This window comes from Callorhinchus milii, unplaced genomic scaffold (assembly GCF_018977255.1).
Source record: "Callorhinchus milii isolate IMCB2004 unplaced genomic scaffold, IMCB_Cmil_1.0 Scaffold27, whole genome shotgun sequence".
Classification (NCBI taxonomy): Eukaryota; Metazoa; Chordata; class Chondrichthyes; order Chimaeriformes; family Callorhinchidae; genus Callorhinchus; species Callorhinchus milii.
Window position 1 is genome coordinate 3,970,760 of NW_024704768.1, and position 109,545 is coordinate 4,080,304.

Consider the following 109,545-nt stretch of genomic DNA (forward strand, 5'->3'; position numbering starts at 1 on the left):
CCAATTATTGTCATTCTTAATAGTTTTTGAAGGAATTATTAGCCCCCGGACAGCGATCCGCCAATCGACTAACAACCAGGTTGATTCCTGCGTACTGCGGAGTAAACAGAGAGGCGCGCGCGCGTGTGTGTGTGTGTGTGTGTGTGCGTGTGGGGGGTGTGGGGGGTGTGGGGGGGAGTAAGGAAACTTACCCAACGTCAAGACACCGAGAGAGAGAGAAAGAAAAAGAGTTGGACGAGGAATCTAACATGGAATGCAGTGAAATACCCTGAATATCTCGAGCCTGGGTGGGGTGGGGGGTGGGGGGTGGGGGGTTGTGTGGGTGTGGGTGGGGGGGGGGGGCCCAGATGTAAGATAATCGCGTAAGGAATTAAAGGGGGAGGACATCAAAAACATTCTTTAACACTGAGGAACCGGGGGACGTGGAAAACCTCGGCCGCAAGCAGGAATTATTGGGGAACAATTTTGATAGGGGTCCAACCACCCGGTTGTTATGATAACAACCGTAATAAATAATAATCCTGGGCTTTGACCCACGTCTTCGAGACGTCTCAAAGGCGCTCCGGAGGCGGGGATGCACCGCAAAGTGAAGTGACTGTACCTTCTTTTGTGCGCGCGTGTGTGTGTGTGTGTGTGTGTGTCGGGCGAACGTAATACAACGAAGACGTTGGGTCGAATGCAAAGATTATTATTATTATTATTATGATTATTGATGATAAGATTAATACTTTGGCTGATTTGCTCTCTCCCCCATTCGCCAGCGCCCCCCAATGGCAAGGCAGGAGTTAGCAACGTTGGCTCGACGTTCGAGGACAATTTTGCCCTTAAACCCAACATTTTTCACGTCTTTAACCTCTCAAAAGAGTCTGACATTTTTTTGGGGGGGGGAGGCGGGGGATGGGGGGGGGGGGGGTGGGGTGGGGTGGGGGGGAGGTGGGAGATGGGGGGGGGGGGTTTCACAGGATTTACCATAAAGTCAAGTGACTGGGTATTTTGTAAGGGAAATGCAGCAGCCAATTTGCGCACAAGGACATCCTCACAAACAGCTAAGAGAGTCCTGTAGCGTAGAGGTTGGCGAGCGAGAGGCCCCGGGTTCGATTCCCGGGCGGGTCAGGTCAGGGCGAAACTTTAGGCGAGTTTCCTTACTCCACACCCACACACACACCCACACACACACCCACCCACACCCACACACACCCACCCACACACACACCCACACGCGCGTCTCTGTTTACCAGCAGTCAGTAGGAACCCGCTTGTTGGTCGATTGGCGGATCGCTTTGGGGGGGAAACGGTAATAATCCCTTCAGAATAATAATACTTTGGCCACTCGATCCCCGACTGTTTGTGGGACACAAGATCAACAGTCACTGCCCTTTACGGTATACTCAGTGAGGTGCTTTGAGACGTCTCGGCGAGAGCAGCCCTGAAGTCTGGAGGGATTATTATTCGAGAACCGGAACCGATTCCAACGGGAAGGCAAAGAGGAGAGACATTCCAGTCTGAACCCAATGAACGGAATGTGTTCCCTTGTGTTATTTTTTTTCCCGGAAACAGAGATAAGCAGGAAAAAGGAGTCCTTCCTTAATTAAAATTCTTACTTAATGGACGCAGAGTTGGCTGGCAAGTCTCCCCCCGTCTCTCTCTCTCTCTCTCTCTTTTTCCTGCCCACGACGTTAAGGGCAACAAATGTCTTCTTCAAACGCCTCAATGGTTTAGGCCAAATAATAATCATTTGGTCACTCAATCCACGGCTGTTTGTGGGGACGCTGCTGTGCGCGATTAATTGGCTGCCGCGTTTCGCCCACAAAATACACAGTCACTCCACTCGACAGTGTCTCCTGTGAAGCGCTTTGAGACGTCGCGAGGACGTGATGCAAAGCCGAGCCCCTTACTTTGTGATCAGTAATCAGCAAACAAGACTGGGAAGATATCCACCTGTATCCCAAACAGTGACCATCTTTCCTTGGGAGGGAGGAAGGGGAAGAGAGAGAGAGAAATGATACCTCCTTATTGAGGTTGGTTGAGGTTGACCAGTGATGGTCCAGAGATGGGGACAAGGAGATGGGAGGCAGGAGGTTGTGTTAAGAGAATGTATGTGTGTGTGTGTTGTGTGATTGACAGACATCCTCTTGTGATGAGATCGATTCTGGAATCAATTGTCTACGCTGTCACCTGGACGACCCAATAGAGAGTTTTGCAAGGAGTTGGGTCTCTCTCAACCCGTTGGAAATCTCCCCCTTGTGTCTACTTTAGTGCTCCTTCCCTCAGTCTCGTCCATCTCATCTTCCTGAAACCAACCCAACTCAATCTTTGCTCATTCTCTCTCTCTCTCTCTCTCCTTCTCTCTTTCCAGTCTTGTCGGCCATCAGCAGGAACTGATTACAAGCGATCAGAGTAAAGTTTTACCAGGAGATAGATATTCCTAAACCGTACAGGGAGTCACTGACTGACTTGAAAGGTAGTCTGAGGTAGGATGTGAGATAATAGTTCTTTATTGACCTCAACACAGACAGACGCAAGACAGACACACGTGGAAACCAAACAAGGAAGAAATTTCACTCTATTAAGTCACATTTTTTTTTAAAAACATCCAGGATTTGGCAAATTTGTTGATTTTAATGTAAAGCCGTAACTTTAAAGTCACTATTTCGTTTCCTTAAATGGGCTTCGGGATTTACGGCGGCTTTTAATTTTGTACTCCGTGTAAAAAAAAAAAAACACACGGTGCATTATTATAATTGTTAGTGTTAATAATACTACCACGGTTCACAAGAAGAAAACAGCGACAGAGCGATAATCCTCGCATTTGACATCGCGCCTTATCTGGAGCCAAGCGGGAATTTCGCCCTTAAAAGCGTGCAGAGAAAATGGGAACCAAAGATATGGGAATGTCCTGATAGACTGCCCATCCATCCTGGACCACACACACACACACACACACACACACACACACGGGGGGGCTTTGGCTTGCGGGGGTTGAGGTCGTGTCTATTTCCCCCCTTATTCCCCACATCCAGGGAACCGTATTTCACACCAATGGAACCACAGCCCATATCAGTGGAACCGTACCCGATCCTATGTTATATAAAGATATATATATTGCTGTCTATTTTTCATGCAGGATGGAGTCAAAAGGCAACAAGGTCACGGCTGACGTAAGTGCTGTTTGGCTCTGCGATAACGCTCACGATTATAATTAATAATAATCATCATCCTTGGTGACTGAAGACCCTCCTCTTCGACCGTGCCTCCAGTCAGCTCCCCTCTCCCCCAGGCTCCACCGCCGTCAAGGGCTCCGAGACGCTGTCCCGCAATGAGGGCTGCTGTTGCTATATATAGATGCACGTTGTTGTTGTTGTTGTTGTTGATGATGTCGCGGTTTTCTGGAAGAACGCGTTAGATATGGACCAACTTCAGCTGAATCCCTCTCAACAGTAATAATAATAATCCTTGAGTCTTATCCAGCGCCTCATCACGTGGTTCAAAGCGCTTCGCAGGATACACTGTAAAGTGCAGTGACTGTGTGTGTGTATACAGACAGTTGCGCACAGCACCGTCCCACGAATAGCCGTGGATGGCGTGATTTTTTTGGGGAGGAATTATTACCCCCGGAAAAGCGATCCGCCGATCGACTAACAAGCGGGTTCCTACTTAAAGCCGGATAAACAGAGATGTGTGCGGAGTAAGGAAACTTGTCCAGTGTTTCTCTCTGGTGGGTGGGTGGGAAAGCCACAGAAATCTTTGTCCTGGGCTAGGAAAACAGGCTCGATGGACTGAATGGCCTCCACCTCTTCCTGCATTTCCCAGATATTCTGCTCATCCCATTATTTTCGTTTTTTTTTCTTTTTAGCAATTGTTGAAAACGATCAAAGTGCAGGGGCCAAAGTACGGGAATTGGGAACTAAAGATCCGGGCGACATTCGATTTGATCTGTCGCAATAAACCCTACCTGGAGGGAGAGGTCGAAGATGTCTTCAGCACCGATCCCGGGTTCTACTTCCTAACGTTCAACAAGGTGAAAGGTACGGAACCAATTAATGGGAGAACATAAGGATTTGCTGGACCGAGAAGACCAAGGGCCATCCAGTTCGTCTTCCCCCATCCATCCTGGCCTTCGCTTGACATGTCGTGTCCCCAAACTATCTCCTGTATCTATCCCCAGGTGTTAATAACAATAATAATCCTTGTATTTGACCCGGACCCTTATCATGTCTTCAAGACGTCTCAAAGCGCTTCCCGGGATACACTATCAAATCCGTTTTGTGGGCGAAACCCGGCAGCCCAATTGCGCACAACAGCGTCCCCACAAACAGTGGTGGATTGAAGGGACCGACTTATTTATTTGTTGTTGTTATTATTATTGTTGAAGGAATTTATTTCCCCCGGAAACGCGATCCGCCAGTCGACTCAGGGCTCGAGATATTATTTACCGGCGGAAACCGATCGAATTTGTTCTTGAAACAAACGGCATTTTCTCCTTCCTTCCTTCCTTCCTTCCTTCCTTCCTTCCTTCCTTCCTTCCTTCCTTCCTTCCTTCCTTCCTTCCTTCCTTCCTTCCTTCCTTCCTTCCTTCCTTCCTTCCTTCCCGAGAGAACCTGTTCAATACATTTCCTCGCTCGCTCACTGAAGGAGTGTTTCCGCTCCCAATTTGTTCCGGATCTGCCTGCGCAAGTTCAAGTTGTTGGGGTCGGTGCGTGGAATTCTCGATCTAGTTTGACGACGCTTCGTTACGCCCTCGGTTACCGCCACCCCGCGTGAGTGGCGCTTTGTCATCGCAAGCTGCTGTGGCGTTGGTACGTTTCTGCCGTCGTACGGATCAATAGAAAAAGAAGACAGTCGGAACTGTTAGAATCGTTGAATTTGCCTCTGGTGAGGTTTTTTGACCCGTTTCTTAATCTATTTCTTCCTCTCGATCCAGTCGCCAAGGAGTTTCTAAGCATGAAAACTGTCAATGTGCCCGGCTACGGGCTTGTGGAGGTGCAAGTCCCTACTGTTGATGACATGTTGATCTCCAGTATTGAAGACCTGGTAAAGCTCAGAAATCTTCTCCTTGACGTCCTAAGGTCCCAGTGGAGGGCACTTTGGTTGCTCTCCTCTCAACCCATCCCCACGCCAACAAACCATCGTTAAACCTGCCCGTAATATAGGCTCCGTGAGCCCTTCACCCACGGACCCCACCCCCATCCCTCGCACATCCTCGCCCGGCTCCACTGTCTCCCCGTCTCTCCACCCAGAGGATTCTCCTGTAAATCCCTCCACCGCCTTGCCCTCTTGCCCCCACCCTGACCTGCTTAAGCCCTCCCCAACCCGCCCGCTCCCTCCGCTCAGCACCCTCTGGAACCCATCCCAGATTCCCCTTGCCTGGCCACCTTCCTTCAAGGTCCGTCTCAAGACACTCTTTGACCAACCGGGCTTTCGATCATCCCTCTCCCGCTCTCCTCTCTCACCCTCCTCCCCTCCCTCCCTCGTGTGGAGGGCGCTGTTGTTGTTGTTGACTAAGAGCAGATTGGCCTCTCACTCTCCCATGTTCTTTCCCATGTCCCACCAGGAGCCAGACGTTTCTGCAGATAACTACACTTTGGCCCGTTGTGTGGAGATCATGTGGCTCCAACACCCGCTTTCCCTGATGGAGCCCAAGAACCTGTGCAAGAACCTCCAACGTGTCTTTAGCAAAAATTTCCCCGAAATTAAGCTCAAAGTGGACAGTGTCCTTGAGTTGCCATCAGGAAACAGCCTGGCTCACCTGACCAGTAAACTAGGTAACCTACGATAATAATAATAATAATTAATAATAATCCTTGCATTCGACACAGCGCCTTGTCGCTTCTTCGAGACGTCTCAAAGCGCTTCACGGGATGCACTGGAAAGTGGAGTGAGCTGTACAGTTTGTGGGCGAAAGGCGGCAGCCAATTGCGCTCAGCGGCGTCTCTGCAAACAGTCGTGGATCGAAGTGACCAAATTATCATTTGGAAACCCCCCCCACTCCCCATTTTTTGAAGGGATTATTACCTTCGGAAAAGCGACCCCTGCCAATCGACTAACAGCCGGGTTCCTATTTACCTCTGGTAAACAGAGGCGCGAGTGTGTGTGGAGTGAAGTCCCCAAACTTGGCTAAGATCTCGCCCCAAACCATCCAGGTCCTCGGGCTCTGACCACTGAGCTACGGGGACTCCACCTTTCAGTGCTTCCCTCGCAGACCACTTTATCTCCGTTGACTCTCTCTCTGTTCGCTCCTCAGCCGTGGATCATATCCTGGAGAAGGCCGCGAATTCGGTTTATTCCATTCAAGTCAAGTTCCGAATGGGGGAACCGAAGCTTCTCGACGAATCGAACGTCACCTTTCTCTCCTCGCTGGATGAGGTGAGTTGCTCTCGAGCGTGAGATTTGCGGCACAAACGACATTGCACGTCGAGAGTAAATGAAAACAGAAGTGGCTGGGAACACGCAGCGGGTCAGGCAGCGTCTATGCAGAGAGGAAAACACTGGGGAAATTTCCTTACTCCACACGCACACGCGCGCCTCTGTTTACCCGGCAGTAAGTAGGAACCCGGTTGTTAGACGATCGGCCGATCGTTTTTCCAGGGTGATAACCCCTTAAAAAAATAATAAATTGGTCACTCAATCCACGGCTGTTTGTGCGGACGTCGCTGGGCGCAATTGGCCTGCCGCGTTTCGCCCACAAAATATACAGTCACCGCACTTTACAGGATGTTCTGCGAAGCGCTTTGAGACGTCTCGACAACGTGATCGGGCTCTGTATCAAACGCAAGGATTATTATTATTAATTATTATCCGTGTACTTCTTCGCTTTCCGTTTCTTCTCAGATTTGGGACGAGACGTCCGTGATCATTGACCTTGACAAGATGCCAGATACTCTGAGACCTCAGGCTAAAGATCTGATCATGGCCAAGCACGTCCAATTCGACGAGAAGCTGAATAAAATCTCTGCCACTGGAGCATTCGAAGAGATACAAGAACTCCGCTGGGAGCTTCAGGGCTTATATTCCGGGAACGTCAGCCATCTAGAGCCAGTGAGTGTGCCGGCGGATACAAAGGACAACAGCGTGTTTGAAAGAGAGAGCTTCAACGAGTTGGACATTTCATCCTCTTCCTTCCGCCAAGAAAAGGGGATCAAAGTGATCCAGAAGGAACTCCCAGTGGATCAAAAGGACCTCAGGTTGGTTCTCCCACCTGGCATTGAGGGGAGGCCAGAGGAACTGTCAAAGGAGGAGGAGCTTGTGGTTGAAGCAAAGAAAGTTGGGATTGTCGAGGAGATTTCCGCGGTTGCTCTCAGGCCAAAGGAACCGACGAGGCAGAAGGTGGTTGTGGTTGAAGCAGAGAAGGTTCAGAGGTTACCTGCAGTGCCTCTGACACAAAAGAAACCGTCAAAGGAGGAGGTCCCTCAAGTTTCTCCGCTGCCACCAGCGAGCTGGGTTAAAGAAACAGCTCCAATGGTGATCAAGGGAATGCCATCGGAAACCCCTGTAGCAAAGGCGGCGACGGCTGTCGGAGACAAGACGATCAAAGATCAAGAGAAGGCGAGACCCACGGAAGACAAGACGGAAAAGGTATTCATTCCTTCTTTATCCTCATCGCCAACAAAGGCCAAAGAACCGCAGGAGCCGGCCGAGAGCACGGCCCCTACCGACGTCTTCCTCTTCGACCCCATCATCACCTCCTCGGGCTTTGACTTCACAAAGAAGATAGCGAAGAGGCAACTATTGCTCAGCAGCAGCAGAGGCGGACAGGGGGGCATCCCACTTACAATGCTGGAATATGACTACATCAACGAAGCGTACTCGGAGGAGATACAGTCCATCAGCGACAGGTTCAAAGTGGGCCTGACCCCGGAAATCATCCTGAATGTCCAGCCCACGCAAGATAATAAGGATCCCACGGCGGTGGAAGAGGCTCAGGAGTTGTTGATCAGCCTGGTGGAAGAGGCAATGCCGAACCTAGCGGAGAGCACCCTCTCCGTCTCGTTTGAGGAAACCCCCATCGTGCAGAAAGCTCTACCGGAGATACAGGCCAAGCACAAGAGGCTCGTGGCCAAGAAGCTCAAGGAGGGCTATTCTCTGGTCGGCCCCGTGGAAGAGATCAAGGACGCTCAAGATGAACTCATCATGGCCTTGAAGAAGGCGGAAGAAAAGCCCTTGTTAGAGATGGAGGGAACGTGCGATTTGCTGGAGAATGGCTTCGACATTTACCACAATTACTGGCAGATTCTCTTACTCAAACACGAGGTGGATTTGACCAACATCTCGATCCGTTACGACGTTGGCATTAACGTGCAGGACAGCTCCAACAACGAAATGAAGAAGGTCTCCATCAAGCAGTCGACAGGCACCTACAATATGTTGTGGCAGGCCCACGAGGCCTTCATCGACCTCTACCAGAGCGTGGCCACCAATGTGGCCAGCATGTCGTTGGAGAACATGAAGGACCTGGAGTACATGAAGATGATGGAGGATGAGCTGACCCACAAGTACAAAGGCCTGCTTTTCCTGGAGAAACCCGACGAGTTTACCCTGGTAGGACCTTACAGCGACCTGGTCAAAGCAGTGAACGACGTCAACAATTTACTCAACAGGAAGATATTCAAGGACATACCCAACGTGGACAAGTAGAACCTCCCCAAACGTTCTCTGCGCCAAGGCACACGATTAACTTTCCTTTCGCATTTTTCTTCGGCCGGCTCTGCCCCCGTCAATATCCGTCGCACATTGCAGAGGAAGAAGAAAGGTTCGACGAGGCAAATCTCTTCTCTCTTTTTTTAAAAATCTCAGTCCAGTTATTATTCTGCGATCGATCGATTTCGTCGATTAAAATTATATTCAAAAAAAAAAAACCCCAGAACCAACTTGAAGGTGGTATCATCGGTTGCTTGTCAGAATGGTAATAATCTTCGCCCTTGACCCGGCGCCTTATCGCGCCGTTGAGACGTCTCAAAGCGCTTCGCGGGACGCGCCGTAGAGCGCAGTGACTGCGTATTTTGTGGGCGAAACGCGGCAGCCGATGGCCACCACCAGCGATGTCCCCCACAGACAGTTATTATTATCGTTATTTTCTGAGAGGACCGGGGAGACCAGATAAAGAGGTGGAGGGGTGGGGTGGGGGCGGGTGGGGTGGGGATTGAGGTTGGGAGTTGCGGAGGTTAGGTCAGGGGTTGGGGGGGGGGGGTTTGGGGGTTAGTGGTTGAAGGCACGACCGCCGATGGTGGGCCGGAGAGAGTGGGGTGACTTGGGGGGGGGAGAGTGGCCAAGGTGACAGGTTGGCCTTCCCGGGAAATGTGACATTGGCGCAGTAGGTGGCACTGTTGTGAAGTTGGGGCAATATTCGGGAGGTTTATTACTATTTGTTTGGCATTTTACAGCCTCCAGAGCGTTTTGGCCAATTCTTTTGATTTTCGAAGCCCTTTTTAAAAAAACCACCAACAATAACGATGACGATCCTCGTGTTTGACACACACAGAGAGCCTTAACCACGACGTCGAGACGTCTCACAGCGCTTCACGGACTGGGCGGTACAGGGCGTCTATTGACGTTTGTACGTTTTGTGGGCGAACCGTACGGTGTCTTGTCTTCAGTGAAATGTCTTCAAAGATGAGATCAAATTCAACAGAGGGGGAGTTGAGGGGTAACTGCTGGAGTCTGACCACCTAAACCCACACATGGCTTGGCCATAGAGAGAGAGAGAGCGCTGTCTCGCTGCTTGTCCAGCGAGGACCACCCTCCCCGTTAGTCAGTCAGTCAGTCAGTCAGTTAGTGCTTTGGCTGTGGGGTTAAACGGGAGCTGATCATGTCCGAAAAAGCGTTCGAAAAAGTTAGGTCTTGAGGTGGACCTTGAACTTTGAGAGGGAGGGAGTCAGAAGGAGTTCCAGAGAGCCGGGGAGAGGTGGGGGGTGGGTGGTGGGGGGGGGGGGAATGACTAAAAGCCCACCCGCCTACTGTGAGACTAATCCGCTACTAAAGCAGCAAAGACTTGACTGACACAAACACCTGCACAAACATGAAGTGAGACCTCCAGTGCGATCGCAGACGGCCCCCCCAGACTTAGCGGCCAAAATAGTCCCGTTGTGTGAGTGTGTGTGTGGTCAACGCTTATTCTTGTCCCTTGTTCACCCGATCCTCCCCGTGACGGGAGGGATCGCGCAACATTCCCTGGAAAGATCCCGTCAGAAGGCCTTGAGGATATCGGAAACAATTGCAAAACCTCCAGGGGGAGGACAACAACAACAACAACCGCAATTATATCCGTACAGCGCCTTTCACGGCAGGTCACAGCGATCTCTGCTTCGCCCACCAAAACCCACAGTCACGACGCTTTACACCGGAGGAGGCCGCGAAGAGCTTCAAGACGTCTCGAAGTCCGTGATGAAGGCGCCGTATCACGCCCGAGGGTGATTACCGTCTGAAAGGCTTTCCACGCGAATTTGCCGCGAGCGAGAGAGGGAGGGAGAGGAGAGAGAGAGAGAGGGGTTTAAAGGAGAGGGGGCTTCGAAAGCGCCGGATTTGGCGAATTGCGTTGCTTTTTTTAGATGCGCATTCCGATGCTTCAGCCGAGAGAAAATGACCTTAAGGTTGGGCCGATGGGAATGTCATCCTCCCCTTTTGATGTACGTATATAACTGACGGACAATAAAGCTCTCTCCTCTCTCTCTCTGTCTGTCTGCACGTTGTCGGGTTTCAACTGAGAGAAACACACCTTGAGAGTTAGAATCGTAGGATCTTAGAATCTTACAGCACAGAACGAGGCCATTCGGCCCATCCTCCCGGTGTTGGCCCCTCCACAACTAGTCTTGCTCACCCCCCCACCCACAACCCCCGCCCGCTGCTCTTAGCCCAGAGCTTGCAAATCGTCTTCAAGTCCCTATCCGATTCCCTTTCGGACGTTACCAGCAGAGTCTGTGGCTTCTTCGAAGGCTATGGCTCCGAAGAAAGATCCGAAGAAGCCAGCGAGCTCTCCCGGCAAACCAATAGCTAAGGGGGGGAATCCAACAGCCTCTGCTGGCAAACCGGCGGCGGCAAAACCAGCAGCGGCAAAACCAGCAGCGGCAAAACCAGCAGCCCCCCCGCCAAAACCAGTAGAAAAAGCACCAGAGATTCCCCCGGTGCCCAAACCACCTCAGGAGCCTGCGTATGACCTCTCGAACCTGCAGGTAGGAGCTGAATCTTTTACTATTTTTAAAAAAATAATATTATTAATATTATAATAATAATAATCCTTGCGATCCGCCAATCGACTAACACCCGGGTTCCTACTGACTGCTGGTAAACAGAGGCGCGCGCGTGTGTGTGTGTGTGTGTGTGTGTGTGTTGTGTGCGCGGAGTAAGGAAATTTGCCTGAGGTTTCAACGTCTCGACAACGTGATAAAGGCACAACAGCAAATGGGAGGATTACTATTATTATTATTATTATTATTAAGATGTCTCAAAGCGCTTCACAGGACTCGCTGTAAAGTGCAGTGACTGTGTATTTTGCGCGAGAAAACGCAGTCGATTCGCTTTGCGGCGTATCCTGCGAAGCGCTTTGCGACGCGTCTTGTAGCTCAGGGGTTAGAGCAAGCGAGAGGACCCGGGTTCGATTCCAGGGCGGGTCAGGACAGGACGAAACCTCGGTCAAGTTTCCTCACTCCCCACTCACACGCGCACCCAGTTTACCAGCAGTCAGTAGGAACCCGGTTGTTAGTCGATTGGCGGATCGCTTTCCCGGGGTGGGAGGGGGTGGGGGGGGGGGGTGCAATAATCCCTTCAAAAAAAATAATAATAAATTTGGGTCACTTTCACCGACGACTGCTCGTGCGCGGGAGGGACGTCGCTGGGGCGCGAGTGGCTGCCGGGTCTCGCCCAAGGAGCCCAACTGTGCGGCGAGTTTACTCCGCCAAAGAGACGCCCACGGAAAGGGAGGAAGGCGCCGCGTGGAACGGCGAGGGTGACGGTGGCTCCGATCACTAGGATTATTAAGATCATGACTATTATTATTGTCATCATTATTATTAATATTATTAACCCAACAGAACTTGCTCCTTCTTGTGCAGCACAGAGGCTCGGGGTGGTTGACCTGCCCACTAGTCAGTAATTGGATGGACTGTGTGAGCCACACATTTTGTGGCTTTGTACAGTGGAAGTCAGTGACTGGTGTCCAATTGATGTCAATCATTGCACTGAACGTCATCCACTGCTAGAAAAGGCCTGGACAGGACCTCTCCTTTTTTTTTCTGGCATATTTTATCCAGTTTGCAAGAAGAAAAATGGTGTGTATTTAAGAGGGAAAGGATTTCCCACAGCCCTGAGGGCAGCATCTCTCTCCTCTCTCTCTCTCTCTCCCTCTCCATCTCTCTATCCCTCTCTCTCTCTCTCCCATCTCTCTCTATCCCTCTCTCTGTCCCTCTCTCTGTCCCTCTCTCTGTCTCTCTCTCTGTCCCTCTCTCTCTCTGATGTTGATGTTCATTTGCTTCCAAAAGGAAAAAAAAACCCCAAACCATTAGATGTTCGTAACCTTCTTTTTTGTGTGTGTGTCACTTTGTTTCCCAGTCTGACTACTCCGAGGAGCAAATTTCTGGTAAGTCCTGAATTTAAACCAACTTAAACTTAAGCAATTTAAGTCACCAACTTAGTGATTGCTGGGTTTATGACATATATATATATATATATATGTGTAATTTATATTATATACATATGTGTGTATTTAGTTCTCGATTACTCACACGTTTTGCCATCGTTTTTTGTTCTTAATTTCCTCTCTCTCTATATATATATATATATTTTGGGGGGTGTTGAATAATAACAATACTGTACAAGAAAGAAAAGAAGTCCAGAAGCAAAAAGGAGATGAGAATAAATGAAAGGCGATGAAAGTGATGGGGGGTTTATGGGGTGAAATGGTCGCTTTTTGGGTGCGATGTGTTTTTTAAGATATATATATATTTGTGTGTGTTTTTATATATATATATACATAGAAAACAATACAATAGAGGGCGTGAACCAGAAGAGGAAACGAGGCAACAGTGTGAACGTGGTAAAAAAATAGAGAATTTCAAGGATCGCACCAACTTTTTAGCGCAAAAAGTGCGTAAAATGGTTAAAAACTCTACAAAGATCAGAGAGAGAGAGAGAGAGAGAGAGAAACAGAAGGAGAAAGGCCCCAAAAGGAGATCAGCAGTTTGTACTCTCGACTCCTCAAACCAGGAAGTCGATTCCCCCTTCAAACCCAAAAAAAAATTGGGTTCAAGTTTTCTTTTCCCCCAAAAAAAGAGTTTTCTCTTTACTTTTTGGACAACTTTTCGAGGCAAACTCTTGAGTTTGCATTGACCTGAACTGATCTGTGTGTTGTGTGTTGTGTTGTGCAGTAATCCATCTATTTATATTGTAAAATATAAAGCTCAGATGAGAGGAGTGTCTCTGTTCCATTTGATGCCCATTTTAACCCGGAAAAGGCGCACCCATTTTGCTCAGATATTTTGCTCTCTTTCTTTCTCTCTATCTCTCTCTCTATCTCTCTATCTCTTCTCTCTCTCTCTGACTATTCCCCCTAATAAACCTCTGGGTACTTTGACCTGGAGTTTCTGGTTGAGAGAAAGAGAGAGAGAGAGAGAGAGAGAAATTGTTATTTTCATTTAATTCATTTGAATTAAAAGTCTCTTTTTGCACCAATTAGGATTTATTTGCTCCCTCCCTCCCCCCTTCCCTCCCCCTCCTCCCCAGTTCTTGCCAATAATCATTGCCACTTTTTTTTTTCCCCCCTAAACAACTCCATATATGGACAAAAAAAAAGTTACTCTCAAGGATCAACCCTCACTCGGAATATTCCTCGGTTTGAGGAATGAGGGGAATATGGATGGATCTCATTCCATTAAATCCGCAGCCCTGATCACCCCCCAACCTCCCACCTCCCATCCTTTCGCCCCCAACGCACCCCCACCCCCACCCGCGCGCGCGCCCCCCCCGCGCCAATCTTTCTTTAAACCTATTTGAAACCATTTATTTTATCACAGAATAATAATGATAATAATAATAATCCTTGCGATTGATGTGGTGCTTTCGAGACACTTCACGGGCGCTTTGAGAACGGATAAACTGTTCACGAACGGGAGGGTGGTGCGTGGGGGGGAGTTTAGTTATGGGGGGGGGGGGGCAGAGGTGGGGAGTGAGGAAGAGGAGAGAGAGATAATGGAGAGGAAATGAATATCGGGTGTGTAACAAATCATCCTATTAACACTGGCTCCTCACGTTGCTCTCTGGTGTTTTACTATGCGGTGTTTTATTAAGTATCTGCTATATGATGCGTGTGTCTGAATATCGGGAGACATTGAAGCTGACACGAGAGCCGCCCCTTTCGTTGCTGCTTCTGATCGTCGAACGCGTCTCCTGGAAAATGCTACCAGTTGGCGACGGTTAGCGCCACCACTGACGGTTGGATTAGATGGACGCACAGCCCTGCCTCCCATCACCCGAAAATTACTCGCTCAGTCCGCGGCTGCTTGTGTGCGCAGTTGCCGCATTATTATTATTATTATTATTTATTATTAGGTGTTGGCCTTTGGGTTTTGGGTGTTGGTTTGGGATCGGTGGGTAACTGTTTCGCTTTGGATGGAGTCAGAAGCTATCGGGTGGTGGTGGTGGGGGTTTCGGGGGAGTTCTCACGGAGTGAAATAATAATCTAAATAATAATTTGGTCGCGCAACAGAAAATGCATTGCAAAGTATATGTTCCAACAGAGCCACGGGATCTTTTCGCGCTGCATCGGCTCAGACGGACTCCCAAACTCCCCTCAACTCAACAGCATAATAATCCTTGCTTTTGATACGGCTTCCAGACACCTCAAAGCAAAGCGCTTCGCGGAAATACACCGTAAAGTGTAGTGACTGTGTATTTTGTGGGCCAAACAAGCGGCAGCCGATTGCGCCCAGTGACGTCCCCCACGGACAGCCGTGGATTGAAGGGACCACATTTATTATTTAGTTTTTTGAAGGAACGTAACTCACAGGGAGGACAGAGTTGGTTGATGGGGGTTGATTGCCCCGATCTCTCTCTCTCTCTCGGAGGGTGGGGGTGTGTGTGTAACTCTCTTTATTTCCCACAGAATTCCGGGAGACCTTCACTCTGTTTGACAGGTGCGGGAATGGGCAGATCCTGTTCAGCCAGTGCGGAGATGTCATGAGAGCTCTCGGCCAGAATCCCACCAATTTGGAGGTGCAGAAGGTCCTGGGGAACCCCAGTTCTGAGGGTACGGACTGACACACGTCAACAACAACAACAGCAACACATGGCATTTACACAGGGCCTGCCCTTCACGTCGGGAGGACGTCCCAAGGTTCTGGGTGGACAGGGATTTGGACCCGAGCTGGGGGTTGGGATCAGGAGGGATGGAGGGCAGGGAGGGAGGGAGAGTAGGGGGTAGGAGGATGACTGAAGCAACTTCACACTGAGCACTTGAATCTGAGCCGTTGTTCACAGTTTAGATGTTCTGTCTGAAGCTGTGTGTGAGATTGAGTGTGTGCGCGTGTGTGAGAGATTGTGTGAGATTGTGTGTGTGTTTGTCTGTGTGAGTGTGAGTGAGAGAGAGAGAGAGAGAGAGCGAGAAAGAGAAGCCATAAATAACTGCTGCTCAGCTCTCGATGGCGGCCACAATGGTGGGGATTAAGAGATACTTAATACCAGGTATCAATGATGCAGATCAGTAACCAGCTGTTGGTTTATTTTGGCTGATGGTTTACACGTGGGTAACTTGCACTGACCCAGTGAAGCTTCCAGCGGCTTCACCACTCACTGCGTGGGGCGCGTCAGCATTCTTTCACGTTACCAACATAAGAAGATAATAATTACTGGATGATAGAGGACCAAGGTCCATCCAGTTCACCGTCCGCACCGGCAGTCGTACTCACAGGTCGTGTCTCAAACAAAATAATTATAATAATCCTCGCATTTGACACAAAGCCGCCGCGGACGAATTGACCGTACATTTTGTGGGCGAAACGGGGCAGCCAAATACTCACAGCCGCGTCCCCCACACACAGTCGTGGGATTGAAGTGACCAATTTATTATTATTATTATTTTATTGTTTTCAAAGGAATTATTCCCTCTGGAAAATTGATCCACCAATCGACTAACAACTTTTTTAAAATATAAATACACACACACACACATATATATATACACACACAAACATACCTTTGTCTGTGTCTTCTGCCACCATCCACGTGTTCTCTCACACTAAGGGTTGGGTTGGGTGCAAGCTTGACCATTGATACCTCCCAGGCGGTGTTGGGTGGGGTCAGGAGACTTGAAACACACTCCTGCCTGTTTAAATCCAGGATGGGTCTGGGCTTGTTACCAATGTAGCCCAAGGACCAGCTGAGCCCTGTCTAGAACCGGATACCTTCTCTGAAGAAGGTCCTGACTTTCCTGTTTCGTGGTCTTGTAAACGACAATGACTGACGAGACCGACAGGAACGCCTTTCGCCCACAAAACGCACCGTCACTCCACGTTACAGTGTATCCTGGGAAGCGCTTTGAGACGTCTCGACGACGTGATAAGGCGCTGTGTCAAATGCCAGGCTTATTATTATAATAATATTACCATCGACGGTGGGAGATCCCTGAGAGAACCGGAGGCAGGGAACGCGGAAAGTATTAACACGTCTCGTGTGTGTGTGTGTGTGTTTTTTTGCCCCCTCTTTGGCTCTCAGACATGAATCGAAAGTGCCTGGACTTTGACCAGTTCCTTCCCATGTTGATCGCTGTTGGAAAGAACCGGGACCAAGGAACCTTCGAGGACTTTGTGGAGGGTCTTCGTGTCTTTGACAAGGAAGGCAACGGCACAGTCATGGGGGCTGAGATGCGTCATGTACTCGCTACTCTAGGTAACCGTTTGACCGATAACCAGAAGCATCAACCCCAGAAGTAGGCGGGGGGGGGGGGTGACCGAAGAGGAGGGTCTTGAAGGAGGCGGAGGGAGCCAGGTGGAGGGACTGCGGGATGGAGTTCCAGAGGGTGGAGGCAGAAAGGCTGAAGGCCCGATCGCTGACGGTGGGGGTTGGCCGGACGGGGGGGACATGGAGCAGGCCGGAGCCCGCTGAGCGGAGGGAGCAGACAGGTTGATCGGGGGGGGGGGGTCAGCAGATCACAGAGGTAGGAAGGAGCAGAGAGAGCCTCGGGGGGCGGACGAGGATTTTCGAACCCTTTCAAAGTGCTTGAAAGGAGCAAAACCCCTTCAAGCGCTTCGAGGTGTTTCCGTGAGGTGTTGCGGGTGCAAACGGGCCAGGATAATTCTAACCTAACGACTAAGAGAGAGCGTTGTGCTGTTGTTAGGAGAGAAGATGACTGAAGAGGAGGTGGAAACTCTCTTGACCGGTCACGAGGATGCCAACGGCTGCATCAACTATGAGGGTAAGTGCGCGCGTGTGTGTGTGTGTGTCTTGTGTCACCACAACCACAACAAATTGTGCCTTTCACCACACGCTCGGGCTGTTTCACACCGATCTGTAAAACGTCTTAAACATTCCCCGCCCCCACGCACACAATATTTAAGAGAATCCTGTGACTAAATGCCTAATTGGCGAGCGGAAAGATGTACCTCTGTTGATCGTTGAATCCTGGTAGGCGGACAGGTGCGAGGCGAGGACTACTCTTAACCGCTCAGTAGTTAGACCACTCGCCTTCGCAAGCGAGAGGACCCCGGGCTCGATTCCCGGGCGGGTCAGGTCAGGGCGAGACATTGGGCAAGTTTCCTGACTCCAAACCGCTTTCCCGTAGAAGGGTAACATTCATTTTCTTTGGCCGTCTCCAACGCTCTGTTGGGGCTTCCACGAATTTCATCCGAGAAAATTGACGCCATTTTTCTCCCCTCCTGCAGAAATGCAGGTGACCCAAAAGGTCCTGATATCGTTACAATGTCCTAATAAGTCTTAATTTTTTTTAGAAAATAGGGTAGAATTCATGAATTTTTGGTCAACCCGTACAACGCACATTTACACTTACACAGCATCGGGTAAGAGGGAACGGCACCCCAAGGCCCTAAAACAATCACCCGTGGCTTGGTTTCTGAGCAGGGGGTGGGAGATGAGGGGAGGGGAAGGGGGGAAGGGATAGCGGTAATGGGGTAAAATGGCCAAAAAGCCCAGTCAATGAGATGAATCTTGACGACAAGGTCCCATCCCACACTGAACCTCCCTCCGGCCTCCGAATGTTCCTATGAACTTGCCCAAGAAGCTCACTCGAGCCAACAGAACCCAAGTGGCCGACTTGGCTGCTGATGAAGATGTCAGCCATTCAAGACCAAGAGAGTAACGTCCAGATGGTTTTGTGGACCTCCTCGGTTTAATGTTTCTCTTCCTTTTTGACAGCGTTTGTCAGACACATCATGTCAGGGTGAACGATTAATCCATGGTACACCAGCTTTTTGGCAAATCACCTTTTTTTGCCCTGTCCCTCCTTCCCTCCCTACCCATCCCTCCAGTCTTACTCTTTTCCCTGTTGGCATGTTCTGTTTCTCTCTCTCTCTCTCTCTCTCACTCGCTGCATGTAGCTTCTGTTCTGCGTTGGCAGATTTGACTGGGAAGCTCCTTTGGTTTTTGTGTATGAACTCGTGTCCACTAAAGGAAGATCATTTGAGCATTTTCTGGTTTGCCAAGGTCTGGCCGACGTTACTACTACTACAACTACTACTAATAATAATAATTATCCTTGCATTTGATATAGCTCCTCATCATGTCGTTGAGACGCCTCAAAGCCCTTCACAGAACATCGACTGTCTACTTTGTGGGCGAAACATAGACCCGAAGTCACCTTACTGTGCTCCCCCACGCCAGCCTCTGTTTGCCCGGCAGTCAGTGGGAACCCGATTGGTAGTTGATTGGCAGATCGCCTTCCGGGGGCAATAAGCCCTTTAAAAAAAAAAGAAATCATTATTTTTTTGAAACCGAGAATAATTCGGTCGCTCAATCCACCGGTTTGTGGGGGAGGTCTTTGGGCGCAATCAGCCGCCGCGTTTCGCCCACAAAGAGCACTTTACGGTGTACCCTGTGACGCGATAAGGATCTGTAATCAAATAGGAGCAGGAGGAGGCCATTCAGCCCCTCGAGCCTGAGCCGCCATCCTATTAAATCGCAGCTGATCTGTACCTCAACGCCAATTAAATACAACGATACTCTTGTGATGGTGATACCGATAATAACTGGGGGGGAGCTGCAGAGTCGGACTTGCCTTAGGGCGACCGAGTCTGTTCTGACAAAGGGTCATAGACTCCTAGAACCTTCCAGCGCGGAAGGAGGCCATTCGGCCCATCGTGCCTGTGCTGGCTCTTCGGAAGAGTCGTGGGTAGGAAATGGTCTTCCTCTGGTATCTCAGCGAGTGACTTAACGTTCAGGCTGGCTGTGGTTGGACTCTTTTTATTATTTTTCTTTGAACTTAACCCGGCCTCTGAGCCCCCGAGGCGGTGGTTGCTGTGCCGTGGGCCCTTTCTGCGGTGGTTCAATTCCTGTCGACGTTAAAATAAAAATAAGCGGGTTGCGGAGATGGCTCGGAGCCTGGGGTTTGTGGCCGTGGCAGGTGTAATGTCGAGTGGCTATGCTTTGCGGTGATTTCATCTCGAAGGTTCCGATTACTACCACTACAACAACAACAACAAATTACATGTTGTGCAGCGTCTTTCACGCCGGGAGGACGTCCCAAGGCACTGGATTACGATCACCATCCGCTGACGTCCATCCGGCCAACGTTTGGCATAAAACCTGCGCCGTCGACTTCCGTGCGAGTTGGTCTGCGCTGTGGGAATGTAGAATCAATCCCAAGCCTCGAAACAGTCACTTCGCTTTACACCAAATCCCCCCCCCCCCCGCCCCGAGGGCGTTGAGACATCGCGCGCCTGTCCGCCGCGTTTTGCCCACAAGGTGCGGCCAAATTTTTTGCTCGATCGGGACCTTTTTCTTTTTTTGTCCCTCGTCGCCGTCGAGTTTCCGGCCGCGTCTTGTTAAGAGGACGTCGCCTGAGATCCTGTGACAGGTTCTCCCGGTGCCTCGGGTCGTCCTCCCGACGTGAAAGGTGCTCCAGGAATGTACTCTGTTGCTGTCGCGGTATCGCGAGGTGCGTTTCGTTCGTTCATTCTTTTATTCCTTTTCCCCCACAGAGCTGGTCCGGATGGTGATGAACGGTTGACACAGTTTCCTGGAGTCTGAACTGAAGTGCCTTTTCTACTCACATCTATAAACCTCACTTTTAAAACTTGGGAGGGAGGGGGGGAGGGTGGGGGGGGGGGGGGGGGAGGGAGGAGAAGAAAGAGATGGGGGTGGGAGGGGGAGATAAAGGAAACGGTAATAAAATGTAAAGTAATTTCTATCTTGTTTCTGAACACTCACCAGCATTCGCGCATGTCTGTGCGTGTGCACACACAAGGGTGTTCACGCACACGCACACGCGCAAGCACACACAGCGCGCGCGCACACACACACACACACGGATCTGGCATTGGAAGAGTTTTGCTCACTGAACCGACTTGTCCAGAAATCAGCCGGTGACACGGCGAGAGCGAGGGAGAGAATTGGACGAACGATCCCTCGCTTTTGGACAAGTTCGGTAGGGAATGTATCTCAGACGGTTCGGGAAGTTGAGCAGTAGAGGGTGGGGTGGGGGTGGGGGGAGAGAGAGAGAGAGAGAGAGAGGGGAGTTTAGGTGTCTGTGAAGCTCACAAGGTTGGGTGGGTTTCAGTCAGTGTCAGGCAATCCCAACCACCTTCCCTCCACCGTAAATTATTTTCCTGTTTCTTTGCTTTCACAAAATAAAATCTCTCTTGAATTACTGGTGACTCGACTGTGAGTTCCTGGCTCTTTGCGCGGATAAGAGGCTGTGTCTGTGTCTGTCTGTTGTCTGTGTGGGGCGGGGAGAAGAGGAGAGATTAATTTCCTAATCGTCACCAGACACGTTTCAAGTCGTCACTAAGTACAGTCTGGGAGGTGAGAACGACAGCAATAAATTGCAGTAAGTAGGAAACCCGGTTGTTAAGTCGGTTGGGAATCGCTTTCAAAGGGCTTTTATTAATAATCCCTTCAAATAATAATCCTTGCATCTGATACAGCGCCCTATCGCGTCTTCGCGACGTCTCAAAGCGCTTCACAGTGTATTTTGTGGGCGAAACGTTAGTATAAACGCAAGTTGCGGTGGGACTGAACGCAGACTGTAATTGTAGCTGTGAGAGAGGGAGAGGGAAGGCTGGTACTGTTTACTCGCTGCGAGTGCGAGAGGCAGTCTCGCTTTAGTGGGAAAGTAGGCGACAACAGCTGGGAATCTGTGACCCAATTTCATCCCTTAACCAAACCGCTCGCAGAACCCCCCCCCCCCCCCCCGAGGCCGCACTTCTGTGTGCGACGCTTCGATTAATCACCTGCAAAATTGGAGCAAATGATGACAGCCAACTGTTAGCGCTGAGACGGCACCTCTTCGTGTCTCCGTCCTCTTCTCTCTCTCTCTCTCTCGTCTTCAGATCCCTTCATGACCTGGGACCTCTCCGACCTGCTCGCTCCCCCATTCCATCCGTGGCCGTGCTTTCAGCCCCTACGCCCCGAAACTCGACCGCTCTCCTTCTAACCCTCCCTCCGCCTCCTTCCCCATCTTCAGCTTGCGCCTCACGTACCTACCCCTCCCTACCTCCCGGGTCCTCTCCTCTCGCTTGCGAGGCGAGGGCGCCCCAGGACTCCACGTAAAAAAAAATTCCAAGACTCTCCGCGCGCGCGTGTGTGTGTGTGTGTGTCTACAGCGAGTCGTGTGGTGGGTGGAATAAGACTGTACCACAGCCACTTTGCTCCGACATAATGACAGCGGCCACGAAAACATCAGCCGCACAGATGAGTCGGTGTCCAACTCACACGCGCACAATTACGCACGCGCGCGCGCACATATTACACACACACACGCGCGCCGCGCGCGCAGAGCAGTCACATAGGGCTAATGTATTTGCGTTGTCTCGGGGTAACAATGGCTGGCTAACAAGCTGTCCTTTTGGCAACGATTCTGGAAAGAGTTGGTGCTTTCTGTTACCCAACACGCGCGCATGTGTGTGTGTGTGTGTGTGTGTGTGTGTGTGTTACTCTGCTTTGGAATTACAGTAGAGAGGTCCAATAGAGCCAAATTTCCTCGTCTCCTAATATGGTTGTGCATCGACTCCGCTAACACCCATTAAAGCCTTATTTTTTTTTCTCTGAGGCCCATTGATGTCGTTAAACGTTCAGCCGGGCTCAGCCGGACACATTTCTGCGTGCAAATGCGCAGCCAAGTCACTCCACCTCTGCGGCGTCCCCGAGCTCAGCGCTTGGAGCCCTGGCCTCGCAGGCGAAAGGACCCGGGTTTGAATCCCGGGCGGGTCGGGGCGAAACCTTACACGAGTTTCCTTACTCCACACACAGACAGACACACGCACACGCGCGCGCACACGCACGCACGCGCGCGCGCGCACGCCTCTGTTCACCCAGCGGTAAGTGGTTGTTAGTCGACTGGCGGATCACTCGTCGGGGGGGCAATGATCCCGTCCACAACAGATCAAATAAAAAAATAGCGACTCAAGTCACTCAATTTCCCCGGCTGTTCGCGGGGACGCTGCTGTGCGCGACCGGCTGCCGCGTTTGGCCCTCGAAACACACAGTCACTACACGCGCATTCACATTCGATTCACGCAACAACACAAGTTATACGTACCGGCGGGCTGGAGGCAAAGTCAGGGGTCGCTGCCCTCCGCACCCCCACTCCCCCCACCCCCCCCCCCACCTCGGTCCGTGAAACTCCCGCAGCTTTTGAGCAGCTCAGCTCCATAAAAAGAGAAGTGGGGAGAGAGAGAGGGGGAGAGGGAGGGAGGACTGGCCGCCAGCCAGACATTTTTTCAATGCCTCGCCCGCTGTGATCTGTCAAACTCTCTCGTTAACAGCTCATGGCTTTTTATGGCTGTGTTCGGGTGAAGTTAATTGAATGTTCCAGGGCTGAGTCGACCGAACGCGCGCGAGCGCTTCACGGGGATACACTGCGGTCGCGCGACAAAACTCTAATCGGAATAACCCGCGCGTTCGACCCGGCGCCTCGTCACGCCTTCGGGACGTCTCAAAGCCCTTCGCAGATTACACCGCAAAGCGTACATTTAACGGGCGAAGCACGGCGTCCCCCGCGAACGGCGGTGGGTGGATTCAAGTGACCAAATTATTATTTTTTTGAAGGGATTATTATTTCCCCCAGAAAAGCGATCCGCCAATCGACTAACAACCGGGTTCCTCCTTACTGCCGGGTAAACAGAGGCGTGTGCGTGCGCGCGTGCGGAGTAAGGAACCTTGCCTAAGATTTCGCCCCGAACCCGGGTCCTCTCGCTTGCGAGGCGAGGGCTCCGACCACTGGGCTTCGAGTCCGGCTTGCTCTCCGAGCCTGAAACGGTCAGGAGAAAGCAACGCAGCGGACAGCGGAAACCCAGGAATCTGCTCTCAATCCCTATCTGGTGACCAGAGTAACGGGATCTTCTGCAGCCGAGGCCAGTGACGTACTCACCCAGACGTTGCCTTGACCTTTCCGAGCGAGTAAGTCTCGTGCTGGCTCTCTTCCACCGGGCTTCTCACCTTGTCGTCTCTCTTTCTCTGTGGGTTTAAGGTATTAGATTGGGGGGTATTGTGTAGTCTGGCCCTCTAGTGATCGCTGTGATAAAGTCACTCCAATTTTTTTTGGGCTCAGCCTCAGGTGTCTGACACTCGCGGAAACCCATCACCGTTGCTCAAGAGTCTCCAAACCCAACTGAGAATCCCAGGCCTCCCGTCTGCACGTGGAAACCCCAGAGATAGGTTGTTGGGATGGAATACGCTCTCTCTCTCTCTCCGGAGGGATGTACCCCTCTTACCTAATTCCGGAGGGTATTAGGCGCAGGTTCGCCAGAGCCTCGGCACTCAAGGTCAATAATGGCCTCACAAGGAAACCTACCGACTTACAAGAACATAAACCAGGGATGAGTGGATGATAACAATAATAATCCTCGAGTGTGATACAGCGCCTTATCCCATCATTGAGACGTCTCAAAGCGCTTTACAAAATATACTGTAAAGTGTAGTGACTGTGTGTTTTTAATGGACATGGCATTCAGGACTTTTCGACATTGAGGCGCTTTGAGACGTCTCAAGGACCTGATAAGACGCGGTATTAAAAGCAAGGATAATTATCATCATCATCCCCCTCGTGAGAGGCCCTCGTAACAACCGTAAAATATGCTCCACTAATTATTACCCCCCCCACCACCACCCACCACCAATGTTGTGCCAGTGCATGTAAAACAACCCGGTATTTATTAAGTACACGTTTTTTTTTAATTCTTTTGCGGTTTCCCATGATGACAAAGATCTACGCAGACTAGAATAACAGTTACAGACTAAATACATCTCTACAAGCTTGTTGAACACACTACACTGGAAACGTACGGATTTGTAAAAAGATGGGTACATTTTTTAAGAGGGCTCGACGGCAGTTTCTTTCGCAACTTTCTAATAAACCGTCTCGTTGGGAGAGTCCAGGTGTGAAGGAGGCCCTCTCCAGCCGTTCCTTATAACAAAGGGTCAAAAAAAAAAAAACACGACCTCAAAGTATTGCCACGTCTGTCTAACCAGAACAAGACGAACGACAAATGATAATTTCGGATATTTCCACGTTTTGCGGGCGTTTCAAAACGAGCCGTATTTTTGGCGTTTCCCTCCCAGAAGCATGAAGCGATAACACGGACGAACCGGGAGGGCGGGGGCCGGATCTGGCCCGCGGGCCGCCAGTTGGGGCCGCCCCGCGTTAGGTGGAAGACGTGTCCCAGAAGGCAGTCGAACCCTATTAAAAATTCCTGTTTTTTTTTAAAAAAAAATCTTTCTCTCCCCCTTTGTTTTAATGTGCCAAGAGCAGGGAATATACAGCACAATATGCAGCCGGCATAGAAAAACACAGGCAGGCAGTTTTAATGTAAAAAAAATATTAATATATAAATGAGCAAATATACAATAATTCCCACCCCACTGTCTTAACGAACGTTGTGTGTTGGTCAGTTGATGTTTAACTTTGCTGCTGGTCAGCCAATGGTTACAGGAGCTAACCAGGTTTGGTAATGTCCTTCTGGATCAGCAGCTTAGTGGATGTTGGACAGGAGGGAAGGGGGTTGGGGGGTGTGGTGGGTGGGGCGGGGGGGGAAGGTTAGCGATGGCAACAGCACAAACACTAAAGTCTTTCCATTCAGGAAATGATGACGACAGGAAGGATGTTAATCCCCGGCTCAATAATCATCGTCATCATCATCATAATAGTAATAATAATCTTTGCAGTTGACACAGAGTCTGATCATCTCAGAACACAAAGTGAATCGACCGTATTTTGAGGGCGAAACCCAGCGGCCAATTGCTCACAGCGAACGTCCCCACAAACAGCCGTGGATTATTATGCCGAAGGGCGTCTTTCTCAGCGGTGGTGCAATTTAAATTTAACGTTGCAGGGCGAGCAAGGCAAAGGGGGTTGCTCAAAGAAACTCCCAACCGACTAAAGACCAGCAGCGAACATACTTTGCTAGCAACCTCTGTGACTCGGGGCCGAGTTGGGTTGAGGAGACGCCCCCCCTCCCCACTCCGCAACCACATTTCGGCCAACTCACCCCATCACTGCACAGCATCGCCCCCCCCCCCCCCCCCACACTCAGTTGACAAAAAACTCTGTGCCTTTCCCTGACAGGTCAGTAATCGCGCTGAGATATTAATTACCCACTTGTGCTGCCCGGAAGCTTATACATCATTTCAGTTGAAATGCCATTCTAATCATTGTTTTTTCTCCCCCCCCACCCCACCCCACCACCCCCGACCCCAAAAGAAAGCAAGTCAACAACAACCAAAGGACACTCGTTGTGTTTAGACACTTTAAACGCTTAATAATAATAATAATGATAATCCTCACATTTGACATAAAGCCTTACGGCGTCGTTGAGACGTCTCAAGGCGCCTTCACGGGATTACATTGCAAACTGAACTGACTGCGTATTTTGTGGGTGGAACGTGGCGGCCAATTGCGCACGGCAAAGCCCCACAAAAACAGCCGTGGATTGAGTGACCAATTAATTTCTTTGAAGAAAGGATTATTATCTCCCGGAAAGCGATCCACCAATCGACTAACAACCGGGTTCCCACTTACTGCCGGGTAAACAGAGGCGCGCGCGTGTGTGTGTGTGTGTGGGGGCGCGGGGGGTGGGGTAAGGACACTTGCCTAAGGTTTCGCGCCGACCTGGGGAATCAAACCCAGGTCCTCTCGCTTGCTCGCCAGGCGAGTGCTCTAACCACTACACTGCGGGGTTCCACATTAAGGCAGAAAGGGTTTTAGCCTCTGCGTTTATTTGACAAGTGCTGGACAACGCTCAAAACCCTTTGAAAATACCTCTTGCGTATTAAACAAGCATCTGGGGTCCAAAACACCCACCGCCCCCCCCTTGTGAATTGGGAGGATGGGGCGGGGAGAAAGGGGGGAGTGGGGGGTAAGCAATGCAGACATCGCCTGCGCAGCATCATTTCAGTCTCGCAACAGTACAATACACAGTATTGTAACACAGTAAAATATCCCAGAATACACAGTCGCTGCACTTGACGGTATATTCTGTGAAGCGCTTCGAGACGTCTCGACGAGGCGCCGGGTCAAGTGCAAAGGATTATTATGGTTACTATTAATTGGGCAGCTCTCTTTTCAAGAGAATTCTTCATTCAGCCATTGATTCGGTCAGGCAGTAAGGAAGGCGGTTGCTTTGATTCTGACAAACACACACATAATATATACACACACACAACACACACACACACACACACAAGTATACGGTAAAAAAAAAAATCGCATTATCTTCTGCTCTCCCCTCCCTCCCCGACTCCCAAAGTAGGCAGTGTCTCACAACACAGACACACACACACACACACACACTCTCTGTGCAAATCCGGGGTCATGTTCCTTCAGGTTCAAGACCCACAATTAACCGAGTAATAAACACGGCCGCACAAACTGTTTCATTGAGTTATTTCTTTTTTTTAAAAAAAATGATCCGACACTGAATTCGGGTTACGTTTGCAAAGAAACGAGGCGGCTTCCAACCTCCCCACCCCACCCCCCTCCCCACCCCCCTCCGCCCCCCCCAACCCCAATTTTGGAGTCTAACCGGCTGAACCCACACATGGCTTGGCCGTTGTGAGAGAGAGGGAGAGAGCGCTGTCTGGCCGAGCTTTCCCGCTGCTTGACCAGTTAGGACCCCCCTCCCCGCCAGTTGGTTAGGGCTTTGGCTGTGGGGTTAACGGGAGCCGAGGGGGAGGATTCTCTGCCCCCAATGACTGGTCGGCCCTTCCAGGTCCTGCCGATGGCTGAGCCGGGCTGGGCCGCCATCAGCAGCGAGTGCCCTGGGACACCGCGGCCCCTCCTGGCTCAGGAACCGGGGGCTCGAGACCGTCACGGAGAGAGTGGGGGGGGGGGGGGGGGGGGCGCGACTATTCTGCTTCTAACAGTATTGGTTTCCGAATCGCTGGCGGCATCTGGTGGTTACGCATCGGTACTGCAATGTTTCCAACAGTTCGAAAAACTTTTCTGACGAGGCAAAGAGGGCGGGTGGGGGTGGGGGTCGAATTCGGAAACCCAGCACCCCTGACCCTAACCCTAACCCCCATATTAATTCTCCTCAGCGTGAAAATTAAATGATTCTCAGTTTGGGTCACTTACTCGTATTATTTGCAACCATTTCGATTCCGTTTCCGCCCACACACACACACGCGCACAACACGCGCACGCACGCACACGCACACACACAACACACACGCACACGGTCTGAGTGCATTAAGCCACTTTCCTATTGGCAAATTGTACAAGTTACAGGAGCGATCTGATCGGATCCGATTCAGGCTTTACCGGTGAACATTTGCGGCTGTCTTCAGGAAGTGGGATGAAGGAGAGATAATAATAATAATCATAATTATCCTCGCGTTTGATTACAGCGCCTTATCACGTCTTCGAGACGTCTCAAAGGGCTTCGCAGAATATATTGTACAGCGGATTGTCAGTGAACTGTCAGTGTCCCACAAACGGTTGTGGACTGAGTGACCAAATTATTATTATTATTATTTTTTTTAAGGGATCCTTGAATCGACTGACACCCGGGTGTGTTGGTGGGGTAACAGAGGAGTGGGTGCGGAGCAAGGAAACTTGCCCAACGTTTCGCCCCGACACGGAAATCCTCTCGCTTTGCGAGCTGAGCGCACTAACCGCTAACTTATTTATTTACTTATTTATTTTTTTACAACTGGTAAAGTAATTCCATGATTGTTGTGATGATGGGAATGTGTNAAAAAAAAACGCACACGGAACATGCATCTAGACAAGAACACTATACAACGAGTCATCACGTCCGACACGAGGGGGAAACCTCCCCTCTCGGAGCCCTCACAGGGCCTTGGAAAACAATGACTTAACACCGAGAAGTTCTACAGTAGAACATATAGAAAAAACAGTTTATAGTTAAAGTCTTAACTCATCTGAAAAGAGACGCTGGCATATTGAGCCAATCAATATCAAAAAGAAGCTAAAATCTACTCTCTTCCCCCCCCCCGTCCCGCACCGCGCCCCCCCCCCGCCCTCCCCGACCCACCCACCCCCAACCCCAGAACGTAAAAGACTTGGCAAAAAATCAACGGGGTCTTTAAGGAGTCAAACTCCGACGTGCTCACTGGGTGGGTGGGCATTATCAAGCCAAGTGCTCCCACTGTGATCCAACCTACACGTGTATCCGGAAACTCCCGGCACCCCCCCCTCCCCCCGGCCCCCCCCCCCTCCCGATCTCGGAGTCCTCTGGTGGGATTATGAGACCCTATTGGCTGGGAAATGAGGGGCGTTGCATCCTTTGCCTCCCCCCACCACCACCACCACGATAAAACTCTCGGCTCAGTCACAGTCGATCGGAGTCTGTGCTTTACCAAGCCATTACTGTACTGTACAAGGAACCCAAGCTTCGACCATCGCTAACTTGAATCAAACCAGAAAACACTGACTCTAACACGTTCCCCCCCCACCCCCTCCCGCCCCCACTGCTTTGGCAACGCCCGAAGACTTTACGTGAGTGAGTCTCGCTCGAGCTCAAGGTGCATTGCTTTCCCCCACCCCACGCCCCTCCATAAAACCCCACGAAATTTCCCCCACTTACTTGGCACGATAAAGTAAAATATCACAAACCCCCCCCCCCCCCACCCCACCACCCACTTTCCCACCCGGAAAACGGTCAAACAAACACTCACTGTACGCACCGAGATCGAGGGGCTTTCCTCTAAAACGTTCAAACGCCATTTCGAAATTGAAATAAAATGATTTCTTTTCTCTTCAGCTTTGGGTTAAATCCGTCCGCGTTTACGAACCCGGTCGGGTTTTGGAGACGAGACGCTCGTTGGCCCGCCCGTCGGAGCCGTTCCTGACCCCGCCCCCCGCGCGCGCACGCACACGTACGGAGAAGAGGGGAGGGGAGCTCACCCATCAGTGACAAGAGTAGAACGAGTTGTACATTGTTACTGCGTGACCATCTTAGTGTGATGTCCCAGCCGTTAAGTTAAGTCTTGCCAAGAGCCGGGTGTTGGTCGGAGATTTCAGGAGACACGGGAACTTAGCTTGAGGGAGGGGGTGAAGGTGGGTGGGGGGAGCGGGAGGGGGCAGGGGGATATCCGTGCCTTCCTGGGCTTCTCTTCACGTTGATTTAACTCTTGTGAAATTGGAACTAGTTTGTGTTTGGAGACGGGTTTGCCTGTCTCCGGCTACTGCAGCTCTCACTCGGCGTCTCACTGTGAGGAGGGGACAGAAGCAGCTACCACCGAGGGGGGGGGAGCCATCAAGTCTGTCTGTATCGACGCTCCCGGCTCTGTAAACCAACAAGAAGACATCACACTCACACACAGCGCCTTTCATCAAGGGAGGATGTCCCAAGGCCCTGGATGGTCTTGGGGAGTCCTGTAGCTCAGTGGTTAGTGCCCTCGCCTCGCAAGCGAGAGGACCTGATGCGCCGATCGACTAACAAGCGGATTCCTACTTACCGCTGGGTAAACAGAGGCGCGTGTGTGTGCGCGCGCGCGTGTGTGTATGGGGTCAGGAAACTTGCCTAAGGTTTCGCCCTGCCCCATCCTGCCGGGAATTGAACCCGGGTCCTCTGTCCGGTCTGCGAGGCGAGCAGGTCAGCAACCGCTAAGCCACAGGACTGCGCAAGAACCTTACAGGCGCAGAAGGCGGCCTTTCGGCCCTGGGTGGCAGTGTTGGCTCCTTTGGCTGAGCCACCGGACTGGTCCCGCTCCCTCCCCCCCACCCCGGCTCCTGCTCTCGCCCCGATTGCCCCGGGTGGGACTCGCAATCAGGGACGAGGGGCGAAGTTTTATTACCGATTGGCGGTTGGTACCGTGCAGTGGCTGCGCGGCTTCTCACCTGCCAGGGGACTGGCCGTGGGCATCGAGCTCCCCTGCATGGCTGCCACTATCGCCGGGCTCTGAGCGGCGGCTGAACCTGGGTTGGGGGTCAAAGACACGGAGGGTGGGACGCAGGCACCTGGCAGGTTAGGGTGCAGAGAGCTCGGCCGAATAACGGGCTCGCCCGCGAGACTCCCACGCATGCTGCTGGGTACGTAGCCATGCACGGCCGGGTCGGGCAGATGGGCGGGAATGCTCTCCGTGACGCTATGTGGAATGCCGTCCGGCGTATTACCAGGCAAAGCCGCCGGCGGCCCCACTGGGCTGGGGTTCAGCTGGGACGGCGGAGCGGGCTGGCCCGGGAACGCTGTCTGACCTGCAAACACACACACACACAAAGTGGGGGAGGGTGGGGGGGTGGTGTTGAGGGAGGAGTGGGGGGGAAAGAAGGGGGAAGAACAAGTCATTGTACAATACAATACCACAGTTACGCAGCTTCTCTCACGTCGGGAGAGCGTCCCAAGGTGCTGGACAGGCAGGGTTTCGGACCCGAGCTGGGGGTGGGTCTATCTCTCTCTCTCTGTCTCTCTATGTCTATCTGTCTGTGTCTCTCTCTGTCTGTCTCTCTCTCTTTCTTTCTTTTTCTGGTAAAAATAACGGAAGACGAAATGTAAATTTCTGCGGCTTAACAACCTCTTTCGGGCGAAAGAAGACCGAGATCTCGTCCAGTTCACCCTCCTGGCCCACTCCGACGTGCCTTATCCCCAAAACCGCCCCGCGCGCGGAGAGAAAAAAAAAAAGCAAACCCCCAAAACCCCGTCTCTTTCCAACACCTTCCCAAAGGGGAGCGCTCGGCGCTCTCGGCCTCTCACCGTGGGGAATGTTGGGCGGCTGGGCGGTTTGCTGGGGTTGAGCTTGAGGGGCGGCCGTCGTCTGTTGTTGCTGCTGCTGTTGCTGTTGGGGGGCGGCGGGGGGCTGGGGCACGGCCGAGGTCATGGTGTCCCCCGAGGCCTGGCTGACCGGCGCCTGCTGGATGGCTGCGGGGGGCACGGGCTGCACGGAGGCTGGCAGCAGCCCTGGCTGTTGGCTGGGCTGAGGGCCCGAGGGCAGCTGGTGCTGCTGTTGCTGCTGCTGCATCTGTTGGAAGTGCTGCTGCCGCGCTCGCATCTCCGCGTACTTCAGCTGCTCCATGTGGAAGGCCTGTCTGTCGGACAGCAGCTGCTGCCTCTGGTACTCCAGCTGCCACCACAAGACCACACGACCTTTTAGCCCTTTCGCACCGTGACGTTTTCCCCGTCTCCCCGTCTCCCCCCCCACCCCCACCGCTTCCTTCCCCATCTTCAGGTCGTGCCCCCACAACCCCACCACCACCTCTCTCTCTCTCTCTCTCCTCCATTACATCAATCGATCTCAATCAAGATTCCTCTCACTCTCGTCTTCAAATCCCTTCAGGCACCGGCACCTCCCACATCTCCGACCTGTTTACTCCCCCCTCCACGCACCCCCCCACCAACCCACTGTCTGGACTCCTGCATGTCCTCCGCCCGCCCGCCCACCCGCCCTCCATCCCTCGGCATCCGCGCTTTCAGCCGCTGTGCCCCGAATCCCTGGAAAGCTCTCCCTCAATCCCTCTGCCTCGCCCACCTCCCTTCCCCATCTGCAGCTCGCGACTGAAGACCTTCCTGTTCAACCAGCGACTACGGTTTGAGGGGTTCGAGCCCCGAGGTCGCGGTCACTCACCGCCTCTCGCTCCCGGTCCATGATGGTCTCCAGCTCCTCAAAGTGCCGCAGTTTGATCTCCAGCTTCTTCATCTGCGTCTCCACGAGCAACGCCACCAGCGACTTGATCTTCCTCTCCTCCACCGCGGCCAGGTGCTGGAACACCACCACCACCACAACAACTCGCAACTTCATTCACATAGCTGGGTAGCGCCCCGGAGCGCCTGAGCAACAGCGGCGAGCCTGTCGCCGTTGTCATCGCCGCCGTAAGGCGAGGCACGGCGGAGGCTCTTTCGTTCTTTACCCACCGGCTCCCGCTTGTCCCTCGCGCGCGCCCTCGGTCTCCGTTCCCCCCACCACCACCGCAGCAGCCGGCCGCGCTTTCAGCCACGATGCACCCCCCACCCCGCCACCCCCGAGGGTCCACCCAGTTCGCCTTCCGCCAACCGCAGGCCGTTTGCGCTCTGACTCAACTCACCTTGGCCTTGACAGCGGCTGCTGCTAGTGCGGCTGCAGCGGCCGTGGCCAGGTTCCCCTCCCCGATGTCCCGCTCCACTTTGGCTTTCTTCTCCGCGTCCGTCTCCACGTCCTTCTTCCCGTCGTCTTGGAATTCTTTGTTTTCTTTGTCCTTCTCCGCCTCGGCTGGAGGGTAAGGGATCGGGGGGTGGGTGGGGGAGGGAGCGAAATGAAGATTACACTCGCATGAAGTGACCGACTGTGGATAAAAACATCCACAAACAAACGACACTTGCACAGCGAGTGCCCTTCATGTCGGAAAGACGTCCCAGGGCGCTGGACAATCGGGGGTTTTTGGACCCGAGCTGGGAGTTGGGGTCAGGAGGGGAGGAGGGAGGGCAGGGGGGTGGGGCCGGGGTAGGAGGGTGGCCGAAAGGAAGGTGTTTAGATGGGATTTAAAGGAGGCGAGAGAGGGGGTGAGGTGGAGGGGATGTGGGATGGAGTTCCGGAGTGTGGGGGCAGAGAGGCCGAATGCTGGGGCGGGAAGTGTGGGGGACCTGAAGCGGGCGGGAGCGGACAGACCGACTATGAGGGCTGCGAGACAATGAACGTACGACGGACACTTTCCAGTGGTCTGCGCTGAGTCGGGAACGAGAGGCCGAGGGTTTAAAGCGACGGCAGAAAATGAGTTGACGAGGCCAGTAAAACACCAGCACGGCCTGGACCTACCGATCTCCGCGTCGGACTTGTCGTTCTCCTTCTCCGCCTCGCACTCTTTTCCTTTCTCTTCTTCCTTCCTGGAAGCCTCCGACTGCTTCTCCTTATTCTCGTCCTCAGTCGGCGCCTCCTTGTGCTCCTTGTTTCGCCGCGAGAGAGAGAGAGAGAGAGAGAGAGACAGCGGGAAGAAGTAAATGGTCGAAGAAACGCGAAAAAAAAAATGCAACAACAACTCGTATCTGTGTAGCGTCCCAGAGGGGGGGGTGGGGGAGGGGGGAGACAAGGTGTCTCTCCCCCACCCCCAGCAACCCACCCCCCCACCATCCCCAGGTCACTTAGTTAATCGATTGACGGATCACTTTGCCGGAGGCGATAATCCTTCCAAAGCAACGACAGCAACGACAAGAGCGGTCGCTGAATCCGCCACTGTTTGTGGGGACGCTGCTGTGCGTAACTGGCTTCTGCGTTGCGCCCACAAAATACACGGTCGATTCCCCCCTTGTGGTGTATTCCCCGAGAAGCGCTTTGAGGCGCTGCATTAGTATTATTACTATTATTATTATTATTATTATAAAGTCTCACCTTTGCTTCTTTTTTCTCTTCTGCCGTTTGCGCGTCCGACTTCAGCTCATCGGCCCCCTCCTCTGAGAAAAGGAGCGCAGGAGGGGTGGGTGGGGCAGGGGGGAAATAAGAGAATTATTTTTTCTGGCGGGGGTGGGGGGTGTGAGAGGGGATAGGGATTTATCCCACCCCAATGTTCTCCCCTCCCCGAGTTGCCGAAAATTTCTGTGCAAGACATTTGTCCTCTGATATACCTTTTGAGCGTGAGCCTAGCCATACAGATACACACACGCACGCACACGCACATGTGCGCCCCCAAACGTGTACACATGTCCACACGCGCACGACACGCGAGCGCGCACACCCACCCGTGTAAACACACGCGCACGCGCACACACTCACGCGCACACTCGATCGCTGCGGGGTCAACAGCCACAGACACGCTTAATAACTGGACAGGGGATTGACTTGACGCTTCTTGCCTGATTTCTCCGGCTCATCCGGGGTCGTCCCCGCGATCCCACTGCTGTCCAGGCCGTACGTGGGATCCGCTTTCCCGGTCACCTTGGCCGCGTCCTCCACCTTCTTGATATGAGCTTCGACCAGAGCCGCCGGCACCTCCTCCTTCATCTTGGAGAACTCCTCTGGGCGGGGACACAGAGACCCAGCGGTCAGCCACGCAGCTCACGGGACACGCCACACACACACACACACACACACACACGCCACACACCAACGCGTGGCGGGTGGTAACAGTGTCCGTTATTATTATTATATATCATTATAATCCCTTCAAAATAAACACACTTCAACCCACGGCTGTTTGTGGGGGACGTCGTTGGGCGCAATTGGCTGCCGCGTTTCACCCGCAAAACAGTCACTACACTTTACAGCGTGTGCCGTGAGGTGCTTCAAGGCGCCTCGAAGGCGTGATCAGGCGCCGGGTCGAACGCCAGGACTGTTACTGTTGTCGACAGCGCGGCACAGGCTTACCCAGCGCTGACTTGGCTGCTGCAGAGGCCACTCGTGGGTCGACCACGGAGGCGAGGAAGGCCACGGTGCTCATGACGGGGTTGCCTGACTGGCTGAAGGGGATGGGCTGGTAGGCCAGGGGTCCCAGCGAGGCCTCCGAGTCCTCCAGGTAGGGGTCCTCGATCGGCAGCCGCAGGAAGTGCAGGATACACTCGTCCTGCGTCCGGCTGCCCACATGCTCCGAGACTTTATTCCAATCGTCTTTGTACATCTCCAGGGCCTGGCGTTGGGGGAGAGAGAAGGGGGGGGTGTGTGGAGGGGGGGCAGCGATTAGTGACGCACAATAATAATAATAATTTATTTGTGGACGTATGTGGTAGTTTAAAAGGGGGGAACGGGTGGGGCTTGAAAAGCAGGGAAAAGCCGCAATGGAGGTGCTTACTTACCTCAAGCAGTAAGAGTGTCTCCTGTTCTGTCCATTCTCGTGTTGCACAAGCTGCCGCCTTACTCTGGGGGTGTGAATGGGCGGGCGGGCAGGGGGGAGGGAAGAGAAAGAATGAGATCCATGTACTAAAGGTCCACGTCTACGGTTTCTCCCTCCACCACCACCACCACCACCACCACCACCGTGCGGAAACGGGGTAACTAACTGCTCACAGCAGCGTCCCCACAAACAGCCGCAGAACGAGTGACCAAATTATTATTATTTCGGAGGGAGCGTTATCCCCGGAAAGCGATCGCCAATCGACTAACGACTAGGTTGCTACTTACTGCTGGTAAACAGAGGCGCGCGTGTGTGTGTGTGTGTGAGGGGGGCGAGGGGGGGTAAGGAAACTTCGAGAGGCGAGGGCTCTAACCACTGACCTCCGTGGACAGAACTTGAACCATTATTTACCAACAAAGCATCTCCTTGTCAGACTGCAGACTGAACCCCGGGCTGGAAGCCCCGTCTCACCTTAGAGGGGACGTTTTTCTTGGCGTACATGTCCGTGCGCAGCCCAAAGTTCTGCATGTCTGCCGTCTTCTCCTTGTTTTTGTCGGGGAAGTTGAGCATTTGCTGGGACGCAGACGACTGCAGGAAATAATAATTAATATTAACAGCCCTCGCATTTGATACGGCGCCTGATCACGCCTTCGAGACGCCTCAAAGCGCTTCGCAGGATACACCGTAAAGCGGAGTGACCGCGTGTTTTGGGGGCGAAACGCGGCAGCCAATTGCGCACAGCGGTGTTCCCACAAACAGTCGTAGAATGAGCGACCAAATCATTACCCACATCAGGAGGATGTCTTTTTTTTTGGGTGGGGTGGGGTGCAAACAGACCTGGGGGGCTTTGGGTTGAAGAGGCACGAGGCCAGAGGGTGTGTCCGCCAGCACATGGAAATGTGAGGTGGGGGGAGGTCCCATAGGGGTGGGTCTGCTCTCTGCGTCCACTTGATAGTTGATCAAACCCCACTGCTCCAGGAAAGCATGAACCCTGCAGACATCGGTGAGTGGCAAACAGGCGGGTCATTTATAACAGCAGCAGCTTGCGTTTGATACAGCGCCTTTTCTCCCAAGCGACTAACGACCGGGTTCCTACTCACTGCTCGGGAAACGGAGACTCTCACGTGCGTGCGGAGTAAGGAAACCCGCGCAAGGTTTCCCCCCCCCCCCCGACCCGCCCGGGAATCGAACCCGGAACCTCTCGCTTGCGAGACGAGCGCCGTAACCGCTACTCTACGGGACTTCCACCGCAGCAACCCACCTCATGATAGCGCACACGTCCCCCGCCAGGTTCCTACGGCAGGCCGTGGAGGTAAGATATTCCTGGGGATTCAGGCGGTACGTGTCAATCATAAAATTACGGTATGCCAGATAACTGTCAAGGGGAAAAGAGAACAATTCTTTATTATCAATAATAATAATAATCATAAGCCTTACATTTGATACAGCGCCTTATCACATCGTTGAGACGTCTCAAAGCGCTTCACACAATATATCGTCCTTTAGGCTAACAAATCGTGTATTTTTTTTTGGGGGGGGGGGGGTCAGTCAGGGGTGTCTGACACACGCGGAAAAGGGTCTCCAAATCAAGCTGAGAATTCTCTCTATCTCTCTCCCTGGAGGGACACCCCCCCGCTTACCTAATTCCGGAGAGTATTAGGCGCAGGTTGGCGAGAGCCAAGGCTTGTGGGGTTGGTGAGGGGGGAGCGGTAGGGGAGCCCAGAGTGTGCATTGAGGGTAACCAGGTAAACTCACACAGAGTTTGGCCATCGAGAGAGAGGGAGAGCGCGCGCTGTCTGTCCATGCTTTCCCGCTGCTCGTCCAGCTAGGACCCCCCTCCCCGCCAGGTGTCACGCAGGCCAACCAACGCACGTTAACGTAACGCGGGCCGGAAAAACACAAAAGCTCGTCTCCTCAGCGCTAACCCGAGGTCACACTCGCCAGCGCAGAGGCTACTCACATTTCCGGGGTCTTGGACTTGTTTTTCCCGTTGAAGAATTCCGGGAGAGCGCGTCGCTCGATGGCGTGGACGCTGTCGGGGGAAAAAAGAGGGAAAAGTTCAGACGCTGTTGCGGGGAAGGAGGGAATAACGGAAACGGAATCGGGGGGGCGGGGGAAGTTTTGAACGCCTCGATTTAAACCTGCCCCTCAACCGAACAGAGGAGACAGACGGCGGGCGCGCCCTGATTTGCTCTACCTGTTGTAGTCGAACCAGGCGGCGTAGCTGGGGATGATGATGTGGTGGGTTTGCTCGGTCACGTTGTCCTCGTGTAGGTCGGTGTTCTTCGTCTGCTCGCCCTTCCCCCCCGCGGAAGTGTCCTCCTCGTCCTCAAACAACACGAGTTCCGACGAGGGTTGAAATAATAAGAAGAGTAACGATGAATAAACAATTGCAATAGTAATCCTCGCATTTATTTGACGCAGCCCCTCGTCGTGTCTTCCGAGACGGCTCAAAAGCGCTTCACGGGATACGCCGTCGAGTGAATTGACCCGCCGTGTGTTCTGTGAGCGAAAACGTTTGGAGTTGTGACCGGACGTGACCTCCTTCTCTCTCTCTCTCTCTCCGCCCCCCACACCCCCCACTCCCTCTCTCCCTCGCTCCCCAACCCGCCCGCACGCCCACGCCATCAATGCGCTAATAAGCAGGTTTGAAAATAATCATGTGAGGGCAAGAGTCGTGAGCGCGAAGACGCACTGGATTCAAGATGGAGCCTACCTTGCCTGTGGTCTCCAAGTTATCCTCCTCCTGCTCCTCTGCCAAAAGAGATCACACAGCCCGTTAGGCTCAAAGGCAACGGATTGCATTTGCACAGCGCCCCCGCGCAGGCTGGCGTCCCAGAGCGCTTGCCAGTGACAGTGGGAGAGAAGAGGGCGCGTGCAGAGGTGACCAGGGACGCGGTCGAAAAGGAAGGCCTTCAGGCCGCCACCTGAAGACGGGGAAGGAAAGGGGGGCAAGGCGGAGGGACAGGGGGAGAGAGGGTAACACTGGGTTTCGGGGATGCAGTGGCTGAAAGCGCGGCTGCTGGAGCGGAGGGCACGAGGGACAAGCAGGAGGCTGGAACCAGTCGACCGGGTAACGGGATAGGGGATAAGAACCATTTGAAGGACTGCGTCTCCGGTATTGCAGCCCCCCCCCACCACCTCCCCTCCCCCCAGCAGCGCCCCGCGCTCCTCACGCAGGATAGCGTCTCGGAGCGCTTGACAGTGGCGGAGCACTGGTTCACTGGGTCACTGAGCCACCCGTACCTTACCTAAATCAGTCATGGTGCCACCTTTCACTGGAGCTGTCTCGGAGTCTTTCTTGGTATTCACTACAACATCCAAAACACCAGAGTTATGGCTAACAATAATAATCCTTGCATTCGATATAGCGCTTTTCACGTCTCGTGAGCGAAACTCGTGAGAGGAAGAGAAAGAGAGAGAGATTTCGTACCGGTCTTGGGCAAGGTGACCTCTTCCACGTTGGGGACAGGGGAGGGTTCGTCCATGTCTTTGGTGAGGTCCTCCTGGTCCTCCTCTCGGTGGCCACGCTTTGACTTGGTGTATGGTGTGGCAGGACTGCGTCTTAAAGCAAGGTGCAATGCGGTAATCCGCTCAGGAGCACAAGCCTTTCCTGACTTCCGTCTCCTTACGTCTTATAACAACAACGTGCATTTATATAGCGCCCTTCACAGCGCTTGTCTTAATAATAATAATTATAATATTCCTTATGTTTGATACAGCGCATTAACGCCACTTCCAGACGTCTCAAAGCGCTTCACAGGACATACTGTTAAGTGTAGTGGCTGTTCGTTTTGTGGGCGAAACACAGCAGCCAATTAGTTGCGCACAGCAGCGTCCCCACAAGCGGGAAGTGCGGAGTGAGCTGCCAGATTGGGATGGGGTGGGGAATGGGGGGATTGGGGGGGAACAAGGGAAGTGTCTCACCCTTTCTTGGGGTTTTTTTTCTTGGAGTCGGGGGTGGGTGAGGGTGATGGGGAACGCTTCCTCTTCTTGTGGCTGCTCCCCTTCTTGTCTCTCCTATCGGAGTCGGGGCTGTGCACCTTAAAATACACGTCGAAGTAAACAAAAAAAGTGCCCCCCGAAAGCTTTCAACATTACCCCCCACCCCAACCCCACCCTCACTCCCCCTCCTCCACCGCGCGGGCTTGTAGAAACTGCCCAGAATCTCATCCAAGGATCCGTTCCTCCCAACGAACTTGCATTTACACAGCGCCCCCTCATGCAGGGCAGCGTCCCAAAGCGCTTGACAGTGGTGGAACCCTTCTAACCCCTCCTGATCCCAACCCCCAGCTCGGGTCCAAAGCCCTGACTGTGCAGCCCAGCGCCTTGGGACGTCCTCCCGACGTGAAAGGCGCTGTGCAAATGTCATTGTTGTTGCTGCTGTTGTTGTTGTTTGTAGGCACGGTCGAAGAGGAAGGTCTTCAGGGCCGATCTGATGACGTGGAAAGAAGGGGGCAAGGCTGAGGGATAGAGGGAAAGTGTCCCAGGGTATTGGTATGACAACAACTTGCATGTATATAGCACCTTTCTCTGAGCGTTTAGGGGTAGTGGGGATGGATGGGGGGGGGAGGGGGGGGGGCGGGATGTGAGCATGTTTTTACTAGGATCTAATCGAGGCAATTAAAAAATAAAATGACAAATCCTTTCACTAGAAAAAGGTTCAACGGAAGCTAAGTGACCATTTCTGCCGTTCGAGGAGTCGGTCGGTAACCAGAGGAAACAACAGGAGGAGAGAGTAAAGAGAGAGCGAGAAAGAGAGAGAGAGAGAGAGCAAGCGAGCGAGAGAAAAAAGGGTGGTTGCGATTTATTTTACACAGAGAATTTGTGGAATGTGCTCCACCACAAAAAGGCTACTGATGAGAGCCATGCCTCTGTTACCGTTTAAGAGGGAAACGGATTATTTAGGGAGGAAATAATAATATTTAAATAGGGAAATGCTGAGGGCATGGAGTGGGGGTGGAGGGGGAGGGTGGTGGGGGGGTTGCGGGGAAACAGGGCTGATCATTCAGAGCAGGGGCTGGGCTGAGGGTGTGTCAGGGAGGAATTTCTGTGAGAGAGAGAGAGAGAGAGAGAGAGACTGGTTTGAAAGGCTGGCCCGGTTGACACACAATGGAGCGTGTCCGCTAACTGACCGACTTACTAATTAACTGTCCAACAAAGAAAGCTCACCTCAAGCTGTCTCCGGTTTAAAGAGGAATGCATAATTCAGTTCGCGGGCATGGCAAGGGGCAGAGATCAGAGGTCAGAGGCTACCCTGAGCTGAGCACGTCGGCCCGGCCCGGCCCAGCCCAGCCCCGCCAGGGCTCAAACTGGTCTCAAGCTCACACGGGCTGACGTGACGTAACGGAGAGTTTAAGCTGCGCTGCTTTCTGATCAATTCCAGACAGGAACGGGTTGTGGTCTCGCAGCAGGGTGTTTTGATTAGATCAGAAATTGTGAGGGACAAAGAGCGATTCTTGAAACCCCTCCACCGTTCTGCCCGGGTTACACGCACAGCCACGCTGTCGAGACACCGTTATTGTCTGGCCCCCGAGGTGCTGGACGGTCAGGGATTTGGACCCGAGCCGGGGAGGGGGTGGAGGGTCGGAATCAGGAGGGGTGGACAGACGGCAGGGTGGGGGTAGGAGGTTGACCAAAGTCTCGGTCGAAGAGGAGGGTCTTGAGATGAGCCTTCATCGCCTGAAACTGTAGCTCCAACCTCTCCGCAACCCCCTCCCCAGAGAGCGAGCGAGAGAACGAGGGAGAGAGGGAGCCATTTACAAGTGAGAAGCAATCACCTCTTCGGTCAAGGTTTTGGCCGAAATTCTTTTCCTCCGCACCACGGGATTCCGCTCATCATTCACCTCGTAATCTTCCTCGTTCATCCATTCGTTGAAAGTGTCAGTGTCCATTATCCACTTGGCGTGGACCTGCCAAGCAACCAGATTGTACACAGGGTTTTGCTAATGTATTGGCCCACGTACATTCCAGGAAGGTTTACAATGACAGTCAGGGATTTGGACCTGAGCTTGAGATCAAGAGGGGAGGGGTGGGAGGGAGGCAAAGGGACTGGGGTGGAGTTCCAAAGGGTGGGGGCTGAAGGCTTGACCGCAGTGGGGCAGGCTGGGCTGGGCCGGGCGGGGGACGTGGAGCAGGCCAGAGCCCACTGAGCGGAGGGAGCGGACAGGTCATTAACTAGCGTCCAAGACAGACAGACCAGACAGACACGGTGCCAGACTATAGCGATGAGCAATGTGTTGGTCCCAACCCAACACCCTGTAGAGGAACATGAGGATGAGATTAAACCTTCATCACCTTGCGGGGTCGCTCTGCGGATGGCGGGTCCTCAATCGACGCCTCGATCTCGTTGGCTGGAATCCACGTGTCGTAACTGGAGGGAAAAGAGCGCGAGAGAGAGAGAGAGAGAGAGAAAGAAAGGGAGAGAGACAGAGAGAGAGTAAGGTCCTATTCTTTCCCAGGTTAATGTCTCATCCAAAGGACGACAGCTCCAACGATACAACACACACACACTCTCACCCCCACCCCAGCGCTCCATTGGAGCGTCATCTTAGACGCGGGGGAGGGTTTGAACCCACAACTTTCTCAATCGAGAGGCGAGAGTGCTTAGCCACCGACCGAGCCAGGCTGAGGTGCACGGTCAGTCCCGTCTCCCCTAAAGGCTTTAGCTTCTCGGGTTGCCGTCCTCCCCGGCCCCTCCAGTCCGTGGAGCATTTGACCCAGCGCCTTGTCACGTCTTCCAGACGTCTCAAAGCGCTTCTTCACGGGACACACCGTGAAGTGGAGTGACTTGTGTACTTTGTGGGCGAAATGCGGCAGCTACAATCGCGCACAGCGGGCGTCACCCCCCCCCACAAAGAGTGATGAATCGAGCGACTAAGGTATCATTGCGTTTTTTTTTAAGGGATTATCAACTCGTGGAAAGAGATTCGCCAATATTTGTTTTGCTAACGAGAGACAACACACCCACGTACTTGGGTAACCCCCCCAGATAGTTACCTGTCCGGGGAATATCCCCAGTGCAGGAGGACCTGTTTTTCCCTCTTCATTACCGGCCGAACCCACTCTTCTGTAGAGGAGACGGGACACGAGTTAGAAGGGGTGAAGCTGCCACATGACAATTCAGTTGCCTTTGGAACTCCACCGCGCATTCCCTTTGCCTCGCTCAGTGCTTTCCTCCTTCAAGGCCCGCCTCAAGACCCCGCTCTTCGACCGTGCCTTTGGTCACCCCCCTACTCTCCCTGCCCTCCACCCCCTCCTGATCCCAATCTCTCCCCCCTCTCAACCTCACCCCCCCCAGCTCGGGTCCACCCCCCTGACTGTCCAGCGCCTTGGGACGTCCCGCCCGACGCGAAAGACGCCGTGTAAACGACACTTTGCATCGTATTGTACCTTCAACCGCTCAACCGTTAGCGTTCCCAAAACCTCAGCGCTTAGTCCTGCTTTAACAATAATAATCCTTGCATTTGATGCAGCGTCTTATCACATCGCTGAGGCGTCTCAAAGCGCTTCGCAGGACGTAAAGTAAAGCGGAGTGACTGCGTATCTTGTGGGCGAGCCGCGGCAGCCGACTAGGCACGGCAGCGTCCCACAAACCGTCGTGGGGCGAAGTGACCGAATTACTATTATTGTTGTTGTCGTTTAATAAGAAACAGGGACGAAAGAAACGGAGGAACGGGGAAACCTCACCTTCCTCGGCGCTGCCGGGGACAGGAAAGACGATGTGCGATGCGTTTGACTTCTCTTCTGTCACCGTTCCCTGTCGCAAAAGCACAATCACACCATCAATGCCACAGAGAGAGAGAGGGAGGGAGAGAGAGACCGACCCGCTCGGACACATTAAGTGCCTCTTCCTCTCCTCTGGCTGTGATCAGCACAGCTCTCTACACGCCTCAGTTCTACTTTAAGCAACGGCTGAACCACCACCACCATCATCAACAACAACTACAACAACAACAACGTGCATTTACACAGCGCCCCCTCAGGCAGGGTAGCGTCCCAGAGCGCTTGACAGTGGCGGCGCTGGGGAGAGGGAGGAGGGAGAGAGAGAGTTCCAGAGTTTTGGGAGGGTAGTGGCTGAAAGGCGTAGCTGCCGATGGCAGAGCGGAGGGCGCGAGGGACAAGCAGGAGGCTGGAGCCGGTCGAGCGGAGGCAGGGTGCAGTGGGTTGGGGGGGGGGGTAAGCAGGTCGGAGCGGGAGGGAGGTGCCAGGGCGCGAAGGGATTTGAAGATGTACCAATAGGACCCACATGGACTGACCTGGTGCCTCTTAACGATGTCTTTCAGCTTACTCAGCACCTTGGGCTCAATTTCGGAGTTCAGGTAAATGTTGGGCCGGGACAAGCAGTTGTTCTGCGGGAAACAAATAAGCGGCAGAGACGTTGCCTCCGGAAAACTTTCAAGGAACGCACAATTGAACGTGAATGCCTTTCAATTTCCACCCATTCCCTTCGCCCCATAGACTGTGCACAGCCTCTACACGTTGTACGTAACACTCTATACACACACATATATACACACACACACACATCCCCACGCACTCACTCTGTCTCACAATAACAACAACTTGCATTTACACAGCGCTCCCTTCGCAAGGCGTAGCGTCCCGGAGCGCTTGACAGTGGTGGAGTCTGACCCCGAGCCAGGTGGAGAGGGGCGGGGGGGGGGGGTAAGGTGACCGTAAGCACGATCAAAGAGGAAGGTCTTTTTAAGCGGGATTTGAAAGTAGGGAGAGTGACATTGAGAGTTAAATTCCCTCAAACTACATACACACACACACACAATCTCACACCCTGTACACACACACTCACACACACTGTCTCACACTCTACACAGCAATAATAATCCTTGCATTCGATACAGCGCCTTATCATCATCTCCGAGACGTCACAAAGCGCTTCACAGGACGCGCTGTAGAGTGAATTGACTGTATATCTTGTGGGCGAAGCGCGGCAGACAATTGCGCACACACTCTGCCTCACGCCCTAAACACACACACACACGCGCGCGCAGCTCACGTCGCTACCCATCTGAATGATCCGTTACCTGAACCAGAGACTTTTCAATGGTCATAAACATCTCCACGTTGCGGTCCATACGAGATGGGTTCTGAAAGTCGAAGCGTCGCCTATAAACAGCACATAATAATAATAATAAAATAATAATAATATAATAATCCATTCAATTGGTGATAAATAAATCCGTGGCCATGGGGGTGGGGGGGGTGGGTGGGGTCTGAGAGAGATCTGCCTGGTTATATTGTCAACACAAGACAAGGTGACGGGGTGGGGGGAGAGGGGAGGAAGATGACCGAAAGCTTACCATCCTTGGTCACTCTTGAATTTGTACGCAGCTGCGAGAATATGGCACAGAGCTCCTCCGGCTTTGAAATCCAGAAAGCATTTCATCTGGAAGTGAGAGAGAGATTGAGAGAGTGTGGATCACATGTTCACGTGTTAAACTGGGAGTTGGGGGGTGGGTGAGGAGGAAGAGTTAAAGCAAAGCCCACCCACGGGTGACGTGAGGGCTGTGAGTGAGAGCGGGCGGTGTGTGTGAGCAGGGCTGTGTGTGTGTGTGTGTGTGTGTGTGTGGTGTGTGTGAGCTGGGCCGTGTGTGCGTGTGTGTGTGTGTGTGTGTGTGGTGTGTGTGAGCTGGGCCGTGTGTGCGTGTGTGGTGTGTGTGAGCTGGGCCGTGTGCGCGCGTGTGTGTGTGTGCGGTGTGTGTGAGCTGGGCCGTGTGTGCGCGTGCGTGTGGCGTGTGCGTGCGGTGTGCGTGAGCTGGGCCGTGTGCGCGTGACGCGCAGGGCTGTGCGTTACAGGGAGGTCGCGGGATGGAGGACTTACAGGCAGTTTGGTGAGTGGAGGATTGCTCACATGTTTCCCAAACACCTCCTCCTGGAACTGCAGCAGCTGCACCACGAGGCTGGACAGGGACTTGTTGGTCGGAGGCTCTGCCTGAATGTACTGGAGGGCACGACAATACATCAGAGACACGGGAACGTCGCCGCGGCCGCGCACGACGCGGCACCAGCGAAACGCGGCCGCGCACGACGCGGCACCAGCGAAACGCGGCCTCGCACGGCGCGGCACCAGCGGATTTGCAATCACGCCACCAAAATCCCCCCCCCCACCCCCCCCCGTCCCTTGCTGCTGCCCAGGCCCTTTAGTGCTGGGCTGTGTGTGTGTGTGAGCGCGGGGGGGGGGGGGGGGGGGGGTGTGTGCGCGTGTGTGTGTCTGTGTGTGTGTGTGTGTGTGCGTGTGTGTGGGGGGGGGGTGTGGGCGACAGTTAGGATTTTCGCCCACAACATCCACAGTCGACTTCCCTTTACCGCGGGTCCCGCGGAAGCGCTTCGAGAGACGCCTCGACGGGGCCTCCCGTCGGGAGGGCGTATTATTATTATTACTATTATTATTATTATTTCATATTATTGATCATCGCCACGACTGAAATAACGCTCGGCCGGTTCCCGATCGATCTCGTCTCTCCGAAGCGCTTCGAGACGTTTGGTTTCCCACGTGAAAAGGGCCGGAACAACAACAACAACAACGACCACCACCACCACGAGGAATAATTAACAACAATCACGTCCCTTTGCGTTGGGGGTCCCGGCGCCTTTCGTGGGATACACCGCGATTGGGGGGGGTGGGGGTGTGTGTGTGTGTGTGTGTGGGGGGGGGGTGTGGGGGGGGGGTGTGTGTGGGGGGGGGGGGATGGGGGGGAATTGTCGGCCAGGACAGTGGGATGGAGAGAGGGAGAAACCCCCTTCGAATAGGGGCAGAAGGACGTCCACCTCTTAAAGGTCCACCTGAACAGGGGAGGGGGGGGGAGTGAGGTCTCACGTCTCGTCCGAAGTGACGGTGACCCCACCCACACCACCTTCCCCCCCACCCCGAGCTCACCCCCCCACCTCGCAGCGTCGGAGGAGAGAGAGAGAGATGGTGGGGGGTGGGATATACTTGGAAGTTACCAGAAGAAGCTAAGTACTGCCCCCGGTCTCCTTGACATCAACAACAACAACCGCCGCCGCTCACATCTCCACACATCGCCCCTCACGCAGGACAGCGCCTCAGAGCGCTTTAACACGTCGCCCGTCAGCTCCGGCTCGGCCCCTCGCGCTCTCGCCTCCCGGATCAGACGGCCGCCCCGAGACCCCATCTTACCCTCCATCGACCGCGCATTCGGTCACCCTCCTAACCCAACCCCCCCCCCAACCCCGTCCGTCCGTCCGTCCAGCCCCAGGGGTCTCGGGACGTCCTCCCGACGCGTGATAAAAGCCGCCGCGTAATTGCCACCGTTGTCGCTGTCCGGGGTGGGGGGGAGTTTCCCCGAACCCCCCCCCCCCACCCTTCAAATCGACACACGCAGTACCGTCCAGTCCGGGGCTGACGCCTTTGCACCCCCCCCCCACCGCGCCCCCTTAAAAAAAACAGGACCACCCACCCCCCCCCCTCCCCCCGCAACCCCCTCTCCCCATCCCACAGTCCAGCGCCACCAAAACGCTGGCCGCCGGGGTCGCGGGCCGGATGGCGGCCCGCGGGGGGCGGTTTGCGGCCCGCGGGCCGGACCGCGGCAGATGTCTTCCCCTCTATCTCTCCCCCCCCCCACGCGCCCCATCCCACCCCACACACACACAGCTCCTCGCGCCCCCCCTCCCCCGCCGGTCCCGCGGCTCTTTGTGGCGGGAGGAGAGGGGACAGTCGGCTCCGGGCCTCAGGCCTCGGGCTGGAGTTGAGGCCCGGAGCCGCTCCCGGGCGCCCCCTCCCCCCCCCCCCCTCTCTCTCTCTCACCTTCTTGTAGTTCTTGCCGAGCCACAGCCTGACGTTGTCGAACTGCGACACCGAGTCCGACGACTCGAAGTACTTGACGTTCGGGCCGCCGTCCTTCTTCCGCACCGCCATCGCCTCCCGCTGCGCCGCGCCGCTCCCCCTCCCTCCCTCCTGCCCGGCTGCCCTCCCGCCAGCCCGCCAGCGCCCGCGGAGTCACAGCGCCACCCGGCGGCTCCCAGCCGCACTGCACCACCACCACCACACACACACCACCACCACTAGTCACAGCGCCACCCGGCGGCTCCCAGCCGCACTGCAGCAGCACCACACATACACACCACCACCACCACACACCATCTGTCACAGCGCCACCCGGCGGCTCCCAGCCGCACTGCACCACCACACACACACCATCAGTCACAGCGCCCCCCCAGCGCCGCCGCAGTTCTGAACAGCGCCACCCAGCAGCTCCCAGCGGCACTGCACCCTCCCATCTGGAGCCTTCCCCATCCCACCACTTGCCTCCCACTGCAATCCCTGGTGATTTATTGTCAGCGAGAGAGCTGAAGGCAGGATTTAAGCAAGAAACAGCCCTGCCTCAGGCTGATCACTGTCAGATCAGGATTATGGGGTTCAAGCTGCCTCTCCCCCCCCCACCCCCACCCCAATCTGGGCTCACACTCCAGTCGACGCTCCGTTGGAAGGTGCCAACCTTCAGCGGAGGCTTTAAAAGAGAGACCATCGCTGCCCTTCAGAGCCTTCACCGGTTGCTTTAGTGCTCGAGTCTGAAAAGCCAACACAAGGCTGGAGGCAGCACGGCAACACGCATGTATCTGGCGCTTCACAGGGAAGCACCACAGTGACACTTTGGGAAGCTGAGCAAGGGAAGGGAAGGGGTGACCGCAGGCGGTCAGAGCTGGGGCTTGAAAAAAAGTCCCTTAAAGGGATTTGATCTCGCGCCATGGGACATCCTCCAATCATAAAAGGCACTTAGGGATTTAAAGACCAGGTGAGGCAATGAGTTTCAGGGACTCACAGTACAATAATCCTGGCATTTGATTTAGCACCTTTGATCACATCGTCGACACCTCAAAGCGCTTCACAGAATATGTTGTATTAGGGTGCCATTTTGTGAGTTAAATGCAGCAGCAATGGAGCGAGTGACCAAAAGGGAATTGTAGGCGAGGATCTCGAAATCCATCTTTTCGGAACGAGCCGAGGATTGGGATGAGGTTTGGCACACGTGAGCGGGGCAGCGGAGTTTTAGAAGACCGTACCTACACCAAGACCGAGTGTGCCTCTCTTTCAACCATTGGCTTTACATGAAGTAGAAACCCTCACCCATCCCGCTGTGTTAACACTGTCACAGAATCCCCACAGTAACGGTGGGAGATTACTTCAAAAGAATTTTATTGTAGAACTAAAACCTCAACAGGCAAATGACAAAGAGTTCAGTGTGGGCTGTGGAGAACACAAAGGTTAGCCGACAAACATCGGAATCCAATAAACGTGGATTGAACAGTCTGGTCTTCGGGGGGGGAACGAGTTGTGTCTCAGGCAGATAAACGTGCTGACAGCCCAGTTCCCTCGCCTGCCATCGCCGGTCTCATTGGCAACTCCCAGAGGAACATCTAACGGCACCTCTGCCTCATCTTTCGCCTTTTGCGCTTCAGTCTGCATCAGAGAAAAAACAAGGCAATCAGTCCTGGGTGAAGCGGGGAGCAACAACAATAAATGGCATTTAGGCAGCACCTTTTATGTCCGGAGGACGTTCCAAGGCGCTGGACAGTCAGTAATTTGGACCCGAGCTGGGGGTTGGGATCAGGGGGGGTGGTGGGCAGGGAGGATGGGGGTAGGAGGGTGACCAAGGGCGAGGTCGAAGATGAGACTTCAGACAGATCTCTAACTCAGGCTAGAAAACAGTCTTGCTTGGCACATTGCATGCACTTTGAGACAACCCACCCCACCACCCAAGACAGGGCTTAGGCGCCAAGTTTCTGTTTACTGCCTCATCTATGTGTCTGTTCACACCCATAAGCCTTGAGAATGAGGGGGTCAACATTAAACCACAGGGTCTTGCTTGGCATCACTTTACCATTGGAGATTTCCCCTTCAACTTAGGAAACAAAGCCAGAGAGGTAAGGAACGCGCCAGGACCTGACACCCAGTACTGCAGCCAGCCCTCCTGGCTAGTAGAGTTGGTCACGTTGGCAAACCATTTCTCTGTAGCCAGTAACCCATCAGCAGATGGTGGAACTGCCAAGACCACACATCACAATCGCTTCACACACACACACACAGCGACGAGCTGACGTACCTGCGCATTCGCTTCTTCCTCCACTGCAACAAAAAAAACCAGGAAAGATTTAGCGTATTGAAGGTGCACACACTTCCCAACAGACTTGGATGTACAATTTATTACCATTCGGTATTGTAACCACAGTTCTGCCAACTACCAAAAATGCCACCGCCTTGGGCATTCCCACGCCCTGTTGACAGCAGTGCACCCGAAGAGATTCGCTCCCAGTGCAGGATGCAGAAACACGTAATCAAGAGCAATTCATCCCTGTTGCAGCGGCTTGGCCACAATTAAAGAGATTGGGGTGACTTTGACCAGCATCAAAAAAAAACACAGGCGCACGGGCGCCTTGGGAGGACGTCCCGCGGTGCTGGACTGGAGAGCGAAGGATTTTGGACCCGAGCTGGGGGGGTGGGGGTCGGGTTCAGGAAGGGTGGAGGGCAGGGGAGGGAGGGTGGGGTGGGGGTAGGAGGGTGACCGAAGGCACGAGGAGACTGCAACGCACCCATCGCCACGCTTGAGAACCTGCATTGAGGGGAGCGGCCGAGGTGGTGTATAACACAGATCAATAGATAAATATAATTTACATAAGAGGCTTCTATGCATAATATTTTATAGATATATATATGATACGTATATATAATGCACAAATGCATAACACTTTATATATATATATATATACAATATATATCTTATAAATGTATACTTTATAGACACACATATATACAACACACAAATATATACATAACATAGATAACACACATAGAAGCCTCTGAGTTATAGAATACGTTTAATATAAACGAGTGAATATCTTACACAGAGAAACCCCTCTCAGTGACAGAACGCACTTTACGGCAAAGCAGATACCCATCTTTTAAATGAGATCAATTCGTGGAATAAACGTCAAGTTACTGAGAGGGGCTCTTACATTGCAGAATACACTGAAACGTGAAGGCGCAGAGAGGCGCGAACACAGGCATTCAGGTAAAAGAGGCGCAGAAGCCTCCGGAGGGCACAGTGCTGCGTTTCACACCCAACACCCGCATAGGTATTCGTGTGAAATATATTATATTATATTATTATTATTATTGCTATTATTATTGTGATGATGATGATACATTATGGCCTCGGGCCCAGGCAGCCCCTGTAAACACGCGCACAGAGGCCCAGGCGAGAGGAGGAGAGAGAGGAAGGGGGAGAGGGGAGGTTAGGCCCCAAATAATCCACGGTCTTGCTTTGATCCCAAGCCCGATGGGGGGGGGGGCTCACGAACGACTGATTTCCCGGCGAACAACGGCACTCACCTTAGCCCTCATCTCGGAAAGGGGGAAGTCCTGCGAACAGAGAAGGGACAGGGGTTAGCGGCGGCCGCGGATGGCGGGGTTTAGGCCGCGGATGGCACCGGATGGCGGCGGCGGGCGACGGCTCGTCTCACCTCTCACAAAGATGGCGTCGGCCGAAGAGAAAGTCCGCGCGTCGCCCTCGCGGCTATTTGTACCGGGCGCCTGCGTGGCGCGGCGCCCTGCGTCATCGCGTCACGTCGCCCCGCCCGCGCGCCCGCGGTGCACGCTGGGCGTTGTAGTTTTTTTTTCCTTCTCCTTCTTCTCGTGGTGGCATCTTGTTGGGGGCTCCTGTTCATCCCAATTATTGTTATAGTTACAATAATGATCATAATGATAATAATAATAATAATCCTTGCATAAGATATTAGCACCTTATCATGTTCTTGGCGCAAGCCCAATGCTCTGGTCCCAATTGATTCTGCCCGCGATCGAGAGCGAAGGAGGAAACTCTGCGGCTGTCCATAGCGCTTGAATTATTATTATGCATTACTATGGTTGTTGCTATCGTTCAAATCCCAAACTCCTTCCGTCCGTATACTCACCCGCACTAACCGCCCCGTTCACCCCAGTCCTCGCCAGGCTCCACTGGCTCCCTATCACACAACGGATCTATTTCAAGATCCTCACATTCACCTTCAAATCCCTTCACACCCTGGGACCTCCCTACTTCTCCGACCTGCTTACTCCACAACGCACTAACCGCTGCCTCCGCTCGACTGGCTCTGGCCTCCTGCTTGTCCCTCATGCCCTCCGCTCCATCGCCAGCCACTACGCCCCGACAGACCGGTCACTGGGGGCAGGGAATCCTCCCACTTAGCTCCTGTTAACCCTGAAAGCCAAAGCCCTAACGGGTAGGGTGATCCTAGCTGGAAAGCTGAGAGGTGGAGAGGAGAAAGATGAGCGAAAGTGCGATCAAAGAGGAAGGTCTTGAGACAGTCCTTGAAAGGGGAGAGGGAGCCAGAGGGATTCCGGGATAGAGTTCCACAAGTTGGATCCATTCAAATTTTCAAGACTGAGGTGAACAGATATCTGTTAGGTCGGGGTATTAAGGGATACTGGGCAAGGGTAGGTAATTGGAGTTGAGGTACAGATCAACCAAAGTCTAATAGAATGCAGAACAGGCTCGAGGGGCTGAATGGCCTCTTGCTGGTCCTGTGTTCAGAGAGTGGGAGCAGATAGGTTTGATAAAATCAGAAGCAGAACAAAAGGGCACTGGTTTCTCTGGGGGCGAGAACATTAGCACAGACACAAAGGATCAAGTGGCTCCTTTCTGTGCTGCATAAATCATTCTAAGTGCCAAAGCCAATCTATTCCATCTATAGCTCTCGCCTCTTCACTTTGACCCATTGTACTTATTCCCACCCATTCATCACTTCACACAAGCCAAGAGCCCTCAATTACTTCATCCCACGAGTAGCCATTCTTCCTGTGGGAGTTGGAGTGAGCGGAAGCAGTGAAACATTAACAGGCTGTGCGAGTCCCGTTAACTCTTGTGCACAAGTGAAGCCCAGTAGAATAAAGAGGACACGGAATGGCAAAAGGGCCATTTCAGGAAGTGTTCCTTTACTCAGAGGGTAACTCTGGAACAATGTCTCTCAATCCCTCTGCCTTGACCCCCTCCCCTCCCCTTTTTCAAATCCCACCTGAGAACCTTCCTCCTCGACTGTGCTTATGGCCACCTCCATCCCCCCCGGCTCGGAGTCAGGCTCCACCACTGTTAAGCGCTCTGAGACTCTGCCCTGCGTGATGGGCGCTATATACGTGCAAGATGTTGTTGTTTTAATCAAGGACTGGAACAAGGTTGCCAGGAAGGGTGAGGGTTGGTTAGGACCAGGGACATTGAGACTCGTTTAAAAAAAGCAGCTCGATGCTGTGATGGGGGGAATGGGAGGGCGGGTGTTGCGGAGGCGATGAGATGGGGTTGGCCAAAGGGCCTTCTTCATGCCGAACCCACCTTGTGATCTTCTATGACCTGATCATTTCCTAGGAGCTGCTTTGAGCCAACGAGCCATTGAAATGGGAGACCTTTTTGGGTCTTAGGACAATGTATCAAACGGGACCTTTCCTCAAACCACTTTGCGAGACAGACAGAAAGTAAGAAAGAAAGAAACAGGAAAAGGGTATTGTTTAGTCTGTTGGATTTATTGGGTTATATTTGCCGCTGAGAGTGTGTGTGTGCGGGGCTGAGAGTAATACACACACACGGGCGGGCGGGGGCTGGGGTGGTGGGGGGGTTGGAGTTTAATCTTCCAGGACCCGGCGGAAGGAACCAACCCTGGGGTTGGGGGCTCCCCAGTCAGTGTAGCGTCTGTATTCCCCCCGCTCCAGCAGGTACTGCCTCCCCCTGTAGTTGGGCTGCTCGTAGAAGACCCAGGTGCCGTCCGTCACGCTGCAGGCCTGGATCTCGCGGGAGGGGAAGCAATCCTGCAGGTTGGGGCAGTCGTCCATGAACTCCATGGACTGACCCCCAAACTCGGGCCTCTCGAACGCCCTCATTTTGTGGACCCCACTCCTGGCCTGTGAAGAGAAGCCAAACAAAACGTCAGGAAGGGCGGGCGGGCGGGCGGGCGGGCGAGGGATTGGGTGGGTGGGAGGGTTAGCGGACAATCAACAACAACAACAACAACAGAGCCCTCCCTTCAGCGTCCCGAAGAGCTTAACAGTGGCAGAGCCCGAGCCCCGGGGCAGGCAGGAGGTGTTCGTAAAGGCAGACGCCACGTGGGGTAAAGAAGGAAGGGGGGCACGGAAATTCAGCCCACGCTGCTCTCCCTGTCACTGACTCCCTGACACACGCACACTCCCATTATTATTATATGGTTATTATTACTAATACAGGACGATATAACTACTCACCACACGGATGGAGCGACAGGATCTGATGCAGTCGTTAAAGCCCATCCAGCGACTGGAGTCCGGATACTCTCCCCTGGTTAACACATACATGTAGCCCATGAAGTTGGGGCGCTCGTAACACGCCCAGGTGCCGCTCTCCACACGGATGGAGTTACAGCGGGTGAAGTAAGTGTACATGTCAGGGCACTCGTTGGAGGAACACTCATAGTGTCGGCCTTGGAAGTTCCTCTCCTCGTAGAACACGATCTGGAACAGCAGAGAGAAGCTCAATGTCCACATCGCATCATAGAATCTTACAGCACAGAAGGAGGCCATTCGGCTCTTTGAAAGGAGCCCCCAACTAGTCCCACTCACTCCCCCCACTCCTACCCCCAAAGCCCTGCACGCTGTTCCTTTTCAAGTCCCCATCCAATTCCCTTTTGAAACCTACTATCGAATCTGCCTCCACCAGCCTTTCAGGCCGTGCAACAAGTCTCTGGGTAGAAAAATATCTCCTCGTCTGGTCTCCCATCTGGTTCTTTTGACAACTATCTTAATTCTGTGTCCTCCGGTTGCCCACCCGCCCGCCCGCCAGTGGGTAATAACCTCTCTCTCAAAAAGAAACCAAATAATAATATGGTCACTTAATCCACGACTGTTTGTGGGGACACTGCCGGGCGCAATTGGCTGCCCACAAAATACACAGTCACTCCACTTTACAGCGTATCCCGTGAAGCGCTTTGAATCGTCTCGACGCCGTGATAAGGCGCTGTGTCAAATGCAAGGATTGTTATTCGGATTGCGGTAGTAACATTTCAATGCTGCGAGGAGACACCTTCTCCCTTACCTTTCCCATTTTGCCTCGGATAGAATGCTGTCCTCCGACGACTGTGCTCCAGAGGAGGGTTATCAGGTTATATAAAGGCCCCACAATGAAAAGTGTGGATAAAGTGCTCTATTGATATTTAAATCGTGCTGGGGGGGAAATCAGCAAAAAAGGCAAATTGCTGATGTGTGTTTTGACGTTTAACACCCATTTACCATTTACTTTGTAACTGTGCTATGCAACGCAAATCATACCGCCTTCGCATGTCAGCGGTTCGCTTATTTCCTCAGCACGATAGCGCTGGAAACAGAAGTTGCCGGAAAAGAAAAATAATAATAATCCTCGCCTCATCGCCTCATCGAGACGTCTCAAAGCGCTTCGCAGTTAACACCGTAAAGCGAGTCGACTGCGTGTTGTGAGGGAGAAACAGGGCAGCAACGTCCCCACAAACAGTCGCGGATCGTGCAAGCAAATTATTATTATTATTTTTTCTTGGGAAGGGTATTATCCCCGGAAAAGCCATCCGCCAATCGAATAGCAACTGGGTTCCTACTTACTGCTGGGCAAACAGAGGCGCGTGCGTGTGTGCGTGCGTGTGTGGAGTAAGGAAACTTTTGCCTAACGTTTCACTCTGACCTGCCCGGGAATTGAACCCGAGTCCTCTCTCGCTTACGAGGTGAGGGGTCTCACCACTGAGCTGCAGGACTCCACGATGAGCTTTCTTGCGGTACACAACGTGCAAGTTGATGTCGCACCACTAGGTGTCGCTAGATAGTTAACAGATACTGCCCCATCGGCAAAGAATTCCAACTAACCATAAACCTGGCGTTGAAACAACGGTTCCTTATCATCTCAAAACCCTTGTAGGGTTAGTGACCATTGGTTTTGTTGGCGAACACAGCAGCCAATTTACGCACATCAACGTCCCACAAACAGCTGTGAAGCGAGAGACTGATCTGATTCGGGGGAATTGTTGGCCCGGACACTGGGGGTAAGAGACCCTCTCTACGGTCTGGAACCGATGGCCTGAAAGGCTGGTGGGAGCAGATTCGGAGGTAGCTTTCGAAAGGGAATTGGATAAGGGACTTGAAAAGGAAAGATGTGCAGGGCTTTGGGGGTAAGAAAGAAGATCGGGACGAGTTGGTTGCTCTTCCAAAGAACCAGCACAGGCACGATGATGATGATGATGATAATAATAATAATCCTCGCATTTGACACAGCGCCTGATCACGTCTTCGAGACGCCTCAAAGAATATACCCTACAGTGTAGTGACTGTGTGTTCTGTGGGCGAAACAGAGCAACCAATTGCGCACAGCAATGGGACGTCCTCCCGACGCGAAAGGCGCTCTATAAATATCATTTTGCTGTTGTTGTTGTTGTTGAACGGCCTCCTTCTGTGCTGTAAGATTCGATGATGGTGTGAAATGGCCCACCACTGTATTGGCCAAACTCACCAAAAGATAATAATAATAATCATAATAATAATAATAATAGCGCTTGAATGAATTCAATGCCACGTGGGCACGTTACTCCCTGGACAATAGTCAGGGTGGGTACAGGGCATGTGCGGGTACAATGGGTTTCATAGGCAGAACAGGTTTTTTTTTGTTGGAAATTACTTACTTTTTCTGCCCACGTCAACAGCACACGACAGACGCACTGAATGGGGATTTGCCGCGAACAAATGATAACACATCGGGAATTAATCGCTTCGTTATTATTATTTTTTTTGTGTGTGTGCGTGAAATTGGCAATAAAAGAAAAGAAGTTTCCAGAGAGAGAGAGAGAGAGAGAGAGATAGAGGAGCTGTTTAATATCTGCGTGCGTTGCCAATCACGCACTGCTGACTGATGGACTATGCCGTCGTGATGAATAGGGCTCCGTCAACGGCTAAACAATTCACAGAGTTTAAATAGAGTTGCCACACGCATCCTCGCCAACAAGGCTGGCACAGCACCAGACTATTGGGAACAGAACCCACAGCAGCAAACAGAGAATGGGAAAGGTGAGATGACGACGCTACGAACTCATAATATTACTGACGATAATCTTTGCATTTGGCCTCTCCAAGCGCTTCACAGGACACGCTGTCAAGCGACTTTGACTGTGGGTTTCGTTGGCGAAACACGGCGGTCGAGTGCGCACAGCGGCGTCCCCACAAACATTCGGGGATTGAGCGACCACATTATCGTTCTTCTTTTTTTTTTGGAGGGTAAGAGAGTCTTTATCTCAACCCCCCCCGTCATCTTCCGTTATGTGGAGAGAAACTGGGATTGTTCTACTAAGAGCAGAGAGGTTAAAGGGAGACTTCATAGAGGCGTTTGAAATGATGAAGGGCGTTTGATAGAGTAGATAGGGAGAAATTGTTTCCTCTGGTATGTGGATGGGACGTTAACCAGAGGACACACATTATTTAAGATAATTGGCAAAAGAACCAGATGGGAGACCAGACGAGGAGATATTTTTCTACCCAGAGACTTGTTGCACGGCCTGAAAGGCTGGTGGGGGCAGATTCGATAGGTTTTAAAAGGGAATTGGATGGGGGACTTGAAAAGGAACAGCGTGCAGGGCTTTGGGGGTAGGAGTGGGGGGGAGTGAGTGGGACTAGTTGGGGGCTCCTTTCAAAGAGCCGAATGGCCTCCTTCTGTGCTGTAAGATTCTATGATGCGATGTGGACATTGTGCTTCTCTCTGCTGTTCCAGATCGTGTTCTACGAGGAGAGGAACTTCCAAGGCCGACACTATGAGTGTTCCTCCAACGAGTGCCCCGACATGTACACTTACTTCACCCGCTGTAACTCCATCCGTGTGGAGAGCGGCACCTGGGCGTGTTACGAGCGCTCCAACTTCATGGGCTACATGTATGTGTTAACCAGGGGAGAGTATCCGGACTCCAGTCGCTGGATGGGCTTTAACGACTGCATCAGATCCTGTCGCTCCATCCGTGTGGTGAGTAGTTATATCGTCCTGTATTAGTAATAATAACCATATAATAATAATATTATTAATAATATAATAATATACCTATAATAACAATATTATTAATAATATATTAAAATTATTTACAACAGTAATAAACGCGGCAGCCAATTGCGCACAGCAGCGTCCCCACAAACAGCCGTGGATTGAGTGACCAAATATTTTTGTGGAGAGGGATTATAACCCCCCCCTACCGCTGCTGGTAAACAGAGGCGTGTGCGTGTGTGTGTGTGTGGGGGGGGAGTAAGGAAACTTGCCTAAGGTTTCGCCCTGACCCGACCCGCCCGGGAATCGAACCCGTGTCCTCTGGCTTGCGAGGCGAGGGGTCTAACCAAAACCCGAGGTGCCATGTGCGTGTGTCCAGGGAGTCAGTGACAGGGAGAGCAGCGTGGGCTGAATTTCCGTGCCCCCCTTCCTTCTTTACCCCACGTGATGTCTGCCTTTACGGACACCTCCTCCCTGCCCCGGGGCTCGGGCTCCGCCACTGTTAAGCTCTTCGGGACGCTGAAGGGAGGGCTCTGTTGTTGTTGTTGTTGTTGATTGTCCGCTAACCCTCCCACCCACCCAATCCCTCGCCCGCCCGCCCGCCCTTCCTGACGTTTTGTTTGGCTTCTCTTCACAGGCCAGGAGTGGGGTCCACAAAATGAGGGCGTTCGAGAGGCCCGAGTTCGGGGGTCAGTCCGTGGAGTTCATGGACGACTGCCCCAACCTGCAGGATTGCTTCCCCTCCCGCGAGATCCAGGCCTGCAGCGTGACGGACGGCACCTGGGTCTTCTATGAGCAGCCCAACTACAGGGGGAGGCAGTACCTGCTGGAGCGGGGGGAATACAGACGCTACACTGACTGGGGAGCCCCCAACCCCAGGGTTGGTTCCTTCCGCCGGGTCCTGGAAGATTAAACTCCAACCCCCCCCACCACCCCAGCCCCCGCCCGCCCGTGTGTGTGTATTACTCTCAGCCCCGCACACACACACTCTCAGCGGCAAATATAACCCAATAAATCCAACAGACTAAACAATACCCTTTTCCTGTTTCTTTCTTTCTTACTTTCTTACTTTTCTCGCAAAGTGGTTTGAGGAAAGGTCCCGTTTGATACATTGTCCTAAGACCCAAAAAGGTCTCCCATTTCAATGGCTCGTTGGCTCAAAGCAGCTCCTAGGAAATGATCAGGTCATAGAAGATCACAAGGTGGGTTCGGGATAAAGAAAGCCCTTTGGCCAACCCCATCTCATCGCCTCCGCAACACCCGCCCTCCCCTAGACTGTGAGCTCAAAGCCCTGACCTTGTTCTTGAAACCACAACTTCGTCACGACAACAACAAGTTGCATTTGTCAAGCGCCCTTTACGTGGGGTAGTGTCCCGGGGCGCTTAAAACGCAAGGAGGCTTCCGCGAAGCGGGATAGACACGGAGATGGACATCGAGGACACATCAAAGCACTTGGAGAAGTGAAAGAAGCCAAGGAGGAAATTGAATCAGAAGGTATTCCGTTAAACTCACAAAATGGCTTAACCCGCAGAACACGATTAATTCCAATGTATTTTTTCCTCCCCAATAGCGTAATAAACGGTGTCACTTCTGCTAATATATTTTTCCACCCGCAAACACTACTTTCAAAATCAATGGGAATGGAACCGTTGGCCAATTACAGAGACCTCTCAATCACACGGAGAGATATTAGCAGCACAAGCATTCCAAAGCCAGGGTGCGACTGCACTGAAAGCCACAACCTCCCCAGCATCGCCCTGATCAGCCTTAATGATAGATGTCGGAAGGGGAATTGAGGGAGTTCCAGAGGGTTGGGACGTGGCCACCGAGAGCACTGCCGATGATGGTGGAGCGGAGGAGGAGGGGGGATGAGGGATGTGTTGGAGGCCCCAAGCTGGGGGGGGGTTGGGTGACGTGGCCAAGAAGAATGGGACGTGTAGGTGGTTCAGACAGGTAAGTATGGAGTTCCCAGGGTGTGAAGTGATTCATGGGTTCTATCAGATCTACATCTGCTGCGGTGTTCCAGTTTGACTGGCAACACAAAGCCTTGGCTATGTGTCAGCGCGAGTTTCCAGCCGGTCTTTCCACTCCGAGTCCGACAAAATACAATCTGACCACACCCGCCTGCTTCCAGCTGACCAGCCCAGCTTTCAACTCAACCTTTAAGTCAACTCTTAACTTAGCCTTTATCTCTTGCCAGACAGCTCTCTCTCTCTCTCTCTCTCGCTCAGTGGCCAAGCTATACGGGTTTAGCTGGTTAGACTCCAGCAGTCACTCCCAACGCGCTCTCTGGGCTCCCTCCCCCCCCACCACCCCACTCCACCCCTACAAGCCTCGGATCACAAGATCACAAGTGATCAGCGCGATTATTGTGGTTATTATTAAAAATCAACATGAGTTTCTCCTGCTGTCGTGGCTAACCATCGAATCTCGCCCACGACTATAGTCAGTTCACTTGACGGTCTATTCTGCGAAGCGCTTTGAGACGTCTGGAAGACCGTGAAAAGCGCTGTATCGAATGCAAGGACTATTATTATTATTATTATCTTCACCCCGCCAACAGAACCGATGGCTGCGCATAAATCGGCTGCCACTGTTCGCCCACAAAATCAAGTGCCCGTGCGGAGCTTTGAGACATCTTCTTGGCGCGATCGAGCGCTCGATTAAACGCGAAGATTTTTACTGTCATAAAACTAAGCAGGTTTTCTAACCTCGTTTGATGTGATTTGAATCGCGCACAGGGAAATGCAGTGGGAGCTCGTGTCAGCGACGCAGATGAATGTATTTATATTACGCATTTGAATCATCAGATCTTGAAACGTTAATATATGCGCCTGAAACCAAGTTCAAGCGCATAGTGTAACACAACAATAATATTAATAATAATAATAATAATCCTTGCGTTTGGCGCAGCACCTTTCATGTCGGGAGGACGTCTCAAAGCGCTTCGCACGATTTTGCTGTGAGGCGTTAGTGACTGTGTGTTTTTGTAGGCAAAAGCCAAACACGCAATCGGACCACTTGACAGTAAATCCATGATTAATTATTGTTATGATGATGATTCAATCCTGTGCCTCAATCCGAGCAATCTGCCAATCTGCACTTAAAGCCAAATGAGCCAAAGTGCGCATTTGCGACGGATTCTTTCGAAGCAATTACTTTGCAGTGAAATCCAGCCCAGGAGGTCCAATTTTGCACCGATGTCACGCTAAGTTACATAAAATATTATGCAATATAACATGAAGTACAAAAACCGCTTACATTTGGTGGGTTTGACGCAAATATACACTCAGCAGATTAAGTGTTGATGCATTTCAAATAAATATAACATAATGCAATGAAACACAGCCTGTAAACCTTCCCTCACGCTTACAATAAGTCCAATAAATCCTTCCCAACAATTAAATTAATAAAAGTGAAGACCTTCCTCTTCGACCGAGCCTGGGGTCAGTGAGTGAGAAGGGAGGGGAAGGGAAGGGGGGGGGGTGGCCGATGGCATGGTCGAAAAGGAGAGCCCAATAATCCTTGGGCTAATGGTTTCACCAGATGATCCAGTATCTCACAGTGTCCAACTGTGTCTAACAATGTCCCAAACCTCTTTTCCCATTTCTTTAGTTCTTTTACACCCCAACGTTCGGACACGCGGTGATGAAATAAGGAGGTGTAGTCAGAGGCCATTCGACCCAATCAAAGCCAACAGATCGTCTCAGAGCCCTTCGCAGGCTGCACTGTAAAGGGAAAGGGCTGTGCCTTTTGTGGGCAAGAGATGGTTTTCTTGGTAAGGAACTTCCTTCTCCGCTCGAGGAAGGTTTAGCATTTGTTCAGCGCACATAATGCAAAGTAAGATGGCCTCAAATTCAAATGCTTGCCTCCATTTGCCAACCTGCTTTGCATGTTGGAGTAGCAAAGCCATTAACCCGACATCTCCAATGCATTTGCATCTTGCAAACCTCCTCAATTCTCATGGCTTGTGGTCGACCATAACGTGATGAGGAGGCAACGCTCTTAATAATAATAATCTTTGCATTTGATATAGCGCTTTTCACGTCGGGAGGACGTCCCAAAGCGCTTCACAGAACACACTGTAAAGTGAATTGACTGTATATTTGTGGGCGAACGCGGCAGCCAATTGCGCACAGCAATGTCCCACAAACAGTCGTGGATTGAAAATGACCAATTTTTAATTATTGTTTTTGGTTTTGGAGGGATTATTATTAGGCTCTGTGTGGAGTAAGGAAACTTGCCCAAGGTTTCGCCCTCTGCCGGGAATTGAACTCAGGTCTCTCACTTGCAAAGCGAGTGCTCTAACCACTGAGCTACAGGACTCCACAGGTTAGAGCCCTCGCCTCGCAAGCGAGACACCTGGGTTCCATTCCCGGGCGAGTCGGGTCAGGGTGAAGCATTGGGCAAGTTTCCTTACTCCGCCCCACACATACACACCCACCCACCCACCCACCCACACACACACACCCACACACGTGCCTCTGTGCACCCAGCAGTAACCCGGTTATTAGTGGATGGCTTTTCCTGGGGTAATAATCCCTTCAAAATAAATAACGACAACAAATTGGTCGCTGAGTCCACGGCTGTTTGTGTGGACGCTGCTGGGCGCAAATGGCTGCCGCGTTCTGCCCGCAAACTACGCGGTCACTACACTCCGCAGCGTATCTTGCCAAGCGCTTTGAGATGTATCACCAGCAGCGTAACCGTGTGCTCTGTCCAACGCGAGGATTATCGCCTTGTGAGACAGGCTCTATGGGTTCCGAGTGGGTCCCGAGGTGGGGCTTGAACCCAGAATCCTCTGACTCGGCGAGTGAGAGAGAGAGAGAGAGAGAGAGCGAGGGAGAGAGAGAGAGAGAGAGCGCTACTGACGGAGCCAGGCTGGGGGCTGACACACATTTTGCAAAAGCATCTCCAGCTGAGCAAACAGGAAGTGCACGTGACGAAGGCAATACTTTGCTTAAGACCAACCATTGTGTGTGCGATCTCTTGTCACTGCGGACAAAACCATTAACCCTCTGTGACACGACTCTAGTGCTGCAACACAGGCCGATACCATGTTAAAATAAACCCTTGCACCTGCTATGGCGCCTTAACACCTCGTTACCCAAACGTCTCAAAGCGCACGGCTTCGAGTCTCCCAGCAAGCGAGTTCTCTGGAGGCAATTCGGGTCTCGTGCTGCAGATGAGACGTGAGACCCAGCTCCCACTCTGTGCCCTGTTCCGGTGGACGGACGTTAAATATCTCCCAGTTGCTGCTAATCAAAGAGAGGTCCCTTTTGAAGCCCTCCACGGTCTTTCTCCTCCCTCCTTCTTCGGGGAGTCGCTAAGATCTTACCAACCCATCGGTGGGCGGGCCTTCAGCCTCTCTGCCCCCAACCCTTTGGAACTCCATCCCACCTTCTCTCCGCCTCCCTCGCCCCCTCAAGGCTCGTCTCAAGACCCTCCTCTTCGACTGTGCCTCCGGTCACCCTCCTATCCCTGCCCTCCACCATCTCCTGATCCCAACCCCCAACTCGGGTCCAAGTCCTTGGGCTGTCCTCCCGACGTGAAAGGCTCCGTAGGTGACTGTCACGTGTTGTTGTCGATTGGTTGAAGCTTTTTCCTGGAGACGGCTTTTCCTCCAAGAAAAAGCCCGTTTGAGAACTGAACGGTCGGCTAATGATATTATTAATAATAATGATAATCCTTGCATTTGATGCAGTGCCTTAACCACGTCTTTGAGACGTCAGCTGTCGCCAAAGGCCGAAGAGGGCTCAACTGAAATATTAATCAGCTCTCTCACTCTCGCTCAGACTTCCTGACCGTATTCCTGTCGGTTTGACACTCACATCCCTTCCCTTTCCTTCCGACTCCTTTCACAAACTTGTCGTAGAATCGCACACAGCGATACAGCTTCCAAACAGCCCTTCTGTCCAACTGGTCCATGAGAATCCACGTGCATTCATTTATCCACATTAATAATAATAATAACAATAATCCCTGCATTTGACTCAGTGCCTTTTCACGCCTTCGAGACGTCTCAAAGCGCTTCACGGGATACACTGTGAAGTAGAGTGACTGTGTATTTTGTCGGCGAAACGCGGCAGCCAATTGCGCCCGGCGACGTCCCCAAAAGCAGTCGTGGGTTGAGTGCGGATATTTTTGAGTCTATGTTGAATGTGACGCCTCTTTATCCCCTTCTCCCTCCAGAAGGCGTCATTTGCTCTTCAGTACTTTTAACGTCATTTGTTTCACCCACAGCTTCCGGCAGTAAGTTCCACATTCTTACCACCCTCTGCGTCAAGAAGTTTCTCCTAAAGGCGCTATCAGACCTCCTAATAGGAGTCCCCGTAGCTCAGGGGTTAGAGCCCTCGGCCTCACAAGCGAGAGGACCCGGGTTCGATTCCCGGGCGGGTCAGGACAGGGCGAAACCTTAGGCAAGTTTCCTTACTCCCCCCCACACACACACACACACACACACGCACGCGCCTGTGTTTACCGGCAGTCAGTAGGAACCCGGTTGTTAGTCGATTGGCGGATGGCTTTTCCGGGGGTAATAATTCCTTCAAAAAAGGTTTTAAAGAAATAATAATTTGGCCGCTTCAACCCACGACTGTTTGTGGGGACGCTGCCGGGGCCCAATTGGCTGCCGTGTTTCTCCCGCAAAAATCCCTATGCTTTACAGTGTGTTCCGTGAAGCGCTTTGAGGGGTCTCGACGGGGAGCTGGTGGGGCGGGGAGGTGTGGGGGGGGGTTGGCTCGATCCCACCCTCTCTTGTGACCGAAGCGAGCGAGAGGGAGAGCGAGAGCGAGAGGGAGAGCGAGAGCGAGAGGGAGAGCGAGAGCGAGAGGGAGAGCGATAGCGATTGAGCCAAAGAGCCACTTAGTAAAGAGGATGTTTTGTTTCTGGAGAGAGCAAAGGGTTAACGAGTTTGGCTGCCGTTTTCATTTTGAAAGTGTGCATTTCCTTCTCTTGGCTTTTTGGCCGTACTTTATTGCAGGGGGCGGGCGGGCGGGCGTGGGGAGGGTGTTGGTGTGGGGTGGGGGGGGTGGGGGGTGGAATGGCGGGGGGGATGGTGTTGTGGTTGGCAAGAAGAGAACCGAACGGGAGGGGAAGAGAGAGAGAGAGAGAGAGGAGGGTGTGCGTGTCTGTGTGTGTGTGTAAGTCTGTCTGTGGGTGTGTCTGTGTCTCTGTGTGCGTGTCTGTCTGTGTGTATGTCTGTCTGTGTGTATGTGTGTGTGTCTGTCTGTCTGTCTGTCTGTATGTCTGTGGGTGTTTGTGGGTGTCTGTGTGTTTGTGTCTGTCTGTCTGTGTGTGTGTCTGTGTGTGTGGGTGTCTGTGTGTGTGTGGGGGGGGGTGTCTGTGTGTGGGGTGTGTGTGTGCGCAAACGTCAACTGGAGACTATTCCGGCGAATATACAGCTCATTTGCACACAATTCGATTCCCGTGACAATCAAATGGGAGACCACCACCACCACCACCACCGCAGCAGCAGCAGCAGCAACAAATGACACTCACGCAGTGCCTCTCACGTCAGGAGGACGTCCCGAGGCACGGGACAGTCAGGGATGTTTGACCCGAGCTGGGGTTTGGGATCAGGAGGTGGTGGGTGGGGTGGGGTGGGGGGGCGTGTGGAGGTGCTGTGTGGGGTGAGGGCAGGGGAAGGGGAGGGTGAGGGGTAGGAGGGCGATTGAAGGCACGGTCGAAGAGGAGGGTGTTGAGACGTGCTGTGAAGGAGGCGAGGGAGGGAGTGTCGGTTTTGTTGATGTCATGAGTTGCTCTGTCTCTGGTTAGAGGAAGGTGTGTCCTCTTCGATATTGGCTTCGCTCCAGTGCTGAGTGCAGTGAGAGAGAGAGAGAGAGAGAAATCAAGTTTGCGGAGAGAGAGAGAGAGAGAGAGAGATGTGATCTGCGATCTGCCACTTTGGCATTTGGTGACCGGAGGAGAGGGAGACAAGACGACAGAACCGGGAGCTTGGGGTAAGCATGGGATCTGGGTTTGGATTGGGCTGCTGCTCCTGACCGGCTCGGGTGACTATGTTCACTGGTCTTTCAACATGCAAAACATATGTTTGTCTGTGTATGTGCACGCGTACGTGTGTGTGCGTGCGTGTGTGTGTGTGTGTGTGTGTGGGAAGAGAATGAGAGAGAACGAGAGAGAGAGACACACACTCTCTCACACACTCTCTCACGCACTCTCACGCACACACAGGCAATTTAACCAGATTTGGAGTTTCAACACAGCTTTAGGAAGTGCGTCCGTGTGTGAGTGTGTGTGAGTGTGTGAGTGTGTGTGTGTGTGGTGTGTGTGGTGAGTGTGTGTGTGGGTGAACTTTGGCAGAACTGGAACTACGGGAGAGATGGTCAAATGAAAAGCGTTTGAGGTTTACCCATTTGTTGGAACGTATAGCCTGTGTGTGTGTGTGTGTGTGTGTGTGTGTGTGTGAGTTTCTCACTCTTTCTCTCTCTCTCGCTCTCTCTCTCTCTCGCTCTCTCTCGATCTCAATCCAGCCTTGCTTTTCCCGCTTTCCCTTTTCCCAGCCCCGGTCGAGACCCCGATTGCCCAGCGCCTCGGGACGTCCTCCCGACCCGAAAGGGGCTGCACAAAGCGAACGCGGCCGTCGTTGTTAAAACTTGACATCTGTCCCCAAAGCGAACCGTTCCAGCTATTCACTGAACGCCTGCGGCAGATGTGTTTTGCTGGACCTGCGCTAACAGCTCTTACTGCTCCTCTCCGAACCTCCTCCACGCGTTCAGACATTAAGAGTCTTTTATTTGTTGCTCCTCAAGCTGGCAGTCTTGATGGCTTTTCCGTGGCTTGGAGCCAGAACTCTGCATATTCAATATTTTCCATTCTGCCCTACATTCATGTCCTGGTCAATAATTTAGTGCGAGTTAAAATCTTATATGTGCTACACTGACTGAGGATGTGCCTAACCAAACAGAGGCGCTTTGCCCGGTTCAAACGCCTCGTCGAAAGGTCTCGAAGCACTGTACCTGAGTCGTCGGCAGGTGTAGTGACTGTGGTTTTTAATATAATAAGGCCACGGGTTGAATATTCGAGAAAAAAAATCTCTCTTCTCTTTTCTGCTAAGGTTACGGGATCTTTTATACTAATGGTAATGATAATAATAATAATAATAATAATATTGACGCTCGCGTTCGATACGGCAGCTTTGGCGCCGGGAGGACGTCTCAAAGTGCTTCACGGGATTTACTGTAAAGTGTAGTGACTGTGCCGATTTGTGCACAGCGACGTCCCCCCACCTTGTAGAAGGGACTATTCGCGCTCTCTCTCTCTCTCGGGCTGACAGTCACTTCAAGGTTGTTCCTGGATGCAAATTGGTTGCTGCATTTGCCCCCAAGGTACACACAGTCACTAGACTTCACAGTGAAATCTGGGCGTGAGAGCTTTGTGAGAACAACTGCAACGATGTGGGTGTATAATAGTGGCCTTCCCACCGGACGGTGTCTCGAGAGCGCGATGTAAACCTGGATATGAACGGCGCAATATCAAATGCAAGGATTGTTAATTATTATTCATCCTCATCATCATAATAATCATAATAATAATAATAATAACAGGTTCTAAATTCGAAGCTACTTTTTAACTGGGTTCCTTTGACGATAATACGCCTTCCCCCATCGTCGAGATGGTGTCTCACAGGATATGCTGTAAAGTATAGTGAGTGCTATTTTGCGGGCAAACACACCAGCCAGTTTGTGCGTAGGGGGATGTCCCTGCCACCACCACCACAACAACAACAACAGCAACAGCAACAACAACAACAACAAAATTACACTTGTAAAGAGTCGGGGGAAATCCCAAGGCGCTGGACAGACAGAGTCATGGACCCGAACTGGGCAATCGGGGTCGGGGAGGGTGGCGGGCGGTGGGGTGGGGGGGATGCAGGCAGATCAAAAGCACGGTCGAAGAGGAGGGTCTTGAGATGGGGTCTTGAAGGTGGCAAGTGGGGGGGGGTGGGAGGGGGGCGGCGAGACTGAGGGATGGCGTTCCAGAGCTCTCTTTAACGTACTTGAGATGCCTTAGGGACGGACGTGATAAGGCAAGCTTTCCCGCTGCTTGTCCAGCTGGGACCACCCTACCGGTTAGGGCTTTGGCTACAGGGTTAACAGGAGCAATGCCCAGGGACATCCTCTGGCTGTGGAAGGTGCTTCATAGATGTAAATTTGTTGTTGTTTGTTTGTTTGTTTGTTGTTGTTTACCTGGACAGGGGAGTGAGGTTTACCGTCTCATTAAAAGGTTGTCATCTCCGACAACGTAGCACTCCTCCGCACCCCCCCCCACCCCACACACACACCCACCCACCCCAGCACCGCGCTGGAGTGTCGCTGGAGGGATGATAATCCCAGTAGTGTTCACGGCGTTCCCACGGGAAGGCAATCCGCTTCGCAATTAGCAATCAGATCGCACTGAAGCAGAGCTCCCCGTGTGTCAGCATCGCATACGTAGCGGGTAATCATTCCTCCCTCCCCCCAAAATAATAATAAAAATAATTAATAACTCGGTCACTCGATCCACCACTGTTTGGTGGGACGTTGCTGAGAGCAATTGGCTGCCGTCTTTCGCCCACGAAATGCACAGTCACTTCACTTGGCGGTATATCCTGTGTCAAGAGCTTTGGGACCGAGACAGAGGGAATGTGGGATGGCGTTCCTAAGGGTGGGGGGGAGCGTTGGTGGGGGGGGGGGTAAGTGAGGCAGGTCAGAGCCCCCTGAGCAGAGGGAGTGGAAAGGAGTTAGCAGGTGGTAGAGGTAGTGAGGAGCAAAGGAGGGGAGAGAGTTGGAGGGTCTCTGGGATGGAGTTCCAGAGAGGGGGGGGGGCAGGAGGGCTGAAAGCTCGGTCACTGATGGTGGGGGTGGGGGGGAAGAGGTTGGGGGAAACATAAAGCAGCCCTGTGCTCGCTGAGCAAAGAGCGAGCGAGCAAGTTGTTAGGGTTTGAGTAAGTTGCAGAGATAAGGTGGGCGGTGGGTGGGGGCTGCGGGGGGGAGTGGGGGGGGTGCGGTGGGTGGGGTGGGGGGTGGGGGGGGGCGGAGGCAGGAAACAAAAGCTTTGGGGGATTTACAGGTGGGAACGAGGATCTTGAACTCGAAAGGTGTCAGATCAGAGATCGCCTCAGAGCGAGAGTGTGGGCGAAGTTTCTAAGTGTCGAGAAGTTGTTATGTCTGACAAACAACACTCACTCACTCACTCACTCACTCACTCACTCACTCACACACACACACTCACTCACACACACACTCACTCGCACACACACACACTCACTCACTCACACACACACACACTCACTCACTCACACACACAGTCACTCACTCACACACACACACACACACACACACTCACTCACTCACACACACACACACACACTCACTCACTCGCTCACTCACACACACACTCACTCACTCACTCACACACACACTCACTCGCTCACTCGCTCACAGACTCGCACCTACACTCACAGCTGCATCGCTTACATCAAAGATATTGTTCAACATCCTCTCCTGTGCGGCTTTCTCGTTGAACTCGCAAACGGCAACCTGCCCGACCACATCAAGCAGACGCAGGCAACAGCAAACAATCTGCTATTGTGAGCAACTCTTCCACCCTCTCCGCCCACCTCCTCCTGTCTTTGTGTCATAAGTTCTGATAAACATCTTGATGTGTGTCAGCCTGGCTGGCATTGGCCGGCGTTGGCTGGCGTTGGCTGGCGTTGGCTGGCATTGGCCGGCGTTGGCTGGCATTGGCCGGCGTTGGCCGGCGTTGGCTGGCGTTGGCCGGCGTTGGCCGGCGTTGGCCGGCGTTGGCTGGCGTTGGCCGGCATTGGCCGGCTCGCAAACCCGCTCACGCTCTCAGCTCTTTGAGTCGGAAAGTTCGGACTTGGAACTTATGCTCCGACCTTAATAAGGTGATCAAACAGTCACTGGTGGTGGGGAATCCTCCCACTCAGCTCCTGTTAAACCCTGCAAACTAACTAACTAACTAACTAACTAACTAACTGACGGGGAGGGTGGTCCTAGCTGGACAAGCAGCGGGAAAGCCTGGCCAGAGAAGGGAGTTTCTCTCTATCCCTCTCTCTCTCTCTCTCCCCACACCCGGTGTCCCGGCTGACAATCCCTCTCCAGATAAAATCAGTCGCTCGCTCCACGACTGTGTGCGAGGAAGTCGCTGTGCGCAAATCTTTGCTGCTGTCACCTACAAAAACACACAGTCCGCTGCGTGTCGTTATTATTGCATTACAGTCATCATCATCATCATTATTATTATTATTAGTTAAATGATTCGGAGAAACTCGCTTTTATACTCCAAACTTCCTCGTGACAGCACGCGCTGTCTCGCTTTTCCTGCCGGGGTTCGCTGAAACAAGTCCAGTTCGTTTGGCTTCCATTTGGGCCTTATTTCCCCCCCCCCCCGTGGGTGTGTGTGTGTGTGTGTGTGGGTGTGCAAGTGGGTGTGTTTCGTTTGCAACGAGGTCCTTTTAAGACTGACTCACTCCCCAAGGGCTCGAGGGCTGACTCACTCTCTCAGCGATTGTCGTGTCCAACTCCTTCACCTCTCTCTCCACGTGAGAGAGACAGAGAGAGAGAGAGACAGAGAGAGAGAGAGAGAACTTGCGCTGTGCCAGTAATATATATTATATAATCCTCGCATTTGATACAGCGCCTTTATTGAGACGTCTCAAAGTCTCCATTGTGCGTGTGTGTGTATGTGTGTGTGAGTGTGTGTGTGAGCGTCTGTGTGTGTGTGTGTGTGTGTGTGGGGAGTAAGGAAACTTGCCCAACATTTCGCCCCGACCTAACCCCCCCCCCCCCCGGGAATCGAGGCGAGGGCTCTAACCCCACAGGGGGTCTCCCTTAAGTTACAGCAAAATCGTGGCGGCTTCCGACGTGACATTGCGCTGCTATACATCAATGTCACTCGTTGTCGTTTTCTTTTGCCGGGGACGTCGCTGTGCGCAAATTTGCTGCCGTGTTCGCCGACGAAACACGCAGTCACTACGCTCGACAGAGGCGGATCACGGGGTGGGCGGGTGTGGACCGTAAGCACGGTCGAAGAAGGGGAAGACCTGAAGGTGGGGGAACGGGGCGAGGCGGAGGGATTGAGGGAGAGAGTTCCAGGGACATCCTCCTGCCCTGGAAAAAGGCATTTAAACCAAATGCAAAGATTAATTATAATAATAATCATAATAATAATAGTAACAGCAGCAATCCCCCACCCCCTCCCGGGGGAAAAAGTATAGTCATTCACTTAATAGCTGCTTGTCGGGTATTACTGTGAACAAATTAGCATTTGGCAGGACTTTACAGGAATTTTGAGTGACGTGTCGTTGGAGTCGGCGTTTGAGGCCCTAAGTAAACGGAGAGGAAGGATTATTATGATGTGGTATCGCTGCCGCTATACCTCTCGCGGTCGCTGCCTGATCCCTGCGCTCAATCAGCTTCTCCTCCCGTCCGGCAAATCAAACCCGGATTATTTCCTCTTCTCTTTTTAATCCACTTTTCCCGGATTGACTCGCCGAGCAAATGTCGGGCGGGACTTCGCTCGGGCTGAAGGGTCGTTAAACGATAAATGGCAATCCTCGCGCCGGGCGGTTTCGCCGACGAAACACGCGGTCACTGCACTTTGCAGCGCATCCTGTGAGAGACGTCTCGACCACGCGATAAGGCGCTATGCCAAGTGCGAGGGTTGTTGTTGTTGTTGTTGTTGTCGATGTAGGGTCTTAATCACGTGGTCGAGATGCCTCAAGTCACTTTGTGGACCTCAGTGTAAAGTGTAGTGACTGTGTGTTTTGCAGGGCGAAACGGGCCGGCCGATTTGCGCACAGCAACGACCCGTCCCACACAAACTGCCATGAAGTGAACAACCCGTTTTATTTTTGGGGGGGGGGGGAGTGGGGGGGAATTGCTGTCCCAGGAGAGAGAGAGAGAGAGAGAGGGAGAGAAACTACCGTCTCTTTTCCAACAGCCCTTTAACGTCCACCTGAACAGGGCACAGACGGTGGTGGGGGGGGGGGGGGGGGGGGGGGGGGGGTGAGGTTAAACGTCTCAGCCGAAGGACGACGCCTCCACCAATACAACGTAACCACTCGTTTCCCCCAACTCCTGCCTCCACCCGCACCCCCAGCGCTGCACTGGAGGGTCAGCCTAGACTGTGAGCTCAGACGCGTTTTGCGGAGGGATGGAGCGAGTGGGGGTGGGGGGGGGGGCTTGAACCCACAAACTAATGACTCAGAGGGCGGGAGAGCTACCGACTGAGCCGGGGGTGAAGCCTGAAGCCTTTGCAGGCGCTCGTGCGATGGCTCGAGCAGCAGCTCGCTCTTGTCGCTTGTGGCCACAGCACTTCCTGAGCCAGAGGGAGCCCCAGATGTAAACCGCGAGGGCTGTTACATTTGAGACGTTTGAGCGTTTCCATCCTCGGCCGGTGACTCATTCAGGTTAAGCCGACACGCCAAACCCCACGGGCTCGAACCCCCCCACCCACCCCCCCACAGCTCCCCCCCACCCACCCATCCTCGCCCCTCCCTCAGCGCACAGCGACAAGACTGAGAATCTCCCTTTCTGCTGTAGAGCCTCAATCTTCACAGCCAGTTCATCCCTCGCGCCCTACGCCGCACCTTCAGCCCCTACGCCCCGAAACTCTGGAACACTCTTCCCCCAAAACCCTCCGCCTCGCCTTCCCCACCCCCCCTCACCCCCCACCTTCCCTCCCCATCGGAGGCGGCGGAGAATCGTTGGAACGGGAAACTGCCCAAGCCGGGGGTCTGGCTCAAAGCCGGATCGGGGGAGAGGGTGGGGGGGGGGGAACGCTGCAGGTCCATGTGAGTTGCCATGTGGCTCTCTGCGCACGCTGACTCCCCCCCCCCCCCCACGCACTGAGCTGAGCTCCAGGCAGGTGGGCAGAACCACACACACGCAGCTTAGAAAGGTTAAGCTTCCTGACAACGCTCCGTGCCAGGGCCTCGAGCAGTGTGAGGCTTCCTGCCACGCAAACACCCCCCCCGCACCCCCCCTTGCGATCGTCGAGCCCGTGGTTTCCAACCCCCGGCCGATGGCGTGACCTGCGCGAAGCTCTACCTCGACTCGCAGTAAGAAAAAGAACTTGCTTTCATAATAACGACGGATAATATTCGTTGCGTTGGGAGTCTCGCAGTGCTTCGCGGAGTCGACTGTGAGGTGGAGTGACTGTGTGTTTTGTGGGCGAAACGTGGCAGCCAATTCCACTTGCCTCCTCGAGCTCTGTGGTTAAACCTTGCACTTTGCCCTGAGAATTGATTCACTGGATAGGAATGTCACGGCTTTGTTTATTGTCCCCTTCCCCGCTTTTACAGCTGAGAAACTGTTTGGTAAATGAGCAATCAGTCCGCACGGTGCGAGGGCCGGCCTTCTCCCGTCTCCAGGCTGGGGCTCGCAATCAATGAATTAACTAATTAATTATAATAATCCTCGCGTCTGGTACGTCTCAAAACGCTTCGCAGAACACCCTGCAAAGTGGAGTGACTGCGTACTTTGCGGGCGAAGCGCGGCAGCTCTATATCGAGCGCATGGATGGCTCTCAGCCCGGCTCAGTCGGTGGTAGGACTCTCTCTCTCTCTCTCTCATCTCTGAGTCAGAAGGTTGTGGGTTCAATCTCCACCCCACCCCACCCCACCCCACCCCACCACGGGGAACTTGGAATCAGTCTTAAGTCCAGTGCAGCCGTGGTGGGTGGGTGGGGGGGGGGGGTGTCGCGTGGTCAGCGATGTTCCTGGCCAACGATCCCCCCAAATAAAATTGGCCGCTCAATCAACCTCTGCCGCATTTCGCCCGCACAGTCACTACGCTTTGCGCACTTTACGGCGTGTCCCGCGGAGCGCTTCGAGGCGTCGCGCCGGCGGGATGGACGAGGCGCTGTATCGAATGCGAGGGTTATTATTATCAATATTATCGATAAGAACTTCCGCCCGATCGCTCCACCTCTCGACCCCCCCCCCCCCCCCCCCCCACCCAAACCCCCCATCACAGCATCGAACTGGTCTGTGAGTGAGTTCAGGGCGAACTGGAATCAGATGATTATGTAGATTCTTGGCCGGGAGCCAACCTCGGCTTAGACCGGCCAATTTTTTTCTCCTAATCTGATATCATTTTCCAACCCACTTCAGCAAGAAGCAGCCCTGGAAGACCAACGGTTTCACAGATCGCTCCTTAATTGGGGGTAGTCTGCCCGCAGCGCAGCGCGGGAACCAAGCAGGATCTCAGAGACGCGCGTGCAAATTCCAGCAACGTCACGTCGCGCTTACCAATGCTTTTCTTGCAACATTAATAATAGGAGTGATAATGATAATCATAATAGGAATAATAATCATCCTCATAAAAAGCCTCGTGTTTGACACGGCGCCTTATCGCGCCTTCGAGACGTCTCAAAGCGCTTCCCGGGATACGCTGTAAAGTGGATTTTTGTGGGCTTTATGTGGGCAAAATGCAGGGCAAAACCTTGGGCGAAACTCCACACGCTCGCGCACACGCACGCGCACACGCACATGCCCCTTATTACCGAGCAGTTAGTCGATTGGCGGATGGATCACTTTTCCGGGGGTAATAATCCCTTCAAAAATAAAATAATAGTAATAATAATTGGGTCACTCAACCCACGGCTGTTTGTGGGCGACGTCGCCGGGTGCAATCGGCTGCCGCGTTTCGTCCACAAAATACACAGTCACCGCACTTTACAGTGCCCTTTGAGACGTCTGGGAGACGCGATCAGGCGCCGCGTCGAATGCCAGGACTGTTATTGTTGGCGTCGGACCCTCTCAGCTCCTCGGAGAGCGATGGAGCGGGAAGTAAATGGAGGTTTACCTGAGGACCGCTGGGCTGGTTGGGGTCTGACAGCCTGGTCACCAGTCTCAACATGTGTTGAACGTGTCTCAGTGCCTCTCGGCTCTCGGACAGGAATTCTACGATGGGGTGAAATTACAGTCACGTCTCTGTGTTGTTTGTCGATCCTTCCCCCGCCCACCCTCCCCAATGTACTCCTTCCTAACGTCCAGGCAACCGGCCAATTTGCACTTCCCCCCCACCCCCAATCGCCCACCCCCCCACAAGCCTGGGCTCTCGCCAACCAGCGCCTAATACTCTCCGGAATTAGGTAAGCAGGGTGCGTCCCTCCAGAAAGAGAGAGAGAGAGAGAGACAGAGAGCGCATTCCATTCCGACAGTCTCTCTCTGGGGATTTCCACGTGTAGGTGGGATGTGGGGAATTCTCAGTCGGGTTTGGAGACTCTTAAGCAAACGCTGGTGGGTTTCCGCGTGTGTCAGACACCCACACGGCTGACCAGAAACAAAATTGACAGAGCCTTTTAATTGCGACTGGAGCTGAAGTGCCGATTAGCTGTAGAACGGCAGAACAGTCACGAGGGGCTGAATGGCCCCCTCCTGTTCCCACGTACCTATTGCGATAACAACCCTTGCGTTTGGCGGATGTACTGGAAAGTGGAGTGACTGACTGTGTGTTTTGTGGCCGAAAGTGCTTCGGGGAGCCTGAGCCGAGGGGAGAGGGAGGAGAGGTGGTTGGGGGGGGGGGAAGGGGGCGCGGGGGCGGTGTGGGGGAGCGATTGAAAGACGTAAACCTTTGCATCGTTTGCAAACACATTCTGTTTCCCCGATTGACCGCCCACCTGCCTTCGGTTGCCTCACTCACTCCCCTGTTGGTTTCATTTCTTGTCACAGTTGCACACACATCGTGTCTACCCGATTTATTCACCTTAGCGCCCTCCTACCTTTTGCAAATTAGCTGTTGTTTTTTCTTTCCACCTACTCCTTACTAGTTACCCAACCTTTAGATTTTTTGGGGGGCGAGTGGCTGTCACAGCAATTCTCTCTCTCTCTCTCTCTCTCTCTGTCTGTCTGTCTCTTTCTCTCTGTATTGCGTGTTGTATTTCTGCAGCGTTAGCATTTTGATTTGAACTCGACGCTTCCGGCTTTCGTGCCCCCGAGGTGTTGGGTGGGTGGGGTGGTGGTGTGTGTGGGGGGGGGGGGGCAAGAGAACGTTTCAATGTGAAGAGTTACGCACTAGCCTGTGTGTGTGTGTGTGTGTGTGTGTGTGTGTGTGCGCGTGACTGGATTGCGTTCTGCACTGCAGCAATCAAGGGTAAACTCACTGCTCGCCGGCTTTCCACTGCAATTGCTGCCCCGCGTCGCAGAAGAAGCCTTACTCTTCCAGGACTCGCGGTCAAATCACCCCTCAGCGCCCACGACCACCCCGACAAAAACTCGCACTTGCCTCGCGCCCTCCGCACAGGTAAGGTGTCCACCGCTGTCAAAAACGCCACGCGCTAACAACAGTCGCAACCCTCGCGTTCGGCCCGGCGCCTTAGCACGTCGTCGAGACGTCTCAGAGCGCTTCAGGGAATGTAGCTGTGATTGATTGACTGGTCCAATCGATTACGATTCGCGGAGGGATTATTACCTCCCGGGAAAAGCGACCCCCGCCGATCGACTCACAGTCGGGTTCCTGCTGGGCAAACAGAGGCGCGCGCGCGCGCGTGTGTGTGTGTGTCTGTGGTTGTGTATGTGTGTGTGTCTGTCTGTGTCTGTTTGTGTGGAGTAAGGAAAGTTGCCTCAAGGTTTCGCCCTGTCCTGTCCCGCCTGGGAATCGAACCCGGGTCCTCTACTCGCTTCAAAACGACAGCCAGCTGTCCCAAAACTTGGTCACTCGATCCCCCCCTCCCACACCCCGACGGTGTGCGGGGACTCCGCCGCGAGCAATTTGGCTGCCGCGTTTCGCCCGCAAATCACAGTCCACTTTACAGTGCGTCCCGCGAAGCGCTTTGAGACGTCTCGACGACGTGATAAGGCTCTGGGTCAAGCGCCAGGACTTATTATCATTATTATTATAGCTGTGAAGCTGCGATTGTCTCTCTCTCTCTCGTAGCTGCTTGACGCTCACTGCTACCTGACTTAAGTGACCATTCGTCATGCCTGTGCTTAGCCACCGAGTGTGGGCGGTTTGTGGGTGGACAGATTGCCAGGTCCTCATTCAGTGTTCGTGCCGAGGGCAATGGGTTGCCATTAGACACAGGTTCCCTGGCTCGGCACCTCCCCCACCCCCACTCTTTACTGCCCTTGACGATAATTGCGGAGTTCTCCTGTGGCTCAGGGGTTAGAGCCTTCGCCTCGCAAGCCAGAGGACCGGGGTTCGATTCCCGGGCGGGTCAGGTCATGGGCGAAATGTCGGGCAAGTTTCCTTACTCCCCACACACACACACACACACACACACACACACATACGCACACATAGAAGATTATTCTAATTGTTATCGGCGTTGTCTCTGCCTGTCTCGAGGTACAACGTCTGGTTGTTTTCTGCGCCTGTTAATAAAAGGCTGAAGTGGCTGATGAGATGCTTGTAAACACTGTCGTTGAATTTAATCAAATCCTATTCAGTCTCTTGACACAATCGTATTGTGTGCGCGTGTGTGTGGGAGGCAAGTCACCAGAGCTCTGCAATTTATCATCAGCCCCTACGCCCTGAAACTCTGACACTCTCTCCCTCGATCCCTCCGTCTGCCCCCCCCCACTTTCCATCCCCCCATCTTCCAGTCGCGCCTCCCTCTCCCTCTCCCTCTCCTCGTGCTCTGCGACGCTCCGCTGCGCTGTGTAAAGGTACTGTTGTTGTTGTTGTTGTTTAGGTGTTAAGAGCTGGAGCCCGAGGTACGAGGGATGGACAGAGGAGAGTGGGCCACGCTCAGTCCGGATGAGTTTGTGAAGCTTCACGAGTACATCGAGTGTGAGTACTTCACAAAAATAAATAATGATAACGATGATGACAATAATAATAATTTGGTCGCTTCAATCCGCCACTGTTTGTGGGGGCGTCGCTGCCGCGATTCACCGTCAAAACACACGGTCACTGCGCTCTACAGTGTGTCCGGTGTCGGGGCTTTGAGACGTCTCACAGACGTGATAAAGCCCTGCAGCAAATGCAAGAATTATTATTATTATCAGTAGTAGTATTATTATCATTACTTCTCTCTTGGAGGCTTGTGACTGGGGTGGGGGGGGGGGAGCCAGAGGACACTGATTCCTTCCGCTTGTGTGTGGTCACTCAGTCCACAACTGCTGTGCGCCCTGTACCCTGTACTGTATAGCGTAGTGACTGCGTATTTTGTGGGCGAAACGCGGCGGCCAACGGCGTCCCCACAATCAGCCGTGGATTGACTTTGCTGCTCGTGAAAGCGAAAAAAGAAATAAAATCTTTGCGACAGGCGCGGGCGGACACAAAGGCATTGCGATGTCTCTCCCGTTTGTTCAACGCAGACAGTGACTGCAACAACAAGAGGACAGGGAATCCAATGGAAACATCCCGCGGTGTGAGAGTGTGAGAGGAGTTAATCCGGAATAATCCTTTCGCCCACAAATTCCTGCCTCCCGCCCCTCTCGCCCCATCACAACCTATACATCGACCAGTGCACACACTCACACCGAGGTTACACCACCATAATAATCCTGTGCATTACGCCAATTTTTGGAAGGATGTCAAGGTCTCGGGAGAGGGTGTAAAAGAGATTTACCAGAATGGTACCAGGGTTGAGGGACTTCAGTTACGTGCAGAGACTAGACTAGAGGAGCTGGGATTGATCTCCTTGCAGCAGAGAAGGTTAAAGCAAAGATTGAATAGAGGCGTTCGCAACGATGAGGGGTTTTGGTAGAGTAGAGAGGGGGAGAAACTGTTTCCTCTGGCGGGCGGGTGGGTCGGGAACCAGAGGACCAGACCAGGAGGTATTCTTTTTACCCAGAGAGTTGTTACGGACTGAAACACACGGCCTGAAAAGCTGGTGGGAGCCGATTCAACAGGAGCTTTCAAAAGGGAATTGGATAGGGAGGGACTTGGAAAGGAACCATGTGCAGGGCTTTGGGGGGGTAAGAGCGGGGGAGTGAGTAGGACTAGTTGGTGGCTCCTTTCAAAGAGCCCGCACAGGCACGATGGGCCGAATGGCCTCCTTCTGTGAATTCAATTGGCGTGTTTTCCCTCGACAGACACCACCAAGACAGTGAAGGAGGTCCTAACGGAATTTGAAGGCAATGGCTTGCTTTCCAAATACAGCGCAAAGGAGGTGAGTTCCGCGCGCTTTCTGCGTGAACGTTTAGCTTTGTCTCTTCAAAGCCCTCCACGGCCTCGCTCCTCCCTACCTCTGTGACCCTACTAACACTTTACCGACCTGCCCTCTCCCTCAGCTCAGAGCTCGGGCCTTCAGCCTCTCTGCCCCCACCCTTTTGGAACTCCATCCCACAGTCCCTTCGCCTCTGACCCTTTGGCAATGGAATGTCGGAATGGAGTCCACCCTCTGTGGCAGTCTCCGTCTCTCTGTCAGACGTCTGGTTCCTGAGCCAGGCAGGTCTAGCTAGACATGATTCCAGGGTAATAGCTGATAACAACCCGACCGCCCTCACTTCGCTTGACCCTCTCTTTGTCTCTCTGCCCGTCGCAGAGCATAGACTTCGAAGGCTTCAAGCTATTCATGAGGATTTACCTGGAGGCCGACACAATTCCCGAAGACTTCTGCCGGCACCTTTACCGCTCTTTCCAAACCAAATTGAGCGACAGAGGAGAGGAGGTCAACAACGAGAGTGAGGTCTCCCCCACTACCCAGGACACGAGTGAGTCCTGACTGCAGGACAGTTGCCTTGAGAACGTCGCTGGGTTCCCCCAAAACAGTCTAGACCCAAACGTCATCCCTGCAGCTCAGGGGTTAGAGCCCTCGCCTCGCAAGCGAGAGGACCCGGGTTCGATTCCCGGGCGGGTCGGTCAGGGCGAAACTTGGGCAAGTTTCCTTACTCCCCACCCCCCCACATACACACACACACGCCTCTGCTTACCCGGCAGTAAGTAGGAACCCGGTTGTTAGGCAATTGGTGGATCGCTTTCTGGCGGTAACAATCCCTTCAAAAATAATGAACGAATAAATAATTTGGTCACTCAATCCCCGGCTGTTTGTGGGGATGTCGCTGGGCGCAATTGACTGCCGCGTTTCGCCCACAAAACACGCAGTCACTCCACTTGACAATATCTCCCGTGAAGCGCTTTGAGACGTCTCGACGACGCGATAAGGCGCCGGGTCAAATGCCAGGATTATTATTATTATTATTACCCATTTGGTACCGAGTAAGTTATTTTTTGGTGGTGTGCGTGTTTCAACAGACAGACAAAGCTCCAAGTCCCAGGACGAGATGCAGGTGATATGTGTGAAGGACATTGTGTGTTATCTCTCATTCCTGGAGGGAGTGGAGCCTGAGGACAAGCTGAAATGTGAGTCCAGATCCCCGCAACAACAACAACGCATGACATTTACACCACTCCCATCAAGTCGGGAGGACATCTCAAGACGCTGGACAGTCAGGAATTCGGACCCGAGCTGGGGGTCCGATGGGGGGGGTGGAGGGCAGGGCAGAGAGGGTGGAGGGGGGTAGGAGGGAATCGAACCCAGATCCTCTCGCTTACGAGGCGAGTGCTCTAACCACCACTACGCTACAGGACTCCATGATACCCTTCTTCACCCTGGGCTCGTGCGTCCGATAAACTCCCTTTGTTTTGTGCTTCTTCCACAGTTACTTTCAAGCTGTATGATGCAGATGGCAACGGCCTTTTGGATAGCTCAGTAAGTCGGGCTCTGCTCGTGTCTGAATACTAATTAATTAATAATAATAATAATTTGATGCAGCGCCTTATCACGTCTCAAAGCGCTTCACAGGCTACACTGTAAAGTGGAGTGACTGTGTGTGTCTTGTGCACTTACTCAGCGGTAAGTAGGAATCTGGTTATTAGTCGATTGGCAGTTCGATGTCTGGGGGTAATAATCCCTTCAAAAAAATGATAATAATAATAATAATAATTCGGTCACTCAATCCACGGCTGTTTGTGGGGACGCTGCTGTGCGCGATCGGCTGCCGCGTTTCGCCCACAAAATACGCAGTCAATTCACTTTACAGCATATCCCGCGAAGCGCTTTGAGACGTCTCGACGACGTGATGAGGCGCTGTGTGAAATGCGAGGATTATTATCACAATCGTCATCATTAATGTTAACAATAGGATATACATTTTCTCCACGTGAACCTATCTAATTCCTTTTTAACTCCGTGCAAACCGGTGTGTGCGTGAGTGCGTGTGAGTGTGTGTGAGTGCGTGAGTGTGAGTGCGTGTGTGAGCTTGTGAGTGTGTGTGTGTGTGTGTGTGTGTTTCTCAGTTACACGATCGAGTGCGGATGTAGAATTGCAGAGATATAGAATTCTCTGCAGTGTAGGTGTCAGCTTACGGTGGAGGACTGACTGACCGGCTGATTATCCTCCTGACCTTAGGAAGTCGATCGGATCATTGCCCAGATGATGCACGTGGCCAAATACCTGAACTGGGACGTCACTGAACTGAAACCGGTGAGTCCACCACCACCACAACTTGCATTTACACCGTGTCTTTCACATGGGATAGCGTCCCAGAGCGCCTGACAGTGACGGGGTCTGTCCCTGAGCCCGGGGGGGGGGGGGGGGCGAGAGGACAAGGGAGAGGGGGAGGTGACCGCAAGCACGGTCGAAAAAGGTCTTCAGGTGGGATTCGAACTTGGGGAGGACACGGGGCGAGGCCGGGGGAGAGAGTGACGGAGATTCAGGGCGTAGTGGCTGAAGGCACGGCCACCGATGGCGTTGGGGAGGGGGCGAGGGACGAGCAGGAGGCCGGAGCAGGCCGAGCGGAGCCAGTGGGTGGCGGGAGTAGGGGGTCAGCAGATGGGAGAGGTCGGGAGGTGCGAGGGCATGAAGGGATCAGAAGATCTTGAAGTCGATCCGTTCGGTATCTGGGAGCCAGTGGGGCCTGGCGGGGAGTCCTTTACTTTCGCCCACAAAACAAGCAGTCACTACACTGTTATTGTTATTCTCTGACGCTGAGCAGGTTTCTCTCTCGCGCTCTCTCCTCACCCTCTTCCCCTAAACTCCCTTCCCCTCTCTTCTCTTCTGTTCCCCCCCCAAAACATGTCTTGCCTTGAGGGCAAGAAATTTGGGGGAATTTAATTTCGGGGTGGCTATGTCAGAAGCAAGAATTATTATTATTATTAATATAATTATTTGGGGGGCGGGGCGTGTTTAGATTCTGAAGGAGATGATGAGCGAAATCGATTACGATGGGAATGGAACCGTGTCTTTGGACGAGTGGATCAAGGGCGGGATGACCACAGTGCCCCTACTTGTGCTTCTAGGGCTCGAGGCCGTAAGTAACCAAACCTCTTGCACGGCCAGAAACACCGGCCAACCGATAGCTCATCGATAACAGTACTAAATCATCACAGATACAGAAAACTTACCCCAAATTCACAACTCTTCTAAGTTCCTGAGGTTCAGGGCTTTTATAATTAATGATATTAAAATCAATTAAATCTCCAAAACTCAACAACTGTCCTGTAACTCCGGTCCCTCTCCTTTATACCCCAAATTTTTCCCGTGTGACTTTTTTTACCCCAATTAGTTCTCCGTACATTGACCTTCAGCCTAAAAGACAGGACCATAAAACCTCGTTGAGTCACAAAACCTAATTTTAAAAAAAGCCACGAGGCTTCCGAAAGCGCTTAAACCAACAATTTAAACCAACTCACGAGAGATGAACAGATTGCTATCTCAATCTCACAGATTCAACAGACTCTGCGGCACAGAACAACGAAACGACCACAGCAAGAAAATTACATTTATAGAGCGCCTGTCACGTCGGGAGGACATCCCAAAGCGTCCCAAAGTCCCAGAACATCTGTGATCCCTTCCCATGAACCCAAATATCCACCCTATTACGATTTCCCCCTCACTGGCTCTCACTGTGAAGAGCTTTGAGACGTCTTGCCGACGTGACGAGGCGCTATGTCAAATGCAAGGATTATTATTATCATCAATAATACCCCACGTGAGTTCCCGTCCTAGAAACCCGTCTCAAAGCGCTTGAAATACCCTAACGTGTAGTGACCGTGCGGTGTCTGTTGGCAAAAACGTCTGTTGACAATTGTGCCTCTCCCTGTGCCACACGATCTGCTTCTCTCTCTTTCTCTCTACACAGAGCTTGAAGGACGATGGCCAACATATTTGGCAACTGAAACACTTCAATCGGCCGGTGTATTGTAACTTGTGCCAAAATATGTTGCTGGGAATCAGAAAGCAGGGATTATGCTGTACATGTAAGTCCTCTGAATGCGCACTTATTATTTGAGGTCATCAGATGTGTATTAGATTTGTTTGCCACCGCCGGACCGATCGAATACAGAATCGCCGAGACTCGTGCGACTGTTCGGGGGGCCGAATCCGGCCCGCGGGCCACAGGTTGGCCAACATTGGAGACTCAAGTACTCACAGGAGTTGAAATTGCAGATCAATCTGAGGTTCCCCCCTAGTGGACATCTCTGACGGGCAGGACACCAGGGAGGGGAGTGCAGAGCTCGATTGATTCTTGTCCCGGCCGGACAGTGCACCACAAAGCCTGTTCGCTGTGGACATCTTCTGAGCTGAAATCAAGACATGGCGGTAATCATGTGGTGTCCTGTAGCCTATGGTGGTTAGAGCCTTCACCCCGCAAGCGAGAGGAACTGGGTTCGATTCCCGGGCGGGTCGGGTCAGGTCAAGGCAAGTTTCCTTACCCGAGGAGAGGAGAGGAGAGGAGAGGGGAGGGGAGAGGCGAGGGAGGGAGTATGGTCAATAACATCATGTTCCTCTTTATTGCAGTGTGTAAATACACAGCCCACGAGCGCTGTGCGTCGAAAGCCCCTTTGTCCTGTATCAAAACTTACGCCAAATCTAAAAAGGACACGAGCGTAAGGCATCTCTCTCTCTCTCTCTCTCTCTCTCTCTCTCGCTGTTCCCATTGCAGTTCCCTCCGTTAATGTCGTCTACCGCTCGTACCCGCAACTCGTTGTGTCACTGGAACTACTACAACAACTTACAGGGTCCTGGGTGGGGGGTCTTGACAGTGGCGGAGTGTGATGCCGAGCCTGGGTGGGGGTGGTGGAGGAAGAAGGGAGCACTGGTCACAGAGGAAGCTCTTCAGATGCGACCTGAAGATGGGAAAGGAGAGAGGAGGCGAGGCGGTGGGATTGAGGGAGAGAGCGACAAGAGTTTGGGGGGGGGGGGGGGCGTGGCGACTGATGGTGGAGTGGAGGGTTGTGAGGGACGAGCAGGCGGCCGGGTGGAGCCAGTCGAGCGGAGGCAGTGGGTTGTGTGGGGGGAGAGGTAAGCAGTTTGGAGGAGAGCGAGGGAGGTCCCAGGGCTTTGCAGACGATCCTTGAAAAGGGATTCAGTCAGAAACGTAAGGCGTGTCCGGACTTCTGCCGTCCCTCAGGAACTTAAGTAGGGTCTGCGTGGTTTTTTTCCTCTCCCGGGAGAATCGTAACCGTTGTTAACCCCTCGGTGGCTCTAGGTCATGAAGCACATGTGGGTGGACGGGAACTGCCACATGACCTGCGAATTCTGCCAGAAATCGATCATAAGCTTCCACCGTCTGACGGGGGTCCACTGTGTCTGGTGTCACATTACCGTGAGTATTTTGTCCTGTTGATTTTTTTATTTGGGTTGGGGGGGGGAGATGGGGGGAGGGAGGGAGGGTGGGGGGGAAACCCATCGCTGTGCTTTACGAGAGACCAAACCAAACTGAGTTCCACTTGCACCGTCTACACATGGAAATTCCCATTCTCACAGGAACGTAGGAATAGGAACAGGAGGAGGCCATTCAGACCCTCGAGCCTGTTCTGCCGTTCTCTTGTGGCTCCACCATCGGTGGCCGGGCCTTCAGCCTCTCTGCACCCCGTCCTATGGAACTCCTTCCCGCAGTCCCTCCACCTCGCCCGCGTCCCCCCCTCCCTTTGCCTCCTTCAAGGCGTGTCTCAAACCCCTCCTAAACCCCCCTCCCACTCTCGCTCCCCACCCTCCACGATCCCCTATATCAGACCATGGCTGATCTGTACTTCAAGTCCAATTTGCCCCTTATTCCTTGATACCCCGACCTGACAAACATCTGCCACCTCGGCCTTGAGAATGTGTGTGGGTGGGTAATGGGGTCTGTGGCGATGGTCGGTTGCCATTGATTGACCGATTGACTGATTGATTGACTGATTGATTGACTGATTGATTGACTGATTAATTGACTGATTGATTGACTGATTGATTGATCCTGTGATAAACTCTCTGTCATTAATAGCTACACAACGAGTGTGTGTCCAAGGTGAAGGAGTCGTGCGATTGCGGGACATTGAAGGATCACGTGCTCCCTCCCTCTGCTATCTACCCCGGAGTTCTGGTAACTATTCAACCTTCTTCAACATTATAACCGACTCTATAATAATGCAATAATAATCCCTGTGTCTGACCCAGAGCCTTATCACGTCGTCGAGACGTCTCAAGACGAGTGACTGTGTATTTTGTGGGCGAAACACAACGGCCAATTGAGGGATTGAGGGAGCAAATTGGGGGGAGATCATCACCAGCGGAAAAGTGATCGACTAACAACCTACTTACTGCTGGGTAAACAGAGGCGCGTGTGTGTGTGGGGGGGGGGGGGAGTAAGGAAACTTGCCGGGAATTGAACCCAACAACATTTTGTGTAGCGCCCGTCACACAGACCAAGGCAATTGGCTGCTTCATTTCGCCCACAAAATACACAGTCACTCCACTTTACAGTCTATTCTGTGAAGCGCTTTGAGACGACGCGATGAGGCGTTGGGTCAAATGCAAGGATTATTATTATTATTATTATCATTGTCATTATCATTGTCGTGTCCTTTTATCCTTTTGAAGGACAGGCAGAACAGTCAGAGGAAGAAGGAAGAGGAAGGTTCGATGTCACCAGACACCGAACAACCAGTCACTACAGTAGACGGGCAAATCCTTCAGGTGATTTACAGCGACCGAAATCTCCACTTGGGTTAAGCACCAAATATTTACCGACAGGTTGGAGCGTTCCTGAGAGAGAGAGCGATTGAGGGGTTTAAAAGGGGGCAATGACCTGGGGCCGTGCGTCTGCCGTTAAACCCGAGCGCAGCACAAGGGTTTACAATATTACAGGGATTCGATAGGGTAACGACGGAGAAGCCATTTCCTCTGGCGGGAGGGAGGGGGTGAAGTCCCGCACAAGGCTCGGAAGAGGGTGGGGGGAGGGCTTCGTCTTAAAGTTAGAGCCACGCCATTTCGGAGTGAAATCAGGAGGCAGTTTGTCACCCCAAAGGGAGCGGAAGTCTAGACCTTCCTCTCTCTCTCTCTGTCTCTCTCTCTCTCTCCCAAAACGCTGTGGATTATGTCCGGATCCATTCACATTGTCCAGACTGAGGCGGTCAGATCAGGGGATCGAGGGGACACGGGGGCCAAGCGGGTAGTTGGAGTTGAGGTACAGATCAGCCATGGTCTAATAGAATGGCGGAACAGGCTCGGGGGGCTGAATGGCCTCCTCCTGGTCCTACGTTCCTTTGCTTGTACAGTGTACAATCCCTCCACAAAGAGGAAGGTGGGAGAGTGGGGGGTGGGGGGGTAATGCTATTGGGTGATATTGGGTAATATTTTTCCCTTCCCCGCCCCACCACCTTCTACCTTTCCCCCCCACCCCGTCCTAATCTTGCTCACTCTCCCCTCCTTCGCAGATTACCCCGGTGCCCCAAACGCACCCACTTCTGGTGTTTGTGAACCCCAAAAGTGGGGGGAAGCAGGGAGAGAGGTAAGAATCCCCCCCCCCCCCGCGCCCCCACCCCTCACTGTCCTCGCTCGGTGAATTTCTGGCGTATATATACAGTTAAAACACAATACGATTTACATTTATAATAATAACAATAATCCACCCATTTGACCCAGCGCCTTAACACGTCGTTAAGACGTCTCAAAGCGCTTCGCAGGATGTGCTATCAAGTGTAGTGACTGTGTGTATTTTGTGGGCGCAAGGCGGCAGCAAATTGCGCACAGCAGTGTCCCACAAACAGTCGTGGAGTGAGCGACTGATTTTATATTAGCCATCTATGGCATGATGAAGTGCAGTATCAAATGCCTGGATTACTATCATCATTGAGAATAAGTGTAGTGACTGTGTATTTTGCGGTAAACAAGCACAGGAAAGCCCCACAAACAGCCGCTGAAGTGACTGGCCAATGTTTTTCGTATCCGGAGGGGGCTGTCGGGCAGGAATGAGGACGGATTTTAACTGTTCCCATATCTGCTCTGACAGTCTGTGGATCTCTTTTTTTTCCCACAGGGTTTTAAGGAAATTCCAGTATCTTCTGAACCCAAGACAGGTCTACAACCTTTCCAAAGGTGGACCCAAACCAGGGTAAGGCCCAACCACCAACCAACCGTCAACAGAGATACAATACAGTCCCAAATTGCATTGGTAAAGCGCCTTTTACGTCGGGAGGACATCCCGAGGCGCTGGACAGTCAGGGATTAGGACCCGAGCGGGAAAGTTGGGGGATTGGGATCAGGGAGGGTGTTGGGTGGGGGTAGGAGGGTGGCTGAAGGCACGGTCGAGGAGGGTCTTGAGGCGTGCCTTGAAGGAGGCGAGGGAGGGAGCGAGGCGGAGGGAATGTGGGATGGAGTTCCAGGGAGGTGACGTGGAATGGGGGGGTAGATCGATGATGTGACGAGTGATTGATGAGTTAACCTTTCTGCGGGGTTTACTCTGAGGTTTCGCTGACATTCCCTCCCGCGCTCTCCCTCCCTCCCACAGCCTGAAATTCTTTCACGGACTGACGGACTTCCGGATCCTGGTCTGCGGGGGGGATGGCACAGTGGGATGGATCCTGGACTCAATGGGTAAGGCATTTCGGAGCGCTTAGCGGTGGCGGAGCCTGACTCCGAGCCGGGGGGGAGTGGGGTGGTGGGGGGGTTGGGGGCAGGTGACCGTAAGCACGGTCGAAGAGTAAGGTTTTCAGGCGGGACTTGAGAAAAGGGGGAGAGGGGGGTAAGGCGGAGGGATTGAGGGAGAGCGGGAGGGAGTTGGGAGTCAGCAAATCCCTAAATGGTTCAGCCGACCACTCGCGTTTCTTACTTTAGAAATACCGCAAACTCAGCCCCGATTGAGTGTCCTTACTCCCCCCCCCCCCCCCCCCACACACACAGACACACACACACACACACACACACACACAGACACACACACACACACACACAGACAGCCACACGTGCGTCTGTTTATCAGCAGTCAGTAGGAACCGCTTATTTGTGCATTGAGGGAAAGCACTGAGTATAACACAGAATATAAAGTGTGTGTGGTTCGCGGGAGAAACGCGGCAGCCCATCGCGCCCAGTGGCGTGTCCCCCCCCCCCCCCCCACCCCCCCCAAAAAAGAGCGCTCTAACCTCTGCGCTCCAGGACTCCCCGTTTAACAAAATCTTCCTCCTTTTGGCTTTCAGATAAAATGAACTTTGCTGCTAAGCCGTCGGTGGCGGTTTTACCGCTGGGAACCGGGAATGACATGGCGCGTTGCCTCCGATGGGGAGGAGGTAAGGGCCGACCTGCAGCCGGGGGAGAGGGGGTGGGGGGGGGGGGGCATTAAAGATCCCTGTTAAAGACCCTTTTACCCCAGATTTGTTTGGGGTTTCCCCCAGGCCGTGTCCAGTGGACAAATAGTAAAACAGCCTCTCGTGGTCTGCGTCGACCTCCTGATGTGAGAGGCGCTGCGTAGATGCAAATTTGTGTATTCGCGCAGTATCAAATGCCAAAATTGCTATAATAATAATAATAATAATCCCGGCGTGCGGCCCGGCGCCTTATCACGTCTTCCAGACGTCTCAAAGCGCTTCACGGGACACACTGACAAGTGGAGTGACTGTGTATTTTTGGCGGGCGAAACACGGCAGCCAATCGCGCACAGCAATCAATCAATCAGTCAGTCAGTCAGTTAATTCTTGTTATTATTCTAACGCTGGCACCGTTTCTTTCACCCCTCACCTTATTGAACGGCAGGCTACGAGGGGGAGAAACTGACTAAAATCCTGAAGGATATCGAGGTCAGTACTGCAGTCATGTTGGATCGGTGGAGTTTTGAGGTGACCCCCAGCACAGAGGAGAAAGGGGACCCTGTGCCTTACAGCATCATCAACAACTATTTCTCCATCGGGGTGGTAAGCGCAGAGAGAACACTGACCGGACCGCGGCTCGTTAGGTTACGTCACGGTTTTTGGCTAATACACATTCATTTCCATGTTAGTGGATTCATTGCACTTAATAATAATAATAATAATACCAATCTTTGACCCAGCGCCTTATCTCCTTGTTGAGACGTCTCAAAGCGCTTCACAGGACACGCCGTAAAGTGGAGTGGACCGGGTCTCTTGCGGGAGAAACCCAGCAGCCAATTGCGCCCGGCGACGTTCCCCACACACAGACGTGAAACGAGTGACTAATTTTATCTGGGGTGGGGGGCGTGGGTGGGGGTCCGGGGGGATTGTCGGCCAGGACACCGGGGGGTGGGGTGGGGGGCGGTGGGGGAGAGAGACAGAGAGAGTTTAATGTTTCATCCAAAGGACGGCATCTCTGACAATGCAACGCCCCCATCAGCACTGCATTGGAGCGTCGTCTTAGACTATTATTATTATTATTTATCTACGACTAAGCTGCAGTGTTCTACGTAATTGTTCAGTGATGACGTCTCTCTCTCTCTCTCTCTCTCTCCGTCCTGATTAGGACGCTTCAATCGCGCACCGATTCCACACGATGAGGGAGAAGCACCCGGAAAAATTCAACACCAGGTCAGTCCTCCTTCCCTCTCCGATCACAGGACCGATCCGTGGCGAGAGCCTCTCAAACCCGTCTACAAATCCCTCCGCACCCTGATACCTCCCTCCCTCCCTCCCCCCCACCTGCCTTCTCCCCGCCCCACCAACCCACTACCCGCTGCCTCCTGCTTGTCCCTCGTGCCGTCCGTTCCGCCCTCGGTGGCCGCGCTTTCTATCACTGTGCCCCAAAACTAAGGAACGCACTCCCTCTATCCCCTCCGCCTTGCCCCCTCGCACACCCCCCGTTGCAATAAACTGGCGGAACAGGCTTGATGGGCTGAATGGCCTCCTGTCCCTGTTCGCCTACGTCCCTAACCCCAAGGTTCTTGTTTTGCCCTGTGAAAGGATGAAGAATAAACTGTGGTATTTTGAGTTTGCTACGTCAGAAACTCTTTCCTCCACCTGCAAGAACCTCAAGGACGTCCTGGAGATAGAGGTGAGTTTCCCCCCTCTCTCTGGTGCCTCACGTGGCCTCAACAACCAACAATGATGAGCACCCACAGAAGATAGCCGGGCAATTGGCCCCCCGTGTCCATGCCCCGAGCTCTCTTCAGTCTCATTTCGTAGAATCATAGAATCCTACAGCGCAGGAGGAGGCCATTTGGCCCATCGTGTCCTTGCCTGGTTCTTGGAAAGAGCTGTCCAAGTTAGTCCCACTCACTCCCCCGCTATAAAATCTTTCCCCCCCACGCCCCGTGAATTGCAGTAATTGGTAACGTCCTTTGGCTGTTGAGGTTCGAGCTTGTTCTAGAGTTCCCCCAATCTTTGGAACTCCATCCCTCAGTCCCTTCGCCTCGACCCCTCCCTCGCCTTCTTCAAAGCCCGTCTCAAGACCCTTCGGTCACCCTCCAACCCCTCCCTTCAACCCCCACCCCCACTACCCCCTCCTGATCTCCTGGTGGAGATCTGACCCCAACAAAGGGGTTGGAGGAGCCTTGAGGGGAGTACGAGCCTTGCGACCTCAAGTGGCTGAGGAACTTCTAACAGTTTCCCAATTAGTCTATTGCAAAGGAAAGTGCTTCCCTGCCCGGCACAGAGGACGGAGTGGGTGGGGGGTTGAGGGGTGGGAGTGTTGAGGAGAGAGTGGGGTGAGGGGAGGGGGGAGGCCCCGAAAATTCCTCCCGTTGTGGAAGTGGTGCTTTCTGCTGTTGTACTGTATTGTTACCTTTCTCGTCGCAGTGCAGTGGGACCCGGGTGGACCTCAGCAGCTTCTCCCTGGAGGGCGTCGCTGTGCTGAACATCCCCAGTATGCACGGGGGCTCGAACCTGTGGGGGGAGAACAAGAAGATGTCGGGAGAGCTGAAAAACAAAACCTACGCAGCCATCACTGACCCCGTTACCCTCAAGTCCTGCGTCCAAGGTAACCTTTGCGCCGTGGCCGAGCGGTTAGCGAGCGAGCGAGCGAGGTGCAGGGACTGGGATGGCATTCCAGAGAGTGGTGGCAGAGTGGCAGAAGGTCCTCCCGCCGATGGTGGGGTGGGTGGGGGACGTGACGCAGGCCGGACTGGAAGGAACGGGCAGGTTGGTGGCGGGGAGCGGGTGGTGTTAGGAGGTCTCAGAGCCAGTGGGGGAGCAGTTCCTACGTGCGCGGCAGTGAGTAGGAACCCGGGTGTTAGTCGATTGGCGGATTGCTTTCCTGGAAGTGGTCCCAACAACAACAACAACAACTTGCATTTACACAGCGCCTCTCGCACACGGCGGGGGGGGGGGGGGGTAAGCGTTCCCGAGCACTTAACAGTGGCAGAGACTGACGCCAAGCCAGGGTCGAAGAGGAAGGTGGTGAAGGAGGGGTGGGGGGGGGCGGGGGGGGTGAGGCGGAGGGATTGAGGGAAGAGAATTCCGAAGGTCATGAAAGGAAAAAGCTGTAACCAAAGGCGCTTTTGCTTCGCAGATTTGAGCGATAAACTGCTGGAGGTCGTGGGACTCGAGGGAGTGATTGAAATGGGACAGATTTATACGGGACTAAAGAGCGCCGGCAATCGACTGGCGCAGTGCTCCGATATCACGATAAGGTAATCATCGCTGAGGGCCGGGGACAGGGAGGTTGGAGTCCCCTCTGTAGCTCAGGGGTGAGAGCCCTCGCCTCGCAAGCGAGAGGACCCGGGTTCGATTCCCAGGTGGGACAGGTCAGGGGGAAACCTTAGGCAAATTTCCTTACTCCCCCACACGCACACGCGCACACACTCACACTCGCCTCTGTTTACCTAAGCAGGTTGTTAGTCGATTTGCGCATCGCTGTCCGGGGATAATAATCCCTTCAAAAGAAAAATAATAATAATCATTTGGTCGCTCGGCTGCTTGTGGGGACGTCGCCGGGCGCAATCGGCTGCCGCATTTCGCTCGCAAAACGCACAGTCACTGCACTTTACAGTGTGTCCCGCGAAGCGCTTTGAGACGTCTCGACGACATGATAAGGCGCTGTGTCAAATGCGAGGACTATTATTGCTATTATTTCTGTGAGTTGCCCTCCGATAACCTCCCGACATGAAAGGCACCGGGACCAAATTTAAGGATTCTTCCTCTTACTGTTATCGGTGTTGTTATTAATAATATTATTTGACGCTCCCCAGGACAAAACAATCTTTGCCAATGCAGATCGATGGGGAGCCCTGGGTTCAACCTCCTTGCACTGTAAGTAACGTCCGCTGAGCACTTCCGTGAGTAATCATTAAACTTAATCAGGTCACGAACAGTCGGGGGAAGTCGAGTCGAGTTTCAACTAGTCCAGAGGAGTAAAACCAGAGGACGCACGGCCTGCCATTGAAGGGGTGGGGGGTGGTGGTGGGGGGGGGGGTGGGGGGGGAATTCAGAACAACACTACTTCAGTGAGAGAGGGCAGTGATCTCCTGTGGAACAGACTCGCTCCCTGGGGACACGGTGGAAAGCAGGAAATGTTGATTCCTTCAAACGCAGGTCAGATAGCTTTCTTCTCGGAAATAACGCGATGGGATTGTAGAGCGCAGGGAGTTCGGGACACGTGCGCAAGCGGCTGACAGGAAGGCGGAAGGCCAACTAGATGGGCCTTTGGTTTTTTTTTTTCCTTTTAATGTTCCAACGGGATGGAACTGGAGCGAGAGGACAAGGGAATCGGGTCGGCGGAGGGTGACGCTGTGGCTTGTAACCTTTCTTTTAAAAAAAGCTTGTGCTTTTTGTGAAACACCCCCCCCACCCCCACCCCCTCAGATCAAGATAACGCACAAGAACCAGGTGTCGATGTTGGTGGGACCTTCAACAAAATCATCCGGATCCAAGAAGTGACACGGACGACCGAGAGAGAGAGAGAGAGAGAGAGAGAGGGGGGGAGAGAGTCAAGTTTATGTCCAGCTGTTATTTACGCCATTGACATCGTACTTCGTTGGGTTCTTCAGAACAGACCCCCAAGTCCCGAGGCTCTTCGATTCCTCAAACTCCTCAACCCTCCCCCACCCCCACACCAAAGCCACCGACGACGACAACTTGCATCTGTCTAGCGCGCCCCCCCCCCCCCCTCACGCGGACTAGCGTCTCGGTTATCAGGACACGACTCACATTCTTCAGAACCTCATCTCTTGTGACACTTTCTTCACTAATAATAATAATAATAATCTTTGGGTTGCCAACATGAACATCCCCTCCCTCACTGGCAACCCACCCATAATGACTTTCTCCCACTCCCTCCCCTCTCCCCCCCCCTCCCCCCCATCTTGGCAGTAACATAACAATAATAATAATAATCCTTGCATTTGATACAGCGCCTTATCACGTCGTTGAGACGTCTCGAAGTGCTTCAAACGATACACTATAAAGTGGAGTGACTGTGTGTTTTGTGGGCGGATTATCGGCCGGGAGTAAAGAGAGAGAGAGAGAGAGAGAAACTCTCTTCTCTTTCCTGTGGGAGATCTTTAACGTCCACCTGAACGGGGCACAGATGGGGAGTGAGGTTTAGCTGTTCAATGGAAGCAGAGACCCAACCAGTGACACGGTGTCTATCTTCACCCCCTCCACAACACTACCCTGTATCACCCCACACCACCCGCCCCCACACTACCACGAGACACCTCGATTGGCATTTATTGCCGTCGATCCCTATTTAGTGTTCCCTCACTTCCAAAGAACACGGAGGGACATTCCAATATTGAGGAGGAACGAGGGAGGAGTGGATGAGGGTCTGAACAGGGTTTACGGATCGAATATTTATTTAACGTCAGTGACGTTTGACAAGATTGACTTCCGTTCCTTCACATGATCTTGTAGATAGATACCTTTGCCCTTGAGGGGAGGGGGGAGGGTTGGCGGTGGGTGGGGGGAGCCAGAGAGAGAGAGAGAGAGAGAGTGGGGGAGGAATAAAAAAAATAAAAGACCTTAAACACTCACAGTGGCCAAGCAGATGAACGCAAAGTGATTTTTTTTATGTAAAAAAAAAAGGCTTTCAATGAAGTAAACTCTAAAACCACACATTTAGCCGTCAGAAGGGATCTTAACTTTAATTAATTCATTAATCGATTAACGCCCAAAAGGCTGTGGATTATGGCTGAGTCCGTTCACCTCGTCACCTCATCGAGACTGAGGTGGGGAGATGTTTGGTCAGGTCAGGGGATAGAGGGACACGGGGCAAAGGCGGGTAATTGGAGTTGAGGTACAGATCAGCCGTGATCTAGCAGCAAGATTGGAACAGGCTCGAGGGGCTGAATGGCCTCCTCCTGCTCCTGTGTTTTCCGACATATCATCTCCGAGTACCAAGGAGTGGGGGGTGTGTGGGGGGAGGGACAAATTCCGATCGTGATTTGAAATGAAACACAAGTTAGAGAGGGTGGGAGATTCTGCTCCGATTGTGGGGGATTGGAATGGGGACCAAATGGAGATTTGCACGTCTTGAATAATAGTGTGTGTGTGTGCGTGTGCGAGTGTGAGTGTGTGCGAGTGTGAGTGTGTGCGTGTGAGTGTGTGCGTGTGAGTCACCCATCACCGTTGCTTAAGAGTCTCCAAACCCAACTGAGAATTCCAGGCCTCCCGTCTACACCTTGGAATCCCAGAGAGAGATTGTTGGGATGGAATGCGCTCTCTCTCTCTCTCTCTCTCTCTCTCTCTCTCGCGCTCTCTCTCTCCCTCTCTCTCTCTCCCTGGAGGGACACCCCCCCGCTTACTTAATTCCGGAGAGTATTAGGCACAGATTGGCGAGAGCTGAGGTTCAAGATCAAGAATAAGATGATTGCCCCTTCCCTCTCTCAACCTACCTCCCTCCCTCCCCCACTCTCTCTCTCTCTCCTCCCCACCCCTCTCTTCCCCCCTCCCTCCCTCCCTCTCGCTCCCCTTATCCAACTACAGCTGCTAAAGAAAAAACCTTTGGATTAAATACGGTGTGGATGCGATGTGCTTTCCATTGATGTCCTGACATGATTTTTAGATGTTAAAAGGTGTGGAGGAGATGGATAGAAAGTGGGACTCGTCCCAATAAAGAAAAGCAACGGAGGAAAATAGGCAGCGATGATGTATACACGCTGGGCCGAATGGCCTCCTTCTGTGCTGGACATTTGTGTGCCTAAACCACACATTTTATTATCTCAATCACAAACATATGGAATCCCATCACTGTGCTTAAGAGCATCCGGACCCCGCGTCCCACCTTACGTGTGAAAATTCCCGGGATACTGAATCGAAAGCCCACTCTCTCTCTCTCTCTCTCTCTCTGGAGGGAGGGAGGGAATCACCCTGCTTACCTAATTCCGGAGAGTCTTAGGCACACGCTGACGAGGGCCAAGGCTTGGGGGACGCGCAGAGCAAGTCACACGGATACTTGAGGGTCAACGGGAAAAGGATATTAAGGGGTTCACGCCTGCACCTCGAAATCCAACTTCACTGAATATTCCTCAATCAACATTCCTCTTTCGTGAAACCCCCCCAACTCTCCCCCACCCCAACTCTTCCCCCCACCCCAACTCTCCCCCACCCGAACTCTCCCCCCACCCCAACTCTTCCCCCCACCCCAACTCTCCCCCACCCCAACTCTCCCCCCACCCCAACTCTCCCCCTCTTTCCAATCCTCTACTCTAAGTGACATCGGATCAGGCTTCTCCTTATTCCTGGGAGAAGACTGGGAAGACGAGCAGATGATGGGAAGATGAGGTTCACATCTCTCCCCCCCCCCCCCCCCCCCCTCTACCCCAAGCTGTGACCCTGTATAGTGGTTAGTGGTGAACCTGCGGTGGAATGTCCATGGTTTAATGTTATGTATATTGAGATATCTGATTGATATGTGTGTGTATGTGGTGTGTGCATGCATGTGTGTGTATGGTGTGTGTATGTGTTTGTGTGTGTACGTGTGCCTGCATGTATGTATGTGTGTGTGTATATGGTGTGTACATGGGGTGTGTATATGGTGTGTGTGTGCATGCATGCGTGTGTGTATGTGGTGTGTATATATGATGTGTGTATATGGTGTGTGTATGTGGTGTGTGTAGGTGTGTGTATGTGTTGTGAGTGTACATGTGTTGTGTGTGTGTGTGCGTGTGCGTGTGCGTGCATCTGAATGTATGGGTTCAGCACAGTTTGGTTTCTGTCCTGACTCTGTACATAAAACCAATTAAAACTCCCAAACCTTTAACGTCTTATTTTTTTGTCATTTGTTTGAAAAAAAATTAGTGACCGAATTATCCGAATGACTACTAATAACCCTCCCATTTGATAGCGCACCTTATCACGTCTTCGAGCACAGTCGAAGAGGAGGGTCTTGAGATGGGTCTTGAAGGAGGCGAGGGAAGGGAGGGGTGGGGGGGGGGGGCGAGGCGGAGGGACTGTGGGATGGAGTTCCAGAGGTTGGGGGGCAGAGTGGCTGAAGGCCCGCCCGCCAATGATGGGGCGAGCGAGGCGGCGGCGGCGGGGGGGTGGGGGGGCGCGCGAAGTAAGTCGGAGCCCGCTGAGCGGGGGGAGCGAGCAGGATGGTAGGGGGTTAGTAGGTCGGGGATGGGAAGCCAATGGAGTCGAGCGAGGGTGGGGGTGATGGGGTTACTGCAGTTTGGTGGTGTTGCAGATTGCAAACACCAGAGGGCAGCAGTGGATTAACAGTGAGCAGCCACGGGAGGGAATCACAACAACAACAACGACAACGACAACAAATTGGATTTATTTACACAGCGCCTTCCATGTCTCGGCAACTAAATACACTCTCGCACCAAGTACGAGTTTTTTTCCTCCTGGGGCTCAGCCGTGTGGGTGGGGGGGGGGTGGGGGGGGAGGGGGGTGGGGTGGGGGGGGGGGGGTCTGACACACACAGAAACCCGTCACCGTTGCTTAAGGATCTCCAAACCCAACTGAGAATTCACTGCCTTCCACACACACACACACACACACACACATGGAAACCCCGGAGATAGATTGTTGGGATGGGATGCGCTCTCTCTCTCTCTCTCTCTCTCTGGAGGGACGCCCGCTGCTTACCTAATTCCAGAGAGTATTAGGCGCAGGTTGGCCAGAGTCAAGGCTTGGTGGAGGGCGGAGGGGATGGAGAGCCCAGAGTGTGCGTTGGGGGTAACTGCTGGAGTCTAACCAACTAAACCCACACAGAGCTCGGCCATTGAGAGAGTGTGAGAGAGCGAGAGCACTGTCTGGCCGAGCTTTCCCGCTGCTTGTCCAGCCAGGACCACCCTCCCCGTTAGTTAGTTAGTTACTTAGTTAGTTAGGGCTTTGGCTGCGGGGTTGACAGGAGCTGAGGGGAAGGATTCTCTGCCCCCAGTGACTGGACACAAAAATCTCCACAAACTATTTGTGAAGTTGAGTGTGATGCAGTTGATGTGCGTCTGACTCACTGTCTCCACCTGTTTGAGATGAGAGAACTGGGACGGACGGTGATGGGACAGGACGTCAATGACTTAATTTGGAAGTTGAGGCTCCTGATCCCTTCCCGTCCCGTCCTATCGCGTCAGAACCTGCCAGGAATAGCTCTTTAGCCCCGCGAGCAGCACTGTGACACGATCAACAGGTGGCTCTGACGGTTTGGGCTGGTGTGGGCAGTGAAGCCATCAGCAGCTCAAGCCTCCTGACGTCATGGGAATGAATGGTGTTGGCCGCGGAAGCAGCCACGGGGAGCTACTTATCACCAGTCGCCACACGGTCAAAGTAACACGGTGAGCAAAGAGAGTCGTGACACCCATTACAACGTCTAATACATTTTCACCCAAAGGCCAGTGGAAATCTGGAACTCTCTCTCTCGCGCTCTCTCTCTCTCTCTCTCTCTCTCTTCTCTCCCCCCCAAAAGGCTGTGGAACATGGCTGGATCCATTCACATTGCCCAGAGGGTAATTGGAGGTGAGGTACAGATCAGCCATGGTCTGACAGAATGGTCGGAACGGGCTCGAGGGGCTGAATGGCCTCCTCCCGTTCCTATATTTCTATATATTATAGCCCTTTCAAAGAACAGGCACAGGCACGATGGGCCGAATGGCCTCCTTCTGCACTGTAAATAAAACAGCAAAAATGCCAAGACGTCACGGTTTTGAAGGAATGCTTCAAAATGCTATTTGTGGACACAAGTTATTGGGCGAGGCAAAGTGGGGTGGGGGGGGGGGGCGCGGGGGAATAAATAGTAGTGATGGACAGGCTCAGCTGCCTCTCCTCTCAGCATTCTCTGTCTCGCTCCCACTCAGAGCCAAACCCCGAATTAGCTGCTTTGCCCGTGTGGGAAACGGTTATAGCCTGGGCTCAGGTTTCACATGCACTCACTCCTCGTCAAAGCACACACAGGCTCGAGGGGCTGAATGGCCTCCTCCCGTTCCTACGGTCCTATTTATAAGCCCGCCGGTTGCCTGAGCGATGTCGGAGCAGATCGCTGTGATGACCTTGGCGAGAGACAGGAAAGGTTGCTTGTTAAAGCTGTTTGCGCTCGGCAAATATTTACCCTCCCTCGCCTGTGTGCAATCGTGACAGGTTTAATAGTTCCTGCCGTTAGCACGATCAAAAAAAAAGGTCTTTAGGTGGGAGTGGGAAAGTGGGGAGGGAAGGGGGAAAGGCGGAGGGATTGAGGGAGAGAGTTCCAGAGTTTCGGGGCGCAGTGGTTGAAAGCAACTAACAATAATCATGGATTGAGTGACCCAATTTTTTTTTTTGTTATTACCCCCAGAAAGCGATCCGCCAATCGACTAACAACCCGGGTTCCTACTCACTGCTGGTGAACAGAGGCCGAACAGGTAGACCGAGAGCTCCGGTTGACATCTCATCCCGAAGGACGGCGGCTCCAACAGTGCTGAGAGTGCAGAACCAGTGCGATGACGGTCTCGAGCTTGGCACCTAATTAGCAATTTATATTAACAGACCAGGTGAAGGCAATTCGGTTCAAATCACGTTAAATCTATTGGTTTGTTTCTTTTGAGACCCCCCCCCCCCTAAAAAAAAAGAACCACGCCTTGTTTTATAAATATCTCCCAACCAACACGGTGCCCCTGGAGTCCTGGGGGACTTGTGGACTTCGAGGTAACGAAACATTCGCTGTTGTTTTGTGGGAAAACAACCGCGTTTCATTTTATCTCTGCATTTATTACGAGCTTCAAACGGCCCAACACAGGCTGGAAAGCGCAAAGCCCACCGCCCCGCCCAGGCAAAGGCCTTCGGACGCCTCGGTTGACCGTACTGAAAAGACATCACGCACACGTACACTCACACGCGGGCGCACACAAGCCGTCGTTAGTGGCTCAAGGGTTTTCGTCAGTAATGCCCAACAATTTGGTTTAAACATTATTTATAGATATATATATATATACACACACACACGAGATCAATAAAAAAAAACTGTCTGATAACCCACGGCTCTTTGTGGCTCCAAAATGGTTAAAAAGTCTTCATCGCTCGACCGGCAAAGGAAAAATAAATCTCCACATATACATATTAATATAAAAATCAATTTTATATAGATCGACACACAATTTCCGTATTCACATTGTATTGCAGCCTCTCTCTCTCTCTCTCTCTTTCTCTCTCTCTCTCTCTCTCTCTCTCCCCCTGCCGCTCACGCACCGATCTCCGCACCTTGGTGACCGGTTTGCCAAACCATCGGTGTCTACGGAGAAAGAAAGAGACCATGTGTGTTCCTGGCCATCTCCGAATTCCGCCTTACACAGACAGCGATATCAATGGCAAGCTTCTCGGTTTCAGTGACTGCCCTGATTTACACGATACTACACGATAATAATCCTCCAAAACCAAAAACAATAATAAATTGGTCATTTTCAATCCACGACTGTCTGTGGGACATTGCTGTGCGCAATTGGCTGCCGCATTCGCCCACAAATTTACAGTCAATTCACTTTACAGTGTGTTCTGTGAAGCGCTTTGGGACGTCGAGAAGACGTGAAAAGTGCTATATCAAATGCAAGGATTATTATTATTATTATTCTTATACTGTAATGATAATAATCCTGGCATTTAACACAGCGCCTCATCACGTCTTCCGGACGTCTCAAAGCGCTTCACAGGTCACACTGTAAAGCGTAGTGACTGTATACTTTGTGGGCGAAAACGCGGCTGCCAATTGCGCCCAGCGACGTCCCCCACAAACAGCCGTGGATCGAGTGACCGAATTATTATTATTATTATTATTTTTTTTGAAGGAATTATTACCGCCAGAAAAGTGACCCGCCAATCGACTAACACACGGGTTCCTACTGACTGCTGGTAAACAGAGTGTGTGTGTGTGTGTGGAGTAAGGAAACTTGCCCAACATTTCTCCCTGACCTGACCCGCCCGGGAATCGAACCCGGGGTCTCTCGCTTCCAAGGAGAGGGCTCTAACCACTGAGCCACAGAGACTCCGCATCAACGTCATGGATAGATGTTCATCGGATCGGGGTATTGAGGGATACGGAGCAAAAGCAGGTAATTGGAGTTGAGGTACAAATCAGCCATGATCTTACAGAATGGTGGAACAGGCTCGAGGGGCTGAATGGCCTCCGCCTGCTTCTACGTTTCCAACGTTTTCTCCTTAAAATCGATTAAACGGATCAAACACAAACTACGAACGGGCACAACAGCCCCCGGGAACTTGCTGTGTTCAGCCCCCAAATAAAACTCAGCCCTAAACCTTGGCTCGCAAGTAATTTCTTGCCCTTCGCAAACCGAACGCGTGAATAAAGTCTCCAACAACAACAACAACAACAACAAATGACATTTACGCCGCACCCTTCACGTCAGGAGGACGTCCCAAGGCGCTGGACAGTCAGGAAACCACACCCGACAAGAATAGTCCTCCATTTTATTGGGGGCGCGAGGTGGGGGGGAAGGGAGGGAGAGGGAGAGTTTATCTCGGAAAATGTTCAGGCTTCCACCCCTCCCACCCCCACTCCCACCCCCTCCTCAACCCTCAATCCACTCTGCCAGGCAGGGAAGCACTTTCCTTTGCAATAGTGTAGTAAGTGGGAAACTGTCAGATGTTCCTCAGCGACTGGAGGTAGCAAGTCTCGTACTCCCCTCAAGGCTCTTCTGGCCCCTTGTTTGGGGTCAGATCTCCTCCAGGAGGTCCGAGGGGAACATTCCCACTTTCCTTCCAGTGAACACCTTGATGTAGCCGTTGACCTCTTCCCCTTTCTGCACCACAATCTGCCATCAGGAGAGAGGAGAGAGTGAGTCACCACCACCACAACAACTCACTAACACCTCCTCTCCCACCCCCACCCCCAGCCCCCCCACCCCCAGCCCCCCCCACCCCCCCACACACACAAAATGACACCCACCCACCTAAAGACACACACATTTCTCTCTCCCCCTCTCCAGACAGCAACGATTCACCACCACCAACAATCACGACGTGCATTGACGCAGCGCTCTGAACGCAGGATAGCGCCTCGGAGCAGATGGGGTCAGACGCCAAGCGAGGGAGAAAGGGGGAGTAACACAGGTGAAGAGGACAGGTGAGACCACAGGTGAACAGCAGAGGTGAACAATGCAGGTGAGCGGGACAGGTGAGCGGGACAGGTGAGCGGGACAGGTGAGCGGGACAGGTGAGCAGTACCTGATCTTTCTTCAGCGTGATCTGCCCCATCTCTTTGTTGCCCACGAAGGAGCGAGTGACTTTGTGGACTCGCTCCCCGGCCCTCACTCTGATGATATAATTGGCCGGGAAATAGCCAGCCTTCTCCCCTGACCGGCCCTGGAAGAGGAGACAACAGCTTAATCTACAGTCTGCAGCCCCTGTAGCTCAGGGGTTAGAGCCCCTCGCCTCGCAAGCGAGGGGACCCGGGGGTGGGGGGGGGGGGGTCAGGTCAGGACGAAACGTTGGTCAAGTTTCCTTACTTCCCCCCCACCCCAACCCTCCCCACACACACACACCTCCGTTTGCCTACAAGTGAATAGGAACCCGGTTGTCAGTCGATTGACGGATCACTTTTCTGGGGGCAATAATCCCTTCATAATAATAATAATAATAATAATAATAATAATATGGTCCCTTCAATCCACGGCTGTTTGTGGGGACGTCGCCGGGTGCGATTGGCTGCCGTGTTTCGCCCGCAAAACTCACACACACACTTTATCCGCGTCTATCCCGTGAAGCGCTTTGAGACGTCTCGACGAGCGACGGGCTCGGATGCGGGGATTATTACTCACTTTCCACCATTCCTCGTTGGAGTCGTCGGTCACGGTCACTCTGTCCCCCGCGCTGCAAGCCACACAAAAAAAAACCAAAATGGAACAAATATCGGACATTGATAACGAACCGCAATCCCCGCATTTGATACAGCGCCTCGTCCCGTCTTTGAGACGTCTCGAGAGCCACTGCGCGGGACAGACCGCAGAGCGATTAATCCGTGTATTTTGCGGGCGAAACGGGGCATCCAATTGCGCCCAACGACGTCCCCACAAACAGCCGTGGATTGAAGGGACCAAATTATTATTATTATCATTATTATTTTTTCTCTCCCTCTGGGAAGGATATTATTATTCCCCACCCACCCACCCCACCCATCGTCCCCACCCCTCCCACCACCGGAAACGCGGCGAGCTAAGGTGCGGATGGCGATGGAGCCGGGATTCCGAAATTGGACTCACTGGAAATCCACATCGTCTTTCTCCGTTGCTTTGTATCTGTACAAGGCGACAAAATAGTGCGTCTGTAAAAAGCCCCCACGCATTCCCGGCTGCGGCTTCTTGTTCTGTCGAGCGCGCGAGAGAGAGAGGGAGAGAGAGGGAGAGAGAGAGAAATAAAATAAACCACGACAACAACTTGTACTTATAGAGGCGCCCTCCACACAGGGTGGTGCCTCAGAGCACTTTGAACACAACCAAAGGGTTTGTATCGGCGTCTACTGGTCACCTGGTAAACTTGTGTGTGCGCGAGTGTGAGTGAGTGAGTGAGTGAGTGAGTGAGTGAGTGAGTGCGCGTGTGTGTGAGTGTATGTGTGTAAGCGCTCTGGGACACTACCCTGCGTGAAGGGTTCGATACCCGGTCGAGCGGAATAGGGCGAAATGTTAGACAAGTTTCACACACACACACACCTCTGTTGTGGGTGGTGGGGGGGGGGGGGGTGGGTGGGGCGGGGGGTGGCAGGGCAGTGGGGTGTTTGGGGGTTGGCGGGGGTGAGGGATTGGTTCATAAAATCTTAATAAGCCAGTCAGGCCCGTCCTGGGATGAAAAGGCGACGCCTGATGTGCTAATTATCACGGGTATGTACGTCACGCTCACTCTCTGGTCATCCTGGAGCACACCAGAGCTGGGATCGTTACCTTGGCATCATCCGGGCTGTTCATATCTCCTTTCTTCTCTGTCGCCTCTCCACCTGGAGTCACACACACACACACACACAGAGCCTGTCAATGGAAGTCCCTGTAGCTCAGGGGTTAGAGCCCTCGCCTCGCAAGCGAGAGGACCCGGGTTCGATTCCCGGGCGGGTCGGGTCAGGGCGAAACCTGGACCAAGTTTCCTCGGGGCAATCGGCTGCCGTGTTTCTCCCGTAAAATATACAGTCACTACACTTTCCCTGCCCCCAGCAAAGCAGATTCTGTGAAGCGCTTTTGGGACGTCTCGAAGACGCGATCGGGCGCTGTATCAAATGCAAAGGAGTATTATTATTATTATTATAATAATAAATTGGGGTGTAATTTCTCCCTCCTGTAATACCTGCCCAAACCCCCTAACCCCACCACCCCCATTCCCCACGGGGTAACCCCCCCCCCCCCACCCAGGACCTACCTCCTTGCATGTGCTCCTCTCCAGGTTTGGGCAAATCCAGTTCCTCATCCACCATCTGCATAGGCTGCCAATACACACACACAGAGCACATTACAAACCAGGGAATCTCTACCGCACAGAAGGAGGCCATTCGGCCCATCGTGTCTTTGAAAGAGCTACCGACTAGTCCCACTCACTACCCCACCCACCCCCTCGCTGTCATCGCCAATAGCCCCCCACCCCCACCCCCCACGTTTTTCCTTTTCAAATAAATGTCCAAGTCCCTCCCCGGGGAGTCACTGGAGAAAGACTTACGTTCTTCTTGTCGTCTTTCTTCCTCTCGCGGTTCGCCATGACGACGCCCGTCCTCAGGGTCTCGTAAACGGGGTCGGAGTGGTTGGCGATGGCTGAGGAGACAGGAGAGAAAGTGTGAGGATCGTATCTCCGCGCACACCTCTCTCCCTCTCTCATTCTCTTTCTCTCTCTCTCTCTCTCCCCCCACCCCCCATCGTCGTGTCTGTGCTGGGGCTCGCTCCCCCTCACACACTGGAGCTCTCTGGGTAATAAATCGGAATTGGTTAGGGGAATTGGAAAGGAACGATGTGTGCAGGGCTTTGGGTAAGAGCGTTGGGGCCTGGGGGGGGGGGGGGGGGGAGAGTGAAGCGGGTTAGTCGTGCGGCTCTTTCAAAGAACTGGCACGGGCCCGATGGGCCGAATGGCCTCCCTCTGCGCCTTAGGATTCTACGGCCTCTGTGCGTACGACGCAGCCGGCGAATTACTCACAGAAAGGGAGGATCTCCTTGATGCAGGCGAACTGCTGGTTGCTGTAGAGCGGAGAACTGTAAGCTCGACGGAACCCGGGAGGCTAACGGGAGAAGAGATTTACAGGTCAGCAACAAGTCCCCGCAACGCAACGAGAAAGCCACAGAAATGTCCGTCGTTGTCGTCGTCGTCGTCGTCGACTTACGATCTTGCCGAAGCATTTCTGGAACTCCACGTACGACTGGCAGTGCTCGTGAATGTTGGTCTTGCAGTTTTTGCACCTCAAACCGAACTTGTTGTTGACTGTGGGGGTGAACAACGAACACGGGAGGAGTTAGTGTGGGACGTGCATTAGTAATAATAATGATAATAATAACGATGATAATAATCCTCGCATCTGACATGGCGCTCAAGCCTTCGAGCCGTCTCAAAGCGCTTCACAGCATAGACTGCAAAGTGAATTAACCGCCTGTTTTGTGGGCGAAACGCGGAAGCCAATGGCGCCCGTCAGGGTCCCCACAAACAGTCGTCCGCAATGGATAAGCACATCGGAGTGTGCGTTGGGGGGTAACTGCTGGAGTCTAACCGGCTAAACCCACACAGAGCTCTGCCATCGAGAGAGAGAGAGAGAGCGCTGTCTGGCCGAGCTTTCCCGCTGCTTGTCCAGTCAGGACCTTTGATAAAAAAGGGCTGGGAGTCAGTGTGGGGGAGGGAGAGAAGACCACACGAGCGGGACATTCACTTACGGACAATCATCCTGGCGCAGACGTCACAGAATTTGGGTTTCTTGAAGAAATGATCCTTGAACTTGTGGGGTTTGTCGTTGAAGGGTTTGGGGAGCTCAGGGGGAGGCTCTTCCTCCTTCTCCTCGTCCTCTTCCTCCTCGTAGTAGTAGTACACGACCCCACCCGCCGTGTTCACAATCTCCCCGTTGGGCTGCGGTGGCAGAATCTCCTCTGTGCTCGCCTCCTTTTCCTTCTTCTTCTGAAAAACGGTCTTCAGTTGCTGCAGCTGGACGGCAAATCAACCAACAACAACAACAACTTGCATTTACACAGCGTTCCCCCCCCCCCCGCGGAGGGCAGGGTCGACAGTAACCGAGCACGACGCAGAGCCGGGGTCGGGGGGAAGGTGGGGAGGTGACTGTCGAAGAGGAAGGTCTTCAGATAATAATAATAATAACAATCCTTGCATTTGACCCGGCGCCTCATCACATCGTTAAGACGTCACAAAGAGCTTCACAGGATACACTGTAAAGTGGAGTGACTGTGTGTTTCGTGGGCGAAACATGGCAGCCAATCGCGCCCGGCAGCGTCCCCACAAACAGCCGTGGACTGAGCGACCAATTTGTTATATATTTTTAAGGGATTATTACCCCTGGAAAAGCGATCGGCCAACCGACTAACAACTGGGTCTCTATTTACTGGTGGTAAACAGAGGCGCGCGCGCGCGTGTGTGTGTGTGTGTGTGTGTGGGGGGGGGGGGGGGGGGGGGGGGGGGAGTAAGGAAACTTGCCTAAGGTTTCGCCCCGACCTGTCCTGCCCGAGAATTGAACCCGGGTCCTCTCGCTCGCGAGGCGAGAGGGCTCTGACCCCTGAGCGACGGGAACAACTACGTCAAAACCCCTCGTGGGTCCACCGTCCTGGATTAACTCGGGTTTTCTTACCCGAAACATGGTCTAAACTCCAGTGCGTTGGGGCGTGAGGAGATCGGAGATCCACAAAAAAGAGAGAGAGAGAAAGAGAGGCACCGGCTCAAGGGTGGGTGACTGAGTGAGGATAGGACCTCGGTCTCTCTCTCTCTCTCTCGTCCCACACAGAGATAGAGTAAAGCTCGATCAGGCACCAGGAACGATGTGGGAGACAGGACAGGACACTCCTGACACGACAGCTGCCAGTGGCAGAGGGGCGCCGCGAGAGAGAGAGTGAGAGAGAGGGGGTGGACGGGTCAGTCAATCACACCGACTCCAATTTCTATCATCCCCCAACTGGTTGTCCAGCACAGAACAACCCCCCCCACCCCCTCCCCTTCCTCTCTCTCTCCTTTCCTCCCTCCCATCCCTGCCCGTCCTCTCGCTCAGCAGCCTCTACCCCGTGACTATCAATAGGAAGGAATTTCTCAAAGCATCTCTCGCACAATGTCCCACATCAAAGCTGGTATTTGGTACCGAGTTGCGATGGACCAGAATAAATGACAAAGGGGATTATTTGCTTAGCGGACGGACGGACGCAGACAGACAGACAGACAGACAGACAGACAGACCGCGAAGCCCTTTGAGACGGCCCCCCGAGGTTGAAAGGTGTCGTATCAAATGCAAAAAAAAAAAGGATTATCATTAATCATATTGACATTATGATAAATGTAAAAAAAAAGTATATATTTATATAATATCGACGTGAAAGGCGCTGTGTAAAGGTAAATTTGCTTTGTACGGCGTTGGCAGTTCGGCCACTGAGTAGGGAAGGAATGTGACAAATTGATGTGAGCAAAAATCTGTGATAAACTGATTGTTCCCAAGTTTACCGGAGAACTTTCAGGCTGTTGGGGACCGGCAGTGTCCGGCTCTTTCTTCTCCGTCATTCTACAAACAAGAGAGACAAAGCGAGGTTTTGGAACGTTAAAACCGACAACAATAACGGTAATAATCCTTGTGTTCGATTGCAGCGCCTCATCGCGTCTTCGAGACGTCTCAAAGCGCTCCACAGGATACCCCGTAAAGTGAGTGACTGTGTATTTTGCGGGTGAAACTCGACCACTCGGTCGCGCTCTGAGACGCTGTCCTATTTGAACGGCGCTGTGCGAGTACAACTTGCTGATTCCCTTCGACAATGCGAGACCTATAGGAACAGGCGGAGGCCATTCAGCCCCTCGAGCCCGTTCCGCCATTCGATTAGATCGCGGCTGATCTGTACCTCAACTCCAAACCTTTGGTGAGTTTCTTTACTCCACAGTCAACAACAACAGCAACGACGACCTCTGTCTACCCGGCAGTCCGTAGGAACCCGGTTGTTAGCCGATTGGCGGATCGCTTTCCGGGGGGTAATAATCCCTCAAGTAAATGAATAAGTAAATAAACAATTTGGTCACTCGATCCACGACTGTTTGTGGGACATTGCTGTGCGCAATTGGCTGCCGCGTTCGCCCACAAATATAGTCAATTCACTTTACAGTGTGTTCTGTGAAGCGCTTTGGGACGTCCTCCCGACGTGAAAAGCGCTATATCAAATGCAACGATTATTATTATTATTAACACGTACAATCGATTCACTTCACAGTGGGTCCTGTGAAGCGCTTTGAGACGTCTCGAAGACGTGACGAGGATTATTAGTAATGGTATTAATATAGATCTGAATTTGACGGTATGTTGCCTTCTACCTGCTCTGTGTGTGTCTCTCTCTCTCTCTGTGTGTCTCTGTGTGTGTGTGTCTGTGTGACTGTCTGTCTCTCTCACACAGCTGTGTTATAGTCTCTATATTAAGACTTCATGAAACGTGAAACCCACCACCTATATGTGGATGAGACAAACTCAACTCATTGAATTACACTGACAAGTTGCCTCGCAGCCACTAACCCCCAAAAAAGCTCCCGGATTAATACATTGACTGATCAAACACATTCTAGAACAAACCTCCCGATGTATTTGGGCGAAGGCGGCTCGATTTTAATGTGCCATTTTTTCCCCAACCGACGGTCCTGTAGCTCAGTGGTCAGAGCGAGGGGACTTGGGTTCGATTCCCGGCAGGTCAGGGGCGAAACGTTGGTCAAGTTTCCTGACTCCACACACACACGCGCGCGCGCGCCTAGTAATAATCCCTCAAGAAGAAAATAAAATAAAGTAATAATTTGGTCACTTCAAGCCATCTGTGGGGGACGCTGCGGTGCGCAATCGGCTGCCGCGTTTCGCCCACAAAACATACGGTCAATTCAACTTTGCAGTGCATTCTGTGAAGCGCTTTGAGACGTCTCGAAGACGCGATCAGCCGCTGCGTCAAACGAAAGGATTATTATTATTATTATCGCTGTTAAAAGTTCCGGTCACAAGTGACTGACTTTTTTTTTTAAAAAAAAACTCTGCCAAACGCCGTTCGCAAGAGGGAGGTTTTTTTTTCGCAGCTTAAAAGAAAAAGTCTAAGGGACTTTCAGACTAGGTTTACAAGCAAATAAAAATTTAGCAACGCTCGCCTTCTCCCCACAAACACGCAGTTATACCTTCCTGACAACACTTAAACACGACACGCGGCACAAGCTGTTTGGCAAAGTCTTTTTTTTTTTGGACCGTTCGTTTCATTACATTTATTTACACTGCAAGTAAGTAAGCGAGTAAGTAAGTAAGTCGGTACCAACCTTGCAAAAAAATCTTTTGTCTCAAGATGTTGGGACGAGGTTTAAAAAGCCAGAGGAGATTAATAAATCAAAGCAATTCGACCCAATTCAGTGCGAGTGCGAGAGAGGGGCAGAGAGAGAGAGAGAGAGAGAGACCAGGGAAGTGGCTTCAGATGCGCTTTACATATAAATAATATACTCTGCTGTGTGTGTCATTTGTTTTGAGAATCCGCAACTTGCTTTTTCCTGTTGCTTTGCAGAGCGTTGTGTCCGTGTGCGTTGTGTGTCCGTGTGCGTTGTGTGTGTGTGTGCGTTGTGTGTATGTGTGTGCGTGTGTTTGCCCAACTCCGGCTCCTTGAGACTCCGGTTGGATTAGGAGTTGGGCTGACGGTTGGTAATTGGAGATTCAATGTAGATCTGCAAACCAGGCGCTCACTCACTCGCTCACTCACTCACTCTACACCTCATCTCACTCCGTCTCACCCTGGGTGTTCATTTGTGAATGAACCCCATCCCATCAGGATCACTCCCCCCCCCCCCCCCTCCCCCCAGAAATAGGAGGGACTTGATCTTAAAAGGAAAGGCTTTGGTGCGAAATTTCCCACATTGATAATAACGATAATAATCCTCGCATTCGAGACGGTTGCCTTACCCCCGGGTTCGATCCCCGGGCCGGGGCGAAACCTTGGGGTTCTTTGAGATGCCCTCAGCCTCTCTGCCCCCCACAACCCTCTGGATCTCCATCCCGCAGTCCCTCCGCCTCGCCCCTGCCCCACTTGCCTCCTCCAAGAACCGCCTGAAGACTATCCTCTTCAACCGTGCCTTCTGTCACCCTCATTTCCCCCCCCCCCACCCCCACCGCCCTCCCTGACCCCACGCTCGGGTCCGAAACACTGATTGTCCAGCGCGTTGGGACGTCCTCCCGACGTGAAAGGCGCTGTACACGTGTAATTTTGTCGTTGCCGTTTCCACATTTGAGGAGTATTCTTATTCACTTTGCAGCGTATCCCGAGAAGCGCTTTGAGGCGTCTCGAAGACGTGATAAAGCGCTGTGTCAAACGCGAAGATTATTATCATCGTTGTATTAAAAAAATGATTAAAACTATTTGGTCACTCGCTCACTCCACGACTGATCCCAGCTTTAGTTCCTTATGTATATTTGAGGGGGGGGTGGGGGGGGGGGGGTTGATGTCAGCTGAAGTGGTGAGAGTGCCTTGAACTTAAAAGG

The 109,545-nt window shown here is 52.8% G+C and overlaps 7 protein-coding genes and 1 long non-coding RNA gene across 15 annotated transcripts; 4 read left to right on the plus strand and 4 right to left on the minus strand.

Moving 5' to 3' along the window:
• Nucleotides 1-5,453: 5,453 nt before the first annotated feature.
• Nucleotides 5,454-8,887, plus strand: LOC103171747. Its single transcript, XM_007884536.2, has 3 exons — nucleotides 5,454-5,762; nucleotides 6,242-6,363; nucleotides 6,829-8,887. The coding sequence occupies exons 1-3, from the start codon at nucleotides 5,528-5,530 to the stop codon at nucleotides 8,629-8,631; spliced, it is 2,160 nt and encodes a 719-aa protein (XP_007882727.2). The 5' UTR covers nucleotides 5,454-5,527; the 3' UTR covers nucleotides 8,632-8,887.
• Nucleotides 8,888-10,668: 1,781 nt separating this feature from the next.
• LOC103171745 (myosin light polypeptide 6) lies at nucleotides 10,669-20,240 on the plus strand. Of its 3 annotated transcripts, XM_042344352.1 has the most exons (7): nucleotides 10,669-11,162; nucleotides 12,538-12,565; nucleotides 15,086-15,229; nucleotides 16,693-16,866; nucleotides 17,315-17,392; nucleotides 18,349-18,391; nucleotides 20,130-20,240. In XM_042344352.1, the coding sequence occupies exons 1-6, from the start codon at nucleotides 10,929-10,931 to the stop codon at nucleotides 18,375-18,377; spliced, it is 687 nt and encodes a 228-aa protein (XP_042200286.1). In that variant the 5' UTR covers nucleotides 10,669-10,928; the 3' UTR covers nucleotides 18,378-18,391; nucleotides 20,130-20,240. The 3 variants fall into 3 exon arrangements, with proteins under 3 accessions (XP_042200286.1, XP_042200285.1, XP_007882725.1); XM_042344351.1 differs by lacking the exon at nucleotides 18,349-18,391 and having other exon boundaries at nucleotides 10,914-11,162; XM_007884534.2 differs by lacking the exons at nucleotides 10,669-11,162; nucleotides 18,349-18,391 and adding an exon at nucleotides 12,146-12,257.
• A 9,435-nt stretch (nucleotides 20,241-29,675) lies between these two features.
• smarcc2 (SWI/SNF related, matrix associated, actin dependent regulator of chromatin, subfamily c, member 2) lies at nucleotides 29,676-47,270 on the minus strand. 2 transcript variants are annotated; one of them, XM_042344350.1, is made up of 28 exons: nucleotides 47,124-47,270; nucleotides 45,180-45,299; nucleotides 44,659-44,744; nucleotides 44,383-44,464; nucleotides 43,597-43,689; nucleotides 43,028-43,097; nucleotides 42,338-42,407; nucleotides 41,636-41,711; nucleotides 41,119-41,250; nucleotides 39,266-39,381; nucleotides 38,772-38,896; nucleotides 38,590-38,649; nucleotides 38,055-38,092; nucleotides 37,536-37,666; nucleotides 37,299-37,370; nucleotides 36,600-36,713; nucleotides 36,176-36,329; nucleotides 35,810-35,926; nucleotides 35,301-35,363; nucleotides 34,876-35,134; nucleotides 34,365-34,526; nucleotides 33,904-33,965; nucleotides 33,334-33,460; nucleotides 32,627-32,790; nucleotides 32,170-32,304; nucleotides 31,302-31,668; nucleotides 30,449-30,805; nucleotides 29,676-29,894 (listed from the first exon to the last, which is right to left on the minus strand). In XM_042344350.1, the coding sequence occupies exons 1-28, from the start codon at nucleotides 47,232-47,234 to the stop codon at nucleotides 29,815-29,817; spliced, it is 3,543 nt and encodes a 1,180-aa protein (XP_042200284.1). In that variant the 5' UTR covers nucleotides 47,235-47,270; the 3' UTR covers nucleotides 29,676-29,814. The 2 variants fall into 2 exon arrangements, with proteins under 2 accessions (XP_042200284.1, XP_042200283.1); XM_042344349.1 differs by having other exon boundaries at nucleotides 38,772-38,902.
• Nucleotides 47,271-48,495: 1,225 nt separating this feature from the next.
• LOC103172626 lies at nucleotides 48,496-50,891 on the minus strand. The gene is made up of 4 exons (XR_486985.2): nucleotides 50,837-50,891; nucleotides 50,706-50,735; nucleotides 49,420-49,442; nucleotides 48,496-48,776 (listed from the first exon to the last, which is right to left on the minus strand). It is a non-coding gene; the product is annotated as an uncharacterized LOC103172626 (long non-coding RNA).
• Nucleotides 50,892-52,985: 2,094 nt separating this feature from the next.
• Nucleotides 52,986-54,432, minus strand: LOC103172627 (gamma-crystallin M2-like). Its single transcript, XM_042344200.1, has 3 exons — nucleotides 54,424-54,432; nucleotides 53,601-53,843; nucleotides 52,986-53,261 (listed from the first exon to the last, which is right to left on the minus strand). Exons 1-3 carry the CDS (start codon nucleotides 54,430-54,432, stop codon nucleotides 52,986-52,988), a joined length of 528 nt encoding a protein of 175 aa, XP_042200134.1.
• A 2,620-nt stretch (nucleotides 54,433-57,052) lies between these two features.
• On the plus strand, nucleotides 57,053-58,289 carry LOC103172199 (gamma-crystallin S-1-like). Its single transcript, XM_007885005.2, has 2 exons — nucleotides 57,053-57,351; nucleotides 58,004-58,289. The coding sequence occupies exons 1-2, from the start codon at nucleotides 57,073-57,075 to the stop codon at nucleotides 58,277-58,279; spliced, it is 555 nt and encodes a 184-aa protein (XP_007883196.1). The 5' UTR covers nucleotides 57,053-57,072; the 3' UTR covers nucleotides 58,280-58,289.
• Nucleotides 58,290-65,052: 6,763 nt separating this feature from the next.
• On the plus strand, nucleotides 65,053-92,404 carry LOC103173408 (diacylglycerol kinase beta). 3 transcript variants are annotated; one of them, XM_042344198.1, is made up of 25 exons: nucleotides 65,053-65,327; nucleotides 75,541-75,638; nucleotides 77,029-77,126; nucleotides 78,377-78,453; nucleotides 78,829-78,997; nucleotides 79,539-79,646; nucleotides 79,946-79,995; nucleotides 80,695-80,769; nucleotides 81,476-81,595; nucleotides 82,427-82,544; nucleotides 83,086-83,174; nucleotides 83,777-83,893; nucleotides 84,554-84,652; nucleotides 85,150-85,245; nucleotides 85,986-86,059; nucleotides 86,588-86,662; nucleotides 87,059-87,144; nucleotides 87,744-87,833; nucleotides 88,297-88,454; nucleotides 89,017-89,081; nucleotides 89,454-89,544; nucleotides 90,288-90,468; nucleotides 91,000-91,120; nucleotides 91,679-91,739; nucleotides 92,292-92,404. In XM_042344198.1, exons 3-25 carry the CDS (start codon nucleotides 77,060-77,062, stop codon nucleotides 92,364-92,366), a joined length of 2,262 nt encoding a protein of 753 aa, XP_042200132.1. In that variant the 5' UTR covers nucleotides 65,053-65,327; nucleotides 75,541-75,638; nucleotides 77,029-77,059; the 3' UTR covers nucleotides 92,367-92,404. The 3 variants fall into 3 exon arrangements, with proteins under 3 accessions (XP_042200132.1, XP_042200131.1, XP_042200133.1); XM_042344197.1 differs by lacking the exon at nucleotides 75,541-75,638; XM_042344199.1 differs by lacking the exons at nucleotides 65,053-65,327; nucleotides 75,541-75,638; nucleotides 77,029-77,126; ... (8 more) ...; nucleotides 83,777-83,893; nucleotides 84,554-84,652 and adding an exon at nucleotides 84,811-84,876 and having other exon boundaries at nucleotides 85,155-85,245.
• Nucleotides 92,405-100,308: 7,904 nt separating this feature from the next.
• stac3 (SH3 and cysteine rich domain 3) lies at nucleotides 100,309-108,654 on the minus strand. 3 transcript variants are annotated; one of them, XM_042344294.1, is made up of 12 exons: nucleotides 108,339-108,654; nucleotides 106,518-106,575; nucleotides 104,741-105,005; nucleotides 104,200-104,297; nucleotides 104,016-104,097; nucleotides 103,548-103,639; nucleotides 103,254-103,317; nucleotides 102,788-102,840; nucleotides 102,113-102,216; nucleotides 101,672-101,723; nucleotides 101,079-101,216; nucleotides 100,309-100,666 (listed from the first exon to the last, which is right to left on the minus strand). In XM_042344294.1, the coding sequence occupies exons 2-12, from the start codon at nucleotides 106,572-106,574 to the stop codon at nucleotides 100,568-100,570; spliced, it is 1,104 nt and encodes a 367-aa protein (XP_042200228.1). In that variant the 5' UTR covers nucleotide 106,575; nucleotides 108,339-108,654; the 3' UTR covers nucleotides 100,309-100,567. The 3 variants fall into 3 exon arrangements, with proteins under 3 accessions (XP_042200228.1, XP_042200229.1, XP_042200230.1); XM_042344295.1 differs by lacking the exon at nucleotides 108,339-108,654 and adding an exon at nucleotides 107,623-107,733; XM_042344296.1 differs by lacking the exons at nucleotides 106,518-106,575; nucleotides 108,339-108,654 and adding an exon at nucleotides 105,661-105,902.
• Between the last annotated feature and the right edge of the window lie 891 nt (nucleotides 108,655-109,545).

Coding starts and splice junctions, on each gene's coding strand:
- LOC103171747 (XM_007884536.2), top strand. CDS start 5,528: ATGTTCTTTCCCATGTCCCACCAGGAGCCAGACGTTTCTGCAGATAAC. Junction 5,763..6,241: donor TCACCTGACCAGTAAACTAG/GTAACCTACGAT, acceptor TTCGCTCCTCAG/CCGTGGATCATATCCTGGAG. Junction 6,364..6,828: donor TTCTCTCCTCGCTGGATGAG/GTGAGTTGCTCT, acceptor GTTTCTTCTCAG/ATTTGGGACGAGACGTCCGT.
- LOC103171745 (XM_042344352.1), top strand. CDS start 10,929: ATGGCTCCGAAGAAAGATCCGAAGAAGCCAGCGAGCTCTCCCGGCAAA. Junction 15,230..16,692: donor GGGGAACCCCAGTTCTGAGG/GTACGGACTGAC, acceptor TTTGGCTCTCAG/ACATGAATCGAAAGTGCCTG. Junction 16,867..17,314: donor TCATGTACTCGCTACTCTAG/GTAACCGTTTGA, acceptor TGCTGTTGTTAG/GAGAGAAGATGACTGAAGAG.
- smarcc2 (XM_042344349.1), bottom strand. CDS start 47,234: ATGGCGGTGCGGAAGAAGGACGGCGGCCCGAACGTCAAGTACTTCGAG. Junction 38,650..38,771: donor GGTCACCTTGCCCAAGACCG/GTACGAAATCTC, acceptor TGGATGTTGTAG/TGAATACCAAGAAAGACTCC. Junction 33,966..34,364: donor GGATGAGCCGGAGAAATCAG/GCAAGAAGCGTC, acceptor TCCTTTTCTCAG/AGGAGGGGGCCGATGAGCTG.
- LOC103172627 (XM_042344200.1), bottom strand. Junction 53,262..53,600: donor GATCCTGTCGCTCCATCCGT/GTGGTGAGTAGT, acceptor TTCTCTTCACAG/GCCAGGAGTGGGGTCCACAA.
- LOC103172199 (XM_007885005.2), top strand. CDS start 57,073: ATGTGGACATTGTGCTTCTCTCTGCTGTTCCAGATCGTGTTCTACGAG. Junction 57,352..58,003: donor CCTGTCGCTCCATCCGTGTG/GTGAGTAGTTAT, acceptor TTCTCTTCACAG/GCCAGGAGTGGGGTCCACAA.
- LOC103173408 (XM_042344198.1), top strand. CDS start 77,060: ATGGACAGAGGAGAGTGGGCCACGCTCAGTCCGGATGAGTTTGTGAAG. Junction 78,998..79,538: donor CCCCACTACCCAGGACACGA/GTGAGTCCTGAC, acceptor GTGTTTCAACAG/ACAGACAAAGCTCCAAGTCC. Junction 83,894..84,553: donor GTGTCTGGTGTCACATTACC/GTGAGTATTTTG, acceptor TGTCATTAATAG/CTACACAACGAGTGTGTGTC.
- stac3 (XM_042344294.1), bottom strand. CDS start 106,574: ATGACGGAGAAGAAAGAGCCGGACACTGCCGGTCCCCAACAGCCTGAA. Junction 103,640..104,015: donor CAAGGAGATCCTCCCTTTCT/GTGAGTAATTCG, acceptor CTGTCTCCTCAG/CCATCGCCAACCACTCCGAC. Junction 102,217..102,787: donor ACAGCCCGGATGATGCCAAG/GTAACGATCCCA, acceptor CGCGCTCGACAG/AACAAGAAGCCGCAGCCGGG.